A 144,179-nucleotide genomic window follows, 5' to 3' on the forward strand; every position below is an offset into this window, starting at 1 on the left:
TCGTGCTATGCTATGAGGGTGGCACCGTTTCGAGAGTTCCTTGGTAGAGCTCTCCTTCACATGTGGAGGTCCAAAGGATGGAGGGGCATCCGTCCCTCGTCATTATCGGATCGCGGGTCCACACGCTCCCTCTCCTTATCCCACCACTCTGTCTCCGGTCTCACAATAGAAAAAAGAGATTGAGGCAAGAGCCTAGCGCTCTGATGGTGTTGGACAAACGGAGGGAACTGAAACCCACCTTTTTCTTCTTCGTTTCACTACGTGATTTGGGACTAATCCCTCGAGGACCCAAATCATGCAGTAAACATTCCTATTACGGATAATATCAACCGATTTCTTTGTAAATCCACTTACTTTTAGAATAGGAATTAAGCTTAATCTCAATAAAGGATAAAAAGTCAAGGTTTTTCATAAAGTTCTTTAAAACTACCAAGTCAAGTCAAGAGACCAGGATTACTCGGGCATGAGGGGTGCCTAACACCTTCCCTTAATGTAGCCATATCCCTTACTCAGATTTTTGTAAAGATCATGCCTTAAAAACAGAGTAAAATTATGGGTTCTAGGCTCCGACATCATCCCCTGGGGCTGCCCGCCCCTCATCCCTCCTCCCTCGTGAAAGGCGACGAACCATCTTAGCTAGAACTGAAGAGGAGTCGAAGAAAACGCGAAAGAATGTCAGAAATCCATAGAGAAAACGTGAAAGCAAGAAGCAAATGAATGAAATAGGATTTGACTCGGGCTTATATAGAGCCCGAGCCAAATCGCTGATTGCGATTTTCCAAAGTCGCACTCTGTGATTTCCGGTCTTTAGTATTATTCCAATGCATTTCGTGTTCAGTCTTTCGTTTTCCGAGTTCATGCGCTCATTTTTGGTTTTCAATTTACAAAGACATTTAATTTGTTAGTCTGTAGGGATTTTATTCATTAGTACAGATTCTTTTAATTAGTAGATTAGAGAGCTTATTTATTTGATGTTGTGGATATTGAGCCATGTTGGCCGTGAGATCGTTAAGCTCAATTTACTTTGGATCTTTGGTTGATTTAAATGTTATTTTCCGCCAGTTGCTCAGCAGCCTGTTGCTCATGTGATGTTGTTAATCTGCAGGCCTTCCACGTCCTTGTGTTGGTTGGTGACTGACGTGCCGCACTGTCATGGGGACCCGGCGTGGGTGTGAAAGGAGATCAACAAATGACTGGTTTTGATCACTCCAAGAGTACATGTAGACTCCAGAAGTAGGATGATTCAACCATTCCTGTTTTTTCGGCTTCAAAACATCCAAAACACATAATTGTTTGCACATGTGTGCGCGTGTAAGGTGAAGATGCATTCCTCAAAAAAGAATTAACCATGAAATTAAGGAAGTAAAAATGGGCTCCTATGCCCTGTTATCAGTTATAAAGGGCAAAAGTACATGTGGGGAGCATCTCCACCATTATCCAAAACTTCATCTCCTGGACCCCAATATGAATTGGCCCTAAGCCCTCAATTTGTAGAGACTTTCCCTGTTGAGAGTGTACTGTTATTTAACTGTCCATTTCAAGTCCATAAATTGAAGGGGTGGGAACTTAGGATCATTGGACGGAGAAAATATCTTAGGCCATGGTCCAAGTGCTGTGGGGCCAAGCACATGGATCTTCACTTATACTGCTAATCATCAGTCTTGGGACTTGCATATGTATTATAAAGGGGTCGTGCATAGAACATGCCATCTAATTGATCATTCTTATAATCAAGCAGGGATTAATCCTTCTAACCATCTTAAAGTTCAAATCAACTCCTACTAAAACCCTTGAAAGGAAACCGAACTAGCATAATGAATCTTCATAAAAAATCATTTCGAGCACACCATACCATTTTAAAGATATTTAAGTCTTGAAAAAGTAGATATAGAAACCATCCATGTAGTTACTTGGTATGATATACATAAAGCCTAAGGATAATGACCCACTGAGCAAACATCAAACACAAACACAATCCATGAAGGAGAAAAGGTGTATCAACATTTCAACCACCACCCAACAACCCTAACTACGACCTCATCCTGTTGATCTGATTCAAAGCTGGTTGAAGAATGTTGTAGAGAACCCAAAGAACAGCTGGAGTAATGACAAACAACAGAAGCAATCCCCGGCTGTCATTGGCCGATGCATCAGCAATCATAGCAACTTCATCTGCGGATGCACTAGGCGTAGACATAAACCCTGCAGCCGCCAATCCTCCGAGCCCGAGACTGACGATTATCCCTTTTGTGGTCATTCGGTTAATTTGGTTAAGAGCTGGTTGGAGGATGTTGTAGAGAACCCAAAGTATGGCTGGAATTATGGGGACGAGGAGCGCGAGGCCACGGTTATCTCCTTCTGCAATCTCTGCCAGTTGTTGTGCTGCCAAGGCAGAGTCACAACAGCTTAGAGAGGAGAAGATTGCGCTAGCGATAGCGGTTCCAACAAGTGATGAAGGGTTCAAATTGTCAGAGGATTTGGGGCTGGAGAGACCCTTGGGGAGGTTTTGGAGTGAGAGAATGGAGATGGGTTTTATTGTCTGCTTTGAAGGGTTGACATGTTTGGATGAGTTTATGCTCAAGCACTTGGCATTGAACATGGCCATGGTTGTCATGGTTGCCATTGTTGGTGTTTTGGAGCTTGCTCCTAGGGATTGGGTACACTAGTTTCTTATCTCACGACTCCTTTGAGAGAGGTGCTGAGGCTGAAGAGAGAATTGAAGAGATGGGACTTGGAGGGGTGTTTGTGATGAAAATTGGAACATAGAATATGAAAAATTTGTCCAATAGGAGTATGTATTCCAGATTCTCTCCTTATCCAGAAAGTGTCTTTGGCCCAACATAGGCCTCATAATCCCCACCACACCATCTTTTCTTATCAGCTGCCCACCACAAAATTAATAGCCTGTGGCTACCACGCCGAATTCCATAGATAAATATGGTTGAGTAGTACAGATTTAGACCACTTTTTGTATGATCTAAGCCATTCATCTTTGGCGGATCCCGTAGATTTTTGGTCGATATCCATTCATTGTAGGGCCGGCAGATGGGTAGTTTATCTTTTATTTTCAGAGTTTTTATATGGCATCAGCCCCTCTAGTCCAGTCTTTTTTAAAAGTACGTACTGTACGGCCCACACCATAGATGTTCCAAACCGTCCATATAATGGGCCACAACGTTGTGCCCAAAGAATCATTTTCATACGATGATCCTAGCCATCCAAAGTGTTTACATTCAGCTGATGGAATGATAATATACAAAAGAATTGAGTCAAACCATAAAAAATCTAGAAGAAAAACTAAACATAATAGAAGAGAAATGAAAAAAATCAAGTTGAACAGTCAAAAAAAGGAATCAAAAAAAGAAAAGGTTTGAACCGGTACAAAAATGGGTCAAATAGTAGAAGTCTGGCTATGCATATCGTTTTTTTTTTTTTTAAATGACCAGTTGTATTTATATTCAAACCATATATACAAAAAGGAGGGACCAGGAGTCCCAGATAGCTACGACATAAGATGGCCTAAGAAGTGACTCCAGGCCCCCAAAATATTCCCCTTATCCCCTTACATTCACCAATCCAGCCATAAATACCTTCTTCATTATCTACCTCACAAGTCATTCGTAAAGACATGGAAGAAACCACCAAAAACTTCTGCAATCTTAACCGAAGATCTAGAAGGTAAGCAGGACCACCCTTCTTCCACAAAAAACTCTGGACAAAACCACAAGGAATTTCTCCCCTAGAAGGAGCACTTCTCCAACTCCCCAAAAGGTGCTGGATTTGATAGTCCGGCATGTCTGTGAGAGGGTCCTCCGGTTCCATTTCCATAAAGCCAAGTCTCCTTCTACTGGCAATCCTTTCTTCCACCAGGCGAATTCCCACCCCCCTTATTAGCTTCTTCTCATTGTCCAGAATTATATTGAAGAAGGGGTGTTTGTGCAGAGGCGAATGGGTGTCCTTTACATTAGCTGACTCAGATAGACGATGGGATCGCCGAGCACAATCTTGGGCCTCCTTCTTAAACAGTTTCCATTGCTTCCTAAGGAGGTCTTTCGTAACCTTCTTATGGGTCGGGTCATTTATAGAAGCCCTCTCTTCATCATATATCTTCGTCTTCATCCTGTAGAGGATCTTTTCCAAGATGAAGAGTTCCATGGACCACTTCCTTTTTCAACCCACAGGACATGGGTTAAGGGAGGATGAGCCTTGCTGCATGTCATTTTTATGTTCCATTTTTGGCTATCTGAAGGTGAGAGCGAAGGTTCAAAAGCATACCTATTTCCAAATCTCTTGAAGGATCCCAATGGTCTCCCCTAATCCCTTTATATAAAGGTCACCGCCTGATTATCGCTAATGACTGATCCGCTATTCCACTATAGCGTATGAAGAAAGCCCTTCTAAATAAAGCATTTATGTAGCCGAAGTATTCAGACCCTCTAGCCCAAATCGAAAAGAAAACTTTACAACTCTCCTTTACTCGGTAATAGAAATATAATAAGTACTATACTAAAAAAAGCAAAGGCTTATTGAGGGGTAGTATCCTGATCCTGACAAATCTCGACTCTTCCACACCAAAAGATGAATGTCAACATTTATTGAGTACAACGTCCTCTCCACAATACCTAAAAACAATGAAAAAGATCCTTCTGTTGCACGCTTAAAGCACCTTTTATCTGATATCCTTCTTCAACTGAAGGAGTGCCAACCAGGAATCCCCTGATCCCCCACTTAGAATACATATCAGCTGGGAGCCCCCACTCTCCCAGGCCATCTAGCTTCAACTTAGACAGAAGCTAGAGGGAGACAATTGATCACTCACCCAAAGGCAGCACATGCCCTGGGCAGAGGAAGGGACAGATTATGACAATCTGAGATCCAGTCGAATTGTTTATCCTTCAACCCAATCGGAATAGATTCTGTGGATTTCTCTAGCTTCCGTTTAAAAACTTTTCCTTGATAGTTAGCTTTCGAGTCTTGATTTTTTGTCCAAAGGGACCCAATCTAGAAGCCCTAGATTTAAAAGTTTTCAGTATTTTCCTAGCTTTCGGAATTCTACCTACAGAGATCCTTTGCTTGGGGGCGGGGGGGGGATCCACCAGTCCACGACTTCCTTTAGAAGCAAAAAGGTCATTCCTCTTGGTACCAACCCCAGCAGGTAACGAGCATATTTGACCAAAGTTCTTGTTCAAAGATCCCAAAGCGCATCCAGCAGACAGTAGGGAAAGCGAAGGCAAAGGATTATTGGGAAGGGCACTCTGTGCATATTCGCCTTTTGTTTTTTATTGGCCGAATTGAAATTTTGAATTCAAAAAAGTGCGCCCCAAAGGATCACCAGGAATCCGGCCCTGAAGCCCTGAAGAAGACAGGAAGCACTCAACAGTTGTCACCGGCGAACTTTCCAAAATAGGGGAATCCAGATTACCCACGGGCAGTGAAGGCATCAGCCCCCTCGAATATAAGCTAGAGTTAGGGGAGGGCTCACAATTAGACGAATCAGGACGACACCCGGCTATATCTTGAATTTCGATTCCGATGGTATAGTAACTGTTTGAGATCAGGATTTTAACAAAAGAACCAGGTAGCTTCCATCGGGGAGCTAGGATTTTGGCCGATACAAAACTCATACATTGTTTGTGACTCGCTTCCACCTTCACCTTCATGACCATACCAAAAAGGCTCCCTAAAGCTTCCACCATTGAAGTAACCCATGCATGTAGTGGAATACCATAGAGATTAACCCAGAGGGCTTCCTTACCTTGAACAAAATCCCTACTCCAAGAAGAGAGAGAGAGCAATTGATTTCCCCAGGCCTCATCTCCCTTGGTCAGGATCTTGGAGGCCAAGTCCTCCGATGGTCATCTAGGGTCCCATTTTTATCTTTTTTCCTGCCTGCCAGACAAGCCTTTAGGGCATCCATTCACACTTCCACCTCCTTACCCAAGATAGATAATGTTGGAACCCCTTCCTCAACATGCGAAGAGATCTCCCCTATATCAGGCCATCGGTCGCCCTCATTACTATCAATCGCCGGTATAACTGTTGGGTTAACAGGAATCACTACATTTGGGGATTTTCTACCCTGCTGACACCAACGGTATTTATCCCGCCACTTGAAGTTGAGACAATCATAGGAGGGACAATGCCAATCCCCAGGCCGCCATCATGTTGCCTCCTTAGCTCTCCTTTTATGATCTCCCCCTCCCCTTCCGCCCCACCCCCCCATGCCCCAAGTGGAAGTGAAATGATGTAGTCCAACGATAAAGATATACAACTAGTTCGTCTATACCAAGATAAGAGAAATCGACTACTGACCACCGTCTGAGATTTAATGTGATTTAAGTGATTTAGCTCTTTCCAATCAAAGAACTTCCCTTTAGTAATAAAGTTGGCCAACCAATCGAGAGGGAGGCCAACAATGTTGACCTATGTATTTAGTCAAAGTTGCCAATTTTGTTAATTTTTAATGTGTTTAATTTCATTTCCCAGTAGGTTCTTGCTAGTTTTGGTTCTTAAAGATTATAAGTGCTTCTATTATAAAGCATGCATGAATTCGGGTAGATAGTTTAGCTTGTTACATGAACTATTGAGGGGTCTGTTTGTATCCCTTGAAAGAAATGATAAGGAAATGGAATGACGAAGGTGACAGGAAAAGGGGAAAGGAATGGAGGGATTTCTATAGGTTCTTATGAGAGTTTTAGGTTTAAGATATGAAGAGATGACATGTCATCACCCAATTGGCCATGTAGATGGGTACTTCGGTCTTTATGGACGGAAGAATTCCGCCCCTTGTTCAAAATCAAAAGGGCAAGGATTTTGCCTTCGCTTCTTACCACCGGTTTGGTTTGAGGTTAGGTTAAGAGTTAAGGGGAAGTGTGTGTTGAGAGAGAGAGAGAGAGAGAGAGAGATGGAGTGCCATTATCAATTAGAGGGGATTTGGGGAAATTTGGGATTTGATATGTCATGATCATGGTTTTAAATTTCGGTTTTAGAATGCGTTTTGGTCCTCACCGAAACCGAAGTTTTGACTGAAATTTTGTTCGAAATCAGACGAAACCCTATCAACGTATATCTTAGGTTGTACAAAATTGCGTTCGAAATTAATGAAATTTCAGCTGAAATTTTGGTAATTTCTGCTGAAATTTCGCAATAAGATTAAATATTAACAAAAATCTAGACTTTTTGGGGAAATCCATTAAATTTCGGTCGAAATAAGTGTCGTTTCGGGTATTCGTGATTTTGGTTTCGTTCTCGAACGAAACCCGAAATTTTGGATTTCGGTCGAAATTTAAAACCATGGTCATGATATCTCAATATGGAGTGCCATTGTCAATTATAAGGGGACTAAAAAGTATTTTAATGGGAAGCAAAAGGTACTTCATCGTCTGATTCTTTCCCTTTCGATTTTCTGGGGATCTAGTGCTTAGAATGTGTTAGCTGAGATTTACATGCGATGTTTGATCTTTTGACTCCTCTTCATGTCTTGATATGATCAGAGTAGCATGCTCATGTGCCTTCGAATTGTTTGATCCCTTTCGATTACTTAAGGAAGCTATGATTGGTGGGTTTGAATGTCAAAATGATGACATTGAAATCATGCAGGGCCCATCTTGCCATGTTGTTCCTTTCCCTTAATATTTCAATTTTTGCTTTTTTTTCTTCCAACATTCACCAAAGTGAATATAGAGAATGACGGATTTCACAACACCGGAAAATCCTCTTCTCAAATAGTGAAACCAAAGTTTACACTAGCCCAAGATCAACAACCAAAGTAGAAGAGCAATCACCAACAACATGTGATTCAATATATATATATATGAGAGAAGAACAAAACTACAAGTAGAAAGCTTCAAAAACTATGGAGAAAATATGAGAAAGTTGGCACTTTGCTTCAAACACTAGCTTGCACACAAGAAAGCTTCAATGGAGCTTGAATGGAGGTCTAGGATTGTGGAGAATCTCTACAAAAATAGAGTAAAATGAGAATAGGCTTGGTCTAAGGAAAGTAGAGAGGTAATGGCTTTGGTAAGTGGTAGTAGGTAAGGGAAAGTGGTGTCATTAATGTTTAGGGAAGTGGTGGGTTTAGAGTTTCAAGTAGGGTTTGAATTTGAAATAGGTGAGTAGTGGGAAAAGATGGACCAAATATGTGTGGCTCACACATGTGCAAGCTAGGCCAACAAAAGACCAAAATGCCCATGGACACAAAATACATATTTCTCCTCACTACATCTCTCAAAATAAAAATAAAATAAAAGCTACCCAAAAATACACTTTAAAATTTAACACTCCCCCTTAAAGTGAATTTTTGGAAACAAGTCCAAGCTTACCCCTTAGTATTTGTCCTTGGGAAAGTGACTTGGTAAAGATATTGGCAATGTTCTATTTGCTCCTCACGTCCACTACACCAATTGTACCATCTAACACCTTTTCGCCGATGAAATGATGCTCGATCTCAATATGCTTTGTTCTTGCATGACAAACCAGATTTGTAATAAGTTTGAGTACACTTTGGTTGTCACCAAGAATAGTTGTCACCTTGTGAATAGGTAAATGAACATCTTCAATCAACCGCCGCAACCAAACACGTTCTTGGGAAGCAAGAGCGGTGGCCTTATATTCCACTTCCTTTGTTGAAAGAGACACCGAATCTTATTTCTTACTACACCAAGAAACACCCGCCGATCCACACAAAAAAATATAACCAGAAGTAGATCTTCTATCAGCCAAGTCTCCTCCATAATCGGCATCGGTAAATCCATTCAACACAAAATCAACTCCTCTCTTGTAAAGCAACCCAAAGTCAAGAGTAGAATTCACATACTTCAAAATTCTCTTTGCTGCTTCCAAGTGTGGTTTCCGAGGCGCTTGCATATAGCGACTAACAAGCCCAACGAAAAAACAAATGACAGGTCTTGTTATAGTCAAGTAGATAAGACTACGCACAAGACCACAATATGGCTGCGGATCTAGAAGAAGCTTGCTGTCTCCCCGCCTTATCTTTATGCTGGGATCAAGAGGAGTAGAGGATCTTTTACTTTGAATCATCCCAAATCTTCCAACTAAGTTCTCCGTATAGCCTTTTTGGGTAACCAATACACCATCCTTCAAGCTTTCCACCTCTAAGCCAAGAAAGTGACTTAGCTCTCCCAAATCCTTCATCTCAAAACGAATAGATAGCTCCTCCCTTAGCTTTGCAACCTCAACATCATTGTTGCGGGTAACTATCATATCGTCGATATAAAGAAGTACAATAACAAGCAACCATTTCTCTTTCTTCACAAATAAACTAGAATCGGAAGTAGAAGCAAAATAACCGTAAAATTGTAAGTATTCGGCAACCTTACCATACCACGCTCTTGGAGCTTGCTTCAACCCATAAAGAGCTTTCTTGAGCTTGCAAACATGAGTCAGATGATCGCTTGAATTGTAACCCAGTGTGGACCCCGATCCGAGAGAGGGGTGGGGGAGAGCCCCCAGCGGCCTCTTGGATCATCCACATGTAAAGGAGAGCTCTACCAAGGAACTCTCAAAACGGATGCCACCCTCATAGCATAGCACGAGTGGCGATATAAAAGAGATACCTCTCGATTCGGGAACAAGTCCGGATTCGAAACGTACCTAAACAAACTCAGAGTCGCCATCCATGGTATACGGCCATGGATCCTTAAACAAAATAGGCTCCGTATACCATGGATAACGACTCTGAGTTTGTTTAGGTACGTTTCGAATCCAGACTTGCTCCCGAATCAAGAGGTATCTCTTTTATATCGCCACTCGTGCTATGCTATGAGGGTGGCATCCGTTTCGAGAGTTCCTTGGTAGAGCTCTCCTTCACATGTGGATGATCCAAGAGGCCGCTGGGGGCTCTCCCCCACCCCTCTCTCGGATCGGGGTCCACAGGCTGGCGACTCTGCTGGGGACTTCTTGGAACATTGCCTAACTCTGTTAAAATGCCATTTATTACTAACTTTGAAGAATTTTGGGCTAAAATCATTATAAATGGGAATTTAATCGATTAGAATCCAGGGGCACCAAATAGGTGTTTAAAACAAGGGATTCACACACTGCACAGCATACATCATTTTCTTTTTTATTTTCTTTTTTTTTATTTTATTATTATTGGCTCCACGGGATAGATATAATGCGTGCCACATGGGATGTCATTACCCTGATGGTGCTGTTGTGTCTATTTCCAAGCTATGCGTCAGTGCTGCAGTCGTAAACACTCTGTGTACTTGTGTTTACAGCAGCCGGTGAGGAATGAAGCATACTGTATATAACACTCGGTCTACTTGTATTATATACTTTAAGTATGGATCATATGCATAGTACCTATTATATTGAATCCGGAGCTCTACTTTCATTTTACATATATTATGTACATGGATATATTTGTTGATTTAGTAAAACCCAATTAGGATCTGCATATGCTTATATATATCTTTTGATTATAAGATCAGGACCTACTTTCTAGTAGAGATTCCTGATTTGAATCAATCTGTCATGTCTAATCATCTCTCAGATCTAAACCTGGCGAGTTGCTTATACTTGTCACACTCATAGCTACGGTTTATCCCTTGACCCAGTGATGATAAATTTTACCTATTTTTATCCTTCAGATTCAAACCTCATTTATCCATTCTTTGTTGTATCATAGATTCATATTTTATTACTCAAATCGTTGTTTGTTCTGTCTTAGATATGGTCGATAGCTTGTCTCCTGTCTCTATGACCATAGTCTATCATTTTTTATCTCCTTGATCATACATTTTGTTGTCCATCTTCCAGATTTAGATCCGGTCTATGATCTACTTTTGTCATTTTATGACCGTGGTCTCTTCTCTGAGTTTCTGATCATCTTTGATCATCAATAGAACATTCGGTGTTGCCAATAGTATCCCCCTTGTGATTAATTGTTAAGTTTATCCTTATTCTTTGTTTATTCCAAGTTATTCTCCATTCCCTAATTATCCCATCCTATTCTTTGTGTTTAGGTTAAATTATGGCGAATAATGTGTTGAAAGGCTGGATCAGCGAGACTATTAGGGCTCTTCCGCGAGAATCTTCGGAAAGGAGTATGGCTGATCGGTTCATCTGTACCTTCAATCATTTGAGTGTATTTGATATAAATTGGAAGTTTCTCCAAACAGCCGCTGGATTCTGGGATCCTAATCTTCATGTTTTTCGATTTGGATCTTTCGAGCTTTGTCCTATATTCGAAGATTGGTGTACTTTATTAGAGCTCCCAACAGAGGGACTTTGGATACGATCTTCGAATGTAGATTCCTCTCATTCCCTTTTTTGCAAGCTATTCCAAAATCAAACCGTTGATGCTCTTCCTTGCTTAACGGATATGTGTGTACAAGTTCAAAACCTCATTACCCTTTTTTCTGAAAACGTCGATCCTACTAACTCTCATTTTCAGAATTGTCGACGCAATGCTTTGATTTTTAGTGTCTTTGCGCGATATGTCATTCGGAAAAACCCTCGTGTTGCTCCGTTAACCTTGTTAACTGTGGTAGACCAAATTAATGAAGGGAGGAATCCCATCCCCACCATGTTAGCAGAGACCTTCTTGGGACTAGATCTTATTGCTTCCCAAGAGATCAAAGACAATTTTTGTGGGTGTGTGAAGTTGTTGTATGTCTGGCTTGGTGAAAAACTTCAAATTCTTCAGCGACAAAACCAAAATCCATATACCCTGAAAAATTTCCGTACATGGAAACCAATCGCCAATCAACCTCAGTCTAATGATGAATGGCGTAATTGGTTGCAACATGTAGAGTGGAGCCAGTTTCGTTGGGTGAGTCATTCGTGCTTCCAAGTTTTCACTAGCACTTACCCACATCCGTTTGTTTACCTCATGGGTCTTGAGAAATCATCTTTTTATGCCCCCATGCGATTTCTCCATCAGGTTACGGGAATTTTATGTCCTCCTGGAGCCGTAGTCCCTCCTCTTTGTGAAGATCTCACTCCTAATCTTATCAGATCCATTGTGGCTGCTTGGGGAAACAAAAATATGGAAAGGAGGTTCAGTTTATCATCTCAAGCCCGACGTGGAGAAATATCGGAAGAGCCTGCAAGCAGAAAGCTCGGATCGAAGAGCCTTGAGATTCCATATTTGTTTTGTTATCTTGATTTCTGTATTTCCTTTTTAGTTGTCAATCTGCTTATCCAAATTGTGATCAGAGATTAGTATTATCATCTGTTGTAATCACAGTTTGAAATTTTATCAAAGAAAGTGTGTTTGTTTTTCTCTTGTCTTTAGTTGCTCAGAATGTCTTATTTCACTCATCATTCATTTAATCTAATATGTTCATTTCCATTCAGGATTCTGAAAGAGAGCAACCATCGCTCCATCAAAAGATAACCAGTCCAAACCTACCTGGTCTAGACCTTCCTCTGTCTCTAGACTTGTCCATCATTTTGACTCACCTATATCATCCAGAGAATCTTTATCCCCTACAATTGAGTTACCTAACTCATCTGAGTCTGATCAAATGGCTGATTTAACTGATCCCATGATGGTTATTCAAGAGATGTTGAGAAACATGTCTCGAGATATCTCAGGATTGAAAGAGGAAATGGCTGTGTTAAAATCCCAAAATACTGACAAGACCTCTACTTCTAGAGCGCCTGTCATCCAGCCTACTCCCGCTGCATTTCCTGCCCCCAATAGACCTCATATTCCTGCTGTGGAGATTGACCTCGACGAGGACCAGTATGCCGAAGAATATTGCGCTCCGCAGGCGAATAGGGAGAAAGAATTATTCGATATGTGTCAGAAGATGGCCAAGGACATTGAAAACATGAAGTTCCAAGGGCCAAAGAGATTCGACATTTCTGAGTACTTTGAGACTCCTACTGTTATTTTACCGCCAAACTTCAAGGCACCAGATTATGATAGATATGATGGCACTGGGTGCCTGAAGAACCATGTCAGATGGTTCATTACCCTCTCTCAGCAGCACGGGTTGAGTCGTGAACAAATGGCTCAGCTATTTCCCATGTCTCTCATTGGGATGGCTAAAAAGTGATTTCTGAGGTTGAAGCCGGAAGAAACCAGAACTTTGGACGATATATCGAATCTGTTTCTTGAACAGTTTTCGATGGAGGAGGGGATAGAGATAACAAAGAGAGATTTGAAACAGTTAAAGCAAGGTCCCCAAGAAACTTTCACGTTGTTTATTAGGCGCTGGAGGCGCAAATCTGCACAATTGAGTCAGAGGATGCCAGAAGAAGATCAAATTAAGTTGGTGATCAAAAGTCTGTCTCCGCAGTACTTCCATTTTATAGCACCCCAGCACTATCCCAGTTTTGATCATTTGATAAAAACTGGCACTCAGACAGAGGACGCTATAGCTAAAGGGCTTAGAGCAAAGACAATGTCCGATGTGCAGGAAGGCAAGAAGCCTATGGCCCCACCCAAAGAGGTTCACACAATGAATTATTTTAAGCCGGCTTTTAGACCAGAGGTCAAGGCTGTTGCTGAGGTGGCTAGACCAGTAAGGAAGAATGTTTTAGACAGTTCGATCCACTCCCTTATCCTTTACCCATGATATTGAAAAAGCTGGTAAGGGACAAAAAGATAAAACTTCTGGATTTGAAACCTGTGCCAAATCCATTACCATCGTACTGGAGGCTAGATCAGCATTGTGAGTATCACAGGAATTCAGGTCATTTGACTAAAAACTGTCTTGCCCTAAAGCATGCAATTCAAAACTTGATTGATAAGGATGAGCTCTGAGTTAAAGGGCCGAATATTACTCAAAATCCCCTCCCGAATCATCGTGCTGCTCCTCCTCCTGCAACAAACGCCATCTTTCGTGATGAGCCCATTCTTGATCCCTCTACCCTTATATGTGCTATCATGACAGATAACACATATGTTTTGGAGTTTGATGAGGAAGAACTTAAGGATGTGAAAGGGAAGCAGCCATATGTATTGTCATTCAGTGACATAGAGATTGCGGAGTCCTCTTCATCTCAATCGTACCTTCCTCATTATGATGACATGGGGAAAGGAAGGAAGGCCGCATATGTTTTAGAGATGGATGACTTTGAGCAAGAAGATGTCAGAACTCCTTACGTTTTAAGTATGGATGATGATGAATTACTGTTGCTGGATGATCAGTGTGACGGGATGCGTCACATGACCAGGGGAGGGCGAGTCTTTAAGCCTCCTGAGTTGAGCGCTGACAATTCGGCTGAGATTGCAAGGGCTGTTGATGGCCAAAGACAGAATCGGCTCGCGATAAATGAAGAAGATGATAACCTTCTAAAGTAGTTGAAGAAAACCCAAGCAAACATCTCTGTTTGGGGTCTTTTGATGTCATCTTCGAAACACCGGAAAGTGGTGTTGAAAGAGTTGAACTCTGCTCAGGTGTCTGTTGAGATAACTCCTGACGAGCTGGTCAGCGTAGTTTCCGTGGCTAGAGCAACGAAAAATCTTTCATTCACAGACAGTGATTTGCCCCCAGAAGGGAAGGACCATACGAAGCCGCTCCGAATTTCTGTTGTTTGCAACAAAAAGAAGGTGCCTGAAGTCCTTATCGATAATGGGTCTGCCTTGAACGTATGCCCATTAAGCACAGCAACTACTTTGGGTTTTGGACCCGAGAGCTTCATTCCTTCAGATCAGGGTATCTTGGCCTATGATGGGACTAGGCGTGATGTGATAGGGACCTTAATAACTGAAGTGTAAATAGGTGGAGAGGCATTCGATATTGAGTTCCAAGTTCTTGATATTAAGGCCTCCTTTCTGTTGTTGATTGGCCGCCCATGGTTACATAAGGTTGGAGCTGTCCCATCCACCTTACATAAGAAATTGAAATTCATTCTGAACCATAAGGTGATCACTGTTAAAGGAGACCCAGATTTTGAGGTGGGTCAGATTTCGCAGGAATTGATCCTGGGAAAAGAGGGAGACATTAGTTTGACTGGTTTCTCCTTGGAAGTGGCGACTATAACTATTAAAGAAGCAATGAATGAAGAGATCTTCCTCTTGAGCAGTACAAATTCCAAAGTCGTCAGAATGATCCGTATGCAAGGCTACATCCCGGGTGCAGGACTGGGCAGATACCATCAGGGTATGACTAAGTGGCCAGTTTTCAAAACTTTTAATGGTTTGTTTGGGCTTGGATATGAACCGACCAAGGCAGAGGTCAAAGAGATGAAGCGATACATGATGAAATGGGCAGAATGTCGCTTTACAGAAATCTGGATAGATGAGTCTACTGGGCAGAGACTTCCTGGGTTGGAAATTTTCTTTGACTGTGATTTGGATGATGAGCCGATAAGCTTACAAACCGCTGAAATAGATTGGGCAGATGCAATGGGGCCGGATACACTGAGCTCCCTTTTCCACGAGAGGTCACAGACTGTGGCCGTGATTAGCAGGAGCCCTCTCATACTGAATCCCACTCATCTTATCACCTCGGCTGAGGGACCTTTGACTAACTGGACCTCTCATGTCCTACCTCAGGTTACTTTTCAGTCCTGTCATTCTCTCTCAAAAGAGTCAGTTGTTTATAAGTATGTGTTATTCTCTGAATCTATTTCAGAGTCTTCCATTTCTAATGATTCTTTTAATGCAGGTACCATAGAGGTCAAGTCTATTTCTGAGGTCGGTGATGAGTCCATTTCACCTAGTGAAGTCAAGCTGGAGGTTGTTTCTGCTGATGAGCCTGGCGTTTCTTCTTTGCATTTGTTTGAATCGGTTGATACTGATGTCAACCTATCATTTGAGTCTGTAAATTCATTTCATGAGTCCATTGTAAAGCCTGATGTGGGCCATTCGTCATTGGATGTATTCAATTCTACTTTCAATGAAATAAAGGAGTTTTCTTCTGTGTATGTTCCTGTTTCTGTTTCATCTACTAAATCTGCTTTAAAATCTGATAATAATAATGATAATCCAGACTCCCCCTCTGATGAGGATGCTGACGAAACTTCCCCTGAAATCAAACACATGATTCAACAGGAGGAGAGTCGTCGAGCAAAACCACTTGAAGAGGAGATTAAAATTGTGAATATTGGTGATGAAACCTTAATTCGGGAAATAAAGATTGTCAAAACTTTATCTCCTGAGGAGCGCAAGGAATTAACCTCTTTACTTAAAGAGTTCAAGGAGGTTTTTGCTTGATCTTATGATGACATGCCGGGATTGAGTGAGGAGATTGTTCAGCACAAATTACCCTTGATCCCTGGCATTAATCCAAAGAAGCAAAAACTCCGAAAGCTCAAAACTGAATGGGAGTTGAAAGTCTATGAAGAAGTCAAGAAGCTTTTAGAGGTGAAATTCATCCAAGTGGTTGAATACCCTGAATGGCTCGCTAATGTAGTACTGGTACCTAAGAAGGATGGGAAGGTTCGAATGTGTGTCGATTTTCGGGACCTGAACAAGGAAAGTCCAAAAGACGATTTTCCATTACCGAACATTGATCTTCTGGTGGATAATACGGCTGGACATGCACTCTTATCCTTTATGGATGGATTCTCCAGGTATAATCAGATTAAGATGGCGCCCGAGGACATGATGAAAACAGCGTTCATCACTCAGTGGGGTACTTACTGCTACAGAGTAATGCCATTTGGTTTAAAGAATGCTGGTGCGACTTATCAGAGGGCTGCAACCACTCTTCTTCATGATATGATTCACAAAGAAGTCGAAGTCTATGTAGATGACATAATCGTTAAAGCAAAGACTAGACCAGAGCATACAGTTGCCTTGAGAAAATTCTTTGAGAGAGTCAGGAAATATCAGCTTCGCCTGAATCCAAACAAGTGTGTATTTGGAGTTACATCAGGAAAACTCCTTGGATTTATGGTCAGTGAAAGAGGAATTGAGGTGGATCCTCAAAAGATCAAGGAAATCCAGGAAATGGAGCCGCCAAAAACAGAAAGGCAGATCAGAGGTTTCCTTGGAAAAGTTCAATACTTGAGAAGATTCATATCTCATTTAACTATGACATGTGAACCAATTTTCAAGCTTTTAAAGAAGAATTCCTCGAAGAAGTGGAATGATGAATGCCAGGAAGGGTTTGAAAAAGTTAAGCAATGTTTATCTTTGCCTCCTGTCTTATCACCCGTCATTCATGGCCAACCCTTGTTGATGTATTTGTCGATTACAAATACTGCAATGGGTTGTATGCTTGCTCAGAAAGATGCAGAGTCTAAAAGGGAGAAGCCAATCTATTACATCAGTAAGAAGATGCTAGAATATGAGTTAAAGTACACTGTTTTGGAAAAGACTTGTCTAGCATTAGTTTGGGCTACCCAAAGGCTTAGACATTATCTGTTATCGAACAAGGTATTTTTATTGTCACGGATGGATCCGTTGAAATACCTGTTTGAAAAACCCGCCCTTACTGGAAGAACTGCAAGATGGTTGCTATTGTTGTCTGAGTTTGACATCACTTATGTCACTCAGAAGTCCATCAAAGGACGGGTTATAGCAGAGCAGTTAGCTGATTCTCCTACAGAGAAGAATGTTTTTCTGAAAGCCGAGTTTCCTGATGAAGAGATCATGGATATTGAAGAAGAAACTCCAAGTACCAAGTGGTCGATGTATTTTGACGGAGCAGTCAATAACCGGGGTCAAGGAGTGGGTGCCGTTTTGATATCTCCAAAGAAAGAGTATATCCCTATATCCATCAAGCTGCAGTTTGAATGTACGAACAACATGGCAGAATATGAAGCCTGTATTGCAGGACTTGAGGTAGCTTTAGCTCTTCAAATTCAAGACATAGATGTGTTTGGGGATTCAATGCTCATTATTTGTCAGATCAATGGGAAATGGAAAACTCGAGAGGATAAATTGATTCCTTATAATACATATTTGGAATCTCTAGTAAAAAGATTTAAGAATATCATTTTTACTCACTTGTCAAGAATCAGGAACCATTTTGCTGATGCTTTGGCTACTTTGGCTTCGATGCTAGACATCTCTGCAACAATGGAGGTCCAGCCGCTAGCTGTCAGATTACAGTGGGCTCCTGCGCATGTGAATGCGATTGAAATATTAGCCAGGTGTCCAGATGGGAAGCCATGGTTTATTGATATCAAGAACCTCATTTCTGGTAAAGGACATCCTCCTGAAGCTTCGAGCAAAGAGAGGAAGACTCTCCAAAGATTAGCTGCCAACTTCATCATTTGTGGTGAAGAGCTGTACGGGCGATCTTTTGATGGTATTCAACTCCTGTGTGTGGATGAGGGAGGACAAAGCTGCAGAGCTTATTGAGCAGACCCATGAAGGAGTTTGTGGCCCTCATATGAATGGGAAGATGTTATCTAGAAAGATTTTGAGACTTGGTTTTTATTGGCCCACAATGGAAGCAGACTGCTTTGCTTTTGTGATGAAATGCCACAAGTGCCAGGTCTATGCGAATCTCATTCATATTCCTCCTTCGGAGTTGCATTCTTTGTCTTCGCCATGGCCATTCTCAGTATGGGGAATAGACATAATTGGGAAGATTTATCCGAAGTCCTCGAGTGGGCATGAGTACATTTTGGTAGCTATCGATTATTTTACGAAGTGGATCGAGGCTGCATCCAATGCTTCCATAACTTCGAATCCAGTTGCGAAGTTTATCCGTACAAATATTATTTGTAGATATGGAGTACCTCATGAGCTGATTTCAGATAATGAATCGCATTTCAAGAAGGAGGTTTTGCACCTGTGTGAAGAGTTCAAGATCAGACATCATAAGTCGTCTCCTTACAGACCTCAAACAAACGGGGCTGTAGAGGCAGCGAATAAGAATATCAAAGTCATTATCAGTAAGATGACTGAGACTTATAAAGACTGGTCGAACAAACTTCCATATGCTTTGTGGGCTTATCGGACATCGATCAGATCTTCGACAGGTATGACTCCGTATTCTTTAGTGTACGGAATGGAAGCGGTTTTGCCGGTTGAGCTAAGGATTCCCTCTTTGAGAGTGATGATAGAGGCTGATTTACCAGAGTCTGAGTGGGTAAGAGCCAAACATGATGAGCTGCAGATGATAGATGAAAAGAGGCTGAAGGCCTTATATCACATTCAGGGATATCAAAGGCGGATTGAGAGAGCTTTCAACAAGAAAGTTCGAGTCCGTGACTTGAAGCCTGGAGATCTTGTTTTGAAGTCCAATAGGGCACCCATATTTGACCCGAGAGGGAAATTCAGGCCAAACTGGTCTGGTCCCTACATTATTGATGAAGTCCTGCCTGAAAAAGCCGTAAGGCTCTTCAATGAAAATGGAGAAAAATTAAATGAACCTACAAACCTGGATCAGTTAAAGAAATATTACGCTTGATACACTAGGAGGCCATCTTTGATCGATTTGAGCTTTGAGCCAACAACCTACATGTTTAAAACCATTTGCAAACTCTTTGTGCCAATAAAAAATAATACTTCCTTTCTTTGACAAACTTAAACCAGGGGCATCTTTTATGACTTGCGTCATAAAAGATATTGAACCTGAACTACGTTATGACCTGATCCCTTTTTTAAGGGTACGTAGGTAGCCTGATTAATTCAGGTTCGGTCACCTCTTTCGTAACATTTTGAAAATAAAAATCTTTGAAACCCCAAATGGGCGAACTACGCAGACCTGATTCCCAATTTCTTCAAGGATACGTAGGCAGTCTGGAGGGTCCAGATTCGGTTTAAATACATTCAAACACACCAATGTTTACCCTGCTTGAACCTAAGCCTACCTGAAAGTCCTTTTGGTATATTTTAGGCCCAGGTTTGTAGAGGAATAGAAAAATAAAAATAAAAATGATGGATCTTAGACCCGCTAAACCGGAAACCCGCAAGGGCGGTCTAGGCAAAACTTAGGGTCATTCACCCGCTAAGCTAAAACCCCGAAAGGGCGGTTTAGGCAAAAATTAGGGTGCAGAGCCTGCTGGATGGAAAATCTGCAAGGGCAGACAGTCCAGGCAAAAATTAAGGCATACGGTCTGCGATTTAGTCATACCAGTGACTTCATGCAGAAAGGACAATTTCAAGAGCCAGTTAGACTATCTTTTTCTTTGGCATTACTTCAATATTTGAATAAGCGCCAACAAGGCTTTCTTTGATACTCTTTGAGTTAGGGAGGTTGAGGCTAAGCAATCCGAAGGGATAATAACCATAACTGAAATACCGAAAAGAGGAATGAAACACCTTTAAAACGCGGTATTCAAAAGATTCTAAGAGTGGTTGGCTTTTACCATTTTAAAACATTTATCAGTCTAAGAAGCAGATTCAGTTTCTCTTAGTGTAAAAGTCATGTGTTGTCAAAGTCCTCGTTTTGTTACTTATCAAAATCTTTCCTTTGTCGAGTCGAGTTCAAGTTCCGAGGTCTTGTTAGTCAAAGTTCTCCCAAAGCTGGGGTGATAAAAAATCCTCAGAGAAGCAGAGAATTCGTGGCTCTTGTGAATAATGTGAAACCGAGCAGAGTTCAGAAAGTGACAGACTCTTAAACTCCTTTGCAGTATCAGCAGATGGTAGAAATCAAGAGAATTTTGAGCAGAGCAAGTTTCTTATACCTGTGAAAAGCTTTGTAAATTAGAGTGTTCATGAGAAGAATCTTTTGTAAATCCCAAGTGTTTGATAATGAAAAGCCTTTGGCCTATTTTTCTTGTGTTGCTCTATAATGAATCTTGTTATGGAAATAATCATACTAGGGGCATCTTTATAACTTACGTCATAAAAGATGTCAAGCAAGCGATGATGCTTGAGATGGATATTTTCATCAGATAGCGACTAGAGAAGTTTGACCATGCTCTTTTGAGTCGAGCTCCTCATTCCAGTTGTTCTCCTTTGGAGTCAAGTTTTTTAGAAATTCTTTATCCCAGCGGAGTCTAGAATTCATTCTGGCAATCTTTAGATCTCCGTTGAATGTTTTCACTTTTGAAAAATAGTTGATACCCGAGAATTTATTCAAGTTACTTGAGTCCGATCTTTGACCGAGATCAGGCATTTTTAGTCACTCTTTGTGAAAGATGACTGGTCCATCATTGAAATCAATATGAGTTGATCTTTTGCTTCACTTGTTTTGAGATTTTTAATAAGGTAGAAAGTTACCAGAGTCTGTATCCCCAGCAGAGTCGCCAGCCTGTGGACCCCAATCCGAGAGAGAGGTGGGGGACGAGCCCCCAGCGGCCTCTTAGGATCATCCACATGTGAAGGAGAGCTCTACCAAGGAACTCTCAAAACGGATGCCACCCTCATAGCATAGCACGAGTGGCGATATAAAAGGGGTACCTCTCGATTCGGGAACAAGTCCGGATTCGAAACGTACCTAAACAAACTCAGAGTCGCCATCCATGGTATACGGCCATGGATCCTCAAACAAAATATGCTCTGTATACCATGGATAACCAGAGATATGTATGGGTTCGTGCCTGATTACGAATAGAGAAGGTCTGAGAGCACCCCCAATTCGTCCGAGTGCAAGCACTTGGTCTCTTATGCCATTTATTATTAACCTCGAAGAGTTTCGAGCAAAAATCATGTGAAATAGGAATAATTCTCAGGAATCGTCTACCTAAGCATGCATTTCCTGAGGATAAAGAAATAAGCATACATAAAATGAAATAAAAAATGTGTCCCCTAAGCAAAACTAGGTTATGAGTTACATACCTAATGGGTGTCTAAATTCTGATGGACATAAACATGCAAACTACAGCTAAAGGTATAGTATCAGTACAAGAAAGTAAGAAAACACATCAAAACATAAAACACAAATCAATCCTATATATGACAGGACAAGACAAATCCTAACTCTAATGCGACTTGACTCGGACCAAGATGGCCATCCATCCCAGCTGCTCTACGTATCCCGGCCTCGGGAAGAATTGGAGTCAACGTAGTTCGATGACCTATTCTAAACTACGATGCCTAACCATCTAGAACCGTTATCCTAGATTCAATCCACTAGACTCGACTGATTTTTAAAGCTTTTTGTACGATTGCTTAATTTTAAGTGAATTGTAATTTTTAGGACTCTCTATATGCCCTAACTAATGCAAGTTGATTAGCCTTAAGCTAATGGAGGTGGGCCCTACAACCTATGTGTATCTAGGCTGTGCAACCTAATGAAAACCATGGGCTGACTATATGCTTCCTAATCTAGCCATCGGTTCGACTAAATGTCTAACCGATCGACTCGAGGCCTCCTAACTCTAGGGACACTCACACGACATGACGCACCATATCAATACAAATCAGGATAACCCCCTAACTCTAAAACACCCCAAACGGCTAGGACAGACTCCTAACTCTAGGGGAAGATCTCTTTGAAAAAGGTTTTGAGGAAGTTTTTGCATTTTTGGAAGGTTTGACAAATTTATTTTTAAATGTTTGGCTGGAGGATCCCCAGCTGCACTACGTACCTCGTGGAAGAGGATCAAGCCAACGTAGTTTGAAACAAACTCTCCTAACTAAAACCTAACACTTCAAATGATTTAACGGTTTTAATGTTTTTCAAATGTTTTTGATATTTTTTAAAGTTTTCAAATGTTTTTGAATTTTAAATTTCTAATGTTTTTGGATTTTAAAGCTTTTTCAATGCTCTGAACCTTTAAATGTTTTTAATTTTAAAGGGAACACGCAAGTAACACCACAAACTAGGGCAAAGCCCTAAAGCCAAAGGGGAAACCCCGAACAAACAACAAGCGTCTCATAGAGATGAACCACGACACGTAAAGAAGTGTCCCAAGAACAGAGAAAACAATCTAAGATCCCAAGCAGGGAAGACTCTATATGACTGAGTTAGTCTCTAATGAAAAAACTCCTAACTAATAACACTAGGAAGGAAGTACAAATGAATCAGAGACTATCAAACAACACTACCAAGTCAAAGACTCGCTCTAAAAGAGGAGGCCACTCTAACATGAGGCTAGGTAAGCCTCCTAAAGGAAAAACTCTCTATATGAGACAAGGCTTGTCTCTGAGACACAAATGACGTAAACAAGGATTCTGATGAGACTGGGCAAGTCTCCTATATACAAAGGAGGGGTATGCTACTTGGACTGAGCAAGTCCCCTAAGGATGGGCTTGGGCTAGCGCCTTCATCGCCCTTGCAATGATACATTCTAAACTCTGTACAGATTAAACCCTTATCACTTCTTTTCAAAAGATAGGGGAAACATTTCCCTAATAATCTCCTTATGAATATAATTCTCACTTACATTAATCAAACTAAAAATAGAATAGGTCTACCATATTACAACTGAATTTAAACCATAGCTATTATTCCATCATCTGAAAAATAATGAAAGAAACATTGTAAACTAATAAGAACATCAACCACCCAAATAGTGATCGTAATAGAATATATAGAATAAGCTACTAATGGTGATCTCATACAAAGATTATTTTACCCATTCAAATGTTGATATATGTATTGGATGAACAAAACAGAATAAAATGCAAATTTTCTTCAAAATAAAATATGCAGACCTAAACTTGAAAGTAGAAGGTGATTAAACATAGACATAGTCACAGGGATTGCATTACAAATAGATGGACTGTACGAAGAACATGCACTGTAAATAAATGAGCTGATTTGTAGAAATGCTATGATCATAAATTAAACCATAAGAAAAAGATAAACGGAATTTATGAGATACGCTAATTCAACTTCAAAAAAAATAGGCAATCATAGGAACTAAACTTGTGCGACTCATGATGCCAATTAGGAAGAGTGGAATTTAATTCAGGTTAGTAGCTGGTGTCATACTATATATAAATTGATTCCATGTTGATGATAACTGATTTCAGGTTATGGTAACTGGCAAGCTATATATATAAACAGGTTCCAAGTTATGCAATAAACACAATACATGCAAGTCTTTCTATGATTAAAGCATGTTAATGAAGATCCTTTGGGGCAGAATTATATGCAGATTACGTGCATTCCATCAAGGTATTTTACTTACTAGTAGTTAAAGAACTTTATAAAATGCTATTACGATTCATAATCCAACTGACACAATGACTCCAGACAGCCATAAGGAGAAATGAACTAATACTATTCTGATACATGCACTCATAATCTTTTCTTTCTTTCTTTTTTTAGTTGAAGTCCATTTAACTAGATAAGGAAAAATACACAAATTTAGGGTAATCCAAAAACATATTAATGTTTGAACTAAACAGATACAAAATTGTATTAACTTTGGATTATACAAACAATAGGCCAACTAAACTCTAAAACATATGAGCATGGAATTAACAAGCAATGAACTATATAAGCATTAAATTATCAGGCACTGAACTTATTAGCATTGAATTACACGTGCATTGAACTGTATAAACAAACTTACAACCTCGCAACAGACTTACAACCCCAAAACAGAATTACATGTCTGCTCCCTGTCATTTGGATCAACAAAACAAAGCTAATACTAAAACAAATGATAACCTCCTATTATTTCCATTGAAGTACATTCACCTATGACTAAAGACCAAAAATTAAAGTCAAAGTGCAAGTCCCACAACCAAGTGATTATAGCAAACACGTACCAAGTTAAAAATATAAGTTCATAGGACCTGGAAAAATCAAGTAATTTTATCCAATGACCAAACAACAGACTTATTTTAATGACTTTGCATATCAAAATTACCAGCATGACTTGTACAAAAACTGGGCAGATTTGAGGACTAAATCCGTACAGTACATGGCTAAACATATGGACATAATTTCATGTTAAACAGGGCTGAATATAAAGACAGAATTTTATGCGAAACTAAGGTTGGAAATATGGACAGATTCTGTGCAAAAACTGGGCTGAAATGTGCATTCATAAGTATCGAAATAGCAATTCAAACATAAGCGTTTTGCATGCAAATACATACAAAGTCACACTTATACTATGACCTAAAAAAAGCAGCAACCACTGAATTTTTTTAAGAATTAATTTAAAATGTAAATGGAATAAAGAGGTTTTGAAACACAATCATTTTAAAGGAACCATCCAAAAAAAAATGATAATTACATAACCAAAGCCCCTCAAAACATTTACTATAAGCACAACATCTTAAGATATCTAATGATTCAACTCAAAACCATAAAAATCTATTAATTCTAGAGGCATGTTACAGCCAAGACAAAGAACAGTAGGCATATTCTATATCTATTATTCCATGACAAATAAATAAATAAAGCTCACTGTGAACTATCTCTAAAATAGGTGAGTTAAATGGATAGAACAAAATTCATTGTGATGTGAGCCTGTGTGGCTGAATTTTCACATTTCAATTACTGCAACAATTAATTCTACCCACTTATTAGCAGGTATCAAGACTAAACTTGTTCAGAATTGGCGTGTATCATAAGACTGATCTCTAGATTGTGTGCCTCATACATATCAGAAAAAATGAAATCCAATTGCCGTACAGATATAACAAGGTGGGACGATACATATTAAATGGAAAATGACATAGGCATAATTTCAAGTTCATTAGACAATCCTTTGTAAAATAACAGAGCATGAGCCAAATTAAATTTTCACGTGAACACAATCTCAGGGACAATAACAGACTTGCATATTATTTACAACTTAGTAAACTCAGTGATCATCATAAGAAAGATTGTCAAATTTTATTTTATTTTTCTCATATTAAAACTGACAAACAATTGGGTAATTTCTAAGTGAAATCAACACTTTCTTCATAAAATGCTTTCAAAATTAGATACTTAGATATCAAGATTTTACTACCCATAGTTAATCATATGAATAATAAAAACAAAATGATGATCAACTTCAAGAAAATCAATGCATATCTTTACTCTTATATGATCTCTGAGTTAAAAATGAAATATATCCATACATTTTTCCAAAGCAGTGGGAATGAATCAAATTATTTTCAATCTGTTTGCTCTTAAACATGCTAGCAACAGTATAAATTTCCATATAAGGTCATAAGAAGAATGAACCAAAATCTCATCCACAGCCGAAACCATCCATTTTTTATAGCACACATTTTTTTAAACAGACTGAGGCATTCCAAGGATTGTAAATCATGATAGATGAGGGATTCAAAAATGAAATGGGTTAATGTATAATAAAAATTCGGTTACCTATCATTATATTCAAAGCTTCTATACAGAGGAAATAAGATATGCTTACCAGGGGATGAACCTCTAACTATCAAAATAGAACTTTAAAAATAAAAAATAAAAAATTCTAAACAGGTCAAGCTAACAGAATAATTGAAGCGTGATAGTAATAAAATAGTGAATAAATACATACATGAATTCATTGCCTAATCCAAACAGCTAAATAATTATAAACCATAAATTGAACTGGAAAGAAAACAAGTTTGCGAATTGACTTGTCTCTAGACAATTTATACAACCTGGGACAACTTCGAATTTATATTTTCCATGTAAAAAGAATACTTACTTGTGCTGATCATTCAAATAACAAAATTTCATTGTTACATCCATAAATTGTTCAAGAGAGCTCAAGACATCAGGATTAGTATTTAGTGCATAAATAATAATCATACACTAAAATATATGCTTGAAACAACTAGAGATCAATGAATGAATATAATTTATTAAAAATCTCAAAACCTTAAAATGACATTAACTTCAAAAAAACAGAGTATATTATCTAATCAAAAGTTTTTGACCAGTTAAATACTACAAACTGAAGGACCTAAGCAATTTAGAAGGAAATTAATGAAGTAAATCATCATAAAAATGAATTACTAATCTAACGAGTATCACAGGTTCTAATTCATAACTAATTTACAAGCTGAATAGATTATGAAATCTGAAGCAAAGACCTAGATAATCTAAAAAAATTACAGCAAATTTCATAGAGTTATGATCTATACATTCATTAAAGCTTCACAGAAATAAGAAAATTTTCTAAAATAAACAAATACTTGATCCGCTGATGAAATTTTAACTGGATAAAGCGCAATTGTAGCTTGAAATTGTTTGCTACGAACGAGAATCATTGAGCTTGCTTCAATTGATAAGAATCTCAAACAAAACAGCAATAATAACAAATCAACTAAGGTTCTAAACAGAAAAAGAACAGATCTGAGGCTTTAATAACTTGGATCTAAGGATTTTAAGTAAAGAAATGACCGGCCGGAACTTGCCGGAGCTCAATCGGAGCTGGCCGAAGAAAAAAATACAAAGAAGAAATGAATTTCAGCTAAGGTTTGATTTCAGCTAGGGTTTCAACGCAAGATCTGTTAAAGAAGTTGAAGAGGAACGGGATCTAAAAAAAATATGATATTTGAATGAAGAAAAGGCTCAGCTGGAGATCAATCGGAGCTTGCCGGAGCTTCTCTGGAGAAGAAGATGAGATGAAGAGATTAGAGTTTGGATCTAAGGTTTCTAAAGCAAATAAAAGAGTTTAAAGAGGAATAGAATTCAAAACTAAGGCTTTTCAAACATTCAATCGGTAAAAAGAGCTAGGAAATGAGAGGATCTAACAGAGAACTACTCAGCCGGAGCTATGCCGGAGATCGGCCGGAGAAAATGGATCGGGGAAGAAGAAAACAAAGAAAACTAGGATTTGGGGATTTTGGGATTTGGGGATTTCTATTTCTCTTCTTCTCTTACGAAAATGAAATTCCTCCTCCTTTTTTTATTATTTTTTTATATATGTATAAAAGAAAACTGTTGATATTGGCACTACCAGTCTTAATGGGCACACAAAATTGATAAGCGCACAAACCAGCTGCGACAAAAACAGGCTAATTCACCCCCCTTGCTTCGGTTGATCCTCTAATGTGGATAATTCACCCCCCCCCTCTCAAGATAATTCAGCCCCCTTCTAAACTTGTACCACGACACCATCTCAGCTCGTTTGCTAGGCAAACGCGTTCGGATTTCGACGAAATTTCGCAGAGACCTTGCTGAGACCCTAACCTAGGTTAGGGTGAAATTTGAGAGCCTACCTAGTTGATTTGATGGGGTTTCGCACAAAATTGGAAGGTTTAAGGCATGGTCAAAATGGGGTGTCTACACCCAGCGGCTGCTCCATGTAGATGTCTTTGTCAATTTCACCATACAAAAATTCATTATTAACATCAAGTTGAAACAATTTCTATCCATGACAAGCGGCCAATGAAATTACAATTCGAACGGACATCATCTTGACAACATGACTAAAGTTATCGTCATAATCCTCTCCATACTTTTGAGAAAACCCTCTAGCCACCAACCTTGCTTTGAATCTATCCACAGTCCCATCCGCTTTTCGCTTCTATTTGTACACCCATTTACATGTAACCAAGTTCACATCATTAGGCTTAGGAACAAGATCTCAAGTTTCATTTTTCAATAGTGCATTCTTATCTTTATCCATGGCATCCTTCCGTTCTCTTACCCCTTTTGATTCATCAAAGCAAGAAGGCTCATTATCATCAAAATGACCGGAAAAGAAAGAAGAATAGGTGCTCACCATATTTTTATCTCGATACCGTGCCGCCTTGACAATCTTTCTTTTCAATCTTCTAGGATGTGATGCACTACACTCATCTTCATTAGTTTCTTCATTTTGCTCATCTTCTTGAACATGACATGCAACATCACTCCCCCTATCACCTTCCTCCCCCATCGGCAAAGAAGAAGACTCGGATGCCATTGGACAATTTGGTGTGACCGATAAGTTCATTGTTGCTTGAGGCTCAAACTCAACAAGGATGTGCTCACCTACACCCACGCCATTAGTGGAACCACCATCTAAACTATAATAGGAAGAGACTTCATCAAACACATCTATTGAAACAATGGACTTGTGAGTTGTAGGATCCAAACAGTTCCAACCTTTCTTCCTTTCATCATACTCAATGAAAATACACTTATTTGCCTTAGCATCCAACTTGGTTATCCTTTCATCCGGCACATGCACATAGCAAATTGAACTAAATACCTCGAAGTACTTGACACTAGGCTTCACCCCAAACACCAACTCATAAGAAGACTTCATATTAATCGGACTAAGAGGCACCTGATTAATCACATGAAATCCCAATAGGCAAACTAAGAAGGGGGGTGAATTGGGTCTAATTAAAAATCTCTACAATTTGCAATTTGTTTAGGCCCTATAAATTTATAGTGCGACTAGCCCTTATTGATTAATGAATAAACAAGTAAAAGATATTACCACAACCTTGCACAAATGAGAGAAGAGAGAAAGAGACAATGTACACTAGATTTATAGTGGTTCAGTCTATCACAAGACCTACTCCACTCTTCACGTCGAGTTCCACTATCTCGATCCTCCTTCAAATGGCCGGATCATGAGCCAATTACAATGATCAAGCCTCTCCTTTCGTGGGCCGAAGCATAGAACCCTTTACAACCAAGCTTCTCCTTTTCTCGAGTGTCGAAGCGTAAAACCCCTCTCACAAGCTTCTCCTTTCTCAAGGGCCGAAGCGTGAAGCCCTCTCCTCAAACAAGCTTCTTCTTCTATAGAGTTGAAGCGTAGAAACCCTCTTTACAAAAAATGGAAGGAAGAAATAAATAAAAGCTCTCAAGCCTCTTAAACGCAAATACAACTCTCAAGCTCACTAAATCTCCAAATGATAGAAACTAGATGCTCTTAGAGACCCTCTTGACAAGTAATGGATGCAAGTTCAAATGCACAAGAGATAGAAGATGATTCCTTTTGATTTTGAAAGATAAAGCTCAAAGATTTGATAAAATGATATTTCAAAAGGTTGGAATGAAAGTCTTTAATGGTGTTTAAATAGCCCTAAAGGATTTATGACTATTTGGGGGCAATACTGTAATTTCTAGGTTAGGCAAACCTACCCTGCGCAGGCCCCAACGGCTCTTTTGCCAGACCGGGGCGGTCGCCCAACCTTATCGGGCGCTCTTTTCTATTTTTTAATTTCGAACAACCGCAGTCCACAGGGGTGGCCGCGGTCGCCCGCCGAGGGCTACCTGTTCGATAGACATTTTGGCTCAAAACATGGCGCGGTCGACCGAGCTCACGCAGTCGCCCGCCAAGGGCTTTCTAGTTTGAAAATTATTTGGCTCGAAAAATATTACGCGGTCGACCGGGTAATCTCAGTCGCCCGCCAATACCTTTCTGGATGCTTTCTGACTTTTCAGAAACTCCATCCGTGGTCGACCGGCCCGCTTAAATTTGGTTGATCCTGAGATTCCAGGTATCATCCCGTGGTCGCCCGACTTAGCTCGATCGACCGGCCCTGTGTTAAAAACCTTGATTTTAAAAGGTTATTCCAAGGGACTTTGGGTCATGGTCTTTGGGCTATAAATATGTGTTTTCAAATACTTTTTGTGAGTTGTAAAGATAGATCTAAATGAGTTTTGAAAACACTAAGTCATGCAAACACTAAATGCCAAGAGGACTCCAATGCATTCTAAAAACTAAAGAACCTTGAGTCTTCTCTTGCTTCGATCTTCTTGATTACTTGCATGGCTTTCTTCTTGTCTTGAGATAGCCTTCAAACTTGATCTCGCACTTGTGGTTCCCTTGAATCTTCGATATACAATACGGCTTGAAGGATGACCACCAAGACTCGACTTTCTCCAAGACTAGCCCTTGTTCTTCTTGCTCCAAGTATTGATATGAATGTAACATGTCTAAATCACAACACTATCAAGAACATTAGCATCATATAATCAATTTGAGTTTGTAGATCATCAAAACATAGGTAGGGTTGAACCCTTGGGCTTACATCACATAAGTTGCACATGCATACCTTCCGCCTATTAGGCCTTGGGTAAGTTCTTTGCCTGCGACCAACTTTTGCAAGTTTCCACAAGATGCCTAATCTTCCTCTCTGCCACTCCGTTTTGTTGAGGCTTATAGGCACAAGTGAGATCCCTTTGGATATAATGCTCATGACAAAATGCAAAAAATTCATCGGAAGTAAACTCCCCACCATTATCGGTTCTCAACCGCTTGATCTTCTTTTGAAGTACACCTTCAACGGTTTTATTGAACTCAACAAACTTAGGCAATGCATCGGATTTCTCCCTTATAAAATACACCCAAGTGAATCTAGTAAAATCATTAACAAATAACAACATATAGCGGAAGCCGAAAAATGAAGGTGTCATATAAGGTCCCAATACATCACTATGGATAAGCTCCAATGGGGCCTTGCACCTTGAAAGAGACTTATCAAATGGAAGACGATGTGCCTTACCATATTGACAACCCTCACACACCTTTCCACCACTAAAAGAATTTAAATTTGGTAGCCCATTCACTATATTCTAAATCACCATGACCTTCAATTTATCCATGCTAATATGACCCAATCTAGCATGCCAAATTGAAGAGCCATTATTTGTACTCATTTTATCAACATATAAGGTCGAAGCCAATACAACAAACAAATATTTAACTCTCTTACCCGTATAGACAACATTCGTCTTCAAGCTTAAAATTTTTCTGAAGAAATTTCACCTCCTTAGGCCCGAACAGAACATAATTTCCCGCATCAATCACATTTGCCACCGAAAAAAGATTCTTCTTCATGCTGGGAACATAAAACATACTCTTAAGTGTGATAGGATCCTCATTCGCTCCACCAATGGTAATGACCCCTTCTTTCTCTACCAGATGTATGGTGTTGTCTGTCGTGATGATAGCATCATTGCCTTCGTATTTTTGAAACTTTGAGAACTTAGATTCATCGCCGGTAAGATGATGCCTACAACTGGAATCAACAATCTAATCATCCTCAAAATTGATGCATGCCAAAGCACCCACCGTAGTAATTTTTGCCAGAAAACATCTACCCCAATCTTCTTCATTTTTTCGATCATCAACATCTTCGGCTACATTGCTATCCTTCAACTTCACACGACAATTCTTTGTATATGCCCAAGTTTACCACATCGGTAACACTTGATACCCTTTCGATTTCCATTACCCATAACGGATGATCCTCCTTCGTCCCCACCTTTACTTGGAATATTTTTCTTCTCTTTGTATTTGTTGAAGGGCTTCTTGTGGCTTTAAAACAAAGCTTCTCCTTCACTCCCGGGTATTGAACAACCCGCCATTTGTCTAGCTAAAGACTCTTCTGAAGTAAGAAGATTCTCAAACTCCACCAAAAAAGGTTGTCGATCCCACCCTTGAATCGACGTAACATAAGGAATATACTCTCTTTTCAACCCACGAATAATATGCCACTTCATTTGTGCCTCCAAAATAGGCTCTTCAGGATCCAATAAAGAAATCTCCGAACAAAGATTCTTGATCTTCAAAAAGAATTGGAAAATAGAGAGATTACCTTGTGTAGTATTTGCCAACTCACTCTCTAACATTTGTAGATGAGCCATATTCTTCTTCTTGAGCAATCCATCAAGGGTAATCCAAATCTCACTAGCCGATTTACATCCAATGATGTGCTCCAACAAGTAATGAGAAATAAACTGCTTCAAGAGAAATTTGGCCTTAGCATTCTTCATCCTCCACACTGTCAATACATCGGAATTTTCTCGTGTATCTTCCGGAACTACAATGGCATTGCCACAAACAACCTCCCATAAATCTTCTCTCACTAGATAAGACTCCATACATGTTCTCCATATCTTTTAATTTGATTGATTTAGCAACTCAATGCCGAGTCCACTAACCCTTCCACTCATATCCGTCTTTAAAGTACCGATTGAACTTCTTCACCAAGGATATCTTGACAAGTACCAGCTACCACCCTTGTGGCTCTAATATCATATAGAGAATGACGGATTTCACATCACTGAAAAATCCTCTTCTCAAATAGTGAAACCAAAGTTTACACTTGCCCAAGATCAACAACCAAAGTAGAAGAAGAGCAATCACCAACAAGATGTGCTTCAATATATATGAGAGACTTACAAAACTACAAGTGGAAAGCTTCAAGAAGAAAGCTTCAAAAACTATGGAGAAAATATGAGAAAGTCGGCACTTTGCTTCAAACACTAGCTTGCACACAAGAAATCTTCAATGGAGGTCTAGGATAGTGGAGAATCTCTACAAAAATAGAGTAAAATGATAATAGGCTTGGTCTAAGGAAAGCAGAGAGGTAATGGCTTTGGTAAGTGGTAGTAGGTATGGGAAAGTGGTGTCATTAATACTTAGGGAAGTGGTGGGTTTAGAGTTTCAAGTAGGGTTTGAATTTAAAATAGGTGACTAGTGGGAAAAGATGGACCAAACATGTGTGGCTCATACATGTGCAAGCTAGGCCAACAAAAGACCAAAATGCCCATGGTCACAAAATACATATTTCTCCTCACTACGTCTCTCAAAATAAAAATAATATAAAAGCTACCCAAAAATACACTTTAAAATTTAACAGTGCACACCTCCTTGCCTAACTTATTTGCTTGCTCGTTAGTTGACCTTCTCATATGATGGAATTTCAGGTTTTTTTGTGGGATTTCAGGTTAATAATCAAGAAGAGGTCCCTAATCTCCGCTAAGATGTTCACAAGTTTCCACAGCATTGATGAGGTATTTCTTGCCTACGCCAATATATAGTCATCTTCAATGATTAAAGGGCATAAACATGAGACGACATACTGTCTCAGACCCATCGGGCTCTCGCCTCTGACTCATTAGAATCATACGGAATCCCAAAATACACCTCCAATACTAGCTCTTTCTGGATTTCATTTAGAGCTTATGTTAAAGTTGAACTTCAACCAACCTGGAGAGGAGGCGAGTTGCCACCTGGAAAGAGCTTTAAGCTTCATACCTTTTTCGTGGATAAAAGTCTTCCAATTTCTTCGAATATAGCCAGTGCTGAAGCAAGAAAGTTTCTCTCTGATTTCAGCAAGAATCTTCTCCATCGTCTCACTTTCTCTTTGAAGATGTGACTCACTTTCTCTTTGATGATGTAACTCACTTTCATTCATTCCGTGTGTGCCAAATCATAATAAATGGTATCAGCCTCCAAAAGACTTACACCGCTTTCCCAAATGCTCCCCTACTCCCATGTAAATTGAAGAACTTAAGGCTCTGTTCAGTTGTGCCTTTCCAACGGAAATGGAAAAGAAAGGAGGCTTATTTTCCATGAAAAATTACAAAAAATGACGTTTTGTTGGCTGGGAACGGAAAGCGCGCGGAAAAAAACGCGTCTGACGTCCGATTTATCATGCGTGTCAACCCACTTTCCCCAACTCAAAATCTGACCATTAGACTCGGATTCAACCTATTTTCCTCGATTCACGTCTTCGGAAAACATGAGTGGCATATATTTGGGGCGAAAATAGAACCCTTTTTCAACTCCTCTACCTCTCTCATCTCATCTCCTCTCGTTGTACAATCTTGAGTCCTCCACTCCTCCTCCTTCCCCAACAGGTACGCCTCCTCCCTTCCTCCCTTTCTTCCTTTCCCCTCTTTTTTTGTATTTTTTTCGGTTTTTCATTGTAGGAGATGCCTGGTTTAGCATGCATCTTTGTTTTTTGTTTTTTTTATGTATTTTTGGGACTTGGGTGTATGTTTTTATGGGTTTTCCTTTTTCTCTCTTTTTGTTTTTGGATTTGTTAACGTGTGATTTTAAACCTAAAGCTAGGGTTTGTTCATATCTGATTTTTATGCTTTGTGTTGTGCTTTGATTTTAGGGTCCCTGTTGGGATTTTCTTCTGAGTATCTTTATTTTAGATGTGTGTTGTTAACCTAAAAGGAGTTTTTTTAATGTGTGTTGTTAACCTTAAACTAGAGATTTTAATTTGTGCTTGGAATGTTTGCTGAAATCTTGGAATGTCTTCTTTTTCTGGACATCTTGAGGAATTAAATGGCTGGTTTGCATTGGAGATCTTGGAGTACTTTCATTCATCTTGAATAGGGTCTGGGTTTTTGGATTATTTCACTTGTATGTTTTCTTTTCATCTTGCTGTGTTTTGTTGTGTGGATTTTGGGTGTTAAATGGCTGGGAATAATCTGCTTTGCTTTCTTTTCTTTTGCAGGTGGTCATCCTCTCATTTGATTTTCATTTTCAAGAACTGTTCCATCATTTTCAAGGTAATCAAAACTCACAGTAATTTCTCTTCTATTTAGATAGATGTGCTTGTGCTTTTGGATGTGCTTGGATGGATGGTTTATGGAGATATGGATGGATGGGTTGTGGAGGGATGGTATATGCATGGTCAGATGGTTTATGGAGGGGTTTATGGATGGATGGGTTATGGATGGTTGTTTATGGATGGATGGGTTGTGGAGGGATGGTATATGCATGGTTGGATGGTTTATGGAGGGGTTTATGGATGGATGTGTGAAATTAGGTTAGGCAACCCAAGAGGGAGGGTGGATTGGAATTAATTTAGATTTAAAGATTTTAGGTGTAATTAACTTCAAATTGAAATTATAACTATCCCTTGTTAACTTAGAAATAAAGTAAATGCAAAGGGAAAGAGGTTACCAATCACACATGAGGAAGGATGAGAGGAAGAAGAGACCACACAAGAGTTTTAGAGTGGTTCAACCTTAGTGCATACTAAGGTCTACGTCCACTTGCCAAGACCTCCTTTGCGATTCCACTATAAAATCCTCCTTTCTTACCAGGCCGGATCAAGAAACCCTCTTACAATGATTCACCTCTCTTATCGGGCCGAATCAAAGACCCTCGTACAATTAGTAGAAGAAAAATGATGTTGAATCTCTCTTAACCTTTTATAAACTTGATGTACAATAATTGCTCTCAAATAGCTCTCCAAAAGAATATTATAAGAAACCCTTATCCAACTCTCCAAAAAATGAGTACAAGTGAGCTTGGTAGATCTTCCTTTGAGTTGATGACAAGTGAGCTTTTAGTGTATCTTCTCCAAAGATGATTGCAGGTAAGATTGTGGAGATCTTCTTCTATGAGTTTGGAAGTTTGAAAGCAAGGAAGAAGAGAACTTTTGAAAAATGCTTGGAAATGCTTAAATCACTTGTATAGATCTTTTCCAAGTTGCAGAAGTGTATTTAATGATGAAAAATAGGCATTTTCGGGTTTTAAAAATTCAAAATAAAGACAAGCCACAAGTCCCAGGGGCCATATTTTTTCCGATGCCAGACGTCTGGTTGCCTCCAGGGACCAACCAGATGATCGGCCAGACCTCTACCGCAAGGTCTGGTTTGCAAGTTCACTTATCAAATGAATGCGTTTTCCTCTGATTTTTTGTACACATTGGTATTGATATTAGGGAAGATTATGGACCAAAATTTAGCTCATTTTGAAAACATATGGGTCCCTTTTTTATCAACCAGATGATCAGATCAGACTTCTGCCACAAGGTCTGGTCTGCAAGTTTGGCTAGTAAATGAATGAGTTTTCTTCCCAAATTTTGTACATATTAAAGTAGATATGAGAGAAAGGTGTGGACAAAATTTTGGCTCAATCGGAAAATATTTGGGTCCATTTGTGATAGAAAAGCACATGATCTTAGTTATGGTTTTCAAAGGATGTTTGGATTTTTGCTTTAAATCATTTTGGAAACTCTTTGAAAACACTTGCAATCTTGTTTTGAAGTTGATCTCCATTCAACTTACTCTTTAATAATCCTCTTGAGTCTGGTGGTTGAATGAGCTAGCTTGACCTTCCATGTCCATGCTGTGACTTTGACCTTCAACTTGGCTTAACTAGCATGACTTCCACCTTGATTGTGATCGAGCTTCAACTTCTTTGTTCATGTGACTTTACTCCAATTTTGAGAATCTTTCTTGTCTTTGGCACTTCGCAAGTGATGTTGATTTTCATGGAACCTGACTTAAGCATAACACTAGCAAGGCCATTAGCAACACACAATCAATTTGGGTTTGTTGAACATCAAAACAAGGAATGGCTGAACCTCTTGGGCTTACAATGGGTTATGGATGGTTGTTTATGGATGGATGGGTTGTGGAGGGATGGTATATGCATGGTTGGATGGTTTATGGAGGGAGTGTGTATAGGTGGATTGATGGTTTATGGATGGAAGTGTTTATTCTGATTATGTTGTTTGTGATTATGTTGATTGTGTTGTTTGTGATTTTGTTTAAGATGCCTTTTTTTTTTGTGTTGTCTTTTCCATCTAGTTATTGACTTCTTATTTAGAGTAAGATGACTCGTCGTCCTACAAGAAGGAGAAAGAAAGAGTTGATGCGAAGAGCTGAGTTGAAGCATAGGAATGACCTAGTTGGGCGAGTAGACGCACTACTAATGGCTTGTGCAGCTGCTATGTTAGTACTCTGTAAAGAGTACTACAAACAATATCTTGTTAGAGCTCCCTACGAAAGCCATTATTTCACACGTCGTATGTTCATTCCTTTTGTCATCCAATCAGATGAACATTGTCATAACTTGCTACGGATGAACATCAGCTGCTTTCGTCAATTTGTCGAAATATTTAAACGGGCGTGAACCCTGGAAGATAGAATCGATTGTAAAGTGGAGGAGAAAGTTGCAATCTTCTTGCATATTGTAGCACATAATCAGGGGGTTCGGACTATTAGAGCATGTACTAGACGTTCAGGGGCAACTGTTTCGACGTATTTCAACAAAGTACTAAAGGCAATTTTGAGTATGCAAGATTTCTTCATCAAACCCCCGACAGGTGAGACACCGTCGCAGATTAAGGGAAATCCAAGGTGGATGCCATATTTCAAGGATTGCATCGGTGCAATAGACGGGACATACATACGTGCTAAAGTCCCAATTGAAGAAAAACCTAGCTACTTTTGTCGTAAGCATTTTATAGCTCAAAATGTTTTGGCGGCCTGTGACTTTGACTTAAAATTCATGTATATCCTAGCAGGATGGGAGGGTTCGGCTTCCGACTCGAGAGTGTTAGCGGATGCATTAACAAGGGCTGACAAGATTCCACTTATTCTAGGTACATTTTATATGACGTAGTTCCATTGTAGTAAACAAGTTTCCACTTATTACTAGTTACTGATATAGAATCTATTTTTATTTGTAGGAAAGTTTTACCTCGCCGATGGCGGGTACCTTCTCTTGAGACATTTCACTACCCCGCATCGTAAGACAACATACCACCTAAATGAGTGGAGATGGCGGTGTCCACATACTACTAACGAGTTGTTCAATCATAGACACTCGTCATGTCGAAATATCATTGAGCACACATTTGGCGTCTTGAAGAAGCGTTTCAATATTCTTAATGAAGAACCGATGTACAATTTTGATAAGCAGATTGATATCTTCTTGGCATGTTGCATCCATAATCATATTCGGCGTTTCATGCCCAATGATTCAATACTAGAAGATGTGGACAACTTTCTAACTAGATAACTCTTGCTACAAACTGTGGAAGATGAGGACATACCACGAGATCCTCCTCAATCAAGGGATGATGACAAAAGAGCAGGAGAGGAAATTAGAAACACGCTTACCACACAGATGTGGAATGATTTCAGTAGACGTCATTGACGTTAGGGGATTATAGTTTCACTCCATATATGGTTGGAGTAACTTTGTTATGTTTTGATGGTTGTATGACTCTTTTACTGTTTCACTCCATATATGGTTGGAGTAACTTTGTTATATTTTGATCTTTGGTTATGTTGGTTGTTATATGGTTGTATGACTCATTTACTCTTTGACGTCATATATGGTTCTATAACTTTGTTATGTTTTGATCAATGGTCATGTTGGTTGTTATATGGATGTATGACTCCTAACAAACATATATGTGCATGTTGAATCAGAATAACAACTGCTCCACAAACCTCACAGAAGAAGGAGAATAATGTTATTTGGAATGACCAAATAGATAAGGTGCTAGAAGATATCCTCATAGTTCAAATTACAGAGGGGTACAAAATTTCAAATGGTTTTAAGGAACCCGCTTAGGTAGCTGCGGCCACTCCAATGAATACCTTTTTCAACCTCAATCTCAACAAGGAGCATATAAAGACTATGAAAGAAACATACAAGAGAGTGTTTGCATCATCCTCAGTAGAAGCGGTTTTGGTTGAGACGATGACACCAAAATGGTCACCTGCGAGAAAGAGGTCTACGATGACTACGTCACTGTAAGAAACACTTCCTCTCAAGTTACAATCTTCTTATAGTAATACCATATCCAATATCTTCTTATTTTTTATGCTCCTTGTCACTGTCTCATCCAAAACATAAGAAACACTTCACTACCCATCATGTTTTGCATGACGACCTGTGCAAAATCTTTGGAGATGAATTCGCAAAAGGAGCCAAGTCTAGGACGCATGAGAATCCAAGCATAGCTAGTTCGTAGCCAGTCAATTTTGATGACATTGGGGAGAACTTCGCAGATGACCATACCCCCATGTCTCAACACCCACCATCTCTAGAAGCAGATCCCATTAATGGTGGTAGTGAGACATCTCCCCTAAGACGGGCTGGTACCAGACGACAGAGGACTCGCCAGGGTGGGACATGTTTGGACAGTATGTCGCGTCTCTCATCAAGCATGGACAAGGTTGTTGATGCCCTCACAGGTTCGAGTGCCCCTGCTTACGTTGCACAGCTTCGCGAAGCTGTTAGAGGGGTTGGGGGTTTTTCACAGGATATCTAGTTGAGGACCACGGAGTATCTCACAGTAAATCCATCTCAGGCGCATCTTTTCATCATGTACAATGAGGATGAGAGAAGGTCGTACATCCGAAAGAAGATGGCTCGTTTCATCAGGCAGCAGATGGATGATTGAGGGAGGATATGGCGATGGGCAACGTATCTTTTATCTTTTCGTTTCATTGAACAATACTTTTATAGCATTTTTTTGTGGTAGTTATGGTGATATGAACTTTATGCTAGTAGTTATGGTGGTAGTTATGGTTATATGAACTTTACAGTCTTTTTTTTATTTTATCTATAATGATGCTTTGACATTTGGATGGTGGTTAACTACGTGATGGTGGTAGTTAACTTGTTATGGTAGTATTAAGGTAAGTGATGGTGGTAGTTAACTTATATGTAATGATGTTAATTACTTTTTATGGATGTGTAGTAAACTTTTGGTGGCGGAATTTCAAGCCTACTATGATATTCTTATCTTATATCTTTGGATGTGATATGTTGTATTTTTGTTAGGTGAGAATGGGGAAGCAAAAGTACTATGTTGTCTTTAATGGCAGACGACCTGGGATTTATTATACTTGGCCAGAGTGTCATGAGCAAGTTGACAAATTTAGCGGAGCATGCTACCGCTCATTTGGGACGTTGGTTGAGGCTCAGTCACAGCTAGACGCATATTTGGAGAGAGCCAGGTTTCGGAGCAACGAAAGGGTTGAGGAAGTGTAAAGGGTAGAGGAGATGCGAAATGAAAGAACAGAGGCGGTGCCACAGGGGGTGTTACCATAGGTTTCCCTCTTTCTTATTTGTTCCATTATATTACTTTTAAAATATGCTTCTTAAGTTTTTTTGAGCATTTATTTGTGTTAGTAGACTATTTCGTAGGGCTTAGGGGGCGTAACTTGCTTTATATGTGGTAAAGAACATATTCTGTGCTGTTTTTTTTCCGTTTCCCTGGCAACTGAATGCACATTCATGTTGTTTCTTTACTGTTTCTTTTCCATTTCCTGGCAACTGAATGCGCACTCCTACTGCTTTCTTAGCAGTTTCTTTTCCATTTCGTTTCCTTCTGCCACGTCATTTGCTTTCCCTTTCCATTTCATGTGCGCAACTGAACAGACCCTAATTGATTTTCTGAACGTCCAAGAAAACCAAAGCTTTTAATAATAGAATATGAAATACTGGGAGAAACAGAACAAAGAATCAGAACAACGTACCAATGAGTGATCCAAGGTCTCTTCTTCCTTCTTTTACATTGTAGGCATGTACTTTCTTTTTTAGCCACTCACACATTGATTTCAATCATTGATCCTTGGTTTGATTAACCCTGAGGCTCTATTCACTTGCGTTCCCAGGAAAGCAAATCCCTGGAAAACAGACTTTTGTTTCCTTGACAAGACAGAATTATGGTGTTCTCTTGCTTTCCTAAGAAAGTAACAAGCCTAGGTGGAAAATGTCAAATAATGACATGGAAATTGCCAAAAATGATGTGGAAATGTCTCATTTGTCACAAGTGTGGGAAACTAAATCCCACTATTTTGGTCGGATTTGCTTTCCTGGGAAAACTAGTGAAAAAAGGTGGGCAAGCAGTTCTCGTGAAACCTATTCCTGCACAGATCCTGCGCACGTGAACAGGCGCAGGAAACCATTTCCTACACAGTTTCCCTGGATTTCTTTTCCTAATGCCACGTCAGATTCCCGGAAAACCTTTTCTTTTCCTTTCCCGGGAAAACAAGTGAACAGAGCCTGACCTGACTTTTACTGACCCGAGCATAATCAAAACCCTACCCGTGGTGGGATGCACTTTTGATCTGACATTTCTGATGTTGAAATGGTGTCCGTATATCTTCAAGATGATTTTGATGCATTAGCTAATCATTGGTTCTGATTGATTGGAACAAGATTTCATCTTGTTGTGCTGAACGCACAGTTTTATCTATCATGAAGGATCTGGGGCCATTGATCTACCAACTATTAAGCCTATTCAAATAGCCATATGAAACCAATTTGGGCAACTATATGTAGTTCATTTGAGTCCCCATATTTAGCACATCGAGGGTATCCACATGCCACTTAAATTCCACTTAACGTATACATTGAATATAAAATTAGCAACATAATCTTACAAATATTTTTTTTGTCTCTACTGAGGATATCTAATTACCATATCAAAGATGGTTCGATAGTTCAAGATAATCAGAACATTTAGGGACAAGATTTGCTCATAGCAGTTACTTGGATCCGGCCATGTCCATAGGATTCATATCCTAAGGTCCGAAATTATATCGGGTTGTGACCCAGACGTAGCCACACAAAAATTGATGAAGCAATAAAGCGTTCTAGATCGGAATCGAGGTTGCCGATGCACAAAAATACCTAATAAATTTTCGTTCATTTGTCCTTTTATGAGGGATTTCATTTTCCACTTTTTTTTTATGATCATTATCTTTCACAGTTTATTATTTCTAATTTGCTCTACACTGACGTTTGGATAAGCGGATTTTAGAATTTCGGATTCTTCAAAATTGTAGCTAAGAGACAGAGAATAATCTGACCAGCCGTCGTTTTTTACTCATTTTTTTACTTCTCGCCCTTCTTTCCGTCAGCAGGAGAGCAGCAGATCCTCACTTAAAATCCAAGAAACGCTGTCAGGACAGCATACAACAGCTTGATCATGAACCCTCTTTCACACTGTTTTCAAACTAAAAACCTGGATTCTAAAATCCGCTTATCCATACGGTCCCTAAGGCTTTATACGTAAGGCCTAGGATACTCCGACCAGTGGTCCAATTCAAAATGAATTGTGAAAGTAAAATAAAAAATCACTCCGACGATCCAAGGATCTTGAGTGAGACGAAGGTCGATCCGAAAGAATGGTAGTGGATCCATTGAGACCCCTGATCATACGTGCTGACAAGAGTACTTCCTGAGATGGTTCTTGTCACAGGCAGTATTATCAAATGCTATTTAGTGAGACCTAAAACAGAGAAAAGGAAGACTACCGTGGACGAAAAAAGCAGATATCATCTCCAGTAAGTAAAGTATCATCAAATACTTGCTCCTAAACTATAGACCTTCTCCTATACCTGAAAAAAGTACATCCACTTTCTCGCGCCCTCAATTTCCCTCCCACAACTCTGAAGCAAAACAGATTTTAGAACTTAGCAAGCAGAATCTAAACCAAGTGAAATTCTTCTTTTTACAATATGAGCAGGGATCAAAGAACCTCCTGGAAGCAACAACTAGGGGGAAAAAAACCATCCAAAGAAACCTCCCTCCCCCTCTAAAGTGTACAAACACAAAATACAGCACAAATGGGGCAAGGATATTAGAGCTTAAGAAGCAGTTGACAGCATTTAGGCAGTAGCACATGAAAAGGAAGGAAGCAACCACCCGTTCTTCCTCGCATTCTCCTCATAGAACACAAACTTCTCCTTCGCATTTGGAATATCAAGAGCCAAATCATCGAGCCCATCCCTAACCCTAGCAAACCCTTTCGTCATTTGGTTAATGGTTATCAGCCCTTCTCCAAAGCACTCTTGAAGCAAATCCAACATCCTGTCATTCTTCTTCTCCATTGCCATAACCAGAGCTTTCTTCACCACTTCGTGATTGAAAAAAGGCATCCCAAGATCACGGATGCACTGACAAGCTTCCCCTACAACACCTCCGCTTTCGTACTCCTCCAAAAGCTTGGTTATCTTGTCTTTCGCATCCTCTACAGCCCAACCAGTGCCACCTCCCCAGCACCTTAGAATCCTCTCACCAGCATGACGAGCAGAAAGAAGTGACCTGGCCATATGAACAGTCTCAATACCACTACAATTAGGTGGCAGCTTAGAGCTGATCTCCTCCAAATTTAGGGGAACCAAGATGTCATCAATCACTGCCCTGGCTAGAAAGAGAGCCAGCTCATTTGAAGCATCCAATATGTCAAGGGCCGTATCCTCGGCCGACTCAAGAAGCATGACGAATCCATTCACGATATCATCTGTTGAGAAAATCTCTGTATGAAGTGCAGAGAGAAGCACGGATGCCATCTCCTTCTCTCTGTTCTTCCTGTCCATGGCAAGGGTGATCAACTTCTTGAGAAAGACCGGGTTCAACTCGGGAGCAGCGAGATCTTCGAGGCTTCGGATGAGTTCAGGTATGTCATCAGAAAGAAAGTACTCGTGAATAATAGTTACAGATTCTTCCTTGAACCGCCTCACATTTTCATTCTCTTCATCCTTGGATTCTCCATCCACAACTGAGGATTTGAGAGACGAGGTGTCTAGCCATCCTTCAGAGATTGCTTTTGGTACCAGCAATTGGAATGTTGCTTTAGCGGAGGGTATATCTAGAGAGAGGTCATCAAGGCTCTCTACAAGCCTACCAAACCCTTTTGCCATCTGACTAGAACTTATCAGGCCTTCTTCAGCTGCTTCTTTTAACAATTTCAAGACAAGTGGCTCAGCAGCTTGAATCTCCATAGCAGTTATCAGAGCCCTCTTTACAACCTCATGATGGAAGAAAGAAACCCCCAGCTCCCTTATACATTTGCAGGCCTCCGCAGTGTCTCCACTCCCAACATACTCTCTCAACAAATTTGCAATCTTTTTCTTCACCTCTTCGACAGTAACAAGAGTGCTGCCACCCCACCGCCGCTCCACAAACTCAGCATGGTGAGGAGCTGATAAGTAGCTCTTTTCCGCAGTCTGTATAACCTGAAGTCCTTTGGAGGATTCCTTGAGGGTTTTTTTCGCTCTAGTAAGGAAAGCCGGCGGAAGGATGTCATCAACCACTGCACGAGCAATGAACAGTGCCAGAATATCGACTGCATCAAGTATATCAAGTGCCAAGTCATCGGCAGATTCGAGAAGCATGAGAAATCCTCGGCTGATCTGGTCTGAGCTGATGATATCGGCATACAAAGCTGAAAGAAGAACCGAAGCCATTTCCTTCTCTTTGTCATGTCTGTCCATTGCCATGGAGACAAGTCTTTTAACAAAATAGGGATGATGCCCATAAGAGCCTATATCTCTGAGGTCTGAAGCTGCCACTTCCACATCTCCTGTGCTGAAGTATTCCTCTATTATGGTAACCACAGCCTTCTTATACTCAACAAAGGGGCTGGGGGTGGAGACAGCAGAACTTAATAGCTGATATGGTTCCTGGAATGGCCATAGAAAATAAAACAAAATAAAATATTTAAACCAGATTAAACCTGAGGTTTTGTAGTAAATCATCCCCAAGAAACTAGCAGATCTATGAGAGACATAGCTACAAATAACCAAATGCCGTGATCCTGGAACTAAATCCTTTCATGCCCCAACATCATCAGTATCAGTACGGCACTCCCATATACATGCATGCATACTTCTATATATATATATATATATATATATATATATATATATATGAGAGAACATTTCCTACACACTTGTGTAGGTAAGTTACCTACACACTACCTTAAAATACAGTGGGGGGGCCCACATTGTTTGGGTGATCCAAACCATTCATTTGAATGGTCCTCACATAGATAGGGTGTCCACAAAAAATCAGATCCATAGGATCATCCTAACCATTCAAACTATAGAGGCAAAAAATGGTCTAATTTGTGAAGGTTTATACACGTCCATTTTACCTCCACAAATCGTAGGGTTGGGATGATCCTATGGATCTGATTTTTTGTGGACACCCTATCTATGTGAGGACCATTCAAATGAATTGTTTGGATCCCCAAACAATGTGGGCCCCCACTGTATTTTAAGGTAGTGTGTAGGTAACTTACCTACACACTTAACTTACCTACACAGTTCTCTCTCTCTCTCTCTCTCTCTCTCTCTCTCTCTCTCTCTCTCTATATATATATATATATATATATATATATATATATATATATAGAGAGAGAGAGAGAGAACGGTTTCTACACACAAGTGTAGATAAGTTATCTACACACTAGCTTAAAATACAGTGGGGCCCACAATGTTTGGGTAATCCAGAGCATTCATTTGATGGGCCCTCACATAGAGAGGGTGTGCCCAAAAAATCAGCTTCATAGGATCATCCTAACCCTTCGAACCATGGAGGCAAAAAATGGACAGATTTGTGAAGGTTTATACACGTCCATTTTACCTCCACAAATCGTAGGGTTGGGATGATCCTATGGAGCTGATTTTTTGTGGACACCCTATCTATGTGAGGGCCAATCAAATGAATGGTTTGGATCACCCAAACAATATGCCCTTCACTGTATTTTAAGCTAGTGTGTAGATAACTAATCTACACTTGTGTTAGAAACTGTTTTCTCATATGTGTGTGTGTGTGTGTGTGTGTGTGTGTGGAAAGGGTTTCTGCGCTCGAGCGCAGATACCTTACCTACGCTCAAGTTGAAAACTTCACTCCTATTGGTTCTTGCTTGCTGGTCCAACTTGGAGTTTAAAATATTACGAAAGAAGCGAAGTCGTGGGTTTCCTCAGTTTCACTTACTGAGCCAAAAAAAAAATCGAAGGTTTTTCTTCCGTCCAGATAGAGAACCAGCGAGGGTTTCTAGGGTTTTGACTCCATTGAGAGGGAGAATGAGCGAGAGAAGGGTCTCTTCAACGAGATCGAGCCTCGAGGTCGATTGAGCGAGGATCGAATCGCAAGGGACGTCGAACCAGAGAAGCCAGCGAGGGAGAGAGAGAGAGAAGCAGAGAAATCGTGACAGAGAGAGAACCAGAGAGAGGGCTCGAACCAGAGATCTAAGGTTGAAGAAGGGGAAGCACGCCAACAGATCTAGGGTTGAAAAAGGGGAAGCACGCCAACAGATCTACACACCAACAGATCTAGGATTGAAGAAGGAAAAGCACCAACAGATCTAGGGTTTTCGACTGTTTTTGAGAAAGAGAAGTACAAATAGCTTTTTCGATTTCTTTACGATAGAGAGAGGACTTGACTGTCAATAGTTTTGTGCCCTGTATAAAAATCAGGGGCTCGACTGTCTTTTTCGGAAGCTATATTTGTAAAAGCTTTATATAAGGGGCCCGCAACTAACAGCGAATGAGAAGGGGCTTTTATGCTCGAGCGCCTATCTCTCTCTCTCTCTCTCTCTCTCTCTCTCTCTCTCTCTCTCTCTATATATATATATATATATATATATATATATATATATATATGAGTTAAGTGAAGCTACACATACGTGTAGCTAACTTAGCTACACCGACGGCTTAAAATACAGTGGGCCCACATTGTTTGGGTGATCCAAACCATTCATTTGATAGGCCCTCACATTGATAGGGTGTGCCCAAAAAATCAGCTCCATCGGATGATCCCAACCCTTCAAACTGTGGAGGCAAAAATGGACAGATTTGTGAAGGCTTTTACACGTCCATTTTTGCCTCCACAAATCGTAGGGTTGGGATGATCCTATGGAGCTCTTTTTTGGGCACACCCTATCTATGTGAGGGTCCATCAAATGAATGGTTTGCATCACCGAAACAATGTGGGGCACATTGTATTTTAAGGCGTCGGTGTAGCTAAGTTAGCTACACGTATGTGTAGCTACACTTTTCTCTCTCTCTCTCTCTCTCTCTCTCTCTCTCTCTCTATATATATATATATATATATATATATATATATATATATATATATATATAAAGGGTTCCTGTGCTCGAGTGCAAAATCATGGTTGGGGCCACATTGTTGGGGGAATCCAAAGCATTCATTTGTGGGGCCCTTTCATGGATAGGGTGTCCACAAAAAATCAGCTCCATTGGATCACCATAGGGTGTCCATTTGTGGGGTGAAAAAATGAGCAGATTAGTGGACAAACAGAATCTGTCCATTTTCACCCCCACAAATGGACACCCTATGGTGATCTAATGAAGCTGATTTTTGGTACACACCCCATCCATGATGGGGGCTTTCAAATGAATGCTTAGGATCCGTGCAACAATGTGGCCCCACGCATGTTTCCAGCACTCGAGCGCAAATAAGCTATCTGCGCTTGAGCACAGGAACCCTTTTCTCATATATATATATATATATATATAGGGAAAAGTGAGCGTACTCGGTCTAGTAGATAAGCTTATCTACTCGGTCAGCTAAAAACAGTGGGGGCCCACTTTTTTTGGGTGATCCAAACCATTCGTTTGAAAGGTCCTTACATAGATAGGGTGTCCACAAAAAATCAGCCCCATGGGATCATCCTAACCCATCCAACTGTGGAGGGAAAAATGGGCAAATTTGTGGACAAACTGTGTCTGTCCATTTTTCCCTCCACATTTGGATGGGTTAGGATGATCCTATGGATCTGATTTTTTGTGGACACCCTATGTCGGTAAGGGCCTTTCAAATGAACGGTTTGGATCACCCAAAAAATGTGGGCCCCCACTGTTTTTAGCTCGACCGAGAAGATAAGCTTATCTACTCGACCGAGTACGCTCACTTTTCCGTATATATATATATATATATATATATATATATATATATATATATATATATATATATAGTGTTCCTGCGTAGCTGCTCAGATAGCTTATCTGAGCAGCTGCTTCAAAAACTCATGTGGCCCCACATTTTTGAGGTGATCCAAAGCATTCATTTGGAAGGCCCTTCCATGAATAGGGTGTGTACCAAAAATGAGCCCTTTAGGATCATCCTAACCCTGCCATTTGGGGAGGGAAAAAATAGTCAGAAACAGTGTCTGTCCATTTTCCCCTCCACCTTTGATTGGGTTAGGATGATCCTATTGGGCTGATTTTTGGTACACGCCCTATCAATGGAAGGGCCTTTCAAATGAATGCTTTGGATCACCCCAAAAATGTGGGCCACATGAGTTTTTGAAGCGGCTGCTCAGATAAGCTATCTGAGCAGGAACACTTTACTATATATATGAGGAAATGTTTGTGTGCAGCTGCACAGATAAGCTATTTGTGCATGGCTGCACAACCATGGGGGGGCCACAGTTTTCGGGGGATCCAAGGCATTCATTTGGAAGGCCCTTCCATGGATAGGGTGTACCAAAAATCAGCCCTATAGGATCATCCTAACCCAAATGGCAGGGTTAGGATGATCCTAAAGGACTGATTTTTGGTACACACCCTATCCATGGAAGGGCCTTCCAAATGAATGCTTCGGATCCCCCCAAAAATGTGGCCCCCACTATGGTTTGTGCAGCCATGCACAGAGAGCTTATCTGTGCAGCTGCACATACTTCATTTCCTCTATATATATATATATATATATATATATATAACACAATGACATATGGATATCTGATGTACAAGGTAACAGCTGAGACAGAAAAAGAATAGGAAATACCTCGCCACTGTCATAGTTTGGATCATTTCGATCAAGACGTGAATCAGCATCAGTGTCAAGTAATTTACCCCATGTGCCTTTGCCACCAGCACCATCTATCACCATTTGTTTAGCAGAAATAGCAGCACATCAATATAGACAAAACAGAAACTATTGAAGAAACTATCAGGAATACAAATACTAAAAACTCTGGTGTATTCATAAAACAGAAAATTACATATAAAACAAAAAACAATCTTGACTTCCTCAAATATCCAATGAGATCCGCAATCATTCACCAATCAAATCAGGATAGCAATAAACAAAACAATTGTCATCACATTCAGCTCATTGCATAGAGGCTGAATAGCAAAAAAATGTACACGAAGAAAGCATTCATAGCATGTAAATGAACCTTCAGTATTAAGTACACGTCAACCCAAATGATTATGAGTTGAGTTGACCTGTTCGTATGAATACTAAGGCGAACTGCAAACACAAAGGCTGATGAATTGGCAAAGGCAGGGGGTGGATCTTGAAGCCACTCTGATCTTCTATGTAAAGGATTAGGCATTAGCCTATCGGTTTTTCATTCTCTCGAGACATGGAAACTACGCTCTGGGTCTAACCGGGACGACATTGTAAATAGGGACATCTTGTCCCTTTATCTGTCTCTCCTGGTTATTTTGATAAAAGTTCGTTACCTTTTTTTTAAAAAGAACAGGTCAACCCAACCACACTTCAGTGAAATTTCATGTGGCATGCAACAGAAACATAAATAGTTGGGTGTCCATTCTTGATAGGCAGCTGATAAATCAAAACTACGACGACACAATCAGCAGTGTCTTCATTTTTGGAGAAGCTACTCTCTTTTATTTGGACCTCACAAAAACAGGAAAACCCCACATCAAGCAACATGAAATGAAATTACCATTCTGAAAGAGAATGGAATCATCTCAGACAATAATACACTAGAAGTCCTATCAGATTTGAAGGCAATAGGTCCTTCTAGGATTCAAAACCCATCATTGGAAAATTACAAGGCAGTGCAGGCAGGCTCGTCCACAGATCAAATTTCTGTACGGTTCTTACTTCTTATAAACAAAATTGCAGTTAGTAGATTATATGCCTACGACCAAACTTTGATCGCATCAAGAAGAATAACTAATGATGATAACAAGTTCTACATGGACACTACTTTTTTGTTGGATACTTCAGACAGAGAAGAAAAAGAATAACTAATGATTATAACAAGCGCTACATGGACACTAGTCTTTTATTGGATACTTCAGACACCATGACCAAGTGTTATCTAAAATATATGTTTTGTCATGATGTATACAGCAACATGCTGTGTCTGCACCAGGTTATAAATATAATAGTTCCATTTAAAGGCACATAATAAGAGACAATGATTAAGAGAGAGAGAGAGAGAGAGAGAGAAGAAAAATATAAGAAAAAAATTAAGGGAAATGTTATCAGCACAACCTTATTTTGATATTTGCACAAACGCAGTTGTCTTTTCTTCTTTAATTGGCTCATGAGAGCTTTTTGGGAAATGCAATAACCTTTTGAGAGCTCTTTAAACACTAAAAGACAAGATGGGTTAGCAAAAATAACAAAATATAGTTGTGCTGATATCATTTCCCAAAATTAATTAGCTCTCTCTCTCTCTCTCTCCATATATATTTAATATAGATATGATTTTTTCCTGGTAGGAGTGAGTTAGACACTCTAATCACATCAATGAGAATAAAGCCCAGCCACATTCAGATCTGATTGTGAAGATGATCACAACAAAGTGATATAGTCAGTCTTTCCCTGCATCTTAGTCTCCTTGTTCCCTGTACTGTTCTCTCTCTAAACATCACCACAAAGTGTGGATCATTAATTATTACATTGCCCCTTCTCCTTTCGACTATGAAGGTCTTCTAGCAAAAGCAATGGAATGGCTTATGTTTTCCATAGGACCTATGTTGCATTAGTACCGAGGGTCGGATTCGGGAAATATCAAAAAGAAAGAGTCGTGGATTCGCCAAAATATTTTTAATCAATTCTCAATTTTTAATTATAACCGATAATATATTAAACATTTTAATAGGTCGAGTAAATATAATGTTTTATAATAGATAATATATTAATTCTTTAATTGGTCAAGTAAATAAAATGTTTTATTTTTACATAAAAACTTACTATTAGGAGAAACAAAGCTCAAAACTTGAGGTAATTGTAAATTTGTGGTAGTAGTATTCAGAAAAAACAAATAAAAGAGAGCTAGAAGTGTCGCCGTGAACCCTGAAGTACACAAATCAGACACGTGTCCAATACAGGCACTTCGCTCATTCACAAGAATCCATGTTAGCAAAGCATAGGACCATAAAAAAATACTTTCATTGAAGTAGCAGCCCATTTGGAAAGGCAGGAAAAACTCTTTGGAGATTAGTCCTCTATGCAGTGCATCTGGAAAGAGAGGAACAAACACATATTTGGAGAGGCGGAAGCAAGAGCATTTCTTTGGGGTTTGAGATGGTACGAGAATCATTCTTTCACCTCGTTGATCATTGAAGGGGATTCCAATAGCCAGTTGGCGTGGGAGAGAAATATGACGTCGGGTTCGAGGAAATTTTCAAATATCACTTTGGAGAATCAAGACCTTTGCATGATTGTGCTCCCACAGCTCTCTCCCATATGGAATGGTCTGCAAATGACCAAGCAGACAAGTTAGTGAAAGACGGAACGAAGAGGGTAGAGGTGGAGATTATTGGTCCTAACTGAGGGTGGGTTTTGGACGGGATGAAGGGAAGAGGGAGGGGTATGGATACTGTTTGGGGTGTTGTTGTAAACACTTTGTGGGACGTCTTGTCCCCATTTAGTTGTATTATGGCTACTATATTGTAATAAAATCTAGTCACTTTTTGTATCCTATCAGCAAGAACCTTCGTCAACACTTTTGTTAGAATAAGCCCAGTAGGGGCATTATAGTCATTGTATCTATTTTTATCTCTTAATATATAAATACTATAGTGAGGGGGAGCTAGCCCTAACTCACTTTTCTCTCTTTCTATTGTCTCTCACAACATGGTATCAGAGCCCTAGGGTTTCTGATCTCTAGGGAAACCCCATAGCCTCCATCTTCTCCACCTCTCCGAAAACCCTAACTCTTATCATCTCCCCCACCTAACCCTAACCATAACTCTAATCCTAACCCTAACCCTTCAAAACCCACCCTCCACCACCACCCATCTTTGAAGAAACCCAAAACCTAGAACTTCTAAAACACAACCCTGAAGACGAGACGAACTGAGTTTAATGTGTTAAATATGTCTCCTGAAGACGAGACGAGACGAACCGAGTTTCATGTGTTAAATTTGTCTCCTGAAGACGAGACGAACACAACCCAATCTTTTTCCTTTAGCTTCATGTGTTAAATTTGTTTTCATCTCCCGCATCTTCCTAGCTTCTCTATGGGCTCATCTCTGCACCTCTTTTTCAATCGTGCGATCGTCCTATGAGTCCCTCTGTTGATTAGTTGGTTTTATCGTTCGTCGTCTCCACTTCTACTAGTCGTAGCCGTTGGTGTTGGTCTCTCTGTTGTCGACATTTGTTGTCCTGATGGATCTTCCTGTTATTGTCGATCCCTCTAATGGCATGACTGCTGAGGTCCGTGCTTCTACCACACCCTCGGCCCCTTCTTCGTCTTCGTCTTCTACCTTGGCAACTGTAGACAACTCTTACCCACAATTGACTACTGCAAAACCTGATGAGACCAACTACTACCAAACTGGAGCACATCATCTCACTCGTATTTGTAACACATAGTCTGACTGGATGCGATTACGCCGTGGTGATCTGTCGCTCGTGGTTCACTATGGCCAGTTTGTATCTCTAAGTCAGCAGCTTGATGTGTTCCTACCTCTTACATCGGATGTCACTGTTCTTCGTCGACAACGGGAATAGATTCGTGTAGTTCACTACCTTGATAGCCTAGGCCCTGAGTTTACTCATATGCGTCATCAGATCCTTGGGTCAGGCACTATCCCTTCACTATCTGAGGCCTATAATCTTGTACAACTGTGTCTTGGTGAGTCTCCGTCGCGCCTCCATACTGATAGCTCTGCACTCGCTACTTATACGACTGGTAGTCGGCCTGTTCGGGGCGGTGGCTCCTTTTCACGAGGCCATGGACGTGGCCGTGGCTGCGTTGGCCGAGACCTCCTCTACTGTACACATTGTCAGCATGATGGCCACCAGATTGAGACTTGCTACACTCTCCATCCTGATTTTCGACTGTCTCGCTTAACTCATCTCTCGACGGCCAGCTCCTCCGAGGCGCCTCTTACCCCATCTAGTACTGTCGTTGCACCTGCTGATGATGCATCTACCTTCACTAGGACAGATTATGAGGAATTACAGCGCCTTGGTCAAAGTACTCGTGCTCCCACCGCAGTTTTTGCCCAGCCAGGTAGTTCACCCACGACTTTACTCTCTAGCTCTAAGTCCTCGATTATTGATTCGGGAGCTTCCAATCACATGACTGGTAACTCATCTTGCCTCTCATCCTTTCGCTCTTTTCCCTCTGACTATCAGACCATTACTCTAGCAGATGGGTCTACTACCCCCATCACAGGTATTGGTATTGTGTGTCCTTCCCCTAGTATCTCATTATCTTCTATACTCTGTGTTCCTAAATCTCCTTTCAGTCTACTTTCTGTTAGTCAATTAACAAAAAACCTTCAGTGCTCAATATCATTCTCCTTCGTATTGTGTTTCAGGATCTTTCGACTGGGAAGACGATTGGTTCGAGTTGTGAGGTGGATGGCCTTTATCGTCTTGATTGCAGACCTACTTCCACTGTTTTGCATAGCTCTGTGGACGCCTTCCAATGGCATTGTCATCTTGGACATCCTTCCCTTCAGAGGCTCCAGCAAACGTCATTAGTTCCTGCTTCTATGTCTTCATTCCAGTGCAAGTCCTGTGAACTCGGGAAGCACCACAAGGTGTCTTTTCCTTCCCGAGTCGTTAGTCGAGTTGATAGTCCTTTTCATTTAGTTCATTCCGATGTCTAGGGACCTTCTAGGATCGCGTCAAATACTGGATTCAAGTATTTCATCGTATTTATTGATGATTATTCTCGTATGACTTGGGTGTATTTGCTTAAGGACCGTTCTCAGGTTTTTTGGCTTTTCAATATTTTCATGCTGAAATAAAAACTCAATTTCATTGCAATATTAAATGTCTTCGTACTGATAAAGCTCGAGAGTTCTTCTCGGCCACTCATGGCTTTTAGGATTATCTTTCCTCTCATGGGATTCTTCATCAATCCTCTTGTGCCTACACTTCACAGCAGAATGGTATAGCCAAGAGAAAACAGCGCTATTTACTCGAGGTCACTTGTACCATAATGTTTCTGATGCGAGTTCCTAAGTCATTTTGGGGCGACGCAGTTTCAACTTCATGCTTTCTTGCAAATCGCCTTCCATCATCTATCCTTCGTAGCTGCTCCCCCTCCAGGTCTTGTGCCCTAAACAAGACCATTTTCCCCTCACACCTCGTGTTTTTGGGTGTGTCTACTTTGTTCATCTCTTGGGTCCAGGTCATGACAAACTTGATCCAAGGTCAGAACGGTGTGTTTTCCTGGGTTACTCTAGAATTCAGAAAGGCTACCGTTGTTATAGTCCTCGTCTTCATCGGTGGTTTGTATCCGCCAACGTTACTTTCTTTGAGTCTGAGTCCTTCTTCCACTCTCCATCTTTGCCTAGTTTGGCCCCTCTGGAACCCGAAGTGCGTATATCTCTTCCTGTACTTCCTGAGTCAGATCCTCTACCGACCTCTTTACCATCTGTACCTCCAAGTCAGCCTATTGTTGTTCAAGATGGCGATTCAGTCCTGTAGCAAATCCACCACCAGTAACAAAGCATTATCATAGGCGGCAGCGCAAAGATGGGCCTCCAAGAACTCCACCCGAGCCATCATCTTCACAGATAGAGATCCCAGTTCCATTTACACAGGTTTCATCTATCCCTTCTCCTGTCGTTCTCAGCGACTCACCTATTACCTCTCGTACTCGTTCTCATTCTAGTGCTCACCCTCTTTCTAATTTTATCTCTTATGATCGTCTGACTCCTACTTTCAAAAGTTTTGTTTCCTCTTTGTCTTCTATTGTGTTATCACAGTCGTTACAGGAGGCTCTCGATCACCCAACTGGCGTACTGCCATGGACCTTGAAATAGGTCCTCTACACTCGAACCAGACATGGGATCTGGTTTCCCTTCCCTCTGGTGCTAAACATGTTGGCTGTCGATGGGTATTCTCTATCAAATACTTGCCAGATGGTATTGTTGAGAGACTAAAAGCCCGTCTTGTGGCGAAAGGGTATACTCAGACGTTTGGAGTTGATTACCATGAAACTCTCTCCAGTGGCAAAGATTCCTTCTGTTCGCGTTATTCTGTCACTTGCAGTTAATCATGGTTGGCATCTTCAACAATTAGATGTGAAAAACGCCTTCTTACATGGCGACCTTCATGAAGAGGTTTATATGGAGCAACCTCCAGGGTATGTTGCACAGGGGGAGATGTCCTCTTCTGTATGTCGCCTCATGAAATCTTTGTACGGCTTGAAACAGTCTCCACGAGCATGGTTTGGCAAATTCAGTGAGGCTGTTATGCGGTTTGGTTTGAGACAGTGCGTTGTAGATCATTCAGTATTTAGTCATCAGTCCTCAGAGGGTGCATTCTATTGATTGTGTATGCTGACGATATCATCATCACAGGTAGTAATTCAAGTGGAATACAGAAGCTGAAGACCTTCCTACAAAGAGAATCTGCTACAAAAGACTTGGGACGCCTCAGATATTTTCTTCGGATAGAGGTAGCATACTCCTCTCGTGGTTTGTCCCTATCACAGAGGAAGTATGTTTTGGATTTGTTGGAGGAGACAGGGAATCTTGGTGTAAAACTTGTGTCTGCACCTATGGATCCCAATACAAAACTAGTTCCAGAAGAAGATCTGTTGGAGGACCCTGGCAGGTATAGAAGACTGGTGGGCAAGCTCATATATCTCACTGTTACTCGCCCTGATATATCTTATGTTGCGGGGGTAGTCAGCCAGTATATGAGCTCCCCACGTACCTCACATTGGAGTGCAATGATTCGGATTCTTAAATACCTGAAAGGTGCACCAGGAAACGGCCTATTATTCAAAAGACAAGGTCATATGAGAATTGAGGGGTTCTCTGATGCTGATTGGGCTGGATTTCCTGCAGACAGGAGATCAACTACTGGGTATTGTACCTTTAGAAGAGGTAACATGGTGTCATGGAAAAGCAAGAAGAAGGACGTCATTGTATCTTCTTCACCGTCACAGTTGCAATGTGACAACAAGGCTGCCATCTATATTGCAACAAATCCAGTCTTCCATGAAAGAACAAAGCACATCGAAGTCGATTGTCATTTCATCCGTCAGAGGATTCAGAAAGAGGAGATATGTACTGTGTTTACTCGTTCCACAGAACAGTTGGTTGATATGTTTACAAAGCCATTGAATAAAGCAAAGTTGAATGACATCTGTAACAAGCTAGGAATGTATAATTTATACATTCCAGCTTGAGGGGGAGTGTTAGAATAAGCCTAGTAGGGGCATTATAGTCATTGTATTTATTTCTATCTCTTAATATATAAATACTATAGTGAGGGTGAGCTAGCCCTAACTCACTTTTCTCTCTCTCTCTATTCTCTCTCACAACAACTTTATAAATACAACCCTCAAGACTGATAGGTCTAAAATCAGAGATTTTATCCACTCCCTCAACTTTAGGTGTGAGCGTGATAAACAAGGCCCCCATACCTTAGCCCAACACTAGACCCTCACAAAAAGCTTTTAAAGAGGCACCAGATCATCTTGCACGGAATCCCAGCAAACTTGGAAGAAAGTAAGACAAAATCATGCAGCCCCAGCACCCGGTCTCATTCTATTGAGCACCCGGTCTCATTCTATTGAGAAAAGGCCATCCCTAATTTCATCTTAACAGCTTCTCTAAAAATTCTCAACAAGACTCCTCAATTTGATCAAACCCAACTCATGATAGGGAAAGGAAGTAATCTTCCTCAAAAGAATAAAGGTTTTTACTAGGGGGCAAATCATGTCGATTTTTTGGAATTCGGGTTGAGACTTTTACCATAAAATTGGGTCGGGTTGGGGTTGATTCCAAATTATTTGTTAGCAAAAGATCAACCCAACCCAAGTCGTACCACTAGCTCTTATAGAACTTCACAATCTCTTCATATATCTTTTCCTTGTTCTGGAATCTAACTCTCTTGATTTGCAAAGAACCGATCATTGCTTCTACTTCTGGCACTAGCTATCCCTTGAAAATATGTCGTATTTTTGTTCTTTCTTTTATCCATCTAGATCTTGAACGTTGTCTCTAAAATATTTCATCCTGCATAACTAGACGGTCACTCCTTACTATTTGATTTCTTTTCCCCACCACCTCAAATACCTCGACCCGGTACATCTCTTCTTCGAACTTAATCACATTGATATGATCCAGACTCAGTGACTTTCTGTCAACTGGACTTTGGCATCGCTCTCAATACCATAACTTGAGTTTATTCTTCACAAATATGAGCTTTTGACCTATCTGCACATCAGCTGGACCTAAGGAATCAGCTTCTTTCCACCATCCAGCAAACCTTTCTGTGCTGCTTTCATGACAATGCCGGATGACAGAGAGGGCAAGATGGTCAAGGAGTATGTCCAATGGTGGCATCAACTGACGTTTTCTTACTTTTCACAAGGAATCGACTAGCTGTTCACATTCAAAGAGCAGCAACTCCCTAATCAAGAAAGAGTTGGGAGAAAAAGTTCTCCACCAGCCCCAGTGAAGCATATTCGGCTCTGCAAGCCCAAGCTAATTTGAACCGGATGGTGGACGGAACCCATGACTCCATCTGAGGATCCAATGGATGAGAGAGCACTGCTTAAGATGGTTTGGGCATATCCAACGTAGGCCTTTGGATGTTCCAGTGAGAAGAAGTGACTCGTGCCAAGTTGATGGAGTAAAAATACGTAGGGGCAAACCGAAAACAACTTGGGTAGAAACAGTGAGGAAAGACTTCAGGGCTAGGAACATAACAGAGAACATAACCTTGGATAGGATAGAATGGAAGAAAATGATCCATGTAGAGGAACCCAACTAGTGTCAGGAGTAGACTTAGTCAATTTGAGCCGGGTAGATCCTTTCACCTTCTTCATGAAAATTTTCAAAAGGATTGATTAGCCAACCCCAACTAGTTTGGGAGGAAGGATTAGTTGAGTTGAGTTGAGTTGAGTGGCTTAGAGTTTTGTGTGTGTGTGTGTGTGTGTGTGTGTGTGTGCTTATCTTGTAGGGTTTTGGGGGAAGGGGCTTCTATGATTGACTCTCACTACTTGCTCTCTACAAGACATCAAAGAACTACCTAGGTGTGATATTTTTCTACAAATCACCATGTGTGGTTTTGTTTACGACATGAGGCAGGTTGTTGGATCTTGATTGTTGAGGTTTAATTGGGGAGTTATCTCCAGGTTGAATATTAGTTCTTGATCATAAGGGCATTGGTCATTATAATCTAAATCGTTTTGTATCAGAGAATCCATACTAGAATAATGTTTACATCAATTGGTATTAGAGCATCCATAGTAGGATTAGTCCTCATTCGACCAGAGTGACAAGTAATATGAAGACTTTTCTTGTAAGAAAGAACTAACCTAAGGTTGTAATAACCTAGGCCTGATATTTTTCCAGAAATCACCACGTGTGGTTTTGTTTTTATCGACACATGGCGGGTTGTTGGATCATGATTGTTGAGATTTAATTAGGGAGTTATCTCCAGGTTGAATATTAGTTCCTGATCATAAAGACATTGGACATTATAATCTAAATCGATTTGTATCAGATTATCCATACTAGAATCATGTTTACATACTTTTTTTTCTTCTTCCTCTTCTTTTCGTACGTCATTATACCTCGGGCTTATGTACCAGGTCTCTGTTACTGAAAGAGGCGGGCCTTCTTTTTTTCCCTTTGTCTCGAACTTCGTGAAGAACTCCACTCTATCTCTCCCTCATTTTCTTGCTGGTTCAAGAGCGAAATGCCACTCGACTTACCACGATGTCGAATGAAACTATCAATGGAATCGAAGCCCAGTTTCAGTTCAGGAGTTATGACTTATTAATTATATAATAGGGCTGTACTCGAGCTTCGGATCAAAGTCCCCAGAAGCTAGGAGTATGTGGCAGTGACTCGATGTTATCAACATCAATGCTGCATCATTATCATTCGACCGGAGCAACAAGTGGTATGAAGAGTTTTCTTGCAAAAATGGGTTTGAAGGGCCATGAAATCCTTCCGTTTCAGTTCCAGAGTTGAAATCCTTCCGTTTCAGTTCCAGAGTTATGACTAATTAATTATATAATAGGGCCGCACTCGAGCTTCGGATCAAAGTCCCCAGAAGCTAGGAGTATGTGGCAGTGACTTGATGTTATCAACATCAATGCTGCATCATTATCATTCGACCGGAGCAAAAATTGGTATGAAGAGTTTTCTTGCAAAAAAGGGTTTGAAGGGCCATGCAATCCTTCTCCATAATATATTGGTCCTAAGCATATGAGTTAGCAAGCGCGAAACTAGATCCTACTCTTTCTTTTTCATCAACAGGAGGGAGGATTCTATGCGATAGCTGAGAGGGACGGAAGTGATGGCTGTGCACAAGCAAGTAAAGAGGATGGGTGCAAGATGGCCTGAATGGTGTGAGTGGCTGGTATACCATTGGTTAAGGCCACTCCAAGGACACTTTAAACATCTAAAATAATCAAACCAAACAACATAATTAATCCATGACAGCGGTTTTATGGACATATATGGTTAATCAAGCATGGTGTGTTCTCAACCTTAACTGACACCTGCGATTGCAAAGATACTTTACCTTCCTTTGTCAACTTTTTAGGAAGAGATTGCCCATCTTGTGGCTTCCCCTATAGAACTCTGATCCATATCTTTTCACAATTCCATTAAGACTTTGCACATTTGGATTTGTTTTTTCTTTGGTTTCTTTCCTAAATCAATCCTCTGCAGGATCGTTTTGACTCGATCATCGATATCTAGAAGTAGTGGGGTTGCCCTGTCAATAATAACAGGTTTCAATGTCTACAGAAAAAGCAGTTTCCTGTAGTGTATTTGGATCATATGGACATAGATGAACGATCTCGTTTTTAACAATAAGATTAAGAACCTCATGCAACTTATTAATTTAATTATCATTGACGACCCTGAAAGAAACGCCGCCTTCATCCAATTGGGTTTGTATATTTTGGTTTGCAACCTTCCTCTTGTGCTCTACTGGCAACAGGGCATGACACAGTCTCTCTGAAGAAAGCTTAGAGCCATACCCTCATATCTGTTTCGAGCGATTAGATAGCCCTCGTCATCGGAGTGAGTTTCCGGTTGATGCACCATTTTCTGAGAATAGTAGTAAGTCTGAAGATTTGGCTATGACATCTCAGGACAAGATTGTATGCGACTCGGTAGCTTGGATGAGTTCGGAAGCAGATTTCATAGAGGTATCGATAAATCATGTAATGGTGAAAAGCAGAAGTTTGGGGTTGGTTTATTCGGAACTTGAAGAAGATTGGAGGTCTGTGTTTAAACAGGCGGAAATTAGAGAGACGAAACAAAGAGAAGCTGAAATTTGGGATTAATTATGAGCGGCAGCTAGTAAATGATAAATCTTGGAGTCAGAAAGATTTTGATTCCAAGAGTAGTCGGAAGGAGAGTAGCACTCGAAAGATTTGCTCCAAATGAAGATATCATCTTGGAACATGAATGGGTTGGGCTCCCTAGAGAAAAAAGCCCACGTGAAGGAGATGGTTAGAACTCATAAGCTGGAGTAAGTTTGTATCTATGAAACTAAATTGCCAATGATGCGTAGATTTGAACTTAAAGGAATGGGGCTAGTTCTCATTGGGGATTTAAGGTTCGAGATGCTGAGGGAGCTTCCGGTGGAATCCTTGTCGCATGGGATAGAACCAAATTAGAAGAGGTGGAATCCTGGATAGGAAAATTCTCAGCATCGCTTGTGGTGAAAACACTGGGAGACAACTCGAGGTGGACTTTCACGGTTGTGTATGGTCGTGTTGGGGATAGAGCCGATTGTAGAAGATCCAATCAAAATATGGCTGCTTTCACTGATTTTATAGCAAACTGGGAGTTGATTGATCTTCCTCTGACCGGGGCGCAGTTCACTTCGATGAGAAACCAAAGCTTGAGTAGATTAAATAGATTCCTCGTTGATCCTAGTTGGTTGGATATCTTCCCTGATGTTTGTCAGATTGCACTTGACCACTCAGTGTCCGATCATTGTCCGATCCTTCTAGATCCTAGATTAGAATCTTGGGGGCTCTCCCCGTTCCAATTTGAAGTGGCAGGGTTGGAAATTCCAAAAATGGAGGAGAAAATTTGGGAGTGGTGGTCGTACTGTCAAGTGGAAGGACCGGCGGATGTGGGGCAAAGTTGCGCTATGTCAAAAAGAAGATTAAAGAATGGAATCTGGATCGGAATAAAGATACTTTGGAATAGATATTAAAAAGAAAAACAACAGCATATATTGTAATAAAAATAAAAAATATTCAAATAAACAATAAAAATTAACAATTTTAAATTTACAAAATCATATATTTCAAGCTTTCCTTATGTTTCATGTGTTTTCATTTGCATTTCTCTATCGTTTTTGAAATGTTTCTAATGCATTTCTTAAGACTTTTCTCAATGCGTTTCTCATGCGATTTTTATCATTTTCCCGTTTCTCATTTTCCCCCAATTTTTTCTCTGCGTTTCCCTTTTCCGTTTCATGTTTCGCTTCCGGAATTTGTTTCCCAACCTGATAACTATGAACTCACCTACTTGGAAGTTTGGGAGTCACATGATGCATATCATTTCCAATATGGCTAACTGCTTATGCACTAACATTCACATAGAATGGAGTAGTTTAGCAGATAGTTTAGCAAGTTCTTGTTTTTTTCCTTTGGGGTGGGTTGGGGAGAGAAGTGGGGGTATCTCCTCTCTAATCAGTATTGCTGGGGGACATTTACTCTGTGATTAGTTTTGCTGTCAGGGTTGCATTATTGCTATTTTCTTATATTCATTTTACTTTTTTGAAAAAAAAAAGGAAATAAATGCATGAAGCTGTGTAAATGAACCTACCGTTTACTGTAAGCACAAAAATAAATAGGGAGCGTCAGATCTGTGGCAGTGATCTTGACAATAATCAGACTGAAGGACATCCAATTCCAACATTAATTCAAAATATTTTGTCGACCTTCAACATTTAAAATAACCAAACCAAAGAACTTGCATTGTCAATGTCTGAGCCTCAGAGGCAACGGTCCTATCAGACTAGAGACAGTCCCATTTAACAACAGCGTGTTATCAACCATAACAGACTCCTGCAATTACCAAGATAATTTACCTGGTAACAACCTACAAATGCATGATCCTACATACATGGAGAAGACATTACAATTGTAAGACAACTATGTCTGTCATCTGCTATAATCCAATAAATAGGAAAGTTTGAGATCTGTTGTAAAAACCGTAAACAATAATCGGCCATTCTACATTATGCGCAACGGTCAGATCTCGGGACTGAAGAGCATCGAAGTCCAACATCACTTCAAATGACATTCTCCATCATTGCCCTCCCAATGTAAAATCAACAATATGTAGGATAAACATAACAACAAAGGTAAACTCAACATGAGAAACAGAATAGCATTACAAACAATGTCAAAAGTTGAAGATTGTCTACACGAAGGGTGCAACTCTTAACCATTTCCATTGCCTACTATAGGCACAAACGGAAAAAGAATTGTTTTCTATCAAGTTAATAAATTGATTACACAAAAACAAAAGAAGTACAAGGCTTGGAACAGTAACTGCCCTTTCCAACTTCCAAGTAGTATGCAATCCAGATTATATCTCCAAAGATCCAACTCCAAGATATCACATCGGAGATTACTTATGAAGTCAGCTTCCATAGAGTAGAAACGACAAACACTACAAAGTTGCAGATCTTACCTTGAAGAAAGCAACCCTCTATGGATGCCTCAATTTAACGAACGTATGTAGATGACGTGAACCCAAAAAAAAAAAAAAAAAACAAGAACATCCGAAATTTATGTGTTGACAGTCTACCTGAAACATCTTAAGTACTCTTAAACAATATCTGAAGGTCACATGCTGGAGTGATGTGCTGAGCTTGTCCAAGATCACTTCAATGAAAGTAGAGAAGCAATAAAAAATTTAATGATTACGAGCCAGTGTTGAAAGCAAAAAACATTGAAATAGCATATGAAAACACACATCAGAGGAAACTAAGATATAGCACACAGACAACTCTAAAGGATATAAAACATCGGACAAGAAAAGTTTAGATATAAAAATCAGCACTTAAATTAGACAAAAGAAACAAAAACTCACCAAATTCTTAACAGAATACACAAAATATAGAGAAAAACAAAATCACTCACCCTTCTTCACGCGAATAAGCTTCCCAGAGTGCGAACGGCGCACGTGCCTCACCGCAAACCCAACTGTCGGAGCTTTTCCACCTGTGATGACTTTTATCTGATGCTCTGGAAGCAATGACGATGGCGATTTCGGAGACGAAGACAATAACTCAGCATTCTGAGATGCTATCTTCAACTGTTCCCTCTGCTCTTCGGTCAAAAATCCTTCATTTGACGCCATCTACAGTCACCAAGTCATTAAGAAACTGTTGTAGACTCTCACATGTTTCTCCTTATTCCACATAAATTACATAATAGAAACAAGTACATCTCCACAAAGATTACATAACAAACAAGTACATCTCCACAAAAAAAGGACGAGATTCAGAACTCAAAAGCAATGGCAAGAACAGATTGACGAGAAATTAAGGTCGAATGACACCAAAGAGAAGATGTTCAGCTTGTAAGGGTAAGAATCATAAAAGAATAAACAATAGAAAGAATTTCCTTCACTCAACTCAAAGAAAACACAGATTCCACAATCTAATCCTCATTCCACACAAATTACAGAAAAGAAACAAGTACATCTCCACAAGAAAAAACAGCAACAAGATCCAGCAACCAAAAGCAACCGCAAGAAGAGATTGACGAGAAATTATAGTCCAATGACAAGAAAGAGGTGATGTTTACCTTGGAAGGGTAAGAATCATAAAAGAATAACGAATAGAAAGAATTTCCTTCACTTCAACAAAATCACAGGTTCCACAATCTAATCCTCATTCCACATAAATTACGTAACAGAAATCACAAGACGAGATTGACAACAAATTAAGGTCGAATGACAACAAAGAGATGATGTTTACCTTGGAAAAGTAAGAATCACAAAAGAACAACATATAGAAAGAAATTCCTTCACTTAAACTCGAACAAAATCACAGATTCCAAAATCTGATTCTCATTCCACACAGATTACATAATAGAAATTAAGATTGAATGACAGCAAAGAGATTATGTTTACCTTGGCAGGGTAAGAATCATAAAAGAATAAAGAATAGAAAGAATTTCCTTCACTTCAACTAGAACAAAATCACAGATTCCACACTCTAATCCTCCATTAAAGTTGCAGAGAGCTCCCTTTCCAATCGCTTATGGCCTTGGCCCGGATCTCGAGCCAAGACAACGAATAAGGAATCAGTCTGATCTCCAGATCAAAACAAAGAACCCTAGATTTGGAGAAACCCTAGATTTCTTGAAAGATAGATTGAGAAATGTTGTGAGTGAGAGTTAAAGGGACAACGAAAAAGATTTTGGAGTGATAAAATGATGTGAAGGATTGAGAATGAGCAAGATGGGGTATTTATAGTGGGCATACGTTTCATTGACACGTCAGCATATGGAGAAAGTTTTGAGCATATCTCTTCGTGCATCCACTTTGTCCGTTGCCCGTCTTAAGACTCCACTCGGCCGCCGGGGAAGTTAGGGTTTCGCTGGTTTTTAAAATTACCATAACCACCCTGGCCGCTTTTGAGGATTTGGATAGAGGTTATCATTGATAAATGACAAAAATGCCCATGCCTAGAAAGATCAGCCACTCGTCTTGAGAATGTTAGAAATCACCTTGTTCATCCTAGTAAGATCATCCAATCATGCCGGGAATTATTAGTCTTATTGTCATAATTATAATAAGAGAAACAATTTTTCTCAATTATATATAGCACTAAATGATAATTTTATTTTTATTTTTTTTGGGACTTGCTTTGGACCATGGAAAAAAGGTATTTTGCGCCGGGGTGTTGCATGTGAGAGCAGCCACACAGACTCACTTTTCACCATATTTTATCTTATTCATTTTTATTCATGGTGGCTACTCTCACAGGGTCCGTTCACTTGTTTTCTCGGGAAAGGAAAGGAAAAAAAAGGAAAAGAATATGGCGTGGCAGAAAGGAAAGAAAAAAAAATTGTGCTGGACAAGGAATCATGCAGCTATTCACTTACTGAAATCTAAGGAGTAACCCGGTTTGGCAACCTAGAGGGGAGTGACTAGGTTGTTTATGAAAATTTTTCCTTTAAAAAACCTTTTTCAAAATCACCCTAGTTTTATCCTTTGTTTAATTAAGTTTGAAATGGTTGAACTTAAAAACAATATTACAAATTAATTTAAGTTCAAAACCCTTATTGATTAGCAAACTTAATTAAGTAATTAATAGCTTAATTAGCAAGGTATAATTATACAATCAAAACCAAAATGCTAACTACTCACTGTAGACACCCTATTTTGACCTAACCCCCAATTTCCCCTAATTTCTGAAAGTCGAATAAATTTCCGGAATCAAGTAAAATTCCCGAAGCCTGAGTCCTGAAACCAAATCCTGAGTCCCCAAAATCAAACTTTCAAGTTCCTAAAACTGATTCCCGAAATGCCCTGAAAAGCTAAGCCCCAAAGTTTCTAAAATTCGAGGTCCAATGGCAAAAGAACATGAAAATCCGAAATTGCCCGTTTGAAAATTATTTTTCAAAATATTCTGGAAGCCTAAGTGATCCCGAAACCCCACTGATATCATCCGTTTAATTACTCCAGCTTTCCCTTGCATTTTTCTCAGAATTTACAAAAATTTGCACAATACCCTGAGTTCTTGGTGGTGGCACCCCCCTATTTGAACCCCGGGCTCCATGAATATCGGCACAGTCATATTTTGATATTTTCACTAGCCCGGCTTGTTTTGGGATTTAAAGAATTATCAAATGGTTTTTACATCTTTCCAAAGTACTCCACAAGTGAGAAAAGACGAGCCGGGAGAGTGTAATTATCAAAATATAGAAGTGTCAATATCATATCCTTGGAAAAATAACTAAGGGAAAATAATTTGCCTTTTCCCCTTTCTTGCTTAGACCACCCCCTGTAGCGTATAAAATATGGTAAGGAGGGCTGTCTGAGGAAGAAAGAAGAGGCGGATGTATTTTTTTTAGAAATGAGGTGAATTATCAAAACAAGGGTGCTCATTGATAAGAAGAAAAGGCAAGTAAGGCCTAATGGTAGGAGGGTAAAATCACCTTACCCTAGGGATATTTTAGTAAATCGAGTATTACTTCCCCTGCAAGCATTGAACTTGGGCCCTAAGATAAAAAAAGGAACAAGTGTACGGCCATGATGGAGAGCTCATGCCTAGGGTTCTAGACCTTACTACAAAAAGAGAAGATCCAAGGCATTAAAGGGAGAGTGGATGGTTAGGATTAAGATTAGGGATTAAACCCTAAGTATAAAATCATGAGAGCTCGTGAGAGAGGAGAGGTTTTTTCTCATTCTCAATTTCTATACACAGCAGAGAGAGAGAGAGAGCAGAGCAGAGCAGAGAAGTGGGTGAGATGGAGAAGAGTCTCGGCCTCAACTAGCCTCCCTCCTCCATCTTCTTCGTCCCTCCACCTACCACCACCATCATCTCTTCATCTTCTCCGGCTGGATTGCCGGAATCCGGCCAAGCCATTACCTCCATCTTCAACCTCACAACCATTAAACCCCAAACCCATTTCCCTTTCCTCCAATTACCATCTCAGCCACTGCTCCAATCTCCGCCAAGCCCCATCACTTCCGGCCTCCATTTCTACCTCCGGCCATCTCCCTCACCTCTCCGGCAAGCCATCTCTACCATTGCCAAACCCATTTTCAATGACTACCTCCACAACCATCTTCATCTTCTCATCTTCCTCAAAACCCACCTCATTTTTAAAACCCTATTCCATTTCCTCTTCTCTGGGAACCCTCGCCGGAAACCGGCCGAAACCCCATTAAATTCAACCCTCCTTTCTACAACCTCCTCCATTAAACTCCATCTCCTCTAATCTCTCATCCCCTGTGTCTTTGAAACCCAAAATCAATTCAAAATACCTACAAATCCCACACCCCCCAGAAAATCCGACCACCATCCTTTCCACCACCAACCAACAGCAACCACACCCATTCCATTTTCTAAAACCCTTCTTCCACCGCCACCCTCACCTCTGCAATTTCAGCCACCACCATCCCTATCGTCCAACTTCACCACCATCAAACCCACCTGGATACTCCCCCATTTGCAGCCGTTAAAACCTACTTCCATTTTCCGTCTCCTCTGCTTGAGTCATCATGTACATCTCATCTGTTATCCTAAGAACCCAACTCCATACCCATCTCAGTTTCTACAGCACCATCATCTCCGATCAATAGATCGGTACTCCGGTCATCTTCCTTGACAATTACCACGAGTATCTTGCAATTCTTCTCATCTTCTTTTGGTAGTCTTATTTTCTTTTCTATCAGTGAAATTCCTTCCTAAACGAATGTGGCTAGATTGGGTTACTTATTTCATGATCTATTTGGTTGTTTAAATTCCCATTTTCTATTTATTGCTATCATCCCTGATGCATCTTTTAGATAAAAAAATGAGAAGGCCGAATCTTATTGTTAACCAGATAACAATAGACCTTTCAGGTTTTTCTTGCTTCAATGATGATATAGAAAATAGTTTCCCTGTTTTAAATCTCATTTTATTTTGGGATTCTGAGTACTTGTGAGATGGTGTGGCCTGTTGTTTTGATTTTGCAATAACTCTTAATATTTGTCCCTGTGTTTAATGAAAAAATGTAGATGAGTTCTTTTTGAAAAATTAATTAGTTGCTCCCTTGTAATCTAAGCATGAGATTGAGATCAGTAAACTCTATTTTCACAGGTTCGTGTGGTAGTGTCTATTGCATGGTCATGGGTGGTGTCTTAGTAACTTTCTTCCGAATCACCCATTATGTTTTCTTCTGCAAGGTCTGGAAATGATATATTGATCTCCCTTTTGATTCCTACTTGTGTATATGAAGATGTACACACCCCCATTTTGCTATACTTTAAAAATTAAAAAATTTGGTAGTTTGTCAAGTTTCGAGTCCGTATTCTACCTAAGATTAACCATCTGTGCATTTTAGGGTAGATTTTGCCTCGTTTAAGAAATTCTGAAGTTGATTCGCGATCCTAAAACTTTTTAGGGTGTTCCAATAGTATCTAGAAAATGAAAATTCAAGTTTCCAACCAACTGAAAAAAACTTGTTATTTTTAGAATTTTTGGGTTTTCCATCATTTTTGCCTATTTGTACACTACAGGGGTATTTTGGTCATTCCCGATGTGTCTCGTTTGACCCCCCGAGTTATATTTGAGAAATCTTAAGTGATTTTACAAATTTTGAAAAAGCTGCTACTTTTAGAAACTCATGGGGCTTCCACATTTTCATCATCTTATGGATATCTCAATCATTTCTCTTATATCCAAAACCATCTCGAGGGTACGGCTGATGGATTAGGAGTAATTTCGTAAGATTTGGAAAACCTGTTAAATTTAGATCTCTCAAGATTTTCTCTTAGTCTTGCACTTCGGGGGTATTTTAGACATTTCCAACATATCATATTTGGTCCCTAAGTTGTGTCTAAGAAATCTTGAGTCCGTTCATAAATTTTCGAAAATCTGTTATTTTTGAAATTTCTCAGGGTTTTCTCTAGTATCGCCAAATTCTAACACCTCGGGGTAATTTGGTCTTTTTCTGTGTAATTCTTTTGATCCCTGAAATATGTCTGAGAGATTTTGAATGATTTTCTGAATTTTGAAAAACTTGCTAAATTTAGAATTTCTCAGGGGTTTCGCTTAATTTAGAAATTTTAAGTGTTGAGGGCATTTTGGGTATTTTTAGGGGAAACCAAATGATCATGTTTAATATTGCTCACCGAAAGGACCCAATTTTAAAAGTTTTTATTTTTGAAGTTTGACCACAAAGACTTTCCATTTTTAATTTTTCTCTTTAGGGGTGAACCAATTTGAGGGTATTTTGGTCGCATTTGGATGTCTAACAGTCAAATAGGGGCATTTTGGTCCGAAAAGTTATTTTCCAAAAAAGATGGTCTGATCATGTGTGAGGGATGCACCATAAATGTCAAATGGGTTAGGTCCATATATAGAATGTTGAATTTAGAAAGATTTTATTGAATTTTTACGGAAAAACCCGAAACCCGTATGAAATGGCCCATTGAGCTAAACACACAAAGATGGAGCTCATCTGGGTTCACCCATATGGGTCAATCACCATGGTGGGCGCCCCACATGGCTGACCCACATGAGTTGAGCACCCAACCTTGATGAGGTCACAATGGTGACATCATATTTGTTAAAAGAAAAATAAAAAGAATAAAAAATGAAAAGAAGGAAAGAAGGAAAAGATGAATGATTGCTTAAAAATGTTTTCTTCCAAAGAAGCAATGTGGAATGAGAATAGCATGTCTTGATTGACAAGAAATTAAAATTGGAATCAAATCCAATTTGGAAACAAGAAAGAAAGAAAGCAAGAGGGGGAAATTAGAAATAAGCCAAAAATGGGAGCTCTCACATTGGAAACTACTATTTATCTCTTAACCCTAGTTTTTTTTTTTTTAATAAAAATCAAAGCAAACAATCCTCGGAAGGATCCAAAAAAATCCAAATTCGTCATTTTTCTCTCTCATCCTCCTCCAAAAAAAAAAAAAAAACCTCTTCTCTCTTGAAGTGTGTTCATCTCTCTCAAAGGTTCTTTACAAAAGGGATTCTTCAATTCCCTTTTCTTCTTCAACAAATCACACATCAAGGATCTTTGGTGTGTTCTTTGGGTCTTCTTCATCATATAAAAAGGTGCGACAAAGCGTATACCTCAGATCTACGCACCCTAGAGACAAGGAGCACGATCAACAGTAGGATCTTTATCTTTGTAATATCAAAAGTAGAAAAGCATGCTAGAGTTTTACTTTTGATAGATCAAATAAATGATTTTTTCCTTGATATTCCAGTATGTTATAATAAAGATTATAAGTTTTCAAAATCTAAAATTTCACCAAAAAATTAATTTTCCTACATTTAATAATGATTTTCTTTCATTTTTATTCAATATGGATTTAAATCGGATTATCAAAGCAAGTATTTTTTGGGATTTCTATAAAATAAAACACTACTGGAAACTTAATTTTTAATCGCGGTTTGGCCGTTTTAATTTTCATTCCATTTTTCAAAAAATAACCCCGAAAGGGGTTATTTCTTGATGAACGAAGCCAAAAGTATATCAAACCATGTCCAAAATTTGTGAAATCTTTTTTCCAAACTACGTTTTTGATTTCCAAACCACCCAAAAAGTTTCAGATTTTTTTGAATTTTTTTTAATCCGGTTTTAAATTATTTTAAATTTTGGATATTTTTAATAAATATCAAAAGGTTTTAAAAATTGATGAAACTCTCCAGAATTAATGTTCAATAATAAATTGAATTTATCATGAAATTATTTTTTTGAAAAATATATTTTTTTATTTATTTTCTAATTGCTTCTTCGTTTTACGTGTCGTAATTCTTTTTTATATTAAATTAATGAAATTTTGAATCTTTTTCCTACAAACCAGTAATTTAGGCCATTACAAGGTTAGTGAAAATTTTTTAAATGATTTTACAAAGGTTTAGTATGATTTCACAATTTTCTTTTAAAAAAACGGGTTTTAATTCCTAGGAAACAAAATTCCCTTTTTATTCAAAAATCGATTTTATGGAGGAGCATTAATTATTAGGTCTTGAAATTTTGACAGTAAAGCATATAGCCTATTTTACACCTACTGGAATTTGTACATGATTTTAGGATACCATTTAATCTACGTTTTAATTGATTCATTGATTTTATCCGAATTTTGTATGAATTTTAATTGGCATCAAATCTTGATAAACACCTTTGAAATTTTTACAGTAGTCTAATACCATGATTCTATCTATACTGTAATATATTTACTTGATTTGCGATTCGTATGCTATGAGTTAATTTGTTAATTTGTAATCTGACCCAAATGTTGGCAATTCAGAAATTGATAGGAACTTCTTCCAAATTCATGAAACTCTTCCAGTAGTCTAACCTCATTCATATCTTGTTATTGAAAAAGTTGCACTGAATTTAGAGTTCTATTGTTTAGGGTTACTGTGTAATCCTAGTAATCTGGTCTTAATATTAATAAATCACAACTTAATAGCAAATCAACACAAAAGTTAGTGAAAACTTCCAAAAAACACTAATTGTTTATCATATATTTAACCTTAAAATTGTTTGAAACAGAAACCCTAGAGGTTATAGATTCCCTTTGTAAATTGACTATGCTGCGATAGTTTAATTGCCGAGATCGCATTCATAATCGTATACTAATTGTGATCGGTCATGCATAATTTGAGCATCTATATTATAGTATGTTGTTGGCTCCGAGGTCCACTGTCCACAGAAATCCTGAGAATCATGCTAGGCAATAATATACTATAATTTATGTGTTAAATTATACAAGGATTGAGAGCACGATGCCCTTCCATGGATGCAACTCAAGGCTGAAATTTGCCAACCATAGAGCCTCTGGTATTCCTTAGATTTTAGGATTCAGAAACCTTTAAGGAACTGAAAATCATTAACTTCAACAAATTAAATCAATTTACTCCATATCTTTCGGAACCGTTGGATTGCGGTCTCCATCGTAAGAACCTTTAGAGCCCCCTTTAGGAACACTTATGTCATGTCGTATTCTAAGTTTTAGGGTGTCTTAGAGTTAGAAGTCCAACCTCATCACGGCCGTTTGTTATGGATAGCAATCATGCCATAGATCTAGTTACACTAGTTACCTCACTTTTCTCATAGGACAAGCCTAGTTACCTAGGATGTAGGTTCACCTGCATTAGTCTAAGGGGTGTCTTGCACTTAGATAGGACGATATAGCATCTTAGATGAAGTCCTAGGATAATAAAATCTTCAACTTGAACTAAATAATTTCTCTTAAACTATTAAAACAGTAAATCCAGTCTAGATCGGTGTCCTAGATGAGAGCTTAGTTCATGTGCACCGAACTACGATCGACTCTGATTCTAGTGAGGCTGGAATACGTAGGCAACTTGGATACTTGGGTGGCATACCAAGCCTGAGTCGGCTCCACACATAAGTGGTGGGGTTTTGTACATTAATCCTTAAATTAAAAATAATTAAATCACTTAGGACTTTCCATGAAATTAGAATTTTAGGAGAACTTTCACTTAGATTGAATTAAAACAAATTAAGAAAATCAAGATACATATTTAGGAATTACACTGAAATTAGATCTTAGAATGCATGTCATGTAGTTCGTACATTAATATAGAGTTAAATGAGCCATTTAAAAGAAATTCAAAAGAGTTAACTTTTGGAATTGAAGACCGATTATCAGGCAGGAATGGTGCATGTGGTGGTAACTCCCCATACCTTCCATTCTCGTAACCAGGTAACGAGTCTAGATTTCTGGTCAATTATGGGTCTTAGATCCCTCATCTAGGTGGCGACTCTGTCACTCTCTTTTGCGTGGAATTCGGATTGCCTTAGTGATCACAAGTTCACAGAAAAGATGAATTAAATCACACCTTGCTAGATTTGGCGGCTTACCCCTGCCCTTATGCGTACTGGGTTGCACGTTTGTTTGCACCATATGGCTTGGTTGTTGCCTGCCTTGTTGGGTAATTAAAATCAATAATAAAAAGCACAAGCCATTCGCGTGGGTACGAGAGACCAAGAGAGAGTGTGGCGGCTCGCGCCTCACCCCTCTCGCGGGATCGGGTCCCACAGAAGAATGTGAACATGCTCAGTCAGCTCACTTTAATTTGATGTTATACATGTGTCCTTCTCTGACCCCATTGATTTTGCTCAATTTCAGTGTGGGACTTGTGTTACCTCAGCTTTGTTCACTTACTCATAACATTTTGGATATAGGATTGATGGATTCCTAGGCAACTGTTTCATTAAGTTAATCATCTTGGAAGCATGACTTCCCATTTGAACTATATCCTTGATTCCCATTGATTGTGTTTGAAAAATTTATGAGTCTTTGACGATTTAACCACATATAGTTTGCATTTTCTTTGTTGTTTGAGAGTTATCATTTGGAAATATGGTTTAAATCCTCGTTGCCCGAGATGTGACTATCATTAAGGTGCTTGTTTCAATTCACACTACTTTAACTCTGATTAATCGAAAAGTCGTATATAGTTCTAAGACCTTATGCCCATTGTTTTTGTTGTGCTATGATTAATAAGAGCTTGAGAGATTGCAAGATGAACCTTTGCTATCAGCTTCACTTCTTTTGGGGTTTTAGTTTCTAATGTTCTCATATGTGACGAGTTCAAGATGAGACCTTGTTCAATTCCTATTTTGCCTCGATTTCGTGTCTTTGAATCGGGCTATGATGAGGTTACTCGGAGCCCCTCCTTTTCTTTTCTCTGTCTCTCTCACCAGGTTCTTCGTCGATATCCAAATTACGTTTCGGAGTCCCAAGGCTTGCTCTTGTTGTTTAGATCTTCATTGGAGTATTTGAGACCATCACCAGCATTTGATCTTTTTGTCGATTTTCAGGAATTTTCTCTCGAGTTTGGGCAATGACGGAATGCTTCTTGAGCCACCCCGAACCCTTCCTATTTTCTTTCCATTCTTAGGGTTCTTACAGAGTTTGGGGTTTTCATTTCTTTTGGGACTATTCTCTTCGCGTTCCTCGAGATCCTTTTTATGTTTCAAGATTCTATCGATTTTTGGGACACTTCGTCATCTTTCTCGGGTTTAGGCGATGACGAACGGAAACCTCCTGAGCCAAAACCCCCATTCAATCAAAGGGATAAAAAACAACAAAAATCTAAAACAACAAAAACATAAAAAACACCAAATTTTTTTTTTTGAAAAAGCTGTTTCGAACTACGTTGGCTTGATCCCTTTTCACAAGGTACGTAGGTAGCTTGGGTCCACCCAAGTCCAGTCAAACATTTTCAATAAATATTTTCAAACCTTTCAACACATAAAAACTAAAAAATGGGCAAGGATGGTGATTGCCAGGTCACTCGGAGCCCTCTTTTCATTTTATTTTCCGATTTTCATCGTGGTTTTCTGGTTTCCATTGGTTTTCTGACGTTTTATCGGGTTTTGGGACGGGCGATGACGTAGCGTGACCCCTTCACAGGGATTGTTCTCGCTGAGCTCAACAATAGGTCATGACGATCGCGAGACTTGTCCGATCTTCAGCAGATTAGGATTGCTGGGCTTGATTCCATTTGAATCGCCCTCTGAGCCTATCGTGTGTTCCATTTTCTTTCCCCTGTCATTTTTGGCCATCGTATACCTTTGATTTCCTGATTCCTTTATTTTCTTACATCTTGTTAGCTCACTGTGGGTTTGTCTTTGATTTATTATGAATTACTTTTTTTAGTTTGTTTACTGTTCTAGCATGTGATTGATTGCCATTTTCTCAGCCTTATCTCTTGCATAGGCTGCATGCTAGTGTGTTTACTTTACTACTTTGGTTGCTTAGCTATAGCGTTTATTCATTCATCTTATCTTGATTATCTGTCTAGCTATAGCTCTTTACTGCTTTCCTTATCTCATTATATCTGCCATTATCGGTTTAGTTGCAGCAATGCATGCGATTGTTTACTGCTTTCTTAGATGTGATGAGTTAGGATTAGAAGCGATGAGCTAGGATTTGTTCGCTTTCTTTGCCCATCCCCGGGTCATGCACGCTTAGATAGACATTTTCTCGGGGATGATTGTTCCCATTTCACATGATTTTCACCAAAAACTCTTCAAAGTTAATTAGAACTGGCATAAGAGACCATGTGCTTGCACTTGGGCGAATTGGGGGTAATCTTCGGTTCTTCCTCATTCGTCATCAGGCACGGACCTTTTGTATCTCTGGTTATCCGTTGGAACAGAGTATTTCATGGGATCCAGGGCCCATTTCCTTGGATGGCGACTCTGAGTTATTTTCAGGTGCATCTTGGTTTCGAGGCTCCTGTCTCCTGATCAAGAGGTATCTCATACATATCAATCGCCACCCATGCTATGAGTAGCATCATTTCAAGAGTTCCTTGGTAGAGCTCTCCTTCACATTGTGGAGGTCTCAGAGGATTGATGGGGGATCTCGTGTCCCTCGCTCACCGTCCTCGGGATCAGGGTCCACAGGCTGGCGACTCTGCTGGGGAGTTCTTGAAACATTGCCTAACTCTGTAAATATGTCATTTTTACTTATTTTGAAGAAATTTGGGCCAAAATCAAGTTAAATGGAAACTTTTTCCGCTTAGAATCCAGGGGCACTAGATAGGTGTGTAAATAGAACGAGGGAATCACACACTGCACATCATGTATTATCATATTCTTCATTTCTTTTATTGATTTTCATTATCATTGGTTCCATGGGATGAATACAATGCGTGCCAGGTGGGATGTCATTACCCTAATGGTGCTGTTGAATCTATTTCCAAGCTATGCGTCGGTGCTGCAGTCGTAGACATTGGTCGTACTTTTATCTACAGCAGCCGATGAGCAATGAAGCATACTATGTATAACATTGTGCGTACTTTTATTATACATATTAAGTATGGTTCATAAGCATAGTGCCCGATAGATTGAGTCTGGAGCCCTACTTTGTTTTATATATTATGTATATACTTACTGACTTAGTGAAACCCCATTAGGAAGTACCCGTGTTTATATATGTATATATTGCATTCATATAAGAGCGAACATGTGTTGCTTACACATGTGAAGCCTAGAGTTAGGAGCCTTGTCCCATTTGTAGACTAGGGTAGCTCACCTTGCGTGGCTACAACACGGTCCTAGTACACTCATCAGTCTGTCAGGAGTCGAGACTCTCTCGACTCCGCTAGATTAGCCTAGGGTTGGTGCCCCTGGGTAGGATGTATATATATTATTAGAATAGAGCTTTCTTTCTTAGTTAGATTTCCCTTCCTAATCTAATCAGCTATCCCTATCTATCCGTCTTTCGGATTATGATCAGATTATTGGTTTCACCTCATCATCTTTATAGCCATGATCTATCTTCTATGAGCCTAATCTTTTGTTTGATCTTGATCAGATTGCATTCCACTTATCGATTGCGAGTCTATCCTGCCACCATTATTAGAGTATATGTTTTCTTTGCTGAGAGCCTTGCTTTATCTTGACCATGTCGACATACCCCCTCATGTTTAGTGGTTTAGATCCCTAGTATAGCCGTCATGCTGTCGAATTTTCTCTAAATACCTTGAGTGTGGTCATCATCCTTTTAGGTTTGTTAACAAACCATGTGCTTACGTTACCCCACTCCATGTACTGTCGTTATGCTGCCGGATTTTATCTAGAAACCTTGAGCGTAATCATTATCCTTTGGAGTTATTGATAAACTATGAGTTTACCATGCCATGATCCTTTCGTAAGGCCGTCCTGCTGCCGAATTTTTTTATCTGAAACACCTTGAGTGTGATGGCTATTCTTTTAGGCGTGATAGGTCGTCATGACCCTTCTCACGATTGCTATGCTGCTAGTTTTACCCAGGGAAGGGGTGCATTTGTATAATCTTTTGTTTCAATTTGCATGTAATATTGTCATATGATTACCTCTTATTAAAACCTAGTGTTTGTGATGTCCATGACAGGAGTCTTGCCCGATCGCTTAAACATCGCTCCCCGAAAAGTTACCGCTTCTAAGCCTGTTTGGTCTCGTCAAACATCGAGACTAAGTTGTTATTCTGATTCACCAATATCTTCTAAGCCTGACCTAATGGCCGAATCTACTGAGATTAGTTTCATGGCTGAAATGAGAGAAATGATGATGAACCTTACCAGGCAGGTGTCAACCCTTACTGAAAAAGTGACACTTCTGGAGGGTCAAGCAAATGAGAAGTCTTCAACCTCGAAGGACCCTGTAGTACAGAATCCTTCAACTGGAGTCCATATCCCGGTCAGATCTATGCAAGCCTATGATTATGATGATGAGTAGTACGCTGAGGAAAATCTTCCGCCATCTCCTGCTAGAGCCAGAAAAGAGGAGTTATCCGAGAAAGTAGACCAGTTGGCTCTCGAGCTTCTGAATTTGAAAAATCGCAATCCAAGGAAAATAGACATGTCTGAATTTTCAATCTTCCCTGGCGTCACTCTCCCTCCCAAGTTTAAAATCCCTGACTTTGCCAAGTATGACGGATCTGGGAGTCCTAGATCTCATCTGAAGCTGTACATCAATGCGCTTGAGCAGTACGGTCCGAATTCTCAGCAGATGGCTAAATTGTTCTAAATGTCTCTATCAAGCGTGGCGTGTAAATGGTTTCTGACTTTGGATTCAGCTTATACCAAGACTTGGGAGGACATTCTTGAAACGTTTATTGAACAATTCTCTTATGATGACGGAGTTGAGGTCACTCGTCGAGATTTGAAAATGCTCAAGCAGCAGCTCCATGAGCCGTTTAGTACTTTTGTTAAGAAGTGGAGGAGAAAGGCAGCTCAGATGACTAACCGGCCATCTGAAGAAGACCAGCTCAACATTATTGTCAAAAATCTCTCTGGCCCTTATGCGCAGTATATGGCTACTCAGTACTATCCGGATTTTAAGCATTTCATCCACATTGGGAACATGACAGAAGATGCTTTAGCACATGGTGTAGTTCTGAAGCATTATGTGAATCCGAAGGAGCGTAAAAGACCTATCACTGCACCCAAAGAAGTGAATCAATTGGGGACTTCTCACCCACCTCCAAGAAATATACTAATGGGAGGAGAAAAACCCATGCAAAAGCCAAAGAAAGAGTTCACTTCGTTGCCTTACATCCTATCTTCCATCATGAGAAATCTTGTCAGAGATGGTGTAATTGAACTCTTACCACCAAGACCTCCCCCAGACCCTCTTCCCAGAGGTTTCAGAGAAGACTAGTTCTGTCAGTACCACCAAGGTCCTGGACACCATACTGATCGTTGTATAGCCCTAAGATACAGAATTGAAAAACTGCTAGCGGTGGGTGATCTTGTTCTACCTGAACCTAATGTTACTCGAAATCCCTTACCCAGACATACCGCTCCCCCTCCATCTGAGAAAGGAGCCATCTCTGATGACAAGCCCTTTTGTTGATCCAACCTCTCTTATTTGTGCCATAACTCCTGCAACTCCATGTCTTAAGTTTCGAAGAAGAGGAAGAAGAATGTCTTGTTGAGCCTGTCATCAATCGCACCGCCCGAATTCCTTATGTTTTCCAGCCTAATGAGGGAGACCAGGTGATTCACCCATGTGTCCATGTTGAACGCGCTGTCCATCAAGTAGCACGAACTCCATATGTTTTTCAGCCTGATGAGGAAGATTAGGAAGCCCGAATTCCCTATGTTTTCTAGCCTGATGAGGAAGATCATGAAGTTCGTCCTTATATTTTTCAGCCTGATGAAGAGGATCTGAAGATTATTTGTGATGAGGTCCGCCATGTTACTCACGGCGGGCGTGTCTTTAAACCAGCCGAGTTAAGGGTTGAGAATCCCGCTGAGTTGGCCAGAGGATCTGAGTTGTTTAAGTCAAAGTCAGATGAAGAAGACGAAAACCTCCGAGTGTCTGTTGATATCACTCCAGATCAGTTGGTCGGACTTGTAGCTATGGCCCGAGTTTCCAAAACCTTATCTTTCACTGATGAAGACTTGACTCTCGAAGGTCGCAATCATACCTGCCCGCTCCGAGTCACCGTTTTCTGTAATGAAAAGAAAGTTCCTGAGGTTTTAGTTGACAATGAATCCGCTTTGAATGTTTGTCCTCTGAGCACCACTACTGCCTTAAGATTTGAACCTGGTGATTTTATCCCTTCTGAACAAGGCATCTTAGCTTATGATGGTACGAGGCATGATGTTGTTGGGACTTTAGCCACAGAAATCCAGATTGGAGGTGGAATGTTTGTAATTGAGTTTCAAGTGTTAGACATTAAACCATCATTCAATTTGCTCTTGGGCTGACCTTGGCTTCATAAATATGGAGTTGTACTTCATCATTGCATCAAAAGCTGAAATTCATCAAGGGTAACAGAGTAATAACAGTTAGAGAAGACCCAGACCTAGAAGTTGGCCAAATTTCTCAGGAGCTCATCATCCCGGCCGCTTTAGAAAAGAATGAAGATGTCAGTCAGATTGGTTTCTCGCTGGAAGTCACAGCTTGTGGGATCCGATCCCGCGAGATGGGTGAGGCGTGAGTCGCCACGCTCTCTCTTGGTCTCTCGTACCCACACGAATGGCGTGTGCTTTTTATTATTGATTTTAATTACCCAACCAAGCAGGCAGCAACCAAGCCATAGGGTGCAAAAACAAACGTGCAACCTAGTACTCATAAGGGCAGGGGTAAGCCGCCGAGCCTAGCAAGGTGTGATTTAATTCATCTTTTCTGTGAACTTGGGATCACTAAGGCAATCCGAATTCCACACAAAAGAGAGTGACAGAGTCGCCACCTAGATGAGGGATCTAGGACCCATAATTGACCAGAAATCTAGACTCGTTACCTGGTTACGAGAATGGAAGGTATGGGGAGTTACCACCACATGCACCATTCCCGCCCGATAATCAGTCTTCAATTCCAAAAGTTAACTCTTTTGAATTTTTTTAAATGGCTCATTTAACTCTATATTAATGTGCGAACTACGTGACATGCATCCTAAGTTCTGATTTCAGTGTAATTCCTAAATGTGTATCTTAATTTTCTTAATTTGTTTGAATTCAATCTAAGTGAAAGTTCTCCTAAAATTCTAATTTCATGGAAAGTCTTAAGTGATTTAATTATTTTTAATTTAAGGATTAATGTACAAAACCCCACCACTTATGTGTGGAGCCGACTCGGGCTTGGTATGCCACTCAAGTATCCAAGTTGCCTACGTATCCCAGCCTCACTGGAATAAGAGTCGATCGTAGTTCGGTGCACCTGAACTAAGCTACTTATGCCTAACTCATCTAGGACACCGATCTAGACTGGATTGACTGTTTCAACAGTTTTAAGAGAAATTATTTAATTCAAGTTGAAGATTTTATTATCCTAGGACTTAATCTAAGATGCTATATGGTTCTATCTAAGTGCAAGACGTCCCTTAGACTAATGCAGGTTAACCTACATCCTAGGTAACTAGGTTTGTCCTAGGGGAAAAGTGAGGTGACTAGTGTAACTAGATCTATGGCACGATTGCTATCCATAGCAAACGCCCGTGATGAGGCTAGACTCCCTAAAACTTAGGACACAACGTGACGTAAGTGTTCCTAAGGGGCCCTAAAGGTTCCTACGATAGGAGACCGTAATCCAACGGCTCCTAAGACACGGATCGAGTTAATTCGATTTGTTGAACTTAATGATTTTCATTTTTTGAGGATTTTTTATTCCTAAATATCTAAGGAATACTAAAGGCTCTATGGTTCGCAAGTTTCGGCCTCGAATCGCAACCACGGAAGGGAATCGTGCTCTCAACACTTGTATAATTTAGCACGTAAATTATAGTATCTTATTGCCTGGCATATTTCTCAGGATTTCCGTGAACAATGGACCTCAGAGCCAATATCATACTATAATTTATGCACTCCAATTATGCAGGATTAATCGCAATTAGTATACGATTATGATTGCGATTTCAGCAGTTAAATTGTCACAGAATAGCCAATTTACAAAGGCAATCTATGAACCCTAAGGTTACTGTTTCAAAAAAGTTAGGGATTGAATTTATGATGAAAATTTAAGATTTGTTGGAGATTTTTACTGACTTTTGTATTGATTTGCTATTAAATTGTGATTTAATATCATTAAGACCAGATTGCTAGGATTAGACAGTAACCCTAAGCAATCGAATTCTAACTCAGTTGAAACTTTTCTAGTGACAAGATATGGATGATTGTGGCTTACGGGAAAAATTTCATGAATTATCATTAAGATTTGATATCAATTTCTGATTTTTTAAAATTCAAATCAGATTATAGATTAACACAGTAACCTATATCATATCAATTTTAAATTACTCCAAACTTTTACAGAATAAAGATATAGATGATTAAATCTTACGGTAAAATTTGTATGAATTAGCATTAAGGTTAGATATCAATTTTTGATTTTTCAAAATTCAAATCAGATTATAGATTAACACAGCAACCTATAGCGTATCAATTTCAAATCAACTTAAACTTTTACAGTCTAAATATAATCATGAGATTAGACTACTGTATGAGTTTCATGAATTTTTATTACGATTGGATGCCCATTTAAATTCATACAAAAATAAGATAAAACCAAAGAATTACTTAAAAAGCAAACCTAATGGTATCCTAAAATCAAATAAAAACTTCCAGTAGATATATAATAGATTATAAATTTTCTATCAAAATTTCAGAACTTAAAAATTAAATTTCCTCCATAAAATTGGTTTTTAAATATAAGAGATCAATTTGTTTCCTAGGCATTAAAACCCGTTTATTAAAATAAATTGTAAAACCTTATCAAATCTTCGCAAAATTAATTGAAACTATTTCTCTAACATTCCAGTAACCAAAGTTACTGGTTTGTAAGGAAATTTTTTGAAAATATATTAATTTAATAAGAAAAAGAATTATGGCATGTAAAACGGGGAAGCGATTAGAAAACAGTAAAAACCATATTTGTTTTAAAATATTTTTCAATAGAAACCTTCTTTTATTATTAATATTTAATTATGGAAAGTTTCATCAATTTTTAAAACCATTTGGTATTTATTAAAAATAGCCGAAATTTAAAATAATTAATAATCCGATTAAACAAACTCCAAAAAATATGAAATTTTTGGGTGATCTAAAAACCTTGTAAAATTACTGGAAACAAACTTTCACTAAATTGGGACATGATTTGATATACTTTTGGCTCCATTGATCAAGAAATAACCCTTTTCGGGGTTATTCTTTGAAAAAAAGAATGAAAAATAAAACGACCGAACCGCAGTTGGATGTTAAGTTTCCAGTAGTTTTGTATTTTATATAAAACCCAGAAAATATCAGTTTTTAAAAAGAACAATGTTTTCAAACACTTGCTTTGATAATCTAATTTAAATCCATATTGAATAAAAATAAAAGAAAACCAATTTTAAATGGAGGAAACTTAATTTTTGGATCAAATTTTGGATTTTGAAAACTCATAATCTATATTATAATATACTGGAATTTCAAAGAAAAACTTGTTGATTTGATCCATCAAAATTAAAACCCTAGCATGCTTTTTCTACTTCACAAAGATGAGGAATCTTTACCGTTGATAGCGATCATTGTCTCTAGGGTTGGTGATCCAAGATATACGCTTTGTCCAACCCTTTTATATGCTACAAAAGATCGAAAGAACACTCCAATAATTCTTGATTGTGTGATGCCTTGGAGAAGAAGAAGGAATTCAAGAATTCCTTTTGTGAAGAACACTTGAGAGAGAGATCACATTTAAAGAGAGAAGAGGTATTTTTTTTCTTGGGAGGAGAGAGAAAAATGATGAATTTGGATTTTTTCCAATCTTTTCTAGGATTGTTTGCTTTGATTTTTATACAAAAAGCTAGGGTTAAGAGAGAAATAGTAGTTTCCAATGTGAGAGCTCTCATTTTTTGCTTGTTTCCAATTTTCTCCTCTTGCTTTCTTTCTTTCTTGTTTCCAAATTGGATTTGATTCCAATCTTAATTTCTTTTCAATCAAGACATGCTATTATCATTCCACATTGCTTCTTTGGAAGAAAACATTTTAAGCAATCATTCATCTTTTTCTTCTTTCCTTCTTTTCTTTTTTTATTCTTTTTATTTTTCTTTTAACAAATATGATGTCACCATTGTGCCATCATCAAGGTTGGGTGCTCAACTCATGTGTGTCAGCCATGTGGGGCGCACACCATGGTGGTCGACCCATATGAGTGAACCCACATGAGCTCCATCTTTGCGGGCTTTAGCCTAATGGGCCATTTCACACGGGTTTCGGGTTTTTCCGTAAAAATTCAATAAAATCTTTCTAAATTCAACATTCTATATATGGACCCAACCCATTTGACATTTATGGTGCATCCCTCACACATGATCGGACCATCATTTTTTGGAAAATAACTTTTCGGACCAAAATGCCCCTATTTGACTGTTAGACATCCAAACGCAACCAAAATACCCTCAGATTGATTCACCCCTAAAAGGAAAAATTAAAAATGGAAAGTCTTTGTGGTCAAACTTCAAAAATAGAAACTTTTAAAATTGGGTCCTTTCGGTGAGAAATATTAAACAGGATCATTTGGTATCCCCTGAAAATACCCAAAATGCCCTCAACACGAATTTCCAAATTAAGCGAAACTCCTGAGAAATTCTAAATTTAGCAGGTTTTTCAAAAGTCAGGAAATCATTCATAATCTCTCAGACATATTTCAGGGATCAAAAGAATTACACAGGAAAAGACCAAATTACCCCGAGGTGCTAGAATTTGGCGAGACTAGGGAAAACCCTGAGAAATTCTAACAATAGCAAATTTTTGAAAATTTATGAACAGACTCAAGATTTCTTAGACACAACTTAGGGACCAAATATGATATGTTTGGAAATGTCTAAAATACCCCCAAAGTGCAAGACCAAGAGAAAATCTTGAGAGATCTAAATTTAGCAGGTTTCCCAAATCTTACGAAATTACTCTTAATCCATCAGCCGTACCCTCGAGATGGTTTCAGACATATGAGAAATGATTGAAATATCCATAAGATGATGAAAATGTGGAAGCCCCATGAGTTTCTAAAAATAGCAGCTTTTTCAAAATTTATAAAATCACTCAAGATTTCTCAAATATAACTTGGGGGTCAAATGAGACACATCGGGAATGACCAAAATACCCCTGCAGTTCAAAATAAGCAAAAATGAGGGAAACCCTGAAAATTCTAAAAACAACAGATTTTTTCATTTGCTTGGAAACCTGAACTTTCATCTTCTAGAGGCCAAAGGAACCCCTAGAGACCTTCAGGATCCCGAATCAACTTCAAAACTCCCATAATGAAATGAAATCTACCCTAAAATGCATGGATGCCTAATCTAATGCTGAATACGGATTCAAGACTCGATGATACTACCGAATCTTTTACTTTTTAAAGCATAGCAAAATGGGGATGTCTACACAGCTATATCAGTAGTAGAAGCTATGAATGAACCTCTCACTTTCCTTATAAGCTCGAATCCCGTAGTAGTCCGAATGATGCGCAAACAGGGCTATGTTCCAGGAGCCGGGTTAGGTCGCCACCATCAGGGTGTAGCTGAGTGGCCGAATATGGGTAAAGCAATTGGACTGTTTGGGTTGGGCTATGAACCTACAGATGAAGAGATCAGCGAGATGAAGAAGTATATGCGCAGAAAGGCTGAACTTCGTCGTTTGGGGCTAGATGAGCCGAACAGGTCTTACAGTTTATTGAGGAATGGACATTACAGGAAAGAAGAGGAGGATTTCGCCTTTTGTGGTTTTGCTGAGCCATGGGTCGATCTAATAACCAATGAAAAGTTGCCAGGGTTTGAGATCTTCTTCGACATGGAATTACCAGATGAATTCCCATCCTTGCAGATTAATGAGGAGGAATCTAAATCAGACTGGGCTCACCTTATGGAGCCGTACCTTCTAGAATCTCTGTTTAAGATTGATTCACCGGTTGTAGCTATGATCGGAGAAGATGCGCCGCTTCTGAACCCGCAAGCCATGATCACCTCAGCTGAAGGAGACCTCACCAATTGGAGTTCTTATGTCTTTCCTCAAGTTGTTATGGAGTATGATGATGTCCTAGTCAATAAGTCTTCCAATGACATGAAGTCCAAGCATGAGTCAGAGTCTGTTGATGTGTCTGAAGTTGAGTTTGAGTTGTCTGATGTCATGTCTGATGTAGCTGCCGTTAAGCTCGAGTCCACTGATGGGACCGATGCGGAATCTGTTTCTTTCCTTGTTGAGTCCGATGTTGAGCCTGAGTCAGGTGTGTCTAATGGTGTACTTGCAGTTTCTGATGAAATGAATATCTCTTCTCAGTATGTCTCTGTGTCTGCTTCTTTATCTGATGAATTCAATAATAATAATAATAATAAAGAACCCTCCTCAGATGAGGACGCAAACGAAACTCCCCCTGAAATCAAGTATATGATTAAACAGGAGAAGGAGAGTCGAGCAAAGACCCTCGAAGAAGAAATCGAGACCATAAATATTGGTAATGAAACCGAAACTCAGGAAATACGAATTGGCAAAACATTATCCCCTGAGGAACGGGGGGAATTAATTGACCTACTAAGGGAATTCAAAGAAGTCTTTGCTTGGTCCTATAAAAACATGCCGGGATTAAGTGAAGACATTGTCCAACATCGGCTTCCTTTAATCCCGGGTGCCAAATTGAAAAAGCAGAAGCTTCGGAGAATGAAACCCGAGTGTGCTTTGAAAATTAAAGATGAAGTTACCAAGCAACTAAAAGTGGGTTTTGTCGAGGTGGTGGAATGCCCTGAATGGCTTGCGAATATAGTACCGGTGCCCAAAAAGGATGAAAAAGTTCGTATGTGTGTAGACTTCAGAGACCTGAATAGGGAAAGTCCGAAGGATGACTTTCCTCTGCCGCACATAGATATCCTGGTGGACAATACAGCTGGTCATGCATTGATTTCCTTCATGGATGGGTTTTCGGGATACAATCATATCAAGATGGCGCCCAAAGATATGATCAAAACAACTTTCATAACTGAATGGGGAACATATTATTACAAAGTGATGTCGTTCGGACTTAAGAACGTAGGAGCGACTTATCAGAGAGCTGCTACTACCTTGTTGCATGATATGATGCACAAAGAAGTAGAGGTTTATGTGGATGACATGATAGTCAAGGCTAAGACCAGAGAAGAGCATGGTGTGTCATTGAGGAGGTTCTTTCAGCGTATCCAAAAGTATCAGCTTCGTCTTAACCCAAACAAGTGCGTGTTTGGTGTTACGTCAGGAAAGTTACTGGGTTCCTAGGTGAGTCAAAGAGGAATTGAAGTTGATCCTCAGAAGATAAAAGCTATTCAAGAAATGACTCCACCAAGAACGGAGAAGCAAATCAGAGGATTTCTTGGCAAGGTGCAATACTTGAGACGATTCATAGCACAGTTGACTACTATTTGCGAGCAGATCTTCAAGCTTTTGAAGAAGAATGCATGGGATGAAGAGTGTCAGCAAGCTTTTGAAAAGATCAAGTTGTGTCTGACCTCGCCTCCAGTGTTGTCACCAATTACGCCAAGCCAGCCATTGTTGTTGTACCTGTCTGTGACTAATACAGCGATGGGATGCATGTTAGCCCAACAAGATCCAGAGTCGAAGCGAGAAAAGGCTGTATATTATCTCAGTAAGAAGATGCTTGAGTATGAACAGAAGTACACCCTGCTCGAGAAAACTTGTCTGGCGCTGGTTTGGGCTACTCAAAGGCTGAGGCATTATCTGTTATCAAATAGGTTCTTGCTCCTTTCACGGATGGATCCCTTGAAGTATTTGTTTGAGAAACCAGCTCTCGCCGGAAGAGCTGCAAGGTGGTTGTTATTGTTGTCTGAGTTTGACATCACTTACGTCACTCAGAAATCAATCAAGGGGAGGGTAGTAGCGGAGCAGCTGGCTGAGGTACCCGTAGAAGAGGTTGAGTATTTAAAAACAGAGTTCCCAGATGAAGAGATAATGATTGTAGAAGACGAAGCCCCAGGGGCGACCTGGTCTAGGTACTTCGATGGAGCTGTGAACAAGCAAGGTCGTGGTATAGGGGCAGTACTGGTATCGCCGAGAAAGGAGTATACCCCTATATCAATCAAGCTACAATTTGAGTGTACAAACAACATGACGGAGTATGAGGCATGCATTGTTGGTCTTGAAGCAGCTCTGGTTTTAAACATCCAAGACATCGATGTGTTCGGAGACTCGATCCTGATTATTTGTCAAACTAAAGGATGTTGGAGAACAAGAGAAGATAAACTGATCCCGTATCACGAGTACTTGGGGTCTCTGGTCAGCAAATTCCGAAACATCTCATTTACTCACCTGCCTCGAGTGAAGAATCATTTCGCTGGCGCCCTTGCTACTTTAGCCTCAATGTTGGAACTATCTGGGACGATGGAGGTTCAGCCTTTGGCAGTACGATTGCAATGGGCCCCGACGCATGTTAATGTAATAGAAATAGCAGCAAGGTGGCCAGACGGCAAGCCATGGTACACAGATATAAAAGATCTCATTTCGGGCAAGGGGCATCTAGCCGAAGCCTCGGGAAAAGAGAGGAGAACACTTCAGAGGTTGGCCTCTAATTTTATCATATGTGGTGGATAATTGTATAGGAGATCGTTCGACAGGATCCAGCTCTTGTGTATAGATGAAGATTGAGCCGCTGAAATCATAGAACAAATTCATGAAGGTGTCTGTGGACGGCACATGAATGGAAAAATGTTATCAAGAAAGATCACAAGACTTGGGTATTACTGGCCGTCGATGGAAACAGATTGCCATGCTTTTATAAAGAAGTGTCACAAATGCCAAGTTTATGCTAATCTCATCCACGTGCCGCCATCTCAGTTGCATTCTCTACATCGCCCTGGCCTTTCTCAGTATGGGGAATATACATTATTGGGAAGATATCACCTAAGTCATCAAGCGGACATGAGTACATTCTGGTTGCCATTGACTACTTCACCAAGTGGGTAGAAGCAGCTTCCTATGCCTCATTATCCTCTGCTTCAGTTGCAAGATTTACTAGAGCAAATATCATATGCAGATATGGAGTACCACATGAGCTGATTTCAGATAATGGATCGCACTTCAAGAAGGAGGTGGCACACTTATGCGAAGAGTTCAAAATTAAGCATCACAAGTCCTTGCCCTATAGGCCCCAAACCAATGGAGCTGTTGAGGCGGCCAATAAGAATGTTAAAGTTATCATCAGCAAAATGACCGAAACCTACAAAGATTGGTCGAACAAGCTCCCGTATGCTCTGTGGGCCTATAGGACGTCGATCAGGGCTTCCACAGGTGCAACTCCGTATTCACTAGTGTACGGAATGGAAGCTGTCCTGCCTGTAGAACTACGAATTCCTTCTTTGAGAGTGATGATGGAGGCTGACTTGCCAGAATCAGAATGAGCACGAGCCAGATACCAGGAGCTTCATATGATTGATGAGTGTGGACCCCGATCCGAGGATGATGAGGAAACGAGTCCCTACATCCTCTAAGATCTCCACATGAAAGAGAGCTCTACCAAGGAACTCTCGAAATGGTGCCACCCTCATAGCATAGCACGAGTGGCGATACAAACTAGGTACCTCTTGATCCAAGAATAAATCCTCAAACCAGGACGTACCTAAAATAATTCAGAGTCGCCATCCATGGATAGGCCATGGAACCCCAAAATCAAATCTTCTGTGCAATGGATAACCAGAAATATATATTGGTCTGTGCCTGATTACGAATGGAGAAGGTCCGAAGAGCACCTCCAATTCGTCCGAGTGCGAGCACTTGGTCTCTTATGCCATTTTTATTAATTCTAAAGAACTTTGGGTAAAATCATGTGAAATGGGAACATATATTTCTGAGAAGACGTCTAAATAATTATGCATGTCTCGGAGATGATTAATAAGCACACACAAAAGAAATAAAATAAGTGTCACCTAAGAATAACTAGGTTATGAGTGTCGTACCTAATTGGTGTCTAAGTTCTAGTGTGCAAACACATGCATATTACAGCTAAAGGTATAGGGTCTTGTAGACACCCCATTTTGACAAGGCCCTAAACCCGCATATTCGAATAAAATCCCGAGGTCAGGCGGACAATGAATGGAATTAATCCAAGCTGTGGGGCCCGCTTGTGTGGGGCCCGCTGATGTGGGACCCGTTTGTGTGGGGCCCGCTGATGTGGGACCCGTTTGTGTGGGGCCCGCTGATGTGGGACCCGCTGGTGTGAGACCCGCTTGTATGGGACCCGCTCGTGTGGGACCCGCTGATGTGGGACCCTTTTGTGTGGGGCCCACTGATGTGGGATCCGCTTATATTCAAGGAGAGAATAAGGAATGTCATCATTTTCTTTTTCTTTTTTTAATAGCGTTTTGGTTTTCGTATGGCATCCAATGCCATGTGATGATTGTTTTTTTATTTTTTTATTTTTATTTTTGCAAAAAAATGGGAAATGGGGGGGACATGAGGGGGACAAGAACTCATCATGAGTTCCTCTCCTCATGATGAGTCTTCCCACTCATGATCTCTCTCTCGCATGAGGAGAGAACGAGGCAGAAGAAAAAAAAGGGGGAAGAAAAAAAAGAAACCAAAGAAAAAACCAGAGAGAGGGACCAGCAGGAGAAAATCAGAAGAAAAAAAAAAGGAAATCGGCAGAGAGAGAGAGAGAAAGAGAGAGAAAGAGAGAGAGAGAGAGAGAAAAAAAAAATCCCAAAACCCTCCCTCACTTCATCTTCTCCGATCGCACCATTGCCGGATTCCGGCCATGTCCCGGTTGGCTAGTTCCTTTGTAGTTCCGCTGAAATCCGATCACTTGAATGACAACACCTGGTTACCAGCAAATGCCTAGCCCATAAGAATCAAATCATCTTTTCAGGTAAGGGTTTTACTTATAATTTTTCTCATTTCTTCTTGCAAATTCATCATGGAGTGCTGCTGTAATTCTTGATGATAGGAAGAGTCTGGTACTTTGATTATTTTGGTTTTGAATAGGTCTGCTAGTTTTCATTTCTTTTGTTCTAGTTGATTTGTCACGGCATATTGTGTGGGGCCCGCTTGTGTGGGACCCGCTTTTGTGTGGGGCCCGTTTGTGTGGGGCCCGTTTGTGTGGGACCCGTTTGTGTGGGACCCGTTTATGTAGGGCCCGCTTGTGTGGGGCCCGCTGGTGTGGGGTCCGCTGATGTGGGGCCCGCTTGTGTGGGGCCCGTTTGTGTGGGACCCGTTTATGTAGGACCCGCTTGTGTGGGGCCCGCTGGTGTGGGGCCCGCTTGTGTGGGACCCGCTTGTGTGGGGCCCGTTTGTGTGGGGCCCGCTGATGTGGGACCCGTTGGTGTGGGACCCGCTTGTGTGGGGCCCGCTAATGTGGGATCCGCTTGTATTCAAAGAGAGAATAAAGACAGTTATCATTTCCTTTGTTTTTAAAATTTGTAAGCAATGAGTATGTTTTTGTTTTCGGCATCCTATGCATGATGTTTTTGAATTTTTGCAAAAAAATTAAGAAATTTGGGGGGACAAGGGGGGACAAAAAATAAATGATGATTGCTCTCCTCATGATGAGTCTCCCCACTCAAGAGGAGAGCTCGGTTCTCTCGCAGAGGAGAAGAACCAGAGGGAGGGACGGCAGAAGAAAAAAAAAGAAGAGAAAAAAAGAAGAAGGAAAAACCAGCAAAAAAAAAAAAAAAAAAAAAAAAGAGGAGGAGAGAAACCCACTGCCAAAACCCAACCTCCACCACCGCCATCGGCCAACAAAACCGATTCTAAAAAAAAAAAAAAAGGGGGCAGCAACATCATCTTCTCCGGCAAGCTTGCCGGAATCCGGCAAGCCTACCGTCTTCTCCCCATTTCTCTTCTCTTCTCCTTCTTCTCCGGCGAGCTTGCCGGAATCCGGCAAGCCTCTCCACAACCCACCAAGCCTCTCCTCCAACACCATTCAACCCCGAACCACCATCTTCATGGATTCCGGCAGGCTTGCCGGAATCCGACCACCCAAACCTCCATTGAAACCCCCTCTTCGCCTCTGCATATCTTCTTCCACCAACAGCCACCTCCAAAAACCGAAATCCATCCCCACCCCAAACCCACTTCAAAAATCCAAGCCACTGTCTCCCTTGTTTCTCCGGCCTCCCACGCCGGGCAATGTCCACCCCGAGTGAGTCCAGTTCCATCCCCAATCTAACTCGGTTCAGCCTTGATCCAATTCAGCCCCAACTCGGGACCCGTAACCCGACCCCAATCCAATTCAGCCCCAACTCGGGACCCGTAACCCGACCCAATCCAATTCAGCCCCAACTCGGGACCCGTAACCCGACCCCAATCCAATTCAGCCCCAACTCGGGACCCGTAACCCGACCCCAATCCAATTCAGCCCCAACTCGGGACCCGAAACCCCTTCCCTTCCTGCCTTAGAGTCTTCGCAGGTTAAGGGATTTCTTCCTCTTTAGAGTCAGTCCTAGAGAGTTTAGGAGTCAGTTTTACCATCCTAGGGTTTAGGTGTCTGTCCTACCCCTGTAGAGTTTAGGATTCTGTCCTATCCCTTCATAAAATTTAGGATTCCGTCCTTCCATCTTTCAGAGTCAGTCTTCAGCATAGGAGTCAGTCCTTCAGTCTTTCAGGGGTCTGTCCTATCATCATAGGGGTTAGGATTCTGTCCACCCTCTCATCAAGTCATGTGATTTTGTCCGCTCCTGCAGGGTATAGGATGCTGTCCAACCCTTGCAGAGTCGTGATTCTGTTCATTCCCCCCGCAAAGCATAGGATGCTGTCCAACCTTTGCGGGATATCAGGAGTCTGTCCTCCCCTTATGATGATAGGGTTGTGTCCTCTTGTGTCGAAAAATCAAAAACATCTGAAAAATCAAAAATCCCAAAAGCTCGAGTCATTAGGAGTAGTTAAGAAATCCGTTCCGAACTACGGATGGCTTGATCCCTAGCTGAGGGGTACGTAGGCAGCTCAGGCGTGCTGCTGGCATCCTGAGTGCAGTCACCATTTATTTTTTTACACAAGGTTTATTTACACCTTTCCGTCCGAACTACGGATGGCTTGATCCCTAGCTGAGGGGTACGTAGGCAGCTCAGGCGTGCTGCTGGCATCCTGAGTGCAGTCATCATTTTTGTAAATATTTATCACCTTTCCGTCCGAACTACGGATGACTTGATCCCTAGCTGAGGGGTACGTAGGCAGCTCAGGCGTGCTGCTGGCATCCTGAGTTCAGTCACCATTTATTTTTCACCAAGTTTTTACACACCCTTTTTAATCATCATTTTTGTAAATATTTCTCACAATTTTCACAATTTCCACAATTTCCACAATTTCCACAATTTCCGTCACTTCACCATTTTTTGTAAATATTTCACACCTTTCCGTCCGAACTACGGATGGCTTGATCCCTAGCTGAGGGGTACGTAGGCAGCTCAGGCGTGCTGCTGGCATCCTGAGTGCAGTCACCATTTTTGTAAATATTTCTCACCACTTTACCATTATTTCTCACCTTTCCGTCCGAACTACGGATGGCTTGATCCCTAGCTGAGGGGTACGTAGGCAGCTCAGGCGTGCTGCTGGCATCCTGAGTGCAGTCAACCTTTTTTTATCCCCCTTTTTTTTCTCACCTTTCCGTCCGAACTACGGATGGCTTGATCCCTAGCTGAGGGGTACGTAGGCAGCTCAGGCGTGCTGCTGGCATCCTGAGTTCAGTCACCATTTTCACTTTCACCCCTTTTACACCACTTTTTCATCACCATTATTTTTTACACTATTTTCACACACCTTTTCTTTTTTTTTATTTACACCTATTTTACAAATATTTCTCACCTTTTCGTCCACCCAAGTTCAGTCAAACCTTTCAATAAAATCATTTAAACCCTTCAAAAAAATCATTTCAGTATCCAAAAATATCTTTCAAGCTTTTCCCAAAAATACAAAAAACCAAAATGGGCAAGGATGGTTATTGCAAGGTCACTCGGAGCCTTCTTTTCATTTCATTTCCGATTTTGATCGTGGTTTGCCGGTTTTATCGGTTTTCCGACATTTTTATCGTGTTTTGGGACGGGCGACGACGTAGCGTGGCCCCTTCGCAGGGATTGTCCTCGCTGAGCCCAACGATAGACTATGACAATCGTGAGACCTATCCGATCTTCAGCGGATCAGGATTGTTGAGTTTGATTCATTAGAATCGCTCCCTGAGCCTATCGTACGCTTCCTTTTATTTTCCCTGGCATTCTCGGTCCTCATGTACCGTCGATTTATCGATTCATTTCTTTCTTCGCATCTTTTGTTTATCGTGTGTTTGTCTTTGGTTCCTTGTGTGTTTACTTTCAGCTTGCTTATTATTTGTGCGCTTAGTTTCACATGCTTAGCTGTGGCTATTTACTGCTTTCTGCTTACCATATCTGATATTGCTTGTTTAGCTGTAGCCGTGCATGCGAATGTTACTGCTTTCCTAGATGTGATGGGTTAGGAGTAGATGCGGTGAGTTAGGATTTGGATGTCTATTTTCTTTTGCCCATCCCCGGGTCATGCATGCTTAGATAGACGTTCTCTCGGGGATGCTCATTCCCATTTCACATGATTTTCGCCCAAAATTCTTCAAAGTTAATAATAAATGGCATAAGAGACCAGGTGCTCGCACTTGGGCGAATTGGGGGCGCCTAACCCCTTCCCCATTCGTCATCAGGCACGAACTTTTGTATCTCTGGTTATCCGTTGGTTATCCGTTGCGACAGAGCACAGCATGGGATCCAGGGCCCACTTCCTTGGATGGCGACTCTTTCTTTATTCGAGGTGCGTCTCGAATCCGGGCTGGTCCCCGAATCGAGAGGTATCTCACTTCACATCACCGCTCATGCTGTGAGGGGCACTCTTTCGAGAGTTCCTTGGTGGAGCTCTCCTTCACGTGGATGATCTTGAGACTCGCGTGGGGGGCACGTCCCCCCGCCCCGTCTCGGATCGGGGTCCACAGGTCTGTACATGAAAGTAAGAAAACACAGCAAAACACACAACACAATTCAATTCTATACACGACTCGTCAAGACGAATCCTAAAACTCTAATGCAATACTTGACTCGGACTAGAATGGCCATCCACTCTGGTTGCTCTACGTATCCTGGCCTCGGGAAGAATCAGAATCAACGTAGTTCGATGACCTATTTTAAACTGCGATGCCTAACCATCTAGAACCGCTATCCTAGACTCGATCCACTAGACTCGACTGATTTTTAAAGCTTTTTGTACAATTGCTTAAGTTCATGTGAATTGTAATTTTCAGGAATCTCTATATGCACTAACTAATGCAAGTTGATTAGCCTTAAGCTAATGCAGGTGGGCCCTACGTCTTATGTGTAGCTAGGTTGTGCATCCTAATGAAAACCATGGGCTGACTATATGTTTCCTAGTCTAGCCATCGGCTCGACTAAGTGTCTAACCGACCACGACTCAAGGCCTCCTAACTCTAAGGACACTCACATGACAAGACACACCAAATCAACACAAAGAAGATAGACTCCTAACTCTAAAACACCCCAAACAGCTAGGACAGACTCCTAACTCTAGGGGAAGATCTTTTTGAAAAGGTTTTAAAGAATGTATTTTTGAAAACTTTGAAATGTTTATTTTTAAAGGTTTGGCTGGACCTGGGATAAGAATCCCAAGCTGCACTATGTACCTCGTGGAAGAGGATCAAGCCAACGTAGTTCGGAATGAGACTTCCTAACTACGCCCACGAAAACTTAACTTCTCCAAATGATTTAAGGGTTTTAATATTTTTCAAATGCTTTTGATATTTTTAAAGTTTTCAAATGTTTTTGAGTTTCAAATTTCTAATGTTTTTGGATTTTAAAATATTCCAATGCTTTTGGATCTTTAGATGTTTTCACTCTTAAAGGAAACACGCAAGTACAACCACAAACTAGGGCAAAGCCCTAAAGCTAAAGGGGAAACCCCGAACAAGCAACTAGCGTCTCAAAGAGACAAACCACAACACGTAAAGAAGTGTCCCAAGAACAGAGAAAACGAATCTAAGATCTCAAATGAGCAAACCTCTAATAAGACTGAGTTAGTCTCTAATAAAAAAAACTCCTAACTAATAACACTAGGGAGGGAGTACAAATGAGTCAGAGACTCTCTAATAACACTACTAAGTAAAAGACTCGCTCTAAAAGAGGAGGCCACTCTAACATGAGGCTAGGTAAGCCTCCTAAAGGGGAAACTCTCTATATGAGACAAGGCTTGTCTCTGAGACACAAATGACGTAAACCAGGGTACTGATGAGACTGGGCAAGTCTCCTATATACAAAGGAGGGCTCAAAGTATCCCTATCATCGCCCTAGCAATGATATGCAAGGTCAGGGCGACTAAAAAAGACCATGTTAGTCTTCTACTTATAAGGGCGCCCCGCAAATGAGGTTATACAAGCCTCCTAAGAGGGGGAATTTCTAGAGACAAAGCCTGTCTCCTAGGAGTGGACTTCTCTAATGAGACCAAGATAGTCTCCTAAAGGATTGACCTTTCTGTTGAGACATAGCTTGTCTCTACAAAAAAGGAAGGAAACCTAAGATTTAAGGGTCTTTAAAAGACTAAGTCTACTATACAAAGGAGGAGACTACTACTTGGACTAAGCAAGTCCCCTAAAGATGAGCTTGGGCTAGCGCCTTCATCGCCCATATATTAGAAAAGATGTCTAAGCTACTGGACAAGATAACTTCATAAAATGAAGGACAAGACCCTAGAAAACAATCCTATGGATATGAAAAACATGACCTTAAGGAGGAGATCCCTAAACCTGTAAAATCCTAAGACATGAAGGGATAAGGTTGGCTCAGGAGACATAATGTCATCTTCAAACCTGAGAGGAAATTCTTGTAAATCGATAGAAAGATCAAATGCCGGAGAAACTCTGACTCTAGTGAAAATTTCGATGACAAGAAAAAAGCTCAAGGAATCTCATATGAAACCCGAATACTTATACAAAGCCCGGAAGAGAAGCAGAGAAAAATAGAAAGGGGCTCCGAATAGCCTCTTCATCTACAAGACATGATATAATGGACACTATCATGTGGTCACACCAACATGAACTTCTAATACGGGAATATAAGGTCATAGATGGCACCTTTATAATATTGCAAATGTCAGACTTTTGAAGAAGAATGCACTACCCACATATCCTTATAGTAGCACTAACTACCCCTGCCTTTAATCATTTTAAAAAAAAAGAGAGCCCAAAGCTCTTATAACCTCTAAAAGAAGATCTCAAGTTACCCAACTATAGGAAGAAAGGATAAACTAGGACTCATAGCAATTTCGAAATGAATATGGGTAAACACTCAACTAGAAGAAGCATGGTGAAATCGATACCTGTATTAATACACCTTGTCAATGGTATTAACATAGATATTATACTCTACCAACAGCATAATCCCTACTCTTCTCCAGTTGTAAAGAAAAGCAAGGTCATCAGAAATATCATAATTTTCAAATGACCACCATAGCTATTTGACTAATATGGAAAAAGACAAATCGAGTCGAATAGTAACTATGGTTCGGACACGGACGATGATTTCTTTCAAAGAAATACGCTGGATTAATAAGCATTAAGAGAATAAAAGAAGTACTGCACAATTTCTAAGATTTGGTAATGCTGACATCAAAGGAAATTTGTTACCATGAACACCACTATGCTGCATTGTAGCTCTTCCATACAACGCTTCTCTTCACGCTTCAGCTGCTTGTCCAAGACAACCCAGTTAGCTTGCTTTCTTAGATTCTGCAGTTGCTGCTCCATATGGAGATCTAGAGATGATCTTTATCTTGATATTGATCTCGTTCGGGTCATGAACATCATGAAGCTGAAGTAACATTTGAGAACAGGAATCTGTAATATTACCCTTCTACTCGGAAATAGATCCTGAGTGAGACTTTTTGTGCTCACTAGCAGTCTCCTGCAAATCTTGGAAAACCCCATCTTCTATCAAAACTAAGGGCTGGGTTATGGACAAAACAAGGGCTGAATTGTGCTTACAAACAGGGCTGAAATGAGCCGAAACAGGGGGGAAATGTGCTTAAGACAGGGGTTGAAATGCTTAGGAATGTGCATAAAACCGGGGCTAAACTATGGACAGATTTGCGCCTCAAACAGGGGCTGAAATGTGCTGTATTTGGCACTAAACAGAGGGCAAATCACGAACATATTATGCTAAAATAGTGAGCTGAACTATGGGTTGAACATGGGGACAAAGCCTTAGATGACAAGCATTTTACAATGCACACACCCACAGACACACACTAATATACATAGCCACTTCTCAACACACACACACACACACACACACACGCATTCACATAATTACCTTTGCACACTCGCATATATGCACACACATATATCCCACATTGGGAACTACTATTTTTCTCTTAACCCTAGCTTTTTTGTATAAAAATCAAAGCGAACAATCCTAAAAAAGATTGGAAAAAGATCAAAATTAGTTTTTTTCTCTCTCCTCCCAAGAAGAAAAAAAAATCTCTTTTCTCTTGAAGTGTGATCTCTCTCTCAAGTGTTCTTGACAAAAGGAATTCTTGAATTCCTTCTTCTTCTCCATGGCATCACACAATCAAGAATTATTGGAGTGTTCTTTGGGTCTTCTTCATCATATAAAAGGGTGCGACAAAGCGTATACCTCGGATCTACGCACCCTAGAGACAAGGAGCGCGATCAACGGTAGGATCTTTATCTTTGTAATATCAAAAGTAGAAAAGCATGCTAGGGTTTTACGTTTGATAGATCAAATCAATGAATTTTTTCTTAAAATTCCAGTATGTTATAATATATATTATGAGTTTTCAAAATCCAAAATTTGATCTAAAAATTAAATTTCCTCCATTTAATAATGATTTTCTTTCGTTTTTTATTCAATATGGATTTAAATCGGATTATCAAAGCAAGTGTTAGAAAATGTGGGTTTCTTTAAAAACTGATATTTTTTGGGATTTCTATAAAATAAAATACTACTGGAAACTTAATTTTCAATCTCGGTTTGGCCGTTTTAATTTTCATTCTAATTTTCAAACAATAACCCTGAAAGGGGTTATTTCTTGATGAACGAATCCAAAAGTATATCAAACCATGTCCAAAATTTATAAAATCTTATTTCCAAACTAATGTTTTGATTTCAAGAATACCCAAAAATTTTTGGAGTTTTTTGAATTTTTTTAATCCGGTTTTAAATTATTTTAAATTTCGGCCATTTTTAATACATATCAAAATATTTTAAAAATTAATGAAATTCTCCAGAATTAATTTTCAATAATAAATTGAATTTTTCATGATATTTTTTTTTTGAAGAAATGTTTTTTTATTTGTTTTCTAATCGTTTTTTCATTTTACATGCCGTAATTCTTTTTCGTATTAAAGTAGTAAATTTTTAAAATTTTTCTTTACAAACCAGTAACTTAGGTTACTCGAATGTTAGATAAAAATTTTAAATTGGTTTTGCAAAGTTTTAATATGGTTTTGTAATTTATTTTAATAAATGGGTTTCAATTTCTAGGAAATAAATTCTCCTTTTCTATTTAAAAATCGATTTTATGGAGGAGATTTAATTTTTAAGTTTTAAAATTTTGATAGAAAATTTTATAATCTATTATATATCTACTGAAATTTTTTATTTGATTTTAGGATACTATTAGGTTTGCTTTTTAAGTAATTCTTTAGTTTCATTCGATTTTTGTGTGAATTTCAATTGGCATCAAATCGTAATAAAAGTTAATGAAAGTCATACAGTAGTCTAATCTTATGATTAGCTTTATTCTGTGAAAGTTTAGATTAATTTGAAATTGATATGATACAAGGTGATGTGTTAATCTATAATCTGATTTAAATTTTAGAAAATCAGAAATTGATATCAAATCTTAATGATAATTCATGAAAATTTTCCAGTAAGCTACAATTTTCCATATCTTGTTACTGAAAACGTTTTAACTGATTTGGAGTTCGATTTCTTAGGGTTACTGTCTATTCCTAACAATCTGGTCTTAATGATATTAAATCACAATTTAATAGCAAATCAATAAAAAAGTCAGTTAAAATCTCAAAAAAACCTTAATTTTTCATCATAAATTCAATCCCTAACTTTTTGAAACAGAAACCTTAGGGTTCATAGATTGCCTTTGTAAATTGGCTATGCTGTGACAATTTAACTGCCTAGATCGTAACCATAATCGTATACTAATTGCGATTGATCCAGCATAATTGGAGTGCGTAAATTATAGTATGATATTGGCTCCGAGGTCTACTGTTCACTGAAATCCTGAGAAATATGCCAGGCAATAAGATACTATAATTTACGTGCTAAATTATACAAGAGTTGAGAGCACGATTCCCTTCCATGGTTGTGATTCGAGGTCGAAACTTGCGAACCATAGAGCCTTTGGTATTCCTTAGATGTTTAGGAACCGAAAATCCTTGAAATCTGAAAATCATTAACTTCAACAAATTGAATCAATTTATCTCATGTCTTTCGGAACCATTAGATTGCGGTTTCCATCGTAAGAACCATTAGAGCCCTATTTAGGAACACTTAAGTCATGTCGTGTCCTAGGTTTTAGGGAGTCCTAGAGTTAGGAGTCCAGCCTCATCACGGGCGTTTGCTATGGATAGCAACCGTGCCATAGATCTAGTTACACTAGTCATCCAATTTTTTCTTAGGACAAGCCTAGTTACCTAGGATGTAGGTTAACCTACATTAGTTTAAGGGACAACTTGCACTTAGATAGGATCATACAACATCTTAGATGAAGTCCCAGGATAATAAAATCTTCAACTTGAATTAAATAACTTCTCTTAAAACTGTTGAAACAGTCAATCCAGTCTAGATCGGTGTATTAGATGAGTTAGGCATAAATAGCTTAGTTCAGGTGCACCGAACTACGTCGACTCTGATCCTAGTGAGGCTTGAGTACGTAGGCAGGTTGGATGCTTGATGGCATACCAATCACGAGTCGGCTCTACAAAAAATTGTGGGGTTTTGTATATTAATTTTCTTGTAAATTCTTAATTAAATCACTTAGGACTTTTCATGAAATTAGAATTTTAGGAGAACATTCACTTAGATTGAATTCAAACAAATTAAGAAATCAAGATACACATTTAGGATCTACGTTGAAATTAGATCATAGGATGCATGTCACATAGTTAGCACACTAACATAGAGTTAAATAAGCCATTTAAAAGAAATTCAAAAGAGTTAACTTTTGGAATTGAAGACCGATTATCGGGCAGGAATGATGCATGTGGTGGATAACTCCCCATACCTTCCATTCTTGTAACCAGGTAACGAGTCTAGATTTCTGGTTAATTATGGGTCCTAGATCCCACATCTAGGTGGCGACTCTGTCACTCTCTTTTTTGTGGAATTCGGATTACCTTAGTGATCCCAAGTTCACATAAAAGACGAATTAAAATCAATAATAAAAGAGCACACGCCAATCGCGTGGGTACGAGAGACCAAGAGAGAGCGTGGCGGCTCTCGCCCCACCCCCTCGCGGGATCGGGTCCTACAATGTGATCTCGAAACCCCACTGATATCCTCCGTTCAATTACTCCAGCTTTCCCTTGCATTTTCTCGGAATTTACAAAAAATTGCACATTACCCCTGAGTTCTTGGTGGTGGCATCCCCCTATTTGAACCCCCGGGCTCCAAGAATATCGGCACGGTCATATTTTGATATTTTCACTAGCCCGGCTTGTTTTGGGATTTAAAGAATTATCAAATGGTTATTACATCTTTCCAAAGTACTGCACAAGTGAGAAAAGACGAGCCGGGAGAGTGTAATTATCAAAATATGGACGTGTCAATATCATATCCTTGGAAAAATAACTAAGGGAAAATAATTTGCCTTTTCCTTTTTCTTGCGTAGAACACCCCCCTGTAGCGTATAAAATATGTTAAGGAGGGCTGTCTGAGGAAGAAAGAAGAGGCGAATGTAATGATCGATGCCTTCAATCGGCAAAGCCTCCCTTTCACGACTCTAGCACGCTCGAACGCTCTCCACTCTCTCTCTTTTAGCGACTGGCGCTGCTGCCTGTATTTCGCTTTCCGCCACCTAATGAGAGCTGGTAAAGAGATGACTTCTTCTTCTTAACAGACAGGGACTGCTCTCAGGAGAACCCTCCGTTGGTTACGCCCTAGTTTTTACAAATGAGGTGAATTAGCAAAGCAAGGGTGCTCATTGATAAGAAGAAAAGGCAAGTAGGGACTAATGGTAGGAGGGTAAAATCACCTTACCCTAGGGATATTTTAGTAAAACGAGTATTACTTCCCCTGCAAGCATTGAACTTGGGCCCTAAGATAAAAAAGGAACAAGTGTACGACCATGATGGAGAGCTCATGCCTAGGGTTCTAGACTTTGTACAAAAAGAGATGATCCAAGGCATGAAAGGGAGAGTGGATGGTTAGGATTAAGATTAGGGATTAAACCCTAAGTATAAAATCATGAGAGCTCGTGAGAGAGGAGAGGTTTTTTCTCATTCTCAATTTCTATACATAGTAGAGAGAGAGAGAGAGAGAGAGAGAGAGAGAGAGAGAGAAGTGGGTGAGATGGAGAAGAGTCTCGGCCCCAACTAGCCTCCCTCCTCCATCTTCTTCGTCCCTCCACCTACCACCACCATCATCTCTTCATCTTCTCTGGCCGGATTGCCGGAATCCGGCCAGGCCATTACCTCCATCTTCAACCTCACAACCATTAAACCCCAAACCCATTTCCTTTTCCTCCAATTACCATCTCAGCCACCGCTCCAATCTCCGGCAAGCCCCATCACTTCCGGCCTCCATTTCTACCTCCGGCCATCTCCCTCACCTCTCCGGCAAGCCATCTCTACCATTGCCAAACCCATTTTCAACGACTACCTCCACAACCATCTTCATCTTCTCATCTTCCTCAAAACCAACCTCATTTTTAAAACCCTATTCCATTTCCTCTTCTCCGGGAACCCTCGCCGGAATCCGGCCGAAACCCCATTAAATCCGACCCTCCTTTCTACAACCTCCTCCATTATACTCCATCTCCTCTAATCTCTCATCCTCTGTGTCTTTGAAACCCAAAATCAATTCAAAATACCTACAAATCCCACACCCCCCAGAAAATCCAACCACCATCCTTTCCACCACCACCAACAACAACCACACCCATTCCATTTTCTAAAACCCTTCTTCCACCGCCACCCTCACCTCTGCAATTTCAGCCACCACCATCCCTACCGTCCAACTTCACCACCATCAAACCCACCTGGATACTCCCCCATTTGCAACCGTTAAAACCCACTTCCATTTCCCCTCTCCTCAGCTCGAGTCATCATGTACATCTCATCTGTTATCCTAAGAACCCAATTCCATCCCCATCTCAGTTTCTACAACACCATCATCTCCGATCAATAGATCGGTACTCCGGTCATCTTCCTTGACAATTACCACGAGTATCTTCCAATTCTTCTGATAAATACAGGTAATTTTTCTCATGTTCTTTTGGTAGTCTTATTTTCTTTTCCATCAGTGAAATTCCTTCCTAAACGAATGTGGCTAGATTGGGTTACTTATTTCATGATCTATTTGGTTGTTTAAATTCCCATTTTCTATTGATTGCTATCATCCCTGATGCATCTTTTAGATAAAAAAAATGAGAAAGCTGAATCTTATTGTTAACCAGATAACAATAGACATTTCAGGTTTTTCTTCCTTCAATGATGATATAGAAAATAGTTTCCCTGTTTTAAATCTCATTTTATTTTGGGATTCTGAGTACTAGTGAGATGGTGTGGCCTGTTGTTTTGATTTTGCAATAACTGTTAATTTTTGTCCCTGTGTTTAATGAAAAAATGTGGAGGAGTTCTTTTTGAAAAATTAATTAGTTGTTCCCTTGTAATCTAAGAATAAGATTGAGATCAACAAACTCTATTTTCACAGGTTCGTGTGGTAGTGTCTATTGCATGGTCATGGGTGGTGTCTTAGTAACTTTCTTCCTAATCACCCATTATGTTTTCTTCTGCAAGGTCTGGAAATGATATATTGATCTCCCTTTTGAAAATGTACATTTTGACAGTTATTGTAATGAACATGGCATAAAACATAATTTTTCTGCACCTAGAACACCTCAACAAAATGGAGTAGTAGAAAGAAAGAATCGAACTCTCCAAGAAATGGCTAGAACTATGTTGCATGAAAATGATCTCCCTAGATATTTTTGGGCGGAAGCGGTTAGCACCGCTTGCTATATTATAAACAGGGTATATTTAAGGCCAATTTCTAAGAAAACACCTTATGAGCTTTGGAAAAACTTGAAACCAAATATAAGCTATTGTAGAGTGTTTGGATGTAAATGCTTCATTTTAAACATTAAAGAAAATTTACACAAATTTGATAAGAAGTCGGATGATGGAGTATTCTTAGGGTATTCGTCACATAGCAAGGCATATAGAGTATTTAATCGAAGAACCCTAGTTGTAGAAGAATCCATGCATGTGACATTTGATGAAAGAGAGCCAACACCTCAAGAAATGCCACATGATGAGGATGAACCCATTGAACATCTTTTTCCAAAATTGAGTGCTCCTCCTCATGCATCAACAAGTCACACATTACCTAGTGAGGAAGTAGAAAATGAAAATGATGACTCATTGCCTAGGGATAGGAGAACATTGGTAGATCATCCTGAATCCCAAATTTTAGGTGATGCCACATTGCCAGTAAGAACTAGATCATACTATCGTAGTGTGAGTAACAATTTGGCGTTCCTATCCGAATTAGAACCAAAATCCATCAAGGAAGCTGAAAAGGATGAATATTGGTTGATGGCCATGCAAGAAGAGCTAAGTCAATTCGAAAGGAACAAAGTGTGGAGGCTAGTGCCTAGACCTAGTGATCATCCAGTCATTGGCACGAGATGGGTGTATAGAAATAAATTGGATGAAAATGGAATTATCACTAGGAATAAAGCTAGGCTTGTAGCCCAAGGGTACAATCAGGAGGAAGGGATAGATTATGATGAGACATTTGCTCCTGTTGCCCGTATGGAGGCTATTAGGATACTTTTGGCATATGCATCTCATAAAGGATTTAAACTATATCAAATGGATGTTAAAAGTGCCTTCCTAAATGGCTATATCCAAGAGGAAGTGTATGTTGAGCAACCTCCAGGTTTTGAAGACTTCAAACATCCAAATCATGTCTTCAGACTTGATAAAGCCTTATATGGATTAAAGCAAGCTCCTAGAGCTTGGTATGAGAGGCTTTGCACTTTCTTAGTTGAAAAAGGATTCGAGATGGGAAAGGTGGATAAAACCTTGTTTATCAAAAGAGAAAATCATGATATCCTCCTTGTCCAAATCTATGTGGATGATACCATCTGTGGCTCAACTAATCAAAAATTGTGTGATGAATTTGCAACCTTAATGAAAAATGAATTTGAAATGAGCATGATGGGAGAGTTAACCTACTTCTTAGGACTCCAAATTAAACAATACAAAAATAGAATATTTTTAAATCAAGAAAAATATACAAAGGAGTTATTAAAGAAGTATGGCATGGATAGCAGTAAGACATCAAGAATTCCCATGAGTACTACTGCTAAGCTAGAAAAAGATGAATTTGGCAAATCTGTGGATCAGAAATTGTATAGGGGTATGATAGGTAGTTTGCTCTATTTGACAGCCAGCAGACCAGACATTATGTTTACTGTCTGTTTCTGTGCTCGATTTCAATCGGATCCTAAAGAATCTCACCTATCAGCAGTTAAGAAGATCTTCAAGTACTTAAGAGGAACCCAAAGTCTAGGACTGTGGTATGAAAGATCATCTTCCTTCACTCTCATCGGATATTCAGATGCAGACTTTGCTGGATGTAGAGTAGATAGGAAAAGCACTAGTGGGACTTGCCAATTCTTGGGTAAATCACTTGTTTCTTGGTTTAGCAAGAAGCAAAATTCAGTAGCTCTGTCCACAACAGAAGCAGAATATGTGGCAGCTGGAGCCTGCTGTGCTCAAGTCCTATGGATGAAAAGCACATTGATGGACTATGCAATCAAAATGGAAAATATTCTCATCCAATGTGACAATACTAGTGCTATAAGCTTAACAAAGAACCCCATACAACACTCAAGAACAAAACACATTGAGATTAGGCACCACTTCATCAGAGATCACTCACAAAAAGGGGATATTTGCTTAAAATATATCAACACTGAAGATCAATTAGCGGATATATTTACAAAACCCCTTAGTGATGATAGAATTTGTTATATCCGAAGTGCCTTAAACATTTGGAGTGCGGATCAAGTCAAAGAAATTGCCAAATAAATACTTTGTGCCTTTCACCAGCTTATTTATATAGTATTTATACATATCATCTCTGTTTGGTAGTATCTGCATGAATGAGATGTCAAATATTAATCTTAAAAATCACTCAATTGATACTCTTAGCCTTCTTAGTTTTCTAAGTTGGAGAGGTATCTTCACTTTAATTAAAAATACCTAACAATTTGACATTTGTCAACATCTTGATCATGAACAGGTATATGTACATTACTTGGCTATATATTTCTATACCATAAGCATTAATTTAGGGGGAGTTATCTACTCCTAAAATTTTTTTTACACCCTTTTCTGCCGATGACAAAAGGGGGAGAAGGTTTTAAATTGATTATCTATTCAATTCACCATATGCACCACATGCAAATAATTTGTATCAATTTATCTGTGTGCATATATTGAGGGGGAGTTCCAGTATTCACTTGCTTACTATGTCACTCCACACACACCTCATAATCAATTTTGTTTGTCATCATCAAAAAGGGGGAGATTGTAAGCCCAAGGGTCTACTCTCCAATCTTGTTTTGATGATTCTAAACATAATTGATTGTGTTTTTGAATACTAATCAATTTGGTTTGAAGTGTTGTGTTTAAGATAAGATTGATCATTGAAAAAACCAACACACAACAGGGTCATGCTTGAAGATGTACCCAACAAGAGTCAAAGGAGCTCACATCATCACTCAAGCAAGCATACAAAGATGGAAGATCAATTGAAGTCCAAAGCTAAAGACGAATGGAAGGTTGCATAGGTATAATTGTACATCCCTTCTCTTTAGATTTTCAAGTCAAGGCAAAACGTTTTCAAAGTGTTTTCAAATTGTTTTTCAAAGAACACTTAAGAACTTAAAATGGATTAGTGAATGGTTATGTGGTGGACCAACATGTTGGGACCCTCATAAACATTCCAAAATAATCATAGGAGTTGAGTTCCAAAAGCTAAAAATCAAACAAGCAATAAAAATAAAAAACTGCAGATTTTTAGGCTTCTCGGAACTCCGAGATTTTTCTCGGAGCTCCGAGCTCGGAACTCCGAGAGTTCCCTCGGAACTCCGAGAAAAGGTCCAGTAGCGTCTGGACATTTTCTCGGAACTCCGAGAAATTTTCTCGGAACTCCGAGAAATGGTCCAGTAGAAAAATTCCATTTTCTGGCCGTTCTCTCGGAACTCCGAGAATATTTCTCGGAACTCCGAGATTTCTCGGAACTCCGAGAATGGTTCTCGGAACTCCAAGAACCTTGCGACAGCTCAAAATATAGCCGTTGGGATTTGAATTAATTTGTGAAAATTGATATCTACACCCCCAAACGGTCATATTCTTTGGAGAGGCTATATATACAATATCTAGAGGATTCATTTCCTCTCTCTTGATTTTTGAAAAACCCTCTTAAGCACACAAGCTAACTTGCAACCCTTTCAAGCTTAAGATTTTTGATTTTTCCCAAACTTGCCTTTCACTTGTGAACCTATTGAGTTTGGATATTTTAGAGCTATCACTTGCGAATCTTTGTTGAAGAGCAATCAAGGAACTACAAAGGGCATCAAGCTTTCAAGAAGAAGCCAAGCTATCAATCTTTCATATCTAGTATAGGTGGCTAGGGCATTCCGTTTTTAATTCCCTAGAGAGCAACCGCTTAGAACTCGGCGGAGAAGGAGAGTCTTTGTAAAGGTGTAAGGGCATCCTTGTTTAATATCCCTTGGAATTGTAACCGCCTCGGAGCCGGGCATCGTGGAGGTCTCCAATAGTGGAATCCCTCAAGTGCGACCTTGAGTAGAGTGGAGTAGGCCGTTGGCCGAACCACTATATATCGGTGTGTCATTTCTCACTCTTGCATTTCCATTATTGTTTGGTTTGGCATTTCATTTTGTTTTTTCAATTATATTTGCACTAACCAAATATTTAATTAAGTGAAGAAAATTCCAATTAGGGTTCATAGGTAATTTTCAAAAGGCCTAATTTTGAGTTAAATTCAATTCACCCCCCCTCTTGATTATTTCAATTGGTATCAGAGCCTCGTCTCTAATTTTTAGAAAATCCTAACCGGTCTAGAGTAAAGATTCTAAAATGGCAAACTACCCTCAACACCATGAAGGTTATTCAAACACTAGGCCACCCTATTTTGATGGAACAAACTATGGTTTTTGGAAAACCAAAATGAAAATCTTTTTAACCCAAGACTATCAAATGTGGAGAGCAATTAATAATGAATACATCTTACCCACAAGAAATTTAAATGATTGGACCGAAGCCGAACAACAAGCTTCGAATTATAATGCCAAAGCCATGAATTCTCTTATTTGTGCTCTATCTCCCGGAGAATTCAATAGAGTATCAAATTTGAATTCGGCTAAGGAAATTTGGGACACTTTAGAAGTCACCCATGAGGGAACCAAGCAAGTAAAAGAATCTAAAATGAACTATCTTTTTCGGCAATACGAACTCTTTCAAATGACACCCGATGAAACAATTGCCGACATGTACACTAGATTCACCAATCTTGTAAATGGATTAAGGGGTCTTGGAAAACAATTTTCCAATAGAGATTTAGTGACTAAAATCCTTAGGTACCTTTCTCTTGGGAATCCAAAACCTCCGCAATCACCGAAGCCAAGGACATGAACACATTGAACCTAGATGAACTAATAGGGTCCTTGATCACCCATGAAATGATTTTCAAAACAAAAGCACCCGAAATCGAAACTAAAATCGAAAAAGGAAAAGGAATTGTTTTTGCTTGTAATGTAGGTGAAAATGAAGATGCAAAAGAAGACATGGAAGATGAAGTTGCCCTCCTAACAAGAATGATCAAATTCTTGCAAAGAAACATGGGAGGGATGAAAAATAGAAGGACAAACCCTCCATTCAAGAAGAAAGAAGAACTCGGTGATGGATCTTCTCAACCACGATGTTACGGTTGCAAGAAGCTTGGACACATTCGCCCGGATTGTCCACTCAACAATGAACCAACTTCAAACAACCGCTTCAAGAGAAGAGATGGCAAGAAAGGAATGACCGCCACATGGGATGAGGAAATTGATAGCGAAGGCGAACAAAATGATGGCGAAGATTGCTTGATAGCAAGGAACGTATGCTTCATGGCCTCAACAAACGACAACAATGAGGTAAACACTTTAAATGATGTTATTGTCTTAAAAGAAGTTCTAGATTCCTTACAAAATGCAAATGATGAACTTGAAATTCAATTTGATAAAATTGCATCACTTGAAAATTCTCTTGCTAACATGACAAAAGAATTTGGTTGGTTAAAAAAGGATCATGAATTTTTAGATGATGAAAATGAAAAATGCAAAGTAAAAATTCATGAGCTAAATGCTACCATTAAGACTTTGAATGAAAATCGACAAAATCTTTCTGTTGAAAATAACAAACTAAAGCATGAAAACGGTAAACTATCTTTTGAATATGATGAACTCAAGAAACTCTTTGAAAAATTTGAAAATAGTTCATTAAAATTGGATAGGCTTGTTAATATTCAAAGAATGTCAAGTGATAAAAGTGGACTTGGACACAAATGGAATACTACCATATCTAACTATAAAAACAAACTTGAAAAGGCTTCTTCTAGTGGTACCAAGATTTGTTTTTATTGTGGTCTAGACGGTCATTATAAGGTTGCTTGCCTACATGCTAAACAAGATAAAATCAAATTGAACTCTAAAGTAAAAACAACTGAACATAGCAAGATTAGGAGGATTTGGGTACCTAAGGGATCTCACTTGCCTATTCATATGTAGGTATGCCTTAAAAGCCATAACAAGAGGAACACATGGTACCTTGATAGTGGATGCTCTAGACACATGACTGGAGACCTCACTCAATTCGCATCACTATCACTCAAGGATGGTGGAGAAGTTACATTTGGAGATGACAAGAAAGGAAAAGTCAAAGGTGAAGGCACCATAGGTAACTCTACCTCTCCCATACATGATGTACTCTTTGTTGATGGCTTGTCCCATAATCTTATTAGCATTAGTCAACTATGTGATAATGGTTTTGAAGTTGTCTTCAATCCTGATAAATGCATTGTTAAAAATAAGATAAATGGAGAAGTAAAATTCACAGGTTCTAGAGACAATAACATTTACACAATTGGACTAAATGATCTTAGACTTCAAAATGTGACTTGTCTTAATGCCATTAGTGAGGATTCTTGGCTATGGCATAGGAGGTTGGGTCATGCCGGAATGGATCTCATTTCGACCCTCTCCTCAAAAGAAAGTGTTAGAGGTTTGCCTAAGTTAAAATTCATCAAAGATCACATTTGTAGAACTTGTCAATTAGGAAAATAATTGAAAAGCTCATTTGTACCTAAAAATATGATTTCAACTTCCTACCCCTTGGAGCTACTTCATATGGATCTTTTTGGACCAATGAAGACTAGTAGCCTAGGTGGAAAGAGATACGTGTTTGTAGTTGTGGATGACTACTCACGATTCACATGGGTCATATTTCTAGGACATAAAGATGAAACTTATGAAAACTTTCTTACATTGTGCAATCAAATTCAAAATGAAAAAGGTATTGCCATCTCCCACATTAGAAGTGATCATGGAACGGAATTTGAAAATGTACATTTTGACACTTATTGTAATGAACATGGCATAAAACATAATTTTTCCGCACCTAGAACACCTCAACAAAATGGAGTAGTAGAAAGAAAGAATCGAACTCTCCAAGAAATGGCTAGAACTATGTTGCATGAAAATGATCTCCCTAGATATTTTTGGGCGGAAGCGGTTAGCACCGCTTGCTATATTATAAACAGGGTATATTTAAGGCCAATTTCTAAGAAAACACCTTATGAGCTTTGGAAAAACTTGAAACCAAATATAAGCTATTGTAGAGTGTTTGGATGTAAATGCTTCATTTTAAACATTAAAGAAAATTTACACAAATTTGATAAGAAGTCGGATGATGGAGTATTCTTAGGGTATTCGTCACATAGCAAGGCATATAGAGTATTTAATCGAAGAACCCTAGTTGTAGAAGAATCCATGCATGTGACATTTGATGAAAGAGAGCCAACACCTCAAGAAATGCCACATGATGAGGATGAACCCATTGAACATCTTTTTCCAAAATTGAGTGCTCCTCCTCATGCATCAACAAGTCACACATTACCTAGTGAGGAAGTAGAAAATGAAAATGATGACTCATTGCCTAGGGATAGGAGAACATTGGTAGATCATCCTGAATCCCAAATTTTAGGTGATGCCACATTGCCAGTAAGAACTAGATCATACTATCGTAGTGTGAGTAACAATTTGGCGTTCCTATCCGAATTAGAACCAAAATCCATCAAGGAAGCTGAAAAGGATGAATATTGGTTGATGGCCATGCAAGAAGAGCTAAGTCAATTCGAAAGGAACAAAGTGTGGAGGCTAGTGCCTAGACCTAGTGATCATCCAGTCATTGGCACGAGATGGGTGTATAGAAATAAATTGGATGAAAATGGAATTATCACTAGGAATAAAGCTAGGCTTGTAGCCCAAGGGTACAATCAGGAGGAAGGGATAGATTATGATGAGACATTTGCTCCTGTTGCCCGTATGGAGGCTATTAGGATACTTTTGGCATATGCATCTCATAAAGGATTTAAACTATATCAAATGGATGTTAAAAGTGCCTTCCTAAATGGCTATATCCAAGAGGAAGTGTATGTTGAGCAACCTCCAGGTTTTGAAGACTTCAAACATCCAAATCATGTCTTCAGACTTGATAAAGCCTTATATGGATTAAAGCAAGCTCCTAGAGCTTGGTATGAGAGGCTTTGCACTTTCTTAGTTGAAAAAGGATTCGAGATGGGAAAGGTGGATAAAACCTTGTTTATCAAAAGAGAAAATCATGATATCCTCCTTGTCCAAATCTATGTGGATGATACCATCTGTGGCTCAACTAATCAAAAATTGTGTGATGAATTTGCAACCTTAATGAAAAATGAATTTGAAATGAGCATGATGGGAGAGTTAACCTACTTCTTAGGACTCCAAATTAAACAATACAAAAATAGAATATTTTTAAATCAAGAAAAATATACAAAGGAGTTATTAAAGAAGTATAGCATGGATAGCAGTAAGACATCAAGAATTCCCATGAGTACTACTGCTAAGCTAGAAAAAGATGAATTTGGCAAATCTGTGGATCAGAAATTGTATAGGGGTATGATAGGTAGTTTGCTCTATTTGACAGCCAGCAGACCAGACATTATGTTTACTGTCTGTTTCTGTGCTCGATTTCAATCGGATCCTAAAGAATCTCACCTATCAGCAGTTAAGAAGATCTTCAAGTACTTAAGAGGAACCCAAAGTCTAGGACTGTGGTATGAAAGATCATCTTCCTTCACTCTCATCGGATATTCAGATGCAGACTTTGTTGGATGTAGAGTAGATAGGAAAAGCACTAGTGGGACTTGCCAATTCTTGGGTAAATCACTTGTTTCTTGGTTTAGCAAGAAGCAAAATTCAGTAGCTCTGTCCACAACAGAAGCAGAATATGTGGCAGCTGGAGCCTGCTGTGCTCAAGTCCTATGGATGAAAAGCACATTGATGGACTATGCAATCAAAATGGAAAATATTCTCATCCAATGTGACAATACTAGTGCTATAAGCTTAACAAAGAACCCCATACAACACTCAAGAACAAAACACATTGAGATTAGGCACCACTTCATCAGAGATCACTCACAAAAAAGGGATATTTGCTTAAAATATATCAACACTGAAGATCAATTAGCGGATATCTTTACAAAACCCCTTAGTGATGATAGAATTTGTTATATCCGAAGTGCCTTAAACATTTGGAGTGCGGATCAAGTCAAAGAAATTGCCAAATAAATACTTTGTGCCTTTCACCAGCTTATCTATATAGTATTTATACATATCATCTCTGTTTGGTAGTATCTGCATGAATGAGATGTCAAATATTAATCTTAAAAATCACTCAATTGATACTCTTGGCCTTCTTAGTTTTCTAAGTTGGAGAGGTATTTTCACTTTAATTAAAAATACCTAACAATTTGACATTTGTCAACATCTTGATCATGAACAGGTATATGTACATTACTTGGCTATATATTTCTATACCATAAGCATTAATTTAGGGGGAGTTATCTACTCCTAAAATTTTTTTTACACCCTTTTCTGTCGATGACAAAAGGGGGAGAAGGTTTTAAATTGATTATCTATTCAATTCACCATATGCACCACATGCAAATAATTTGTATCAATTTATCTGTGTGCATATATTGAGGGGGAGTTCCAGTATTCACTTGCTTACTATGTCACTCCACACACACCTCATAATCAATTTTGTTTGTCATCATAAAAAAGGGGGAGATTGTAAGCCCAAGGGTCTACTCTCCAATCTTGTTTTGATGATTCTAAACATAATTGATTGTGTTTTTGAATACTAATCAATTTGCTTTGAAGTGTTGTGTTTAAGATAGGATTGATCATTGAAGAAACCAACACACAACAGGGTCATGCTTGAAGATGTACCCTACAAGAGTCAAAGGAGCTCACATAATCACTCAAGCAAGCATACAAAGATGGAAGATCAATTGAAGACCAAAGCTAAAGACGAATTGAAGGTTGCATAGGTATAATTGTACATCCCTACTCTTTAGATTTTCAACTCTAAGTGTCGGTTTATCATGATTAGTGTGATAGCCATAGTCTAGCTCCATATGGTAAACAAGTATAGCATAAAAGATTTGCAATTTAGAGCATATGCTCTCCCTAAGTGTGATATTGATTTTACTATTTCAAAATTTGCTTCCCTAGTATGTAACATACATAACTAGCTAGGGAGATCACATATAAATGTATACCTATTCATATTTGAGATGTTGGCACAAGGCCAATTTGTTAGATATTTTAATTAAGGTGAATGTACCATTTCTCTCTTGAATCTAAGAAGGTTAAGGGCACCAATTGAGTGATTTTTAAGATAAAGGTTTAACATCTCATATGTGTAGATATTATCAAACAATGGGTGATAACTATATAATACATATAGATAAACCAATTAGAGCTCAACTCTATAGGATTTAGACATAGAGGAAATGAGCATTCAAGTACCATGTCTAAGAGAGACATCCATGGCTCATGAATGAGAGTATACCACTATGAGTAATCATGAGAAATATATGATCATCAAGGTTTCATGGATAGTCAATCATGTTTGGACAAGGTGAACATTGAAGTACAAAGTCCAAACATCTACTTCCTACATCAACATACCACATATGTAAAGATAAGGTATTAAGCACACAATGCATAAGCCCATTGAAAACCAAAATGTATGGGAGACATGTGTTCCCATCACAATCTAATGTATAGAACCACCATAGTGAATTTCAATTTTACTCAAGTGAGTAAATGCCCAAATATGATTCTAGATTCCTATGATAATTTCATTTCAAGTCATACATTGAATCTATGCATATTTTCAACTTCCCTACATATTATATCCTTTTGTGTTTCTAGGAAAAGATCAAAGGATTTTAGAGTATATATATCACATGATAAAATCCACCTTGGACACATGTATTCCAATATGAACTTTCATGACTACTTGAACAAAATACATATAAAATACCTATACATATTAGGATTCATCTTAGTTATGAGATTATCTAATTAAAGCTCTTTGGAAATACACTAATTTTTTAACCCATCTATGATTCTTATTACATTTGATGAAAATTATTAAGCATGTAATAGAATGGGTTTGATAGGACAACTAGGTGCAAAGTAATAAACATGTTTGTTCACCTAGGGCACAAAAAGGATGTCTAAGAAGGAATTTTACGTAGTGTGTTAGACATTACATTCAATACTTTAGTTTTGCTAGAAATGGTATTTTAAAACAATTTAAGTATCCAATTATCTAGCAAGTGCCATATTTGTCCAAAAAAAGAGTTTAAAGAGTGATACTTTGGCTTTTTCTCAAATTTAGCTCAAGTATTATTTTATGCCAAAAATTTCGTTTAAGTTTTAGTCTTAAACTTATGAATTTCTTTTCTTTTGTTTTTGCTAGAATGATGTGATCATTTAGCCTTAACTCCTAGCAACTACAAAAAATGGGTTCAAATTTAAAGATGTACTTGAAGCTTTAATTTGAACACATGGGCAAGAGTTGTGGTTGAATATTATATAAGGATTAATTATGATTTTCACATTAAGTTCTAGTGTGGCATGTTATGTGGATGGATACTAAGTGCAATGAGATCTAAGTCATAGTGTGTGCACTTAGCCAAATATCTATTCATACCAAAGAGGATAGTGTACTTATACTAGGCCCAATGACATGGGATAACAAATTAGACAATCCTAGTGTCTCATGTCACATATGGTATGAATAGCCTATCATAGATACATAAGGATTAAACATGATAAGTCTAGTGTATCTATAATTTTATTTCTTTACAAAGATGTGATCATTAAGCACAAAATATGGATACATAACATTCAAGCAAGACAAGTATATTGTATCCAAACAAGTTTTCATATGATATAATATTTAAGAACATCCCCTAAGTCTAAGATAAACACAATGTAGATCATGTTGGGGGTTTAGGAACTCAAACCATGTTGGTTCCACTCATGTTTGTCCCATAATATGAATATTTTCTAACCCATACAAACTTGGTACCTTTTACAAACCTAAACATACATTTAGATTTGTAATGTCCAATTCTACCACAATAATCACAAGACAAATATGAGTAGGTAGAAGGACGAAATGAACAAGATGATTTACAAGAATAACTATGATGAAAACTATGTTTTACACTTTCTGGTAAATAATAATTTTCTAACACTAATGTTTCATTCTTGATTTTCAAATTATTTATTTCCGTTTTAAAATTCAGTAATTCAAGAGATGAAAACATTTTGATTTTCTCTTCTTCTTCTCTAAGGAGTTGATTTTCTTCTCTTAGTGAAGCAATGGTATCACTTAGTTGAATAAAATCATTTTTAAATATTTTATTTTCTCCACTAAGATATGCATGATTTATTTCTAACAACCTAAACTCCTTGTTAATACTAGCAATATTATTTTTCAAGATTGAATTCTTGGCTAGTTGATCCTCAAGTTTCTTATGTAATTCTTGGACATTTTCTAAAAGTTCTTCAAATGTGAATTCGGCATTATCCAAGGGGTTTTCATTAGATAATCCCATTAAGCATATGTTTTGATTTTGACGATTTTCAATAGAGTCCAAAACATCTTTAGCATTTTTGCAAGAGGATATTTTTTCATAAATGTTAGGTGGTAATGCACAACATATTGCAATTAGGGCTTTTGTATTTAGTAAAGATAATTTTTTATCATAATCATTTAATCTTTTAGATTTAACATTCAAAACAAAACTATTTTCAATTATCTTTACCATATCTTTGTCTAGACATTTTAAGTATGTCTTCATATGGATCAACCATGATCCATAATCCGAACCATCCAAAATTAGTAGTCTATATCCCATCTTTTATAGTTGCCAAAAATTAGATCGTCTTACTCTTAACCGGTTGGGGTCTTAATCAAGACCCCAAGCTTTGATACCAATTGAAATCTAAGGAGTAACCCGGTTTGGCAACCTAGAGGGGGGGTGAATAGGTTGTTTATGAATATTTTTTCTTTAAAAAACTTTTTCCAAAATCACTCTAGTTTTATCCCTTGTTTAATTAAGTTTGAAATGGTTGAACTTAAAAATAATATTACAAATTAATTTAAGTTCAAAACCCTTGTTGATTAGCAAACTTAATTAAGTAATTAATAGCCTAATTAGCAAGGTATAATTATTCAATCAAAACCAAAATGCTAATTACTCACTCAATTCCAAATATGTAAAAATGCAAGCACAAATAAATAAGAGAGTGAGGGAGTGAGAGATAGAGAAATACCACACAAGTGACACAAGGATTTATAGTGGTTCAGCCAACGGCCTACTCTACTCTACTCAAGGTCACACGTGAGGATTTCCACTATTGAGACCTCCACGACGCCCAGCTTCGAGGCTATTACAATTCAAGGGAATTAAATAATGATACCCTTCCACATTTACAACGACTCTCCTCCGCCGAGTTCTAAGCGCTTCACCTAAGGGAATTAAATACGGATACCCTTCCCACCGATCGAATGAAGAAGGAGAAGAAGTATTAGCCTCTTACTAAGCTTGATTACAAGTTGTAGCTCCAAGGATAGTCTCAAAGATAAACATTAAGCCTAACCAATCTCAAGTGGATTTTCCCAAAGTCAAGGCACAATAAAGGATTGGTGAGAGATTTACCCAAAAATAGTTGCAAGTGAGTTTCAAGGGTTTTTAATGTTAGAGTATGTTCATCATCATGTTTTGGACCCATACAATGCGTATATATAGAGTCCCAACACAAAATGACCGTTTCAGGGGCAAACTAGTCATTTTTGGGTAAAAAATTCAACTAGCCGTTGGGCCTCCAACGGCTATATTTTTTTGTCCCTGGTTGTTTTCTTGGAGTTCCGAGAAATGTCTCGGAGTTTCGAGAAAAATTCTCGGAGCTCCGAGACTGGATTTCCAGCATTTATCTTCCAACTTGTAAAATTCATATCTCCCTCATTTCTCGTTGGATTTTGACATTCCTGTACTCTACGGATATGAGAAAAATGAGAGCTATCTGTTAAAAATATTTTTAAAAATATTTGAAAATGTTTTAAATAAATTTTGATAGGATTTAGTTGCTGGTCCAGGTTGTTTCTTCGGAACTCTATTTTGTTCAATGTTGTGTTGAATGCCATATGGGTGTCAACATGTTGGTACACCACCATGTCTATTCACTTATCCATTTAAGTCCTTAATATGTGTGTTAGTCTCTTTGAAAAATATATTTTTAGGGGTTTTAAGATGTGCCTTGATAAAGAGAAAATACAAGAGAGAAAGGTGATACATACTACTATTCTAAGTACTCTCTTGAACTTCTCTTGAGCCAATTTTTATTTGATCTTCAATGTGGTGCTTGGCTTGCTTTGGGATCTTCAAAGTTGAGCTCCTTTCTTTGATACCTTCCAAGGATGATGCCATCATTTGGTTAAAGCTCCATTGTCCTTTGCATTGCTTGTTGATCCTCTAGCTTTGGCCTTCATTGATTTTTCCTGATTGTCGAAATGCTTGATGTGGATGACGTTTAGCTTCTCCTTGGTTGATCCTACAAGATGTGATTGGTCCAAGTATGTTCCATACTCCTTTTCCATTGTGTTTAGTTCATCTTCAAGCATAGGCCAACAAGGTGTGTGCTAGTATGATTTGACTTGTGTAGGACCTGTCTAAAGCACAACACTCATGGCAAACGATTAGTCCATAAAGAACTAATCAATTTGGGTTTGTTGATAATCAAAACAAGGTAAGAGGATGAGCCCTTGGGCTTACACTTACGCAGGAAAACCTGAGAAATCCAGAGAAAATGTTTCCTGCACCAGTTCACTTGCCAATTAAACTGTATTGGGAAAGCTAAACAGAAAAGTCACATTGAACCGTATTTCATAGTCTTACATAGTTATAGGCCTACAAAATGGCAAGCATAGTAATAAACACCACAATAAAACCTAAATGTAAGAGGAACTGGTCACAACAAAACTTGTTGAGGCTTGGGAATCCCCAGAAATGTTGGTCTCTTCTTTCCCATATTTGCTGGGCCTACTAATGCCATGTAAAAAGCATTAAGGTCAGCTTCTGCCTCCTCCCTACTCCTATATGAACGAAATTACGCTCCACTAAATCTGTTAACTTGAACATGACAGTGTTGCCAACTGTCATATACGCCTACCTGCCTTTACTTAAAAATCACATTGAACTTATTTTTCATCATTAACCTGCAGAAATGCAATTAAAAAGAACCACATAACTAAAAAGGCCCAACAACAACAGTACGAAAAGCAATACTACTGGATCCATATAGTCTACATAAACAAAATCAGAGCCATTAAGTTTACATGATTAAGAGCCATAAACAGAATAAGAGCTAGTACGGAAAGCAACACTGGATCCACAAAGTCTAAATAAAGAGAAACACCACTAGACTACAGATGCCACTGCCTAGTTATATAATCAGTAATCTAGTCACGCGATCCTCGTGAACGGGCCCACTGCCTAGTTGCATAATTGTCCCCAAAGACGACAAGGGATTCGTCAAACAAATCATGTTGTTCTGTTAACTTTCTCAAATCTTCAAGGTGGAACTGCATGGAAAATATAGAATAAGGGATGTAAGAATTGTAATTTAATAGGAGAACAAAACAAAAACATACTACATGGACATACGTACCGTAATATGTGCTATGCACAGTTCATTGCATATGGAAATCATCTTACTCGTTGAATCCCAAACAAACCCACTGTGTTCCAACAATGCCTTGACTTGTTTATAGTTCTTTTTTAATGTTCCCAACCTCTTCTTGATTTGGGATATGTTTAGGTGCAAATTATGGTCATTCTTGAGATGGATGACAACATTGTTAAACACGTCATTGAATCCATTCATCCCTCTATTTCCTTCTGTAATTTGAATCATCATGCCAGCTAGCAAAGTCATGTCCATGTCTAGATTCCACATATTGTTTTAATGCTACAAGAATATAGAAAATAAAGTATTAAAAAGTAACAACATAAAGAGACAAGTCCAACAAAATAAAGAAGTCCAACAAAATCCAACTAAACAAAGCCCAACAACATAGGATAAAGAAGTCCGACAAACAAGTCCGATAACATAGGATAAGCACCCAACCACATAGGATAAGCGCCCAACCATCAACAAAGTCGGACAAACAAGTCCAACAACGTAAACAACATCAAAATGAAACCCAACAAAGAAGTCCAACAACATAAACAACATCAACAAAACAAGTTCTCAAAAATAAAGATGCAGAAAAGTATCAAAGTCATTCTACGATCATATACTATGATCGCATGATTCCCAAAAACAACCCCAACCCATATCAATCTACGCCAAACGCGCCACCATATCTCTCATCAGATGCAGTCGCTGATCCTCGGAAAGGGAAAGGAAGACTTCAGCATCCTTATGACTTCTATGCAGGTAGGTATAGGCCCTGATCAGCTCCATCATGGTGAAACCAAGCATGCTCATCACAGAGTCTTTCAGGTCAGTAAGAGTATGGACCTCACCAGAGCAACCATCCTAACACTATTTGACAAGTAAGTCATATCTGATGAAAGTTGTACACCACTCGTTTGCCTCTTCCTCTTCCCATTACTACCTGAAGCTGGGGTTTTAAGTGGTGATGAGTCACTAAAGCCCATGCTGGTGTCTCTGACTGGAGATGAATGACGCGATTTAGAAGTACGAGGTGCTGAGGGAGGAGTAAAAGCAAGGGTCGAACCGTCGAACATATCATCGAGACCTACTACCTAGCTCGATGAGAACGACCCCTCAACATCCTGTGTCTCCTGAGAAGGGCCACGTCTATCCCTAGCGAACTCCCCAGTAGCATAATCTTCCCCAAACACTTCTTTATCTCCTCATATAGCTCGTAACGGTTACTGAAGAAACGAAGATGTGTAGGATTCCTCTAAAAAAAGAAACATCTTATTGTAAGGTAAAACTGAACAAATTGTAAAACAAAATAAATGAAGGAATTATGAGGAGTTATAATTACCGCCAAGTAATCATTTTTCACTTGCTCTTCAACAACTACTTTTTTCAGTTGTGAATCCCAGCCAAAACCGCTAAGATTGATGATAGTGTTAAGAGTCTTATAATTAGCTTTCATCATCTTCATACGGTTCCTGACATGCTCTTTTGTGACCGGCTTCTTAAGGACGGTGGTAAGCTCCAGCGTCGCACCACTGTACGCACCCTCTTTGAAACCGTTAGGGGCCTTCTAGCCCTCTGCAATATGATGCAATAGGGCTACTATGAGATGCCTATCCTCCTCCTCACCCCAAGAGTTATTTCGCTTCCTCAATGGGACTGAAGTTCCTTCCATTATATCTGCAACATTGTCAAACATAGTACAAAAATATCCAAATAATAAGTCGTAACAACATATCATCAAACAGAGTATCATGAAATAGGGTAGTGTGGGACCCGATCTCGCGAGAGGGGCGAGGTGCGTGACCCGCCTCCCTCTCTCTTGGTCTCTCGTACCTAAGAAAATGGTGTGTGCTGTTTTTTGTATTATTATTGATTTAATTCATCTTTTCTGTGAACTTGGGATCACTAAAGCAATCCAAATTTCACGCAAAAGAGAATGATAGTAGCCACCTAGATAAGAGATCTAGGACCTATAATTGACCAGAAATCTAGATTCGTTACCTGATTACGAGAATGAAAGGTATGGGGAGTTACCACCACATGCACCATTCTTGCCCGATAATTTGGTCTTCAATTCCAAATATTAACTCTCTTGAATTTCCTTTAAATGGCTCATTTAACTCTATTAATGTGCGACCTATATGACATGCATCTTAAGATATAATTTCAATGTATTTCCTAATGTGTATCTTGATTTTCTTAATTTGTTTGGATTCAATCTATGTGAAAGTTCTCCTAAAATTCTAATTTGGGAAAAAGTTTAAGTGATTTAATAAATTTTAATTTAAGGTTTTAAATAATGAAATAAAATAAAAACTACCCTAAAAAACCCCACTAATTGTGTGTGGGGCTGACTCGTGATTGGTATACCATCAAGCATCCAAGCTGCCCACGTACCCAAGCCTCACAGGGATCAGAGTCGACATAGTTTGGTGGCCTAAACTAAGCTACATGCCTAAGACATCTAGGACAACGATCTAGACTAGACTAACTGTTTTAACAGTTTAAGAGAGATTATTTAGTTCAAGTTGAGTAGATTTTTTTATCCTAGGATTCCATCTAAGATGCTATATGGTCCTATCTAAGTACAAGATGCTCCCTAAACTAATGCAGGTGGGTTCTACATCCTAGGTTAACTAGGCTAGTCCTATAGGGAAAAGAGGGTTAACTAGTGAAACTAATCTAAAGGTCAATTGCTAATAATAGCAATCGGCCGTGATGAGGCTGGACTCCTAACTCTAGGACACCTGTGGGACGCGATCCCGCGAGAGGGGTGGGGCATGAGCCGCCACGCTCTCTTTTGGTCTCTCGTACCCACGCGATTGGCGTGTGCTTTTTAGTATTGATTTTAATTCATCTTTTATGTGAACTTGGGATCACTAAGGCAATCCGAATTCCACACAAAAGAGAGTGACAGAGTCGCCACCTAGATGTGGGATCTAGGACCCATAATTAACCAGAAATCTAGACTCGCTACCTGATTACAAGAATGGAAGGTATGGGGAGCTATCCACCACATGCACCATTCCTGCCCGGTACTCGGTCTTCAATTCCAAAAGTTAACTCTTTTGAATTCATTTTAAATGGCTCATTCAACTCTATGCTAAGGTGCGAACTATGTGACATGCATCCTATGATCTAATTTCAATGTGAATCCTAAATGTGTATCTTGATTCCTTAATTTGTTTGAATTCAATCTAGGTGCAAGTTCTCCTAAGATTCTAATTTCATGGAAAATCCTAAATGATTTAATTAAGAATGTACAAGCAAATTAATATACAAAAAGCCCCACAATTTGTTGTGGAGCCCACTCGCGGTTGGTATGCTATCAGACATCCAAGCTGCCTACGTACCCAAGCCTCGCTGGGATCAGAGTCGACGTAGTTTGGTGCACCTAAGCTAAGCTACTTATGCCTAACTCAACTAAAACACCGACCTAGGCTGGATTGACTGTTTCAACAGTTTTAAGAGAAGTTATTTAATTCAAGTTGAGGATTTTATTATCTTAGGATTTTATCTAAGATGCTATATGATCCTATCTAAATGCAAGTTGTCCCTTATACTAATGCAGGTTAGCCTACATCCTAGTTTACTAGGCTTGTCCTAGGAAAAGATTGGGTGACTAGTGTAACTAGACCTGTGGCACGGTTGCTATCCATAGCAAACGTCAGTGATGAGGCTGGACTCCTAACTCTAGAACTCCCTAAAACCTAAGACTCCCTAAAACCTAGGACACGTCTTGACATAAGTGTTCCTAAGTTGGGCTCTAATGGTTCTTATATCGGAAACCATAATCCAATGGTTCCGAAAGACTCGAGACAAATCGATTCAAGTTCTTGAAGTTAATTAATTTCAGATTTCAAGGATTTTCAGTTTCTGGACATTTAAGGAATACCAAAGGTTCCATGGTTCACCAATTTCGGCCTCGAATGATATCCAAGGAAGGGAATCGTTCGCTCTTTCCTTGTGCAATTTAATACTTAGGTTATAGCACCTTATTGCCTGGCATATCTCAGGATTTCCGTGGACAGTAACCTCGGAGCCAATAACATGCTATAGCTTAAATATTCAAATTGTCAAAGATCGGTTGCAATTGGGATACGATTATTGATGCACTGGCCATTTTACCAGAAAAAGCTAAAGATCATAAGATTTCTGTTTCAATGGATTAAGGAGTGAACATGTGACAAAAATTCAAGGTTCTTCAGAAACTTTATGATGATTTTTAATTAATTTACAAGTGAAGTTATTGCCAACGAATTCGAAATGAATTGAAATTTCTACAGCAACAAGATGGGAATGTATGTAGCTTACTGGAAGAGTTTTGCAGATTTTTACATTAAGCTCCTATTTAATTTTGATTTAACAATAATGAGACCAGATTGCAAAAATAACACAGAAACTACTAGAAATAGAAATCGAAATTCATTGAAATTTCTACATTAATAAGATATAACTAAACATAGCATGCGGTGAGATTTTCATGAATTTTAAAGACTATTTACTACCAATTTCGGATTTTTCAATTTTAAGACCAGATTATGAATTTACACTACATCCCTTAGGAAACAAGATCCAAATAAATTGAACATTTTACAGCAGCAAGAAATATGAAATATAAGACTAGTGTAAAAATTTTGAGAATTGTAATTGTGATCTGATGTCAGTAAAAATTATAACAGAATCTGATAATTTTCAAAGAAAGTATCAAATAATATACCAAACAGAATTCAAAAATTCTTAAAACTTCATGGTAGAATATATCAGTACCATATTATTTTCTCACGAAATTTCATTAATTTTAGAATCTATTTAGTATATATTTTATTTTTCTCCGTCAAAAAGATATTTTTGAAGAGTTTTCTATTTTTAAAACACGATTTTTGAGAAAATTACGACTTCGGAAAATGTCCTTTAACCTTGTTCTGATGTGATGAACACAAAAAAAAATTAAAATTCCACAAAATAAATCATCCTGAGATAGCTATTTTTCAAATTTTGTAATTTCTCTGTCATTATTTTAAATGAAATTCCATTCTTCACTCAAATTTTCGAAATCCTTTGGTCCAATATCCGATCCGACCGGATGGTTATTTTAGTCTATTTAAATAGATCAGTGTATTAAATTTCGAGACGAATTGGAATTGAAACATTCATGTAGATCATGATTTTGAACACACACATATAATATTGAATTAAATTCAATTTAATGTTAAAATCATGCAAAAATGTATAAAAAATACCAAATAATTTTGGAAAAATTCGAGAACAGTGCACCTACCTTTGATTGAAATCCTCGCCGAATCTAAGAGCCTGAGTATCCGAGAAGGTCCGACGCGGTCCGATTCCTTTTCTTTCTTTCTATTCTTTATTTTCGTTTTTCTTCACTACAGGGGAGCCGCTGCTCTGTTGAACGTGAGAGTCGCAGTAGGGAGCGAGAGATAACAGAGAGAGTTGAGAGAGGTAGAGAGTGAGAGAGGTAGAGAGTGAGAGATATAGAGAGTGAGACCGAGGAAAACGCAGAGAGATAGAGAGTGATGGTGAATGAGATCGAGGGAAACACAGTGAGATAGAGAATGATAGAAAATAAGATAGACAAGGAGTGTGAGATATATATAAAGGGAATGAGAGTGAGAGAGACAAAGAGGGAGTGGGAGTGAGAGGAATCTATGGTGGGCTGTAAGGATATACGGGTAAAATAATAAGAGAAAAAAAAACAAAAACGGTGCTCTGTTTTTCTGGCCCTAAGAAAATGAAAGATATAGTGAAATAGAACTTGCGAAGAGATACTCTGTTTTCAAAGATAAGGTGAGTATGAGACCGAGGGATGGAGAATGCTCTGTTTGGAGAGATGGGAGAGATTTTAAGAGAAAATGGAGAACCTTTCACCAAAAGAGACAATGCTCTGTTTTTCTCTCTTCTTTGAAAAACAAAAAAACAAAAAAACAAGATGCTGCTGCCCCCCCTTCCTTCCGAAGAGAATGCCGTCTGCTGTGTGTAGAGAGAGCCTTTGAAGAGGGTTGTAGAGTTGAAAGAGATCTGTGGAGAGTGGTAATCGAGAGAGAACCGAGCGAGGGCCTCTTCCCACAGCCTAATCCCCCAACAGAGCTTTCTCTCTTTTTTTTTTCTTTTTGAGCTGTTGTTCCCCCGGAAAAAAAAAACCCCCCCAGCCACCGTATTTTTGGTTTCCTTCTTATAACAGAGATCTTAGAGAGAGAGAGAGCTGGGGTCCGCTGTTCTTCCTCCTTTTTCTGTTTTTATTCTTTTTTTACTTTCTTTTCATAGATCACGATCCCTCCAATTCCAATAATAGAATAAAAAAAAATCCTTCTTCCTTCAAAGTTGGTAATGCAAGAATAGGAATACCCAAGATGCAACACGTTTGTAGAAAGCATCCTTTCTCGAACAGAAACCCATATTTTCTAATTTTAATGGACTTTCTATTCAAAACAGAATCACAAAATTACCTAGCGGATCTTGTTTCCAATAGAAAGAGAAGAAATCTTGCGAAAAGTGATAACCGAACCTCCCACCATTTATAAGAAAAATTAAACTCAAGTGGGCCCCTCATGATTGGCTTTGGTTTCTAATGAGTCAAACACCATTCTTCCAAATTGACCGAGCCCATTTTGGACCAAAATAATAAAAAAACATAACAGCCCCCACTTCGTGGGATGATCGAAACCATCCAAATGAGTTGGGCCATATCGTAATTAGATTGGACTCCCAAATCATTGCTATTGAATGATCTTAACTGTTCATTTGCTAGGCCTTGATGCTTAATAGGTTGCACCCAAGATTTGTATTCACGTAATATGATTCGAACCTTCCGTTGATGATCCACAATTAAATTAGTTGTGCCACTTAGATTATCCCTAAAGGACGATCCGAACTGCCCATTGGTTGAACCACAAACCCTTAAGCTATTCTGCCAAAATCATTCCGAATAAATGATCCAAATCGTTAATTAATGGGGTACACCGGATATCGATCGAACATATATGAACCTCCAATGGAAAGCGATTTTATTTTTCGGATCCAAATAAGTTCAAAACCCATATTCTTCATTAAAAACAATGCAGGGCACACCTCTTTGATCTCATTTTAAAAGGAAATGCTCAATGTGGGCCCAGCAAATGGGTCCAAATTCTCTTTTGCTTTGATTCTTATGAATAACCCTCCTCGACACTTGTCGAAAAAAAATACGAACCACGGCAGAAATGATTGAAAAGATTGAGAAAATATAAGAGACGGACACGGAAATAGAAAATACTGAAAAACCGATAGCAAAACGCTAACTTCTTTGTTGATTAAAGCGGAGCAAAATGGGGGTGTCTACAACACCCTAAAACCTAGAATACAACGTGATGTAAATGTTCATAAAGCGGCTCTAAAGGTTCCTCCGAGGTGGGACCGTGATCCTACGGTTCTAAGATTGACTTGAACATGGGTTTACGCAACCCAAATTATTAGGTTAATGATTTTCAATTCTTTTAAGGGTTCCTAACACCTAAAATTTTAAAAAAAATCTAAGGCTCTAGGGGTTAGTTATTTCCCTACATGGGTTGAATTCATGGAAGGGAATCGTGCTTTCTACCCTTACACAGTTCGGCAAATAAATCATGTTATATTGTTGCCTGGCATTTTCTCAGGATTTCCGTAGACAAAAATCTCAGAGCTAACAATATATTTAGATTTAGATGCTAAAAAGTCAAGGGTTGATGGCAATGAAGAAACAATTATGAATACAATCCTCTCATCTAAAATGACCTATATTAGCCAGTTATGAAGGAACTTAATGATTTTTACGGTTTCTATTCAAATGACTTAAGGATTACATGCATTCTGGAAAGTTATGATATTCTGAAACTTTTCACAATTTTTAGAATTAAAGTGAATGTTTAATGATTTTAACAAAATCAGATCAGATTGATACTGTTACAAAGAAACATATCCCAATTAAAACTCAGAATATATAACTTTGCAAAAAATCCTTGGTTTTGAAACACTTGCTTTGTAAATCGACTTAAAAACTACTTGAAACCCTAATCGGTTGATCAAATTTTAAAGCCATCAATATAAATGAATTCTATTGGAACTTTCAGATTTATAGAATTTTTTAAATCCAATTGAAACTTAGAAAATATAACTTTACGAAACACTTTCTTTATAAATCGATTCAAAGACTACTTAAAACCCTAATTGGTTAAACATCCAATTTTCCACATGTAACATGGTTCTTCTTCCACCAAAATCAGTAATAAAGTAAATTGAGCCATCACAAATCATATTAGATCATGCAAGACAATTTCTCATGAAATTCTCTACAAAAACCCTTGAAGAAAACAAAGAAAAGATACCTCTAACATGTTACTAGTTCTAGATTACATAGAATAAGATACTAACCGTTGATCGGTTTCCTTGTCTCTAAGGTGTGTAAATTTAAGATATATGCTTTGTCACACCTTGTATATGTAAAAGAAAACCCCAAAGATCGCCCAATATAATTCAGTTTTGATGTTTGTTGAAGAAAAGACGAAGAAATCCAAGTGTGCTTTGAAGAAAAATAAGTAATAGAAGATGATAAAGAACACCACAATGGGGAAGGAATTTTCTAAAGGGGGAAGACAAGGTAGAATGCTTTTACAAGAGAAGAAAAACCTTGGGTGGGTTTGCTTTTATAGGCACAAGGCTAGGTTTGAGTGAATTTGGAAGTTTCCAAAGTGAGCTCTCTCCTTTTGGCTTGTTTCCAATTTGTGCTTTGAATTTCTCATTCTTTGATTTTCATATTGAACTAATTTCTAAATCTTATTCCTTGCAAGCTAAGTAATGCTAAATTATACAATGGAGATCCTTCAAGATCAATCTAGAAGCATTCTCACATAGGAAACTAGCTTTTATAAATGATTTTCGTCCAAAGAGGGTTGCCCAACATTTGAGCTTGTGTTTGACCTATTTAGAGGCTGATTTAGGAAATGTTGTAAACTAGACAATTGTAAATCTTTTCAAGACATTCAAAACAAGTATAATTATAAATTTTTTGGAGGAGAAGGTAAAAAGTTATGGCCATTTTACTAACCTGACCATACTAGTCATTTCTAATTATAGCTCTTCCTTTCTTTATTATTTTTTCAAAACAAATATGATGTCACCAACCACGTCATCTCATGTTGGACATTTTTGCATGTGGCCACCCCATGTGGGGCGCCCACTTATGTGGCCGACCCACATGGGTGGGTCTACATGGATCCCCACCTTGTGGGCTTTAGCCCAATGGGCCTTATGACATGTATTTTGGGGTTTTTTTCAATGAAAATTAAATAAAAGTCTTTAAATTCAAAATTTTTATTGATGAACCTAACCCATATGACATTTATGGTGCACCCTCGACATATGGTCGAGCCATCCCCTTTAGAAGAAATAATTTTTCGGACCAAAATGCTCCTGTTTGATCATTACGTATCCAAAGGCGACTAAAATGACCTTAAATTGGATTGCCCCCAAAAGGGAAAGTTAAAAATAGAAAGTCTTCATGGTCAAACCTAAAAAATAGAAAGTTTTTAAGTTTGCTTCTTTTGGTGGGTGATATCAAACAGGATCACTTGGAATCCCCTGAAAATGCCCAAAATGCCCTCGACACACAAAATTTTCAAATCAAGTGAAACCCTTGAGAAATTCCAAATTTAGCAGGTTTTTCAAAATTCACGAAATGACTCGTGACTCCTTAGACACACTCTAGATATCAAATGAAACACATTAAAAATAACCACATTACCCCCGAGGTGCAAAAATAGGCAAAAATGAGGGAAACCCTGAGCAACATAAAAATAGCAGTTTTTCCTACTTGACTGGAAACTTGATTATTCATCTTCCGAAGGCCAATGGAACACCCTAAAGACTTTTAGGATTGCGAATCAACTTCAAAACTCCTAAAATGAGGTGAAATTCACCCTAAAATACAAGAATACCTAATCTAATATGAAAGACTGACTCAAGACTCGATAAAACTACCGGATCTTTTACTTTTTAAAGCGTAGCAAAATGGGGGTGTCTACAGGTAGCAAAAGTAAAGTTAAAATTCAACTACAACCAAACAACATATCATGAAACATAGTTGCAGAAGTCTAATCAAAACAGTCATAAAATTATTACAACCCAAAAATATGTCATCCTAACGACGACGATGTCGTCGTGCTTGAAAATCATTCCACATATGATTCATAATTTCTATTCGAAGTAGACCGCCCTCTCTCACATCTTCGGCCATAGAAATAAAAGCTTCATCTCCTCCTCTGCCACAGTTAGCCCCGACTCATTGTTAACAATCGGAATGTATGTATCGTCTGGTATCTCCCTCCTTATGTGATTGTGGACGCAGCAACAAGCTAACACTCTGTCGACCTGTCGTTCAAATGGGTACATGGGTAGTGTATTTATTAGGTTGAATCGCTTCTTCAAGACACTGAAAGTTCGCTCGATTACATTCTGTGCCGATGAATGCCTTTGATTATACAACTCCTCTACAGATCGAGGTCTGCGCCCTCTAATGTCATTTAGGTTGTAACCATGCCTCGGAAAAGAGTTATAAAATGTCTCAGACATGGGTATCCACCATCAGCAAGGTGAAATTTTTCTACAGACACACGAATGGATATATATAAGTTTCATAACCGAGACCAACAACAACAGTACGGTAAACAACATCAAAGTCAGTACTACCTGGTAAACAAGGAATCCCGTTCGACTTTGATAAAGCAGATGCTAAGACCCTAGAGTCTGATGGCGACCCTTCCCACCCAGCTAACACGTAAGTAAACTTCAGGTCGAAGTCACATACTGCTAGCACATTTTGAGAGGGCCATCCCTTACGACAAATAAATTTGGGCTTCAGATCCTCGTGTACTGTTGCCTGAATGTGTGTCCCATCAATTGCCCCAACGCAATCCTACAAATAAATTCGTTAGTGCTAACATATGAGTCACTTGCGATGCAACGTACATGCCCACTACATGGATAATAAACAGTACCTTAAAGTAGGGCATGAAATCCGAATTTTCAGCAATGTGACGTGGTGTGTCCCTTGATGGAGGTAATATGAATAAGTCTTGAAGTTTGGCATAGCACATAGAACCTTATTAAAATATTTCGAAACAGTTGCCCCTGACCATCTAATAGATGCCCTAATCGTACGGTTCCTTTGGCTGTGGGCAATTACTAGTGAGAAAAATGCCAATTGTTCCTCAACACAATAGTGTATTGTGTCTTCAAGCAGGGCCGTGTTTCTAAATATCACCATGAAGCTGCAGAAGCACCAAATATCCATTCGCAGAAGCGCAATACAATGATTCTCTGCATGCGTAGTACGTCTAACAAATGTCCTACGAGTTTCGTACCCACTTTCATAAGGGCCTCTTGTCATATTTCTTCAACATAAAGTGTAACCCTAGCCGTCATTGTAGCTACCACAGCCATTACTAGAGCTGCAGCTCGAATAATCAGCATCCTCCTATTTGCTGGTTCTCGAGGCATGATGGTAGCCCTAACACATATAAGAAAACCACATAATTGTAGATAAGCACCCAACCACCAAAAATACGAAAACCACCAACAACCTAAGTGAGGAGCACTCAACCATATCAACAACACCCACCCTTGTACAAAACTACATTGCATCAACAACCCAAAATCCAAAAAACAAATAGCGTCGACACCCACAACCCCAACCACATTGCAGTGACGCCCAACATCCGAAACCCAACTCCTCAACTACATTGCATCAACACACCAATAAAAGAAACAGAAAGAGATTGCACCAAAAGCGATTGCATCAAAACAAATCAAACACAGTAATAAAAAGACCAAACCATTTGGCTTTCACTAATTTTACGAAAAAAAGAGACTCAACCCAAAACCCAATTTCAACTTCAGATCCGAACAATTCAAGTTGAGAGAGAGAGAGAGAGAGATACCATGCATGTTCAGTGGAATCAGCGGGGTAGGCGAGGTTGCCGGAGTACAGATGAGAGACAAAGACCTAAAACACACAAAAAAGAAAAAAATCAAGTAAAAAAAGGAGATCTGGGCACACAGAGAGAGAGAGAGAGAGAGAGAGAGAGAGAGAGAGAGAGCACTACGAAAAAAATTCTGAAATCCTTTATTGGAATAACCCCAAAGATCTGAAACCCTATATTGTAAAACCCACAAAAATCTGAAAGCCTATATTGCAAAAACCACAAGCATCTGACACTGAAAAATAACAAAAAATCAAATAAATAAACCAACTTATGAAGTGGGAAACTAGAAACCAGCAACCCTAGGGTAGGAAAAAACCCAAAAAAACTTTGAAAAAAATAAGATCTGAAGATACCCGAACATACGAAGAGCAGGATAGAGAAAAAAACTAACAAATGCAAGATCAGACCCTTCACTTTCAGAGGTCACAGACAAATGCAAGATCAGACCCTAAACCCTACCACAATAAAATACAAAAGAAAGAACATAAACCCCAAGATCCAAAACCCTATTGCAGAAATAAAGAAGAAGAATTACAAAACCTAGAAAATCAGAAACTATTTTGCAAAAAAAGGAAAAAGGGGTTTTTTGGAGGTCATAAACAAATGGAGAGAGAGAGGGGGCAGGGAGAGAGAGATGGCTTACCGGAGTAAGAATCCCTTGTCTGAGTGTAGATCCTCGCTGGAGAAGATGAGAAGACAGACCTAAAACCCAAAAAAAAACCATTTAGATCAGATCAAAGAGAGATGGAGAGAGAGGGACGGACAGAGAGAGAGAGATGGATAGAGAGAGGGGCGTAGGGAGAGAGAGAGTGGAGTTCCTCGACGATGAAGATGAGAAGGGCAGAGGCTAGGGTTTGCTGCTTCAAGCCCTTTTATTATGGGGAGTTGTGAAAAGGGGAACCAATGTCCTTTTCCCACTAGAAAAAGAAAAGAAATCACGTTGTTTTGGTCAGAAATGCTTTCTCGCAAAAGCATTTGCGAGAAAGCGCCAATTCCTCATATTTTTATTTACATTCCACGTGTGTAATAGGTTTTCTCGAGAGAACAAGAGAACACCCCTTTTTTCGGTTTCTCGGGAAAAAAAACCATGCTTTTCCTTTCCTTTCACACCACGGGAAAGCAACTGAGCAGGCCCTTAATGCAATAGCCAGCCGCGAATTACCTCTCTTGGTTCCTAGCAATTTCTTTTTTTTTGGAATTACAAAATAAAATCTTCATCAAACAACCATGTTGTAGCATGAGTTTTTGTACGGTGTAAGCCTGTATAGTATGGTATTTTTTAAAATGTACTCTACGTCCCATACCATAGGATGATCCAAACTGTCCATTTGATGGGCCACAAATTAAATAGGTTGTGTTGAGGATAAAATTTGAACACGACTTGTGCCACAAGATCCAACTGTCAACACATTTGACGCGGCACCAAATCGTTGGGAAGAACGCTGCACCTCAAGTCACGACACATGGAACGAAATCTCAAAACCTCCCTTGCACGGCCGTGAGTAAAAAAGGGGGAAGGAAAATTTGTACGACCCTGCCCACAAAAAGTTCTCCCCAAGATCAAATCTCAGCATTGTCGCCATCAGAAGGATTTCACCATGATATGACAATGGAAAATACATCACAGCCCAGAAATCTAGTCATATCAATGCCCGGCACCATAACGTCGTCACATCACACTTCACACTCGTAGCAACAATGTCCCCTACAAATGGGAACCCTCCTCTCCATCCAAGGAGATTGGATACTCACAAGACCAACGACACCATACTTGGGGGTTATTCTAACTCTCCTTGCTCCAAGCTCTCATTCTGTTTGATCTCAGTACTAACTTGAGCGTCAGAGGATTCCCCCGGAGCTAAAACTCCAGGTGGTCCTGTAGATACCCCCATTTTGCTAGGATTTAGTAAACATAGTTGTCTATTAAGTTTCTAAAGTCTATAGTCAAGGCCCCGAGTAGTCTAGGTCTTTTCCTTTTCTTTCAGGGCATTTTTTCCATCTTTCTGAGTATTTCTTGATTGTCTTGTGCTCACTGGGTGTTCCAGAGCATCCCAAAAGTCTTTGTTAGATGTCATTTGGTGTTTTAAGTCGTTTTACATGGTTTCTATGTTTAGAATTTCTCAGGAGTTTTCTCCATTTTCCACCCTTTTCAGCGATTTTCCACTTTAAGGGGTAGTTTGGTCATTTCTACCAATTTTTCATCTTTTCCACCAAGTGTTGAGAGAGATTGTTCATGAAATTCCAAATAAGTGAAGTTTGGGCTAATTTGGTGGGCCCACCTTGCCATTTTAATTTAGTTTGGGTCAAGCAAATGGGTCCACATATTGTTTTCAATGAGAAAATGATTTTTTACCTTAATTGTGGCCCACCAAATAAGATAGATTTTTATAGGGGGCCCATATATGTTTCGGCCATATGGTTGGAGGCCCACCATGCGCCCGCCGTGCATGGGCTAATCAAATATTTTTTTTCATTCGGATCATCCAATTGGACTCCCATTAATAAAAACTCAAAAAAAAAACCCTTAAATTTTAAGTGTTTGGCCATGTATGGGGGAACGACACATGTAGGGATCAGACATGTGGCTCGGCCAAATAGTATGCGCCCAACATGTGTGGGCCACCCATGATTTGCGCAAATCCCCAAAAAGGGAGAGATTGGGTGGATGTTTTTTTATACTAAAAATAAAGCAATATGCTATATCCTTCCAATATTATTTGTAGCTTGTTTTTTGTCTAAAAAAATGTTAAGGTTTTAAAAAGGGGAAATGATAAATGTGCCCCTTTTTATCACTTGGGACACCCAGCTCCATTGTATGTGGCAATCGGGTCACTTCATTCCATAAATGTGAAGTACATCAGCCACTTTGCAGTGATAGATACAATGCAGCTGGGTGTCCCAAGTAATGAAAAGGGTCACATTTATCATTTCCCTTTAAAAAGGTAATGAATATATTAAGCAACACATATAATAGCAGTCAAACAAGAGAAAAAGGAAATATTTACATAAGAAAAGGTTCCCACAGAGAAATTGTAATCCCCGACCCCACCAAGTTTAAAAGATAACTGTGAATAACATAAAAACGTAAAAATAATAGTCACTATGAACATTTATTATTTACCATTTACATTTACTATTTAGTATTCACTATGCACATTTACTATTTACAATTTACATTTACAATTTACTATTCACTATACACATTTACTATTTACCAATTACGTTTGCTATTTACTATTCACTATTCACATTTACTAATTACTAACGGGGTCCACCAGCAGGACCATCACTGGGGCCCACCACCAGCTACCACTATGACCTCTCGACCACTTTCATTAATTCCTAACCACTTTAATTAATTCCACCCATTAACTACTCTCCATTAACCCAATTCCAAAACATCTATAAAAGCCTAGCTCTCTCTCTCTCTCTCTCTCTCTCTCTCTCTCTCTCTTTCTTTAAGGGAGAGAAAAGAAAAGAAATGAAAAGAGGGGAGAAGGAAGAGAGGAGAAAAGAAAGGGAGAAAGCAACAAGATAAGGATTGGCTCCATTCACGTTGTAGATCGCCTAAATCGTAAGTTGATTTCATCATATCATGTTCTTGAATCAAATTTTTGGTTTAGAAATATTAGATTTGTTCTTCTATTAGGTATGTTGGATCTTAGATTTTTAGCCATAGCTGCATGCTGAAATTTTCAAGTTTTTATACCCTAAAATAGGCCGTCAATTTACTGTTTTCCTACTCTAAAATATGCTGACAAATTTCACTTATAAGACAAATATTTGCGTGTCGTTTTGATAGTGTACATCCTGTTTAGGTGCCAAAATTTTCTGTTTTCTTCACCCTATTTATATGCTGATTTTCAGCAGCATTACGCCATGTCAGTGTTCTGAAATCAATAGTTTTAACCTATATTTATTACTGATTTTCAGCAGCTTTAAACCTCCTTAAACTATTGAAAATCAGCAGTATATTACCCTTATTACTGTTAGAAACTAACAATATTTCATCCATTTTTTAGGACTGAAATCAGCAGTATTGACCCCTATTCTTAATACTGAAATTTCAATTTTTACCCTGGGAAAAGGGCTGAAATTAACATACTTTTACCCTAAAAAGTGCAGAAAAATCTCAATGTTTTAAAGCTACTATACGCATATTTTTCTGCTGTCTTATACCCATGAATATGCTGATTTTGAACAGTTTTATGTCCCAATTGCATGTTGATTTCAAAAGTTTCCCACCCCTCTTTGGTTTGGTTTTATGCAAAAAATTATGAATACAAAGAGTGCAAAGTTTTACAGTTTATGTGTGAAAAATTTCAGTTTTCAGGATTTATTTGTCATGATCAAAGTTTCGGACTTTCATATCTAATTTTACTTGGGAAGTTGAGGATTTTTCAAGGTAATCTGTCATGATTAGTTTTAAGTAATTTGAAATAGGAGGAATATGAGAGGGTAAATAAGTAGTGGTTATAAACCTAAGGGGGGAAATAAGCATGTTAAAAAAAGGGGTCTATAACCTAAGAACGGAAATTAACACAGAACTTTACTTGAACTTTAGGAACCGTACATTCGGACCTATACCAGAAACTTACTTTATACCCACACAACAAAAGCAAGGCAAGTGATGACGTAACTCTGTTATATCATTTACAATTTGATATATGTTATTGTAGATTTTATTCTATTGTTATTTCACATTCTATTTCCATCCTATTGGACAAATAATCATCTATCGAATTTCACAATATTAAACCCATGTTCGCTTGCATGTCTCCTCTTACCTACACCATCTATCGATTTTATCTCTTTTAGAATAGCCTATAGGATTTGATTTTAGGCCATATACTATGTACATGGGGTTAGCACCTCATACGGGAGTATGTGAAGGCCATTGAGCTACTGGTTCTGCACACCGACGGGTCTGTGACGATGCTTTATGTACATACATATGAGAAGACAGTGAACCCTTTACCCATTCAAGATTGATATGCTATTCCTTCTATTCGTTGGTATACTAGATAAACAATACTTGATATTGTTATATATATATATTACTGTGGACCCTGATCCTGAGAAGGAGGCGAGGAACTGTAGACACCCTCATTTTGCTAGACTTTAACCAACAATAACTTAATATATTGATCCGTGGAATTTCACTGATAAAATATGCATCCTCAAATTTCCTGAAAACCAAAATGATAAAGAGATGTACCTGGTAAGATGATTAGATCTAAAAAATTAAAAAAATGCCCTGATTGGTGACTTTAGAGTATTAAATCCATATAAGAGTCCCTCTATCATGTATTTATATATTTTGGGTCATTAATGTCTCGATCTGACTTTACGGATCTTCAATCAGGACAAAATAAGCTAGGGTCACTTCACAGCCCGGGACCTGATTCCATTTCGAGACCCGATTTTCGTAAATCGTTAGATCAAAGGCAGATCTTGACCCGGGTGTCTTTCTTTACCAAGAATTTGTGATCATTTAGTCAAAATAATATCAATAAAGGTTAATCTCAAATCACGATTAAACATTGGGTTACTTAACTAAGTAAAAAAGTAGTGAAAAGTCACAGATCAAGGCGGGATAAGCGAGATCCGTCGAAATCATCCCATTAAATCATTGATAACAGAAAAGTTTGAAGTCTCAATCATTGTCAATATCATGGTTTAATGGTTTTAACCATTGACCCAAAGTTGATCGAATCGGTTGGTTTGTTTAGATCGCCGATTTGCTTGATCTTTGGAAAAACGATCTACAAGCGGAGATCGGGAGCCCTCACTGGTCAAAATCTTCAAAATCAGTATTTCTATGGCAATATTGGGCTTAAAAGAAAGAGAAAAAATCAATGATTCCAACGGTGAAAGAATTATTGAAATCGGACTTTAAAATCTCCTTAAAACCGTATTTTTCGATTTTCACATTCAAAATATTTGGAAAATCTTTCACAAAGATTCTAGGAGATTTGGAGGCATCATCTCATCCATTCTTTTGATCCCCTAAGGATTGCAATTGATATCAACTACCCAATCTTAGTCCATATCTTTGCAAAGATTTCAGGATATTTGGATACCCCATCTCGCCCGTTCTTTCGATCACATGGAGATTGCAGTTAATCTAAGCCATCCAAGTTGTTGCCATTCTCAACAAATGCAACCAATTTGGACATTTCCCTTGTCTTAAAATTTGCTTCAAAATTCACAAAGATTCCAAGGACAAGTGGCATCATCCTGGACCTTGATTTGTTCCTAAATCTTTAGTGCTTGATCTTGGCCACATAAATGCTTGCCATTTTGAACATAGCCATGGCTTAAATGGAAGATGCCAAAGAAGAGGGAGAATATTATAGAAAAATTCGATCTTGGCCATTCTTTCCCCTTCCTTTTTCCATCACTGAATCTCCACCCTACACCTCTAGGCCCTAAAGATGGCAACTTGGCTCATCCCTCACCTATAAATACCCATGCTCTCTTCTTTCTCAGGGGAATGTAATAAGACTCAAAGAGAACTACTAGAGAAATCCTCCATATCCCCGCCTTCAAATCTTGTCCCATTCAAAGGATACCCAAAATCTCCATCACTTTTTAAGAGGCAAAGGAGGGAGCATCGACATCAAACAACGGGAGAGGTTGGTTTATTTGCTATTATTTAAGTTTAAGATTCATATTAAATTAGAATTCATGTAGGAGCTAGATTTCATAGTCATCTTATTCATGCACCCACATTCATGTTCATCTCTCATCTTCTTTTATGTTAGAATCATATTAATGAAAATTTCATAATCATAGGATGCATCTCTCATATCTCTCAATCTATCGTCTTTTATTTTATTTTTACAATCCGAAGCCCTCTCCAAACTTCTGTAGAACCTACTCCATTATCAATCGGCCACTACCCTAGCCCTCACCCATTGGCCCATGTGCCTATATCTATTCTCCATAAAACCAACAACATGTCCATGCTTTGTACCCAACTGAACCCCAACTTTATTCTATCCCATTATCATTCAGCCACGTACACATATCCTATGCTCGTCACCCAAAATTCCCATAGCCCAAATTCATAACTCCCATGTCCATGCCCCATTAAACCATCACCCTCACCATAGCCATCCCCATGCCTGTTTAACTTAACAATGCTTCGTTGAACCTAAACCATTATGCCGCACCCTTACCTCTGCCCAAACCTGATGGGACACAAAGACGGTGTCACCCTCAGATATCGCCACGTGTCGTCCATGCACAAATAAAGCCTAACCATCATGAAGAAAGGCATTGGGAAATGGCAAGACCATACGATCATGACCCGTGTCGCTCTCTCACCGTCCAGGCCTCATCATCACAAGTTATGGAAGGAAATATCCGGCAAAGCCATGCGCGCCGGCGGAGCAGGGGAACGGCCCAATCCTGCAAAGGAAGGTTTTTTCTCCATAATGATAAAAAGGCCCACGCGCCTCCCTTTAAAAGGGAGGAAAGGGAAGAAGAAGAAAGGACGTCTTTTGGAAAGACATCCTTTTTCTCAGCTCCCGCATAACAACCGGAAAAAGAGGCGAGGCAACAACAGAGGAGACTAGGAACTTAATCTTACTCTCCCTACTAGTCCCCTCCGACCCACTCATCTCCGCACCCAGAAAAGAACCCGCGCCTTGGTCTTGGTAACCTTGATCAAACCCCTTCCTCTTCTCACTGTCCTTTATATTGATTGGTCGAAGGATCTGACTTGGGTGTCGAAGTGGTCGTCCGGGACCCACCCTGGACCCCCTGACCCCCTTTGTTTGTGATTGCAGACCCCGCGGAGGCCCTCTACCCACCGCGCGATCGTAGACCCGGATTCAGACGCCATCATATTGGCGCCATCCGTGGGACTCGTCGAGTACTGAACGCCTTATGGCGATGAGAAACCACACCCAACAGCAAGAAATAGGGGTAATGACTAGGAGCCAGGCTTAGCGCGCGTAAACCCACACCTCAAGCTCCCGGGAGCCCAACTCATCGCTCTCGGGCCGACACCAGCCCTCCTCCAGCATACCGCAGATGGTCCCCACCATGGAAATGTTCAACGAACTCCGCCGAGAACTACTCCAACGTTTGCCTCCGCCGGAACCTTCCGCCCCGGGGAGGCCCCTGACAACGCAGGACCAGACGGAACCCTACGACGAAGCTGACGAGGAACCGCCGAGGGAGCGTCATCCCCGGCGAAGACGAGCACCGTCCCGCCAGACGCCATCCCCATCGGCAAATAGCCCTTTGCCCCCCACAGCTAGGGGACACCAGCAAGACGACGGGAAGCAAGCTACGCTAAGCTGCGCTCCCCCTGCCCGGGCTGCTCGTTTCCAGGGACCACCCCCAGCTTGGGCGGAAGAGGTAGCAACTTCAGCGCAACCCCCCAGCATGGATCTTATAGCCGACCTGCAAAGGCAAATCCAAGAAGTAAAACTGGAGATGAAATAGCCCTACGCCCACGGCATCCTCGACGAATGGGAGAGGGAAACGGCATCCCCGTTCACCTCGGAGGTCTTAAAAACCCCAGCAGAACCAGGAATAGACCTCTCCCATTTCGGTCTGTACGATGGAAGCACGAACCCCCTCGAGTTCCTCCAAACTTTCAAAAGGGTAATGACGCTCCGGGGCGCGTCAGATGGATTTATGTGCAGAGCCTTTGCCTCCCTGTTAAGAAAGACCGCTAATGACTGGTACATGAGATTGGAGCCCGACTCCATCGCATCCTTCCACGAATTCAGAAGGAAGTTCAGCTAAGGTTCGCCAACAACCGCCTCCGCCACGATCCAGCGGACGCCCTCTTAGCCCTCCGACAAGGAAGAAGCGAGACCCAAGAGACTTCATGTTAAAATTCAACGCCGAATTGGCCCAGCTTTCTAACATGGATGTCCAAATAGCGGTTGCAACACTAAAGCATGCCACCACCGACCCGAATCTCAAGCTGCATCTTACGCTCAAGCCACCACGGGACCTACAAGAGCTTGAATCAAAGGCTGACAAGTCCATACGAGCAGAAGAAGCCTGTGCCCGAGAACAGGGTCAGGCCGGCCCCGATGAAAGAAAAGGGAACAACGGCCGAAGGGCCATGAGGCCACGGGTCGAGGAAAAATAGGCGAGCCGGAACCCCGTCCCCGTATTCGAAAGACTGGGAAGAGCCCCACTGAAGGTTCCCCTCTCCCATGTCCTGCTAGCTATCAGAGATCAGGGTCTCTTGACCCCCCCAAGAGAATGGCCACAGACCCAAAGAAGCGGTCCGCAAAAAAGTTCTGCGAATTCCACGGGGACCATGGCCACGAAACTGACCATTGTTTCCACCTCCGCCTCCAGCTGGAAAAGCTGGCCGAGGAAGGGCACCTAAATCAATATCTCAGGATCCCTGGCAAAAACTTGCGAGAAGTCCGACATCCGCCTGACGAGCCCAGAGGCAGGCGTCAGTTGCACAGTAGGAGCCGGTCCCGCAGCCGCCGCCGATCCACAAGCCGACACCGATCCCCGAGCAGGCATCGCTCCTGAAGCAGACGTCGATCCTGCAGCAGACACGACACACGCAGGCACCAGCGCCCCAAGAAAGAAGAGCCCCCCGCATAGCCGCAGGCCCGCGAACAGCCGCCTACCATTATAGGAAAAATCAATATCATCACGGGCGGGCCGGCGGCGGGAGGGCCAACAACAGCTGGTCGGCAGGCGTATGTAGAGCAGATGTTTTCCATGGAAATGCCTTCCAAAAAGGCCCGGACGGATCCGCTCCATGAATACCAGATCATCACTTTCTCCCACGAAGACCTCGACGGACTACAAGTCCCGCACGATGATGCACTGGTCGTCAGGCTAGTCGTCGCCAACTTCGACATAGGAAAAATTCTGGTTGACACGGGAAGCTCCGTCAATGTGTTACACCTCAGAACCTTTGAAGAAATGAAACTTGGGAAAGAGAGGCTGGGACCCGTAGAGTATTCCATCTACGGGTTCTCTGGGGCGTCGGTACGTGTCAATGGCAAAATCGACTTACCCGTGACCTTTGGGACGTACCCCCTCCAAAAGACCATCTTGACCACCTTCATGGTTGTAGATATACCTTTCACTTACAGTGCCATCATAGGGCGCCCCGCTCTAAGAGACATGGGAGCAGTAGTTCCACCCCCCACCTCAAGATGAAATTCCCCACTCCAACCGGAGTAGGGGAAGTCCGGGGGAAGCAGATGATAGCGCGCCAGTGCTACGCAGCAAGCCTAAGAGGAACCAACGCCCCTGCCGAAAACTTCACGATCGGTAGTGAAGACCCCCGGTAGCGGGCCCGCACGAGCAGAGGAGAGCCCGTCAAGGAGCTAGACTCCATCCCCATAGCCCAAGATCAGCCAGAGAGACAAGTCCGGATCAGTTCCCTACTGAAAGGCACCTTGCGAGACCAAATGATCGACTTCCTCAGAGCCAACAAAGACATGTTCGCATGGTCCGCTAAGGACATGCCCGGAATACCCAAGGAGTTGGCCGTTCACATGTTAAACGTGAATCCAACCCTCAAACCCGTCCGACAGAAAAAGAGGAACTTCGCGGTAGAACGACAAGCTCATATAAAAGCCGAAGTGGAGAAACTGCTACAAGCCAGATTTATCAGAGAGATCCAATACCCCGAGTGGCTGTCAAATGTTGTCATGGTCAAAAAAGCCAGTGGGGGCTGGCGGGCCTGTATAGACTTCACAGACCTAAACCGGGCTTGCCCAAAGGATCCCTACCCCCTCTCGCGCATAGACCAGCTCATCGACGCCACTTCCGGGCACGAGCTCCTCACCTTCTTGGATGCCTTCTCGGGTTACAATCAGGTGAAAATGCACGAACCAGACATCCCGAAAACAACATTTATTACTGATTAGGGCGTCTACTGTTACACCGTCATGCCCTTCGGGTTAAAAAACGCGGACGCCACCTACCAGCGACTCGTAAACAAGCTATTCTGAGCACAGATCGGAAGAAACGTGGAGGTGTATGTCGACGACATGCTAGTAAAAAGCTTGGAAGCCTCCAAACACATCTACGACCTTCAAGAAACCTTTGACACCCTGCGACGAGAGGCATTGAGGCCAACCCCGAAAAGATCCAGGCCATCCTGGACATGGACCCCCCGACAACAGCGGTAGAGGTGCAGAGGCTTGCAGGACGAATCACAGCCCTCGGCCATTTCATGCCCAAGTCGGCCGAGAAATGTCAGCCCTTCTTCAAATAGCTAAAGAACATACGAGAATTCGAGTGGACCCCGGCCTACCAGGAAGCCTTCGACGCCTTAAAACAATACCTTCAGACACCGCCCGTACTAGCCAAACCTGAGCCGGGGGAAGAACTATTTTTATATCTGGCCATCAGCCCGACGGCGGTAAGTGCGGTATTGGCCAAGCAAAGCGACAAGAAGGAACACCCGGTGTACTATGTGAGCAAGACTGTCCACGGTGCGGAGGTCCGGTACTTAAACATAGAGAAATTCGCCCTCGCAGTCGTTAGCGCCGCCCGGAAACTCCGCCCCTACTTCCAGGCCCACCCCATAGTGCTTCTAACTAGCCAGCCCTGAGGAAAATCCTCCAAAAACCGGAGACCTCGGACAGGATGGTAAGCTGGGCCGTCGAGTTGGGAGAGTTCGACCCGACCGAGGCCGGCCATTAAATCCCAGGCCCTCGCCGACTTTATAGTGGAATCCACAGCCCCTGCCACGGAACCAGCGATAATGGAAAATGACAGGGACCCCACCGAACTGACGGCTCGCGAAGACATGAGGCCGTGCTCGGCGGAACAGAGCAGCGAGATTCGCTGGACCCTGCACGTTGATGGCTCGGCAGGTAAAACGGGGCACGGGGCGGGAGTGGTCCTCCACGGCCCCGAAGGATTCACACTAGAATACGCCCTCCGGCTAGATTTCAAAGCCTCCAACAACGAGGTTGAATACGAGGCCTTACTGGCAGGACTAAGCCTAGCCACAGAGCTCGGCACAGGAAAATTAAAAATCTATAGTGATTCCCAGCTCGTCGTCAATCAAGTAAACGGGACATACGAGGCCAAGGGCCCCAGGATGAAGCGATACCTCCAGAACGTAAAAGAAAAACTGCAGAGAATGGGGGAAGTCGAGATCCTCCAAGTACCGCGAGACATGAACAACCGAGCAGATGCATTGTCAAAAATGGCCTCCGAGGAAACCCATGACTTTGGCAGCTTGCTCACAGAGATACTGTCCCACCCCAGCATCGATGAGGTACAAGTCTTGAAAATTCCGCCAGGACCAAACTGGATGGATCCCATCATGCGATACCTGAAAGGGATACTACCCGAAGACAAGCTGGAAGCCCGACGCCTAACCGCAAGAGCCGCCCACTGCGCGGTCCACGGACCCAGGCTCTACAAACAGTCGTACACATGGCCGTACCTCCGATGCCTGGTACCCTCCGAATCGGAGTACGCGCTACGGGAAGTACACGAAGGAATCTGCGGAGACCACGGAGGCGGCAGGACTGTAGCTCAGAAAATCGTAAGGCACGGCTACTTTTGGCCTACGATCCTCAGAGATGCGAAGGAGTTCATCAAGAAATGCAGCCCGTGCCAGAGGTACGCAACCACCCGTCAACAGGCCACACCATACACCGCGATGGCAGGGCCCCTGCCTTTCGCCATGTGGGGCATGGACCTGCTCGGACCATTCCCAAAAGCCTCCGGGGGGCACACAATGTTGTACGTCGCCATCGACTACTTCACCAAGTGGGTCGAAGTTAAAGCCGTGGCAAAGCCCAATTCAAAAGCAATGGAGAAGTTTTTCTATCATGATGTGGTCTGCCGCTTCGGCATTCCAAGGATACTTGTAACGGACAACGGACCGTACTTCGCAAGTGCTGAATTCGGCAGATTCTGCGATAGCCTAAGCATCGAATACCGTTTCGCCTCCGTAGCACACCCGCAGGCCAATGGGCAGGTAGAGGTAACTAACAGGATCTTGCTCCAGAGCCTCAAGAAGCGACTAGGAGAAGCTGGAAAGAACTGGGTGGAGGCACTCCCTAGCGTCCTCTGGGCCTATCGAACGACACCGCGGACCGTAACCGGGGAGTCCCCTTTTAGTTTGACTTTCGGGGCCGAAGCAGTCATCCCGTTAGAAATCGGCCTCCCCAGCTTCCGCACGGAGAACTATGACGAACAAGGAAATTCCGAACTCCTCCGAAACACTCTCGATCTCGTGCTCGAGAAAAGAGAGCAAGCCCTCCTCCGAACCACCTCTTACCAGCAAAGGGTGGCACGATACTACAACGCCCGAGTAAGAAGGCACACAGTAAAGCCCGGCGACCTAGTACTGTGACAGGCGGAGGTATCCGACCCCCGCAACACCGGGAAACTCGCACCAAAATGGGAAGGACCCTACAGGGTCGTTCGAGCACTCCGCCCCGGGGCCTATCAGCTAGAGCGCCTCGACGGGACCCCAGTCCCTCGAAGTTGGAGCATGGATAACCTCCGAGAATTTTACCAGTGAGAAGGTAGGGTAAGGCCCGTGTTTTTCTTTTAAGACATGACGTATGTTTTGCTTGTTCTCCTTTTTGTCATTTCCAGAAACAAAGACATGTATTCCGCGCGACAAATCAATGAAATGGCATTTCTATCTGAGCCATGTGTGTGTCTCTACTTTCCGGCCCACGATAAATAAAGGGCCGAAAAAAGACAGGGAGTGGGATAGAGGTAACATCT

The 144,179-nt window shown here is 39.8% G+C and overlaps 5 protein-coding genes across 5 annotated transcripts; 2 read left to right on the forward strand and 3 right to left on the reverse strand.

Moving 5' to 3' along the window:
* Positions 1-2,029: 2,029 nt before the first annotated feature.
* Positions 2,030-2,623, reverse strand: LOC143891134 (photosystem II reaction center proteins PsbY, chloroplastic-like). The gene has a single exon (XM_077395774.1). The coding sequence runs from the start codon at positions 2,621-2,623 to the stop codon at positions 2,030-2,032; it is 594 nt and encodes a 197-aa protein (XP_077251889.1).
* Positions 2,624-42,620: 39,997 nt separating this feature from the next.
* On the reverse strand, positions 42,621-64,742 carry LOC143889996 (MA3 DOMAIN-CONTAINING TRANSLATION REGULATORY FACTOR 1-like). Its single transcript, XM_077394464.1, has 4 exons — positions 64,266-64,742; positions 63,269-63,488; positions 48,730-48,824; positions 42,621-44,597 (listed from the first exon to the last, which is right to left on the reverse strand). Exons 2-4 carry the CDS (start codon positions 63,486-63,488, stop codon positions 42,801-42,803), a joined length of 2,112 nt encoding a protein of 703 aa, XP_077250579.1. The 5' UTR covers positions 64,266-64,742; the 3' UTR covers positions 42,621-42,800.
* A 21,370-nt stretch (positions 64,743-86,112) lies between these two features.
* On the forward strand, positions 86,113-87,387 carry LOC143891135 (uncharacterized). The gene is made up of 2 exons (XM_077395775.1): positions 86,113-86,487; positions 86,653-87,387. Exons 1-2 carry the CDS (start codon positions 86,113-86,115, stop codon positions 87,385-87,387), a joined length of 1,110 nt encoding a protein of 369 aa, XP_077251890.1.
* A 159-nt stretch (positions 87,388-87,546) lies between these two features.
* On the forward strand, positions 87,547-88,193 carry LOC143891137 (uncharacterized). The gene is made up of 2 exons (XM_077395776.1): positions 87,547-87,718; positions 87,859-88,193. The coding sequence occupies exons 1-2, from the start codon at positions 87,547-87,549 to the stop codon at positions 88,191-88,193; spliced, it is 507 nt and encodes a 168-aa protein (XP_077251891.1).
* A 30,038-nt stretch (positions 88,194-118,231) lies between these two features.
* LOC143891138 (uncharacterized) lies at positions 118,232-118,713 on the reverse strand. Its single transcript, XM_077395777.1, has 2 exons — positions 118,441-118,713; positions 118,232-118,354 (listed from the first exon to the last, which is right to left on the reverse strand). The coding sequence occupies exons 1-2, from the start codon at positions 118,711-118,713 to the stop codon at positions 118,232-118,234; spliced, it is 396 nt and encodes a 131-aa protein (XP_077251892.1).
* Between the last annotated feature and the right edge of the window lie 25,466 nt (positions 118,714-144,179).

This window comes from Tasmannia lanceolata, unplaced genomic scaffold (assembly GCF_043159265.1).
Source record: "Tasmannia lanceolata isolate RefF3 unplaced genomic scaffold, GAP_Taslan_0.1 ptg000013l, whole genome shotgun sequence".
NCBI lineage: Eukaryota > Viridiplantae > Streptophyta > Magnoliopsida > Canellales > Winteraceae > Tasmannia > Tasmannia lanceolata.

Excerpts from the sequence above, each read along its gene's own strand:
- LOC143891134 (XM_077395774.1), bottom strand. The coding sequence starts at position 2,623 with ATGGCAACCATGACAACCATGGCCATGTTCAATGCCAAGTGCTTGAGC.
- LOC143889996 (XM_077394464.1), bottom strand. The coding sequence starts at position 63,488 with ATGGCGTCAAATGAAGGATTTTTGACCGAAGAGCAGAGGGAACAGTTG. Across the intron at positions 48,825-63,268 it reads GCTTATTCGCGTGAAGAAGG|ATGGTGCTGGTGGCAAAGGC; the intron begins GTGAGTGATTTT and ends AAATGGTGATAG. Across the intron at positions 44,598-48,729 it reads CAAACTATGACAGTGGCGAG|GAACCATATCAGCTATTAAG; the intron begins GTATTTCCTATT and ends TGGCCATTCCAG.
- LOC143891135 (XM_077395775.1), top strand. The coding sequence starts at position 86,113 with ATGACTCCACCAAGAACGGAGAAGCAAATCAGAGGATTTCTTGGCAAG. Across the intron at positions 86,488-86,652 it reads AGAAAACTTGTCTGGCGCTG|AAATCAATCAAGGGGAGGGT; the intron begins GTTTGGGCTACT and ends TACGTCACTCAG.
- LOC143891137 (XM_077395776.1), top strand. The coding sequence starts at position 87,547 with ATGGAAACAGATTGCCATGCTTTTATAAAGAAGTGTCACAAATGCCAA. Across the intron at positions 87,719-87,858 it reads AAGTCATCAAGCGGACATGA|ATAATGGATCGCACTTCAAG; the intron begins GTACATTCTGGT and ends AGCTGATTTCAG.
- LOC143891138 (XM_077395777.1), bottom strand. The coding sequence starts at position 118,713 with ATGGACATGACTTTGCTAGCTGGCATGATGATTCAAATTACAGAAGGA. Across the intron at positions 118,355-118,440 it reads TGTGCATAGCACATATTACG|TTCCACCTTGAAGATTTGAG; the intron begins GTACGTATGTCC and ends TTTTCCATGCAG.